Below are 121,896 nucleotides of genomic sequence, written 5' to 3'. Positions count from 1 at the left end.
GCTTTTTTGTGTGTGTATGTGAAGCTATGGTAATTAGCAAACCACGTAAAATCATCTCCTCTGAGTACATTTAACAGTTTTTATGCGCGTGGGGTCAGAGCAAGCGGTGGGGGTTGATTGCTGAACATATGGACACAGATGGGGACAGCATTTTAATGGGCGCGCTGAGTGGGGTTTTGTGTTTTTAACCCTTGAAAGTGGAGGCATGAACATCCTCAACATCCTTAAGCGAGCATCAATTAAAGATTTGCTTTTAAACTGGCGACAGGCGGCTGGCGGCTAGCATCCGGCACTTTGACGGGGGCTTAGAGAGATGGTCAGAGTCTTACCTTTTTTGTTTTTGTGACTCGCACATGTGCACACAGTCGTGTTTCCATCACTTCAGAGGACATTAAATTAGCTTACATTCAATTCCTGGAGACTTAACCTAACCCTAACCCTAACTACGAGGTGTACTTGCCTTACCCTGATCTTAAACAAAGTCTTCATACTAAAGTTTGTTGATTTACTTCATGGGTATTTGCATTTTGTCCCCATAAGGAAGGCGAGTCCCCACAATGTGACTATGTAAACAGTCCTCCATAACATGACTAATACACGCACACACACACACACACACGCACACACACACACACACTTCATCACTCACCCACCTCTCCTCTCCTCCCATGTCCCTTGTTGTGCTTAATTAGGTTATCAGGTTGCTAACGGGCCGTGATTCGGCGCCACGTCTCCCAGCTGGCCCTCTGATTGGAGGGGCAAGAAGGTGGACTTAGCATAATTAACACGTTGTTATGGAGATGATTGAATTGTTCGGCGACACACGGGCAGCGCCACCGTGATGGCTCACATTGTGCAGCTAAGTGGAGGACAGAAGGAAAAATGAAAGGCTTTTCGACCCAAAAATAAAACACAGGTGGAAAGAAATTGGATCCATCACCTGTTTATAATGTCTTTAAAAAACTGATTGAACTCACTTCAGTTTCACAGTTTGTGCATATCTACTCATTTATGAAGCCTATGTTTTTGGTTTTATCAATATGATGTAGGCCGAAACAAGTGTGGATTCATTCACTGTCCTCTCCAGCAACGATATTTCTGCAGAGTTTGCTGTACATTTTGCAAAAACAAGGACACAGCAGTGTATATTTGTATGTTTATGTGAATATGTTGGAACTGTAAAGCCATTGTGTGAATGTATGTGTGGAAGAAAGAAGTGACCAGGACCAGCACAAGTTTTACCGAACACATTGCTGTCTTTATTAGAGCCTTGTCTGGCAGTAATACTGAAAAAAAAAGTGAACTTAGAACAGATGGTGGTGGCAGCCCACGGCTTTTTTTTTTCCTGTTTTTCTTTATTTCTTTGATATTTTTCTTAGTTTTTTTTGTGAGAGTACGGCGACTCCTGCTTTTCTGTGGCATGAATAACATCAATAAAAGAGACAGTAGGGAGAGAAAAAAGAAATATACAACTTATATTACACTGTGTTATGAACAAAATATAAATCTATAACTCTATGTTATATTTACATAATTATCTTTCTTGATTTTTCAAGTTGAGATGGTAAGATATTTTTTTTTTTTACTTGTAATAATTCTTACTTTGTTTTGAGCTCCACTCATGACTTTGATTGTCTTAAATAATATTATCAATATCATTTTCATTGTCTTGATATGGGGATAGACCTTGCCAGCAGGGATGATTGACGTCTTAATTCCCCACCCACCCACGTGATACCCTAAAAATGGATTGATCCACTTAGCCCCCTCTCTCCAGCATTGGTTTGAACCATGGTGTGATAACAGGGGTGACTATACAGCAAAATTAAGACCAAGAGGCTCATTATGTGGCATGTAGCGACCATCTACAGCGAGAATGATTGTGGGGATCACTATGTGACAGCACACCTGAAGAGTAGTCATGGCTCCTATAGCATCGCGTGGAGCTAAAACAAAGCAAAGGGCTCCTGATGAGAAGTGACTTTAAAGATACTGTAGATATGCCTGGTCATCTCACACAAACACAGTGGAACACCATTGGTGGATCACGGTAAACACTGCTTTCCTATGATTAAAAAAACAACAACAAAAAAAAAAAACAACAAAAAATATATGTACAGGATTTTAAATCTAGAATTCTAGATTTCAAGAAATAAAAGGACAGCATAGGATTTGTTTGGTTGTCTTGATAATCTCTTCATTTAAAATATGTGCGTGTTAGTGATCGTGTTTGTGCATGTACGTGTGTGTGAGGATCCAAGCCAAAGATGTTCCACCGTGTCTCTGTGAGGCGGCCAAACTAGTAAACGGGGACGGGACTCTTTGTTCAAAGAAAACAGTTTCCAAAAGTGATAAAACTGATCCCCCCCCCCCCGAAAAAATAACACAAACAAACAAACAAACAAAAAACAGCAAAATAAAAGAGAGGAAACTTCACATTATACATTATAATTACCATTACGAATAAAATTATAATAACAATAAAAAAAATCATGTTCTTCTTTTTCTCTGACTGCACAGAGTCTGAGTGCTTTTTAGAAATAGGTGTGGACATGAAAAGGTTATGTCTTCAGCTCGGAGGAGGGCTGGCGTCGAGTCCGTCAGTCCAGCTCACTGTCCTAACTCCGCCCGCCCACCCGTCCGGAGGATTAATACAAAACGAACGTGTCAAAAAAGAAGGGAACATAAGAATGCAAAACAAAGCAAGGTAAAATGACAACTTTTGTTTAGATCTAAATACCTACCAGCTAAATAGAATAATGTTTCATTGACTGTCATAGTTTCATATGGTCATAAAAACCCGATAAAGAGGAGAAAAATAAATTATACTGTACATAACTTACTAAACTTAGGAAACGCTGACCATCCTTATAATTATTGTTAATAATATTATTAGACTAGAGGCAGTTTGAAGAGAAATAATAAAATACAGTATTCAAATACAAACAGAAACACTGACTGGCTGACTTCACCTCGGCTCCGCCCACTGGGGGACAGCAGGACGATGTTTATTGGAGAAAGCAGGAAAACGCTGAGGGACAGAACAACAGGTGGGTGTGTGAGAGTGTGTGTGGTAGAGTGTGGTACAGTAAATTACAGCAGCAGTGTTAAGTTGCCTGTCTTTCTGTAATCTAGCCGTTTTAAGCCTTTTTCTCGCACTGAAAAAGAAGAGCTAGATTTTACACACATGTGCAAAAGCCCAATAAAGGAGTACACACACAGCACACGCTGACACACACTTGCACTGTCGGATGTTTCACGCTAAGTCGTACTGATGTTTTGTCCAGGATGAGATCAAGATAGAGGGACGGAGCGGGAAGAAAACTGGTGGATTGTCTCACAACACAGTGCTTTCGTTTCTGCTCCGTGACGCCAGAGAGACTCCCCTTCTCCCCCCCTGAAAAAAAAATCCTGCTTAAGTGGGACGGTCCACGCTGCACTGGTCAGTCCTGGATGGACCGTCCCATCAAATTTCAAATGGGGAGAGTGGGCAGTCACAAAAACAGGGGAGAAAAAAGGGGCGAACCGCTGACAGCACACTGCGAGGTCGAAGAAAAGATATGTTCTCGTTAAAAATAAACATGTCTGATGTCTTTCAGGTGCTTTACAACAAAAAGGGGAAAAAAAGAAATGTCTCTTTTTTTCTATTATTATTCAAACTTGTAGCACAAAAACAACAAATCACATTCACAAGCCACTTATTGGCACCGTGTACCTGAGTGAGAATATTATAGAACCAAAGAACAAAAAAAGCTGTTTTTTTTTTTTTTAAAAGTGTCTCTTGATAATAAACAGGTCCGCCATCTTAAAGTGTCATCTGGTAGCCTTTGACAGGTCCACTGGTCCGTCTGTCATTGTAAAATGTCTCCTCCTCTACAAACGGGCCTAAAAGTTTGCTTTCTGAGTGTGATTTTTATTTCTCCTCACTCGTGGCATTACACTCTTGCAGTAGTACTCGAATATTCCTCAGCAAACATCAGAGCTGGTTAGGTCGCCTCTTCCTCCCAGACTCCAGTTTGTGTAACAGTCAGTGTGAGTGACAGGTCCTGTGCTTCAGTTGATTGATCAGATGCTGGTATCAGGACTCCAGTGGGAGGGGGTTGGCTCTGTTAAAAGAGTCCATGTTAGTCAGGAGGGGGAGATATGGTGGGGTTTGTGAGATTGGGACTGAAGGTGATTGGCAAAAGAGAAAGTTTTCTTCCTGATTGGTGGGTTTGGGATTGTGTGGGATTAACCAGCTGTGATTGGCTTAAAAAAAGGCGACTCTCACGCCGTCCTACTGGGTGATATGGTTGTCATTATCGCTGGCATAATCGGCCTCTTCGTCCTCATAGTCGAAGTCGTCGTACACGTCGCCATTGCTGTCGTCCAGCCGTAGCGCCTCCTCCTTGATTCGTGGCTCGTCCCCCTTCAGGCCGGGCATGTGTGGGTTCTGGTGATGGTGGTTGGCGTTGGGCTCGGGGCTGCTGGACATGCTTGAATGCTCTGAGGGCATCTGGGGTGAGGGCATTCCTGCCATGGACAGGGCACCTGGGTAAACCACGCCCGCAGAGGAAGGGGCAACTGGCCCTGCTGCCTATAACGCACACAGAACAAGTATTTTAGTACATGAAATGCAGAATTCAGGAAACAGGAGTTTCAAACTAAACTTTTGATAATATATTTTGACCGTAAATGCCTCATTCAGCAGTGATTCACGACCATTTTGTCCAGTGTCCCCTTAAAGGAATAATTCAACATTTAGGGAAATATGCTTATTTATTTTCTTGTCAAGGGTTAGACGAGAAGATCAATACCACTCTCACTTCTGCACGCTCAATATTAAGCTATAGCCAGCAGATGGTAAGCTTTGCTTATTCAACAGCACCTCTACAGCTCCCTATTTAACATGTTATATCTCTTTATATCTAAGTGTAAAATAACACATGCTGGTTTCATAGGCAGTTCTGAGTAAGACTACTTGCCGGTTCCTGACCCTAGGCTGGAAACCACATCTTTGAGCTTCTATAATTTAGCCTGTCTTATTAAGAACCAAAAAATAAAAATCCTACATTCATGCTCAAAGAGTACTGTACCAATTTCTATTTTTTTTTTTACTTAAAACTGATATCCATCATGAGACATGATACATGTTCTAACAAAAAATCTAATTCATTTCAATGAGGTAAAACAACAAATGCAGTGCAAATAAAAATATAAAGAGTAAATACTAAATTCTACTGGTGTCTTTAAGCTATTTGCTATTTTAAGACTAAGAACACGCACAAAAAAACAACAGTTCCCTTACCCCACGCTGAAGTATTGTCTCATTTCCTGTCTACGGGACCTCATGATGGCCTTGTACTCGCCGATGCGCAGCTTCTTGCCGTCCACCAGGCAGGTGCGTTTGGGTCGCGGCTTGTACTTATAGTCTGGGTATTTTTCCAGGTGCTGCTTGCTGAGGCGAGCCTGCTCCTCGTAGTAGGGCTGCTTCTCCAGGTTGGTCATGGCTTTCCAGCGGGAGCCTGAACAGGGACACATTACAGTAATGATCAGTATTGGTTATGTTCTGTATCTCTTTGTATAAAGGGGGGGGGGGGGGGGATTATGATCATTACAGTATACAGAGGCGTAATGATAAAAATCAGTTTAAAGAAGCTTTAAGATCAATTACACTGTTTGTGAGGAACAACTGACCCCGCATCACAACCGCATACCGACACACATTGCATTTAAGGAACACTCACACAAACACACACAGATAATGGTGGTAGTTCGACCCGGAAAGAGAAAGAGAGAAAACGAGGTTAATGAGGAGAATGGCGAGGACGACAGGTACTCACCTAAGCTAATGAGCACTTCACTTAACCTGCCATCATCTCTCTCAGTTCAGTTTATGCTCATAGATTTATAGTAATGGTCGTCTGCATGTGTGTGTGTGTGTGTGTGTGTGTAATCTTGAGCATGTCTTCCCCTGTGTGTTTCATATCTGGTCTGAATTTGCACTTGACTACTGTATGTTTAATGGGTAAAAGCTGTCAGCACTTGGCTGTTCTCTCTCTCTGTCTTTCTCTCTCTCTGTGTTCTGCGATCTGTTAGCAATCGAGAAAGAGAGAGGGGGGTGGGGTGGGGGGCTTATTAAAACCAGATTTTCCTGTGTTATAAAACGCTTAGGAGCTCTTTAAAATGTCAGGGCCGATCCCGGCGGTCCGGGGGAAATGTCAGGCGGCCTCGCGCTGCTTGTTTAATGCATAATGAATTATATCATCATTTGTCGGAGCCGTGCTCTCCCCAGCCGTTCATTAACAGCCGCTTACACGATGCCACCGCTTGTAATGAAATCACTGTGTGTGTGTGTTTTGTGTGTGTTTAAGAAAAGGGGAAAAAAGAACCCGCAGTACATGCATCTTCCTTTCGTTTGGGTTGCATAGTAGTGGGTTAGGTGACGGGGGGTGGGGCAAAGGGTACTGCCACTCAAAGCAGACCACGTGAGTGTGCATCTTACCGAGGATCTTGCTGATGTTGGAGTTGTGCATGTCGGGGAAGGCCTGGAGAATCTTTCTCCTCTCGTCCTTGGCCCAAACCATGAAGGCGTTCATCGGCCGCTTGATGTGCGGCTCAGCGCTGCCACGACCCCGAGCCTCCCGAAATATTCTGGAGTCTGACACGCTGGGGGAGCCTGAGGGGGTGAGGGGGCGAGGAGACGGTAGGGACAACGTGAGGAGAGGCAGACAAAAGGAAACAAACACAGACATAAAGTAGGTGGTACAGTACACCCAGTGAAAACAATTATATTCACATTTGCAAACCTGTTTAGATAAACTAAAAGATTAAAAATGAGTTTGCTTATTAAGCTAAATAACGCATATAAAACTTGTTGAATTATATAAAACAAATGCATTGTCACAAAGCTGAAAAGGTGCCTAAATTTCTTTGCTCATGAAAGGTTTCACAGGACAGCAACAAAAAGTTTATTACTACATATCAACTGTACACCCAGGCAACACTGTTCCTGCTGTGATGAAATGTATCCAAATGAAAATCCGAAACAAAGTAAAAAGAATCACACAATTTCACCCATATATTTTTTAAAAAGCACTCTTTTTGTCACCTAAATGACTGCAGTGTGTGTGTGTGTGTGTGTGTGTGTGTGTGTGTGTGTGTGTGTGTGTGTGTGTGTGTGTGTGCGTTCCTACCGTCAGAGTCTCCGCTCATGGTGAAGTCCAGCATGGCGTGGCTGAACTTGTCCTCCGCCTGCTGCTTCAGCTGTTGACTCAGACTCTCCAAGGCAGCCTTGTCCTAAACAACACAAACAGTTCACAGTTGCAGTCGGTCAGCGAGTGAGTCAAGACAATGAATGTGAATATATGAATGACTGAAAACTTCTGACCCCTAGAAGACTTTTAAATCCAAACATATCAGTCTTACAGTCTGTTTTTAAATTGGTTTTCTGGCTCAATTCATGGTTTTTATCTCTGATATTATTTATCTCATAGTTATAGCTAAAATCAGCAATAGATTAATTTAATCACAGAAATCAAATTTTTTTTTTACAAGACTGTCAGTTTTGAAGATGTATAAACTCCTTCACAGAAATAACAAATAAGGGATCTCATTCACATTCCCCTTTGATCTGAATTAAATCAGTTATTAGTTATTTATTTTTTATAAATGGATCCAAACCAGACAAATAACAGCAGCGATTTCAGTAGATAGACAGTTTGTGTTTTGGTTCGTTTAGATGTAAATTTGAGGGAATGTTAATGTCAACATCAAATTGTTAGAGTGCTGTACGCCTGCATGCTTGAACACACATCTGTGTGCGTGTTTGCATGTGCAAGAATGTTGATTACATTTAGTCCTATTTGGATGTTTACTGTTTTGTGTGTATACTGTATATTGTGTGTGTGTGTGTGTGCGCATAGCCACTCCTGGCAGCCACCTGCGAGAGTGGAGTGCAGCGGCTTGCCTCTCTCTTGCAGAGGCCCCCGAGGGTCGACGCATTAGAGAGAGAGAGAGCGAGGGAGTGCAGCGCGGACGAGAGCGAGGCCACGCCGCACAGCCCCCTGGGTATTTATTACAACCAATAAAAGGCTGATTTACTGAGCATTTACATGCTTAATGCAAGCAGCCGGCACACTCTGCGCTGGGAACCTGCCTGTCGACGAACACACACACACGCACATATGCACACACCGCAGTGCACCAGCGCCAGCCTTTTACAGTTTAATTATACGATTAGGAGCGGTACCCAAAACACTGTCGTCTTCTAAAACAACCTTCCAAAAAGTGTCCCCCTCCATTTACATGTGACCCCGGCGAGCTGGCTGGCTGGATGGAGGGAGGGCAGAATGATAATGAAATGCATTTTCTCTGTTTTTTGTACGACAGAGTTTAATTGTTAGAGATAATACCCCCCTCACCTCAGATTGGAATAAATACCGCTAAAAACGCAGGCTGGGGAGGGAGAAAACAAGGCGAGGCACGCTGTGGGAATGTTCTTTTTTTGTCTTTTTGCAAGTCATTTAAAATCTATTTTATTTTGAATATATTATGTTTTAATAAATGAACAACAATCTGCCAGTGGGTTTGGAATGATTTAGTCATTTTGTATGCAAATCTGAAATATCAGCCTCATTCAAACCTTGTTCAGGGGAAAAAGATTTTAGATTTTAAGCTTCAAGTTGCTGTAACAAAAGGCTTTTTGCTGTGCGAGTGAGTGTGTGTGTGAGAAACAGAGATGAACAGGGAGACAGAGTGGATGACAGGCTAGTCTGACATTAAGCCCCAGTACAGTACATGAGAAAAGTGGATTGAATGGCTGACACTGGAGCCAAGACACAAAGTAGCGACAAAACTAATCCTCTGAGTGTGTCAGAGATGACACCGTTGTATCTGAATGCCGAGAGCTCGTCGGCTTCACACTCGCGCAGCACAAAGCCAAAGGGTCGAGGAAACAGGAGTCAGTGTGAGCGCGTGGCTCCGGAAGCTGAGAAGGAGTCCAAAAAAAAGTAATTTAAAATTCCAGGATTTCAGATTGAAAAAGACCTTAGTATTAGTATTTAAATACTAAATATCTATTCTAATTCTTAGTTTTACATAAAAAAATACAGTTCTGGTAAAAATATAATCCTGGATTTTTTAATTATTGATCATTTCCACCATTATAACTGATTTAGTCACAATAAAAAAAACTTACTTTTTATACCGAATTTCACTAAATTCCTATATGATGACAAGCACCAATTTAACAAGAAAATAATATAATAAAATTACGTCTAGTATTTTATTATCTCCCACAGTGGAATAAAACAGCTAAATACATCCATGAAATGCAATAAATGTGTGGAGCGAGCTGTAAAATATGCTCCTGAAAAACGTGCTTCCAGTAGAACTGATCAATTTCCCTGACTTCCCCTGGTTTGAATCTAACTGGCTATTCGACCGAAGCCTGTATACTGTATCTACAGTAGGTACACTCTGTCACACTGAGTGTGGGTTTGACTGTTTGAAACATATCAGATGAGAGAGTGAAAAAAAGGAAGAAAGACACAGATAGAGCTGTTGAATGTCAGCAGTGCAGATGCTTCAAGCACACTGTTGCTCTATGTGAGTGTGTGTGCGCGTGCACCAGCTGACTCCCAATGTGTTTAACAAATAACCACAATTTATCCACGCTTCTGAGGAGCCGGCGCCGTCACTTCACATTACCGTCTCCCCAACGCCCCCCCACCCCCCCACCCCCCAACACACACAAACACACACAAACACACACACACGCGTACGTACGTAGCCCTGCAGTGCGCCTTACAGACACACTCATAACCTCTGAGATGCCTCTGGTTTTACCTTATCTGGTCCTGTTTAGTTTCAACACATTTCAGCGAGTACACTGTACACTGATTTACCTCCTACATAGTGCAGTGCGGATGGCATATGGCAAGACAAATTATTACACACTGACAATGAGACTGTACAGCTTGTGGTGACATTTTCTCCCCTGCATCTTTGGGAGAATTTGTGAATTTGGGCTCAGTTGTATTTTTTGTTGTTGTCTTGAGATAACATACAACATACATTTCCTTTTAGTTGTTGATGCTGTTGATGGGTGGGAATCATTTGTCATAAAAAGCACAATATCATAATTTGCATGCATTAATAGTGTGTGCGCTGTATTTCTAAATGTATTTTCTGAACCAATATAAATGAAGACTGAAAGTGAAAACAAGTGGTTTTTCATAAAATGTGTAATATATCAATCCAATCCAATAATATTGTATGATATCACATCATTTACAGTGGCAGTTGACCTTTTGAACTTCGGTTGTTATGACTTTGGGTTCATGAAGTTGTAACAAAATTTGTGACCATAAAATCTTATTAAAACAAATTACTATGGTTGCTTGTAGCAAATGTTCCAGGTTTTAACGTGGAGAAATTCACGAAACAGAGTAATATCAGAAAAACTTCTTGATTTTTGTTGTGCCTGTAATGCTTTGGGGCAGATGTCACATTTTTGTCGCTTGTTGCTAAGGTTACAGCACAATCCAATACCATGTGCGATTGTACTGATGTGATTTTAAGTGGTTTACCTTGTCCGAGCGTCCATTGTTGAGGCCGAGGTTGCTGACAGCGGCGACCTTGGCGTCCAGGACCTGCTGCTCTCTCTTCAGCTGCTCCTTCATCTGCCGGGCCTCGGCGAAGGCCTTGGTCACCGCCTCGTGGTCGTTCAGGTAGGCGGTCGAGGACAGCGACGTCAACAAGTCTGCTGAGACACAGACAGGGACACACAGACACAGGGACACAGAGAGAGGACGAGCAATTAATTGGGTTTGCATAGTCATTAGTAGCGAGTGAAAATGTTGATGTGATTCAAGTTGAGCGTCTTTATCTACTGTATGTGTACTTTAAGTGGATTTAAAAATAATAAGAGAAATGAATGAGAGAGAAATTTAGAAATGCATTTTTAGTTGAGCTTACAAGAGTAAGTGAATGTGTGTGCGTGTGTGTGTGTGTATGTGTGTGTGTGTGTTTGGGAAGCGGGCAGGAGGTTTTCATCCAGAATAAATCTTCCCCTGAACCGTGAGGTAAAGACATTAACATACACTTGATGAGGGGAGTTCGCCGGGACATCTGTGTGTGTCTCTTTCTTTCTTCCTGTATCTCCCCCTCTCTCTCTCTCAGACTCACACCCACACACACTGACCACTGTCGTGCTGGGCATGTGAGTCAGTGTGCCCCCTAGCTAGTCTTGCTACAGGCTGCCCACCGCCTCCCCACCTGCCCTCAGCCGTAAACACACACACAAGAAAACAGACCAGAAAAACCCTCACAAATTTAACCTCTGGACATTGCCTTTAAATTCCATTAAAACATCCACCTTACGCACGCACGCCTCTTTTCATCTGAACCCTCACAGTTCTACTTTGAAGAGAGGTGACCAGATGACTCTTATTATGGCTAAAAAGTCCTGCCAATTTCCCCAGTTGAGAACATCTGTCCTGCCACCTGACACAGATCAGATCTCCCTGCTCCTCCTCGCCGCCTATTATTTGTATTATTTCCACAGCTTAGTCGCCGACGAGGCATCTGCTCTGACAGTGTGTGCGTATGTGTGAGCTTGTGTGCACTCCTATCGCCTCTCTCTATCAGTCGGGTTAGCTCTTAACAAAGAGCTGCGGCTGGCTTATGGGGCCTTTATCAGCGCTAATCCGCACCACTAATGCCATCTCAGGCAAGATTACCAGCTTCAGATTGGTAATGACAGAGCCGTGAACTCTTTCAGAAGTCATAACCGGAAAATCTGGACGAGAGCAGGGCCAAAAAGGGGGGGCGGTGGTGGGTGGCAGGGTGGGTGTCGGGAGAGGACAGAAGAGGGAGAGGAGAGAGGGCGATGGAATCGGGTGGCAGTCAATTTTAATCTAGAGTCAAGGGGGGGGGGGGGGGTAGATATTCCTGTGCTCATGAATGTGTGTGAGAGTCTCTGTTTAAACTGACAGCGATGCCAACCATCCAGACAAGTGAATATGACCCAGATAGAAGGGGGAGGAAGGTCTCTCTCTCCCTTTTTCTCTCACTCCACACACACAAGTTTTGTCTTTTTCTGAGCACCAAATCTCTACAGACAGGCGCAATACATTTTTGACCACAAAAACACTCCGGCAGATGAGGTCAGGGGGAACTGCAGTCTTTCATGACAGGGACAAAGACAAATGTGTGATCGTGGTAGAAGTTACAGGCGCTGACGGCCCTTCAGTTTGGTTCTCAGATGGGTAGATGGATGGATGGACGGATGAAGTAGGAGAAAGAGAAACGTGCCTTTGGGTTGGTAGGTGTCAAAAAATGAAGAGAGGCGCACTGCAGAGAAAGTAGCAGAGACAGACAAACTGAAATTTGTGCGGACGCATACAGGGACAAAGTGGAAGGTGAAGCTACTGAAATTGAACTCATCTTTTTACCTGCAGATATGACCCAGATATTCTAAAAGTCTTTGTGAGCATAAACACTGCAATGGCATAAGTACAGATCTTATGCTGGTTTGCACTTATTTCTAAGCTTTTTTTTAATTAAGGCCTATAAAATGCATTCACCACTTTCTCCAGGCATATGTCTTGATGACATACATTTACATACATTACAAGAGATACATAAGTGATACAAAAAGCTCTTCTGAAGTAAAAATGATCCTGTTAACTAGCTGCCCAAATTCATACTAATTTAGCATACACAAAAAATACATTTTATATAATCAGTGGTGGAAGAAGTATTGAGATCCTTTACTGAGCTAAAACTAGTAATACAACAAAGAAAAAATACTCCATTCAAAGCATTAAGTAAAGTTACATAGTTTTATGTGAATTTATAGAAGCAAAATGTACTTGTACTACACTAAATGTGACTTTTTAGGTCTTACATATTACATTTTATTTGATTAATATTATGGGTTCATATGTAAATTGGAGAGTTACCTTTTTTTTGTACGGCTTAATCTAAAATTAAAATGTGCAATATTTCCTTCTGAATTAAACAAGAAGAAATATTATACTTTAATACTCAAGTAAAGTACTTCGGTACAGCACTAGAGTAAATGTGTTTAGTTCCATTCCACCACTGCCAATCATATAAAACCAGTAATTTTAAGTCGTACTTTTTTCTCTGACACAAAACACGGTAACCTTTTTTCTTTTTAATCTATATTTCAACTCTTAAGCACTCCAGCTCCTCCCACAGCTACAGAATGTCCCATTCCTAAAAGAAAACATTGATATAATACGTGCTAGTCAAAAATTTTTTCCAAGTTCTGTGTACACTGCTCGGTACTGGATCGCTCACTGCTGTTTTGCCACTTTTTTCATTTCCACTACATCCGCTCTGCATGTGTCTGTTCGTCTGTTCTTGTTGCTGACTGATTTTGAATAACCTGATTCATACTCTGCACTACCCACCCACACATCCCCACAAGAACACACACCCACAGACACACTCACTCCCGAAAACGACCGCCTCTTTTCCAATTTGTCTGCCCCTTCTATCCCCTCTGAACTTGTAACGGGAACCCTAATACGACTACGAGCTGTAATAACGAATGTGCCAGTGACCGGCTAAACTCAGTGGCAACAGATGGGACAATGAGCTACAACATCACTGGGATCTGAAACACTAAACACGCTGGTCTCCACACACAAATAATTCAGCCGGGATCACACACAAACTTTAAACACTGTAATCCATTTTTCTGAACAAAAAACATCTGGGACCGCAAATCCACTAATCTGATATTAAATCCGCCGATTTGTTGAAAAACAGTGAGATTAGCCAAGAAGTCAGAAAAAAAAAATGACTAACTGCCTATTGCATAGGAGGAGGAGGTGGGATTGTGAGCTTTTGTGTGCGTTTGAGTGTGTGTTTGAGCATGTGTGCTGTCATTGTGTCATTAATGCTGGGTGTTTGCGCTGTCCTGGCTCATGTAAGAGGCTTGTCTAATCTCATTGGTGATACCTCCTGTCTGTCATGCGCTCCTCTCTTTATTCCCCCGCTTCATCGCTCGAAAAAAAAAAAAAGTGCTAATCCCCATCTCTCTCTCTCCTTCCCTCACTGCTATGTCTCTCTGTCTCTTTCAGTCACTAATAAACACATAACAATGAAGCAGCCCGGAGGCAAATGGCGACATGGAAGAAAAACACACACACTAATTATAGCCTGTTACATATGTGTAATATTTGAACTATCAGTGTTGCGTGAAAAATGGATTAAGAGTACAAAATGGTGATTCATTTATGTCATATTTTATGTATGTGCATATGGCTGGGTATGATTATGGTACTGGCACTCTTGTAATCGCCACTACCAGCAAGGCATTGACTATTTTCATTAAAGACGTACATTGTCATTATGGAAACAATTTGCAAATATGCTTTTCATAAAAGTGTACTGAAAGTGCAGGGGTACTGCATGAATGCATTCACATGTGTTTTTTCGTTTGGACATGTTGTTGTGTATGAGTGTGTGTGCCTTTAAAGGAGAATTAGGGTTTATTGCTACTTTGATCTTGTTTTCGCAGTTTTGGCCATCATTTGTATCTGAGCTCAGGGAGCACCGCAGCATCACCACAAGTCATATGGGACAAGACACACAAGCAACCTGTCAGGATTTAAACAAACCCCCAGGTTCGACAAACATCCCTGCCATTTTTGAATTTTTTTACAATAAAACGGTTCAAATAATCTGCTAAAAGTTTTGGCTTGTTTACAATCTGTCTGATCATTTGATTGCTTGTGTCTGCCCCCTTTTTGGACTTTATTATAGTGACGTAGCATTCATTTTCACTTCATTCATTCTGTCTGACATCGTTTGCATTTGTGCATATTTCTTGTTGGCAGGTGGGGTTACAAAACACTAGTGGGTGATGCACCTATCCAACCAACATTGAGCATTGTGGACATTTTTCTGTCAACACTACTTTCTTGGCTGTAGCTAAGTAGCTATCTAGCTTTGTAGGAAGATGACGTCTCCATTCTTAGCTCCATCTAAAAAGCTCTGACTGAGTGTCTCTCCAGCCAGGGGACATCTCCGATCTGACTGATCTAATGGTCAGAACTGATGGTCAAAATTACAAACAAAGACCTTGGATTATCCTTTAACGTTTTCTGTAGTGTGTGTGATGCATACTTAAGTCCACTTACCTATTGAGCTGACTCGGGCTGGTGGTCCTCCGATGCTGGAGGGGGCGACACTGTGCTTCATGGAGCCGGCATGGCCCAGCTTGGTGGCGGCAGCAGCAGCAGGGACCTGTGGGGAAGTTGGGGGGGAGTTGGGTGACTTGCTCTCGGATGCCTTAGGCTTGGCCGACAGGTTCAGTGGCTGTGCACCCTCACTGTCCTGCAAAAACCAAAACAGCACAGTTTCGCCTGCTGTGACCACCGTAGGAATTTGGAAACGGGAGGCAGGGGGGGACCCCTCCCCCTTCATCAATGAGACCACTCGCAAGTGAGGCTTTAACACGTACCAATTAAACGGGAACCCATGCACAGCAATCTAAGGCAAGCCTGATGGGAGAGATGACAAGGTGCATGCCACTGCCCGTATCCAAACAGCCTGTCATAAGCGAAAAAAATTGGCAGCACAGGCAAAAATAAATATTGATATATTTTGCAAACCACTGACATTCACATGCAAAATAACTGACTTCTTATCACAGCGAAGTCGAGACAATTCATGCACATGCCTGTGCACACGCCACATGCTGGCTCCAGTAAACATGCATTATAATGCTGCTCCTCAACATGCTTCAAACAAGGCCAGCAGTACGAGCAACAATCAAACACCTGAAGAGGAGAAACACCTTGAAACCATTCCCAAAACTACAGTGGGAGCCTATCCTCTCTGTCTTTCACAAAGAATAACACCTCCCTGAGACTTTACAGCTGTGAGAGTCTACAGACAAAGTGATGTCTCAATGTATCAAACAGCAAACAGAACAGAGGACTGTCTGCCACTTAAATGTGCACATGCTCCAATAGGAACAAGGCACCTTCATGGCTGTGACCATGGGGGTGTGTGGAGGGAAAAGCACTTTCTGCCTCAAAGACACACACACAGCCCCAGTAACCAATCAATAACTTTTGAAGTAGCTTTTTTTTAGGTCCATTTTGTTGACACCAACAGAATTTGTATATTAAAGTACTATGATGCCAAACAGGACTTAGTATTAATATGTCTATATCATTAAATTTGGTCATTCATCTTAATCAAAGGATGTCCGCGCACAGCGTAAGCCTCAATACATATAACACATAATGGCCCCTAAATGAATGGGCATGTGCACCACCGCACGATGCTGGGGGCTGTTATCACGTTAATTGTCATGGCAACACCACCCCTGCTGATGACCTAATCGAATCAGGGGGAGACTCAGAGGGTCACATGACAGGAAGGAAGGAATTAGATCGCAGAGGGGCCAGATGTACACGGACCACTCTGTGTAATTAAAACTCTGCAATTAAAAGGCAGACACAACATGGGCATGCCAGTAAAGAAGCACAGCGGAAGTGACTATGAGGTTTAAAAATACAGACTGTCTGTTGTTTTAGATTATTTTGTATTATTTTCTTTAATTACAGTAATATATTAATTGTTCCTAAGTGTATATTTGATAAGGCTGAATTAAAGGGAATCTTTAGCATTAAAGGTATGGTTAAACTATATCTAGATTGAGATGTTGTTTTTTCTTTATTTTCTGGTCATTAGTCTAATTGCTGCTTAGGCAAAGTAGAATCTAGCATACAGTGGGATCCAAAAAGAGAGCAAGTACTGTATGTGTGTGTGTGGTATATCCACTCATTAAGGCCGACTTTCCCTGATTCCCACTCCTTGAGTCGTACTAAGCCTTATGAGCCCCTCACAACTCAATTAAGCCCTTCCAATTAAGCCCCTACATGTGTACTTGCCTATGTGTGTGTGTGTGTGTGATCACCCCTTTATGCGCGCGTGTGTGTGTGCGTGTGCGATGAGGCCTAACCGGATTGTCCTTCATTAAGGGGGTCTTTCTAAATAGATGACGGACCCCCAAAGATGCCTTCATTGAGACAATGAGACAGAGAAGAAGAGGAGAGAAAGGAGAAGAGAAAAACTGAGCGGGATCTTCTCAATCCTGACCCATATTATGGTGGGCTTTGGCTGGGAACGCGTTTGAATATTTATTACAAATAGATAATGCCTCCGCCTCTTGTACAGTGGATGGGGGAGTCTCCCCTCCGCGCCAAATCAAATCCTATGGTGGGAAGGTGGCCAACCTGCATTATGCCAGTGTGGAGGAATTAGTTTAGACAGTGGAGCTGAGCGCCTTGGACCGACTTGTTTATGTGTGTGTGTGTGTGTGTGTGTGTGTGTGTCATTGCAAGACATTGTTCAACAAGCTCTAAATCTCATGACAGTGTGTGCGTACATGCGTGCGTGCGTGCGTGCGTGCGTGCGGACTCTAAAGCCTCTGAAAGGCTTGGAATCTTGAATTAATACAATTGCTTTTGTGTCTCTCTTGGCTGATGAAACAGTCTCCAGCTTTGAGACCGAAAACATGGAGTGACAACGAGAGCCAGAGGGACAGAGAGAGAGAGAGACAGAGAGGAAGCAGGAGGGGAGAGATAATGTGTGCGAGTGTGTGTGTCTGCGTGTGTGGGCTGTATTTCACTTCTGTTGATGCAGACATGTGAAAGCGACATCAGGGTTCTGCATCTTATCACTGGAGCTGACGGTTCAATTAACAGGACAAGTGTGTGTGCCACTACCGTTTATCCTGGGCAGGTTCCTGTGTGTGTGTGTGCTACAATGTCCAAGATCTTTACTTGTGCATCCCCCTTTCAACTCTGTCTTTCCCCCCAACTTCCTTTCCTCCCAGCTATAAGTGACTGTTTGGATATTAATTATATTGTCATATCTAATTCTCTCAGACAGCAGACGAAACAGTAAAGAAGATATGACACTGTTTTTTACAGTGTATGGCACCGATTCAAACACTGACTCCTCAAGTATGTAGATGCACTTCAAAATTTTGACTAATGTGTGTTTGGAGAAAAAAGTTGCGTAGATGTGACTTTACCTTGACACTTTTGTTTGCCTACCTAGGGCAGGCTTGTTGGCTGAACACTATCTTTGTTAACACCCTATTAGATTGAAATAATTATTTACGTCCAATAGAGAACCCAAGTCCCTCCCCTTCCGGTGGACCACCATGGGACCTTATTTGGGAAAAATATTGTATGGTAGTCAATGGCGAGGGACAACAAATATTTTGATCCCGTTTGAATTGTGCCCTGAATTACACATATGATGTTTGTCAGTTTAAAAGATACATTTTAAATTAAAGAAGGCCGCAGTTTGATGTAAAACTGTTCAGGTATAAGACTTAGAAAATACGTAATTACAAAGACCACAAACCCGTGTATGTGACGTCGTTAACTGTCTCTCTCAATGACTGAAGCTAACGTTTCTGAAGCTAACGTCAAAAAACTTACATGAGAGGATGATGTGATAAAAGGACTGAGAGTCACTGGATTAAACACATCAGGTGAGATATATTTCTGCGTGGAACACAGCTAAGTAATCCAGCTAGTAGCAACCAAGCAACGAACGTTAGTTAGCATTACCGCGCTAACATGTTGGTGACGTATATTGTGCGAGACAAGTGATGTAGTTCGTTGAACAGTTACCACACAAAACGACATGTAATTTTACTGTTTTAGGACTGCGACTTTCTTGACTTGCAAAATTATTTTTTAAATTGACCAACATCATATATGTAATTCAAGGCACAATGCTAACGGGATAAAAACATAAGTTGTCTCTCGCCATTGACTACCGTACATATTTTTTCCGAAATAAGGTCCCATGAGCTGGAAGCGTAAGTGAGTGACTTAGGCTCTCTATACGTTCTGAATTGCGAGCTTTTTAAATGTGATGTCAATTCTTAATGTAATTGATAAGTTTGCAATAGCAAACTTTTATATGGTTCTACTTTTACGTCATATTACCAAAGGTGCTTAACTTGGATTTGCCAAGAAAATGACACACTGTACGATCTGATCAGACTGTTCATGTATACAAAGTTTATATGGCAAAACAAGTTCAGGATTGTTGTCAAAATCCCCTTCTAATTCTTCCAACAAAAAACTCTAAAAATATAGCAGTCAATAACAGACATTTTGACAGCATTGTTATCTAGACATTATATGCCAGATGTTATTATTGTTTGGTTGGAAAAGTTAAACTGAGGTTATTCTCTCCATTTCAGCTGTTTCTAAAATTAGCGTGGCTGTAAATGTGTGCAGTCATGGAAGAATATTTAGATCCTTTACTTAAGTATGTCATAATACTACCATGTAAATATACTCTGCAACAACTAAAAGCCATGCTTTTTAGTTTTGCTCAGGTAAAAGTACAGACGTATAATCAGCATACTTAAAGTTGCAAAAGTACAAGTGTTCATCATGGAGAATGGCTTCTTTGGGAGTGTTGTATTAAATTTATTCTATTATTGGTTCGTTATTATTCGTAATGCGTTAACATGCAAGCAGTCTTTTAATATCGTAGCTGGCCATGAACTATGTTAACTACTTTACATATTGTTATATAGTTTTATCTATGACCATACATCACATTGCTGTAAGCTGATTTGTATGCAAAATCTTGATCTGCAAAGTATACGTTACTGTAAAAATAAATGGTGCAGTAGAAACTACATTATTTCTTACTAATTTCTCTCTATGACTTGGTTGGCCACAAGGTGTGCGTGCATATGGTGCATCATTTGAACTGCACTATTGTATGGGTCTGTATGCATGCCTGCCTACATCTAAAGATCCACTCTTGCGTATAAGAAAGCTGCATGTATGCTGCAGTGATTTTTGCATGGTTATGTGTGTGTGTGTGTGTGTGTGTGTGTGTGTGTGAAGGGGTGTTCATGTCTCACTCGAGGGTAAAGCACTTAAGCGGTGTGCGCCTGAGTCCAAACAGCTGTGAGCAGAGGCAGACAGTGCGTCTCTAAATGACTAGAGACCTGAGATAGAGCCCACAGGGGGAGCGCACCTCTGAAATATACATGTCACTAACCCAGAGAGAGAGAGAGGGAAAGAGAGAGAGAGAGAGAAAGGGAGAGTGTTAGAAAGAATGAGTGAGGGTGCTGCAGTGGTCAGCCTGAATGAAAGAAAACTAAACAGAAAAGGACAGAAAGAAGCAGAGAGAAAAGAAAAAGAAAGAAGCAAGAAAATAAAGAGAGAAAAGCAAGAAAGAAGGATGGAAGAAACAAAGAAAGACAAATATATATCTATAAAACACCACAGAGCACTTATCTAAAGTTTCTCCCTCAATGCTCACAAACAGGGCACAGTAGAGAAACACCAAAACAGCTGTGCGGCCAATTGGCCAGTTTGGCTCCATGGGGCCACTCCCCAGTTTGTTACTCCTCCTGGACTAGCAAGGGCATTAGGGTTCCCTGCTTTTCCTCCACCCCAAGCCGCAGCACTTGCCTGTCAGCCTAACTCCATATATATGCTAATAAGACGAGTTTGTCGGTGGGGTGTGTGTGTGTGTGTGTGTGTGTGTGTGTGTGCTGGAGGTGTAGGGAGGTGTAGGGAGGGGTTGATGGACAAGGAAGCAGAGGTGCAAGCTCTGGGGTAACCCATAAGATTTAAACCTGTGCCATGAGCTAACCCTGAAGGGTGAGTGTGTGCAATTGTGTTTGTGGTCATAGGAGTTGGCAAAGGCCTCAACAACAAAAGGGTATATAAAAAGAAAAGGGTGATAAAAAAGGAACAAGACGATGTGAAGTAAAAGTGGAAATAAGGAAAAGAAAAGAAGAGGGAAGGAGATGAGAGAAGAAAAGAAGTGAGGAAATGAGAGAGGCCAGAAAATATAAGTAAAGGAAAGAAGAGGCAAGGAGTAGCGAGGAGAGAGAGGAAAGGAAAAGAAGTTGGAGAACTTTGATTTATGTGATAAAATGTGGGATTAGCACAATTCAGAATGTCAAACTGTGGGATTTTGATGTCTGATCCTGTGTGTGTGTGTGTGTGTTGATTTGTGACTGACCGCTACACTTGTGTGTGTATGTGTAGGGGGGTTCCTAGGGTGGACAGAAGATGGCAGGGTGCATGGGGGTTCTGTATGTGTACCGGTGGGCGGAGGTGGTCAGGGCCCCAGCGGCTGACCAGATATTCATAGAATTCCACTTGGATGGACACAAGGCGTCCCCACTCCCCTATTGTGCAAACAACCGAGAAAACTGTACAAACACCAATACGTCCTCAAATCCACTGCAACCACATACCAGCTGGAGTTTTGTGATAAAGTTGGGGTGTCTGAATTGCAGAAGTTGTACCAAGGCGTGCATTAGTATGAGGGGCTGGCCATTTGCTCAGGACACTTGTTTGATTGAAACGACAACGGACAAGGACAGGATTCGGGATGCAACGCAACCTTCCAACAAGCTTGAACACACATTTTCAGCTCATGCACTGCAATGAAACACCATCTCGTCTAGGCAGACGCCCACTCTTTCGGTCTCTGTTGTAACACTAAAAAGGCCAAAGTCTATACCTTTAGACTGGAAAGGTCATTTTGGGCTATAATTGAATCCAAAATTGAAATAAAACTAACCTTTTTTTCAAAGTGAAAGAATTTGCCAGCCCAATAAGAATAGTTCAATGCGTTTTCAATAGAATCCACTTGTTTCAAGAATTTTTAAGAAATGAGTGCCCATATTTTGAAAAAAGAAAGAATAAGACAGGCTGATGTACCAGAATAAATAAAAATAAAACTTAATTTCACAAAATTCTCTCAACAAGTTCCTTTAGAACAGGTGACTATACTGAACTGGTAGTTTTTCACTTACATTAAGAAAGCAAGACTTTAAGAACGCAATTACTAACAAAAATGATTTTGACAGTTTCATGGCTAATCAGAATTTTCCAAATCAAACTTTTCAGCCTTAATGTCTTTTTCATGTTATTTTCCATTTGGATATTTTAATAATCTGGAAAAAGTGATAGTAATACTAATAGTGGCCACCCAACCTTGTGAGCCAACTCTCAAATCCCCAAATCCACTGGCATTTCTAGCATTAAACACACATACATGCGCGCACAGACACACTGACACTCAGACACTCACAGGCCTATTTCCCCCCTTACCTTGGTCTTGTTTGATGGCGGGGAGCTGCGGCCCTTGTCGCTCTGTGAGTGTGTGTTGGTGGGTGGGGAGTGTGTGCCCATGTTGGCTTGGGACTGCAGGCTGCCTCCGTGTTGCTTGGCCCCCGGGGAAACCTGCATGGCCGCCAGCTGAGCTGCATACAACTGCTGCAAGGTCAGAGAGACAGGTAGACAGACAGAGAGGGAAGAGAAGACAGAGAGACAGAAAAGAGTTGAGTCAGGAGGGGTGTGGGTGGGGGGTATTAGACGGTAAGAAAAGAAGAAGAAGAGGGGAAAAAGAGAGGGGGAGGGGGAAAAAAGGAGAAGAAAGGGGCAACATGAATAAATGAATACTCGAGAGCGCACAAACAAAACAGAAGACGCTGGCTAAAAAGCTCTGGAAGAAGGGGCCATTAGTGGCCCGGCCTCTGTTTGTGTGACAGAGAGCGATAGAGAGGGACATCTTCACTGTCAACCTCCTCCCTCACCCCATGGGACAAGCGCTAACAGCCTCTCTGACAGGCCCAGTGATGGCCATGTCCCCTCCAGGTGCATCGTGGGAGAAAGGGAAAACATTCCGGCTATCGAGGTCACGCCGGAGAGCCCGGCTCTCGCTCAAGGTGAAAAAAAGTGATGACGGAGAAAGAAAGAGAGAGAGAGAGAGAGAAATTTGTGAAGCTACACACCAGATGGGACATAACAGAAATGTCTTGTGTCCCTGCGATGTTTTTAGTGTACTGACAATAATATGCAAAAACACACACAAACGCTATAAAATAGTCTAAAATAAAGATAAATTGATTCAATAACTGCTGCCGGAAAACAAAAAAGCAGGGTTTCCCTATTCTTATTTATGTATTTAATTAATTTCCAATTAAATAAAAGCATTATGGCGTGAGCTGCTATGGTGTGAAGATACTCGGGAATATTTATGCAATACCATTGTATCACACAAAACAGTCTCTGGCCAGTATTTCCACAGCAACAGACACAGCATAATATTCACAACTTGGAAGGAGCTTCAATATTCATAAACACTTCTTTCTGTCTCTCCATTTCCTCCTCAAAATTGTCCTGCAAAGCTCAATTACTTTCATGTCGGCTAATACAAATCTCCAAGACGCTGTTTTGTTTTCTCAGAATTGTTATTCCCTCTGAAGAGCAAGCGAACGGTTGTTTAGCAAAAAGTAACTGATGTGTTGTTTTTTGAATAGTTATAATTGTTATTATTTATTTCTGGTGGAAGATTTTTCTGGAAGACGACCATCCTTTTTTTTTTTTTTGAGTTTAACTTCCGTCCTTCTGTTGGCGCTTGGCCGTCGGCCACCGGCGTCAAACAAAGGCTGGTTTATGCAAATGGACAAGGAAGAGATGCTGTCACTGCTATCACTCTCTCTCTCCATGTCTCTCTGTACCTCTCTCTATCTCTTGACAGCCACTTTAGCTCCTACTCTGGTCTGCTACCTTAAATAAAGACATTTATTGCTTTTTATATAAACAAGAAAAAAAATTAGACGTTCAAACTGGCAGCACACACACTCGCACAAAGAAGTACTCTGTGGAAGGAACTCGCATTTGAATTTGAAATAATCTCCGGCTGACTGTCACTCACATGTGGCAACAACATTATTCACTGTCTAACACTGCAACAGTGATGTAAAAGCAGCATTTTTTCTATTACAATAGCCTTCTATTGCTTTTATTGAATTTCCAAACTTTTCATTTCACTCTTAAACCTTTAATTGTACTTTCTGGCTAAAACAATGAAAATGTTATGCTAGATAACTTCAGCCAAACGCTTTTAGAGACTGGATGCTGAGAAAAGGGCTCTTCACACATTTTACTGACTAACCAGTGTTATTTTCTCGATATCTGATTACTTTCAGTCTTGTTGCATCTTAGCAAACATTTCTTTTTCCTTCCTCTGGTATGTCTTTATTTTTTTTGAAAGAAACCTATGTCCAGAGTGCCAGCTTCGGGGGGGGGGGGCTGGTAATTGAGGTGCATACAGTAGACAGGGTGTGCTGCCGCTGCTGATGTGGAAATCAGCGGGATATCAGTCATGCTCTGGCGAGCTACGCGGATACAGAGCGGAGGACCAGGTCTCTGAGATCAGATCAGCCTCCGCTCACTCATTTCTCTTCAATTAGCTGCACTGTGGCTCCTAAAAGAGAGAGTGGGGTGTTTGGGGTGTGGTGGGGGGGTTCAGCCAAGCATGAATGCTCCTCATCCCCCTCCCCTACCTACCAGCCAAACCCCCCTAGCGAGTGGACCACAGGCAGTGTGTGTATGTGTGCATGTGTGTGTGTCCTGCCATATTCGGACCAGTGGTTCAAAGGCCTCTTTATTTGCGGAGTGAATTGAGTTCCATTACAAGGCCAGCTCCCGTCACTCAAAGCCTGCTCAATGGGCCGGCGTGCAATGAGACACACACACATCCTCACACACATGCACGCGCAGACACACACACAAACACGGTATAGAGGGCAAAGGCACTGTGGAGCGCGCCCAGAGCGTCGCCACAACGACATGCATGTCAACAAACAGGAAGTGACAGCGCAAAGCCCCCTGGGGTGACCGGAGGAGTGAAAACACACACACACACACAACAACACAATGAGTGAGGGGAGGGGGGTGCAATCGTAGTCGCAGGATGAGAATAAGGAATTTGAAATGTCACTCACTAGCTGGGCTTGCTGCTGAGCTGTGTGTGTGTTCGTTTGAACTGTTAAGACCTGCTCCTCACTCTTCCTGTCCCTAATCCCCTAATGTGAGACCAGTCTTAACACATCTGCATGTTTGTGTGCGTGCATGTGAGCATGTCTAGTTTGGTCAGTGTGTGCTCATCACATGATTCTCCCTCCCCCACCTGTGTGTTCGTCTGTAAGCATGTCCACATCCAATGCCTGAGCTCTATTGACAAGAGGTGAGAAGGTGACGTGTGATTATTGGTCTTCCTTTTGAATGAAGACATGGAGGCAATTGCTTGGTATTAGTGCTATTGACACTGTGTTTGTGTGTAGACAGTGTACATTCTCTTAGCCGTGCTGTTTCTCCTGTCATGTTGGTATGGGGGATCTATGTGTGAGTCGTGGTCAATAATCTGCAGCTTTAGTCAGATTACCAGCTTGCCTGGTCTTTGTTGTCAGAGTTAGCGGCGCTTTAGAGAAGTCTGAGCTCTATTGTTTACATGGACACTGAGGACTATTGTATGGATCTTAATAGATTCTTGTCTGTCTATCTGACTTCCTGTCTGCCTGATCATGTTTTTTTTCCAGTTGCCACGTTTTTTGGTATTGAAAGGGAAAAAAACCCAAAAAACTGAAGCAGAGAGTCTTTACGTCTTATCAGCCTCTCTGTTGTTTTGTCTCTTTTGCTTTTGAGCTTTTGTTCTCATTTAAGTAGCTGTAAAATATTTGTGATTGATCTAAACAAAAAAACCCACATAGACAGATGAATACAGTGGTCAAGTTTAAATAAAAATATAGTACAATGGCTTTCTGATACCTTTATGGCACAGCCTCAAGGACACACACAATATAAAATCTGGGGAATTTACTTTGACAACAAACATCTCAAATATTTGGCTTATTTTCCTCTTGGCACTTGCTTTAAACAGTTGAAAAGAAATGTAAAAAAATAATAAAGTTAAAAGAAGTTAGTTTTCACTTTACTTATAGCAAAGTGCTATTACTTCATCAGTACAACCTACATGTTTTGTTGTGGAATGTAATCACAAGTTGGAGACAAAGTAAAGTAAAGTAAGTAGGCTTTTACACCAATATCATAGAAGATTGTATAGATTCATACAATTAAAATTCCCTTTCTTTAACTCAATATGTGTTCAGAAGTGGTGATGCAGGCTTTGCCTAACTATAGTTACCTATCTCTGCTGCCTATTGATTTCACATAGATCCCACGCTGCTATCACAAAATGACATTTCCTTGCAACACCAATAAGCCTTTAAGGCCAAGAAGAAGATATCCACACTGACTCAATTCTCACATCTGAAGAAATGTGCTGCTGCACCATTTCTCTCTTCCAGATAAGGTTTTGTGGAGAAACTAGTTGCTCGATTGATTTCTCATTTACCTTCTATCATACGACCCTGTTTCTTTTTTCCCTTTTTTTCCCCTCACCCAACTACCCCCTCCCTCCGTCTAACTGCCTGTCCGTTGTTCATACGTCCATCTCTCCGGTGTACAGTGTGGTAATCCAGGACAATATGTTCCAACATCTGCCTCTCCATATGATGCCTGACCCATGCCACTGACCCTCTTTATACCACATCGCACACACACAGATTTAATCTCTCACACACATCCAACCCACTCCCCCACATCTCTCTTTCTTTCTGTTTACCCTTTTAACTGATCATCCCTCTAAATACCTCTCTGGTACCCCTGCCTCTTCACCTTTATCACCAATCTCTCTCTCTTTCCTGGATAAATGCTTTTTTCTTTCCATTTCTCAGCTCTCTGTCTGTCCTTCTTAGTCCATTTGTGTGATGTGGATAATATCAATGATATCAAGGGTCAATAGGGAGCCAGATTAACATGCTCTAATGCACAATGTCACACTCATCCCACAGATTAAGATGCTAAATGCCAACCTTGTACACTCTAAAGCCTCCATTGACTTGAAAATCGTCTGTGAAGGATTCTGCGTTAAGCTACCCATTGACTGTAAGTGCTACTCTGTTGATTTCTATGGAAGATATTTTAAATATAGAACGAGATTTAAATCATTGAGAGATTAATACATTTTTACAAGAACTGCACTTAACTCGAAGCCATGCTGTTGAGAGTAAAATTGAGAGAATAGTGTATTCATGGCAAAGCCATTGCTCATCACTTATTTCTTCCTTAATGTCAACACTGTTAACAAAGAAGAAGACATTTTCAAATTCAAGACACCAAGAAGGACTGAGATGCAAAATGGTTTTGGCGTAATACCACAATAAGTTACACATTCAGTAAGCAAATGCACATTCAGTTTAAACTACAAATATGTTCATGTAGTTGCAGGTGATGTCACCAGGGTTATTTTGGCTTGGGTGTGGAGACTACAGGTTTTATCATAAAGCCTGCAAACCAGGGGCAAGGAGTTTAAAAGACGTGAGCATGTATCAATCAGGTAGTCTCAAACAGAAGACACTATTGAGTTTCGTACAGGAAATGTAGAATTCAGTGTTTCTGTGCTGTAACCTATAAACTGAGACTACCTTTGTAAGTCTCTTAGAAAATGTGCAATACTAAATTGCTCCTTTAATCCTGTTTGTCCAGTATGCAAATTATTGATTTTTTAATCCTACAAGGAAGTTAATGAACAAATCAAAATGGTTGCGTTCCAGAGAAAGACCATTATAAGGATTCTGGTTTTAACAGTATAAATTCCCCAAGCAAGTCTATTGAAAGTTTCTGAAAGTACTGAGGCACCAAAAGTCATGACTTAGACCAGATTAAATTCTGTCCTTGCGTTGCCTGAGATTAGAAACCCACTATCACATGCGTCTTGCATTTCACTAAAATTCCAATATTAACAGTTGTTTGTACCTCAATTAAGGATTGCATTGTTCCTTTGTGAAAAAACTGACTTGAAGTCACTTGAACACTTTTTTCAAAAACCCATTGGATACGAAAATTAATTTTTTAAAAGTTTTAATTCAAACTATAGATATGGTTGTTTTATGTAGTTCTTGACAAGTCAACATTTTAGTGCAGCTTTAGAGGTGTATGGGAGGAAATGCATAACAAAACATATAAGAGGCAAACATTTGTGCCAAACATTAAGTGTGTGCAAGAGAATTCACTAAACACTGTAATGACTTTGCGTGTTCATGTGTGTAATTCAAGTGTCCACAACTGTTCGCATGTTTCCAGACACTCGTCATTGGAACTGGGAACTTTATTGTCCATTAGAAGATCCTAGAAGATTTTCAATCTCTATTTGTGTGTCTCGGCTAAGTGGGTTTACTTGTGTCCTCCCCGCCAAACCACTGTGTTGCCTTGGCGACCTGAGGCCCGAGCTAACTGTCATGTCTCGTCTGGGCAGAAACACCTCCTTATCAAATGAGGACGCAGAGACGATCCCAAAGGAAATCCGTCCACACTGAGACATCTGTACTTGTGTTAGCCTGGGCAAATCCGTTCCTTTCTGACAAGCCTTAATCTCAATGTGCGACTGCGTTTGTGTGTGTATGTGCGCGCGTGCGTGTGTGTGTGTGTTTTCCGGGAGGATTGTAAGAAAGAAATCTGCTAGTGAGATGTTTTTTTGCACTTGTTGTGTCCTCTCACCCTTCCCTGCTGGTAAAAAAAAACAAAAAAACAAAAATCCAATTGCAAGGTGGACAAAGCCGTTCAACTGGAGATTGAGTGAGTCGGAACGCAGTTGAACATATGGATGGCTAGATTGAAGCAGTAATAACAGCGCAGAGGACTTTATTGTCAGGCTACACACACACACACACACACACACACACCAGTAATAATGAAAGCAGTGACAACAGCGGGGTCCGTTCTCCATGACAGAATTAAACAGCTTTTCGATTCTCCCTGTAGTGTCAAGCATATGGGGCAGCACGTTTGGCTGACAGGTGCAAATGTATTACACACACTCCGCCTAACCTTTAACCCATATTTTCTCATCATTCCCTGAGTATGTGTGAACAGTAACTGAAAAAGATGTGCAGGGAGTGTGTGTTGCATTTTATGGTAATGCGTGTCAAGGAGACATGTGGGCCAAGTGCCTGTACTGAGAACAAGCACAACACTGGAGGTTAATGTATTTCAGACAGGCAGCTGGGGGGGGGCTGCCAGCGCAGGCTCTTAACCCCTGGGAGAGGGGGCTCCAAAGCCCACGTGGATCTGAGTGGAAGTATGTGAGGTTTATTCGCGTGTGCTTGTCTGCGTGGGTCAGACGGAGATAGTGAGTGTATGAGCGGTGGTCAGGGGGGGTCAGGATTTCCAAGCGATAGGCTACTTATTCTAAATACGTAGACAGGAAAAGTCAGATTCATCCTCTTTTTAAGTGGAATAACAGATGTTCATCTTTTACTGTTTTACCACTCTGTGGTTTTGTCTCTTTCTGACTCTTCATCTGCTTTCTTACTCAAAACTGTTGGATAGCTTCCAGCAGCCAATCAAATTATACATCTCGGTTAAAATCTGCAAATTTTTATGATGCAGAACATAACACACGAACACACAAAGTTTAGGCTATAAAGTTTCATATGACCTGTCGCATCTCAAAAATGAAAAAAATCACTGTGTTTGGATGCTCTTTAAACTTACCCTAATTGCAGACATCTGTGGTTGAAAAACAGCAAACTACAAGTCAAAAAGTGAACAGTCAATAACTTTAATTTAAAATAAAAGGAAAACACACTTGGTTTGGAGCTTTACTTTCCAAAGCTCAGCCTCTTTGACTTGCTTTGCTGCTTTCTATTTCTAGCTATGTCTTGCGTTGCTGTGATGTGGCTAGCTAATCGCTGACCTTAACGGAACAAAACCTTGTTTTTTTGCGTTTCAGCAATGTTAGAATTTTTTGTGATTTCTGATATTCTTTATGAATAAACCTGACTACATGAACACATGGTGGCCACTTTTCCAAGCACACAGTAGGGTTATTTCCCCACTTTCAGAGGCATGAAGCTTGGCTGAGATGTGTGTGTCTGTTCAGGTGCATGGGGATAGATAGAACAAAATGTAATCATCATTTTGATCATGATGATAAGAGTGAAATCACAAATAAAGACAACTCTGTGGCATTAAAAGACATGGGAATTTCTTCAGCATCACCCACAGATTAGCTTTGACAGTCAATCTGAATATTTCTGTCCTGTACTTCGTATTGCAGGACAAAGCCATGGGCTAGGTTTACACTTGTCAGTTCTGTGTGTTTTTTGAGCTCTGATCATGAAGATCATGATTTCATTTGGCTCAGTGGGCACTCTCATATCACTCTCATGTTTTCACTGAATGTTTAAGTGTTTGATATTCAAAGACTCGTGCTTAAATGTATGGTTTTGGTCCCTTAAATCATTGTAGTCTTACCTGGAGTTGTAGGGGTCCCAGGCCTGGTGTGGCAGCAGCAGCAGCAGCCATTGTTGTGGGGATGAGCTGAAGAGGGTATGGGTCACCTGAAGAAAACCAGACAAGACACATAGTTTAGCATTTTCCACACATGCTAATTTTAAATCAAAAACGTGATTGTTTTTGGTGCATTTTTACACACTAGCATCCCCTTGCGACCTTTTCTCCACTCATTCCTCGCCCTATCCTTCGTAGTCATTCTATCCTCTCTTCCTTTCCCTTATCCTTCATCTCTCTCTGCACCCCCCTCCCACTACCCTCATCCTCTTGTTTTTCTCCTCCTTCTCATCCCACCTTCGTCCCTCACTTCCCCTCGCCTTCCCATCGCCTTACCCCCCCTCCCACCACCACCTGAGTCCCTCTCTGCAGCTGTTAAAGCTGTCCTTTGTGTGCTCCGCCGGTAGGGCCTTAATGAAAAGCCTGATTGTGTGTCCTCCTCCTTAATACCCCCTGACAAAGAGCAGTGAGGTGAGGGGATTCTGATAAAGCTGGCCCCAGAGCCGTAATTAAGAGCCACCACTGCCGATTGCTGCTCCCTCCTCTCTTTTTTCCCCCCTCAACTGCTCTCCTGCTTTGTTGAGAGACGGCTGCTTTCAGTCTCTCTCTCGCCAGTCTCCCACTTTCTCTCTCCTTGTGTCTTCCTTGTTGTCATCTCTCTCTCTTCACAAGTTACTCTCCACCTCTGTGCCTTGCTTCTCTCCCTCTCCCCCTCTGTCAGGAATGATAAATCAAGAGATAGATGGGTGGAGGAGATGACAGAAGCGCAGAGAGAAAAGGACGAGTGCGGATTATTAGTGACCAGGTGCAGATAGGCTGTGCTGTAATTACTCTGAGAGAGAGAGAGAGAAAAGGAGGGAGAGAAAGGTCAGAGATGAGGGGAAGAGATGGAGGGTGAGGAAGGCCAGAAAGGGAGAGGAGAGGAGGAATACTGTACTTAATTATTGCCATATTGACTAAAACGTGCCCGTTGACAGCCCTGATTTGCATTTGGAGATGCCCACTAACCAAATCTATAGTACACAGAGGTCATACAAAAACTTGGGAATGTTCTCAGGACTTGAACTTGCATTTCTGACATAAACTTCACAACAGCGGTCAGCCTTTGGGCTGTATCAGGACCTTCTGTTGCGCATGTGTGTACCCATGTAAATGTGTGCGCTTGGCATGAGCCAAGACCTTCCTTCCGACATACTTTCCCATACAACTCGTTTCTTTAAAAAAAAAATTAAAAAAGAAGCAAAAAGCAAAGCTGAGACATTCTTTTCTCCAGCAGGAAGGGAGGGCAGGAGGGATTAAAGAATTATTTCAGGACTGTGTATTCTAGGAGATGGTTCTTTTCTCTCGCGTTCCCTGGACAAACATGTGCTGGGTGGATATTTATGCTCCTCCTGGGGGTCGCTGTAACAAAAGGGAGAAGGACGGAGAAAAGCAAACATGTTGTTTTTGGCTTGGGGATAGCAACCTCGGCGGACAAGGATGAAATTTCTTACAGACAAACGATGAAAGAGGGAGATAGACCGAGGGAAGTGAGATGTAAAGACGTCATCAATGTTGTTTTATTTATTTTTTATTCTAAAAAGGGGCACTCCACAGATTTTCCGAGGTTCAGTGTGCTCGTCATGAGCAGTACTGCAATACCTGTAAAAGTAGTTGGCTCTGAAGTGAGCTTTCTAAAGTTTGAGAAAATGACCCCGGCTTGAGTCTTGAGTTTTTAAATCTTGTGTTATGAACTCCGGACGTGGAGTTTTAAAGATATGGACATTTTTCAGGCAGTGACTGCCTACTAGAAGATTCTATTGAGTTGCATCATGGGAAATGTGTGGCTGACCCACACTAGAGACTAAAAGTGAGGATATCTTTGCCTCTGCTGCATCACTTTTGATTATTCTTTTTTCAATCTGTCTCTTGTGAGTCTCCCAGCCGCATGAAAGTGCAATACTAAAACACTAAAATGCCCATTAAATGTATTTCAGTTTCAAGTATTAGAATATTACATGAAACACAAGAATTTGACTGAAATTCTTTGAGATCAATAGCACTTTAAAAAATGCTTCTTCACTACCTGAGGGCTGAGATGCACATGTGTTTTCAGAAAGTTTTAGAATTAAATGGAAAAAGTGAAAATCAGCTTCAAATTCATCTTTTTAAGAGCCATACCTAAAAAAATGCAGTGATGTTTATAATTTACTTTTCAATCTTTCAAATAGATTATAAAAGATCCTCACAAAAGTTTACCAGCAATCCGTTATCTGACATGTTGTTACAGTGGCTTGGACAATAGAAACATTTTATTTACCAAGTGCTCAAGACAACCCATAGTCCATACTTTGCAGATCTATTCATATTTTCAAAGCTATGAAACGCCGTGAGAATATGTCAGAGCACAATGCTAAACATGTCCTATTTAGAGCTGCAGCACAAAACTACATAAATTCACAACAACTTTGAAAGTTGCCAGAGAGTTTTCTCAGGGGCGGCTCAGCCTGGCGCAGCGTGCCAGTCCGGTTGGAGTTGGCGGAGGCAGTGAAAAGACAAGCCCACCACTTGACAGGGTATTTACGTGGGCAGTGGGCGTGGGTGAATATGGCACTAATTAAAATGGAATGGACTTGTTTGGGAAGCTGTGAAACTCTAAGGGAGTGGGGGACGGGCAGGACTGAGTGTGCATGAGCTTGCGTTTGTGTGCATGCTCACATATCTGTGTCTGAGGGTTTTTTGTGTGTGTTTTTTTGTGTTTGCGATATCACAAAGCAATCTCTGGCTGCCTGGACATTTGTGTGTATGTGTGTGCTAGTGTGTGTGGGCTGTGTTGGAAACATGTTCTGGCTGCGTCCTGTGTTAATGTGAGGAGAACCTGGGGCAGGTCACATTACCACCCCCACCCCCCTCTGCTAACCCCCCCCCACCGTGCATTTATTCCCAGCATCCCCTGGCAAGCACCCACCCCTCTTTCTCTCTCTCTCTAGCTCTCTCTCTCCCTCTCTCTCTCTCTCTCCCTCTATCATGGTAAACAACACATTGCCACACAGCCGGAGTGTGATAGCCAAAAAGAAAAAAAAAACATGTCCTGCAGGATGCCTGTATTTTGTTGCTTTTATACATCAAAAAATAGACAAGACAAAAGGAAGGAGCCAAAAGGACTGAGCGAGAGAGGGAGAGAGAGACAGATAAAGAGAGAGAGATTGAGAGTGTAAACAGGAAGGGTGTATTTGGACTGGTTTTTCTATTAAGAGAGAGATGTTGTTGTAGGGGCGAGCTCGTCTTTTGGGAAACAATCCAACTCCTTGTGTGGGAAAATGGTCAGACTCTACCTTGCTTGGTGAAAAACATTTGAAACATCACACATAAAAAAAGTTCTTTTACACTGAAAGTTCCACCTATTCATGAAAATACGTGTGTGTGTGTGCGTGGATGTTACTCACTGCAGCCAGGCTTGTAGTTGAAGCCAGGGGGCATGAGGAAGCCCTGCTGGGCTGCAGCCGCCGCCAGAGTCCTCTGGTCCGGAGGAAAGACGGGAATCATCAGCGGAGGGAGTTGGCCCTGGACCTGCTGATGGAGGAGGGAGTAGAGGGGGGGGGGTGGAGAAAGGGTGAAGGAGGCATAAAAAGGTAGCAAAAAAGGAAGGGTTGATGAACAAAAAGGAGGAGGACGAGGGGGGAAATAGAGAAGAAAACATGAGCGACTTTGGCATCTCTTTCAGTGACCATCCATAGACATGATGGACATACAATGAAAACAATGTTCACAATAATTCTGCTGTGTGTAACAGATCCCAGAACAGTGTTAAGTACCATTCTGAAGATAGTTACAGTTACATCTGAATTACATCATCGTAATTTCTAAGAATCATATGTATTCAGGCTGATTTATATTTATTCATGTAATTGATATGGAACACACATATGACATCACTCTGAAAAGACACTAAGTCACACACACACACACACACACACACACACACACACACACACACCCTCAGACTCTAAACACTCCATGTTCTCTATCCAAAGACAAAAAGCAAGTCATGAGGACAGTTCACCAAACTCTCACAACAGCTGGTCTTTTCCTTTTATTTGGAAGACGATGTTGTCTCCCTTCTCCCCACATCAATCTCCCCCATCAACCCAAACACACCAACGCACACACAAACGCACAGACACAACTCTCTCTGCGCGCCCGTCGGCATAGAGCCATACGACTTCACAAGGTTTCCAGGATTTTAAAAGGAGAAGCAGAAAAAAAAAGCTCCTCCGATGGGTGGCTTTGGCAGGGACGACAGGAAAGGGAGAGAGAAAGGGAGAGGGAGAGAGAGAAGGAACGATAGGGAGACAGAAAGAGAGAGAAGTAGGAGACAGATGGTTGCACTAAACAGCGTTCTGCCAAAAACAACACACAAAGACTTGCGTGTGATGGACTGACTGACAGTTTGAGAGGAAAGATGGGAGAAGATGAGGAGAGGGAGTGAGGAGGAGAGAGAGAGTGGGAAAAGGTGAGACAAGTGGGAAAATAAGGAATATTATTGAGCTGTTAAGTTGAGGTGTAATGCCGGGATGATATAGAAACCAAAAATATGAAGAGAGGGAGGAAGTTCAAGCCAAATTCTGTGCAAATTTTAATCAATTTTCCAAAAGGTCAGAACAATAAATCTATGTGTTTCTATAAACTACTGGGCAACATTTTGCATGTGACAAGATTGCATACTCAGAGTCCAGTAACTCTTAAGCTAGGGTACATTATTTTCACTAATCAACTTGCTTTTGTTGAAACATTCAGTGTGGCGTTTTCATTTGCCACCAGTTTTGCTTATAAATCAATGGGCATGGCAGCAATACAACAATGCTGCGCCTACACGGTACTAAAATAAGATAAGAAGAAGAAGAAGAGGAAGAAAAGGCAGGTCCTGAAATGGAATCACTTATCTAACAAATCTGTGTTCTACAAAATAGGTAAAACTCCTTGAGTTATTCTTTCTTTTCACTCAGGTGCATTAGTGGAGACAGATTTTGGTCAAATATTTGCTAAATCAACACTTTTTAAACTGACCTCCAATAAAATTGAAGGATGGCTTTGGAAGGCAATTGGTGTCCAAAGGTGTACTACAAGATTTTTTTATACATGAAACTGAGATAACCCTGATGACATCATTGGGGTTATTTTCCCAGTCCTCCTCCTCCAGAGCCACAGAAGACATTATACAACTGTTTTAGGATGACTAATACTCCTCATGACAATTAAACTAAATGTCATGTATAAAACTGGTGGAGCGCCCCTTAAAATCAAATCCCCAATAGGGTCTTCAGGCCTTTGACCTGTTCTCCTGGTTGCAAAGCACTTTGTTCTCTCTTTACAACGCACCTTTTAACACCCTCTCTCCTCCTTCTCCCTTTTCCCTTATTTTCCCAGGATGGCAGCTAGGTAATGGCTGAATAAGATAATGGGTAGGTAAAAGCTGTTTGATGTAGAAAATTGATGTGGAATGGCTGGAAATGGCTGCACAATCATAAGGATGTGGTGTCACGGTACAATCAGGCAATGTCTAGGCGCCGGACACTTGAAGTGGTTAATGCTTGCGACAGGTAAACAGAGAAAGAGAGAGAGTGGCTGTCTCTCAGTGCTAACAGTGCTCCCAGCTTTCCCTGCCTGTGTGTGTATACTCAAGTTTCCCTGGGCGTATGCATGCCTGTGTACTGTAAATACCTATGAGCGTGTGTTTCTGTGTGTGAGTGTGTCTCTTCCTCCTACTCCTCCTCCTGTGTGTCGGCATGCGGCAGCCAGCAGCACTGTAATCAAACTATCATGGCGCAGGGGAATAGCGCTCTCTTCAAGCGGCTCCTGTTTCCCCCTTACACCAAAAACAATAATTACTCCACCATTTTGGTAAACCATAAACCACCGTGCCTCCGCGATCAGAAGGGAGAGGCGTTCCAGCGCAACGCTCGGACAGGACCCCCGCGGGGACGAATCACAGACAGAACAGTTCCGCTTTGCCTTTCAGGCCTAATTGGACATATGCTGGAGTGGAGCTGGCTAGCAATACTGTAATGTACCGTAGGGAGGAGGAGAGAGGAGATAAGTCCGTGGCAGCTGTAATACATATATACTGTACATAAACACATTGGCACATTTACTGGATGACGTCTGTGTGTGTGTGCATGGCTTTGCTTTCTTTCATTCAGATTTTAAATATCATAGAATTTCCGATTCTTCTCCTCTTATATATATCTGCCTCTTTATCATAATAAAAAGCCTGCATACAATAGGCAAACATTAAGCAGCCTAGGGACTGTTGCACAATACATGTAAGTCTCCACAATGGGATAAGAAGATCAAGGAACAAAAAAAAGAACAAAATGGCAAAAGAAAGACCCTGAAACATACAGAGAGAAAATAAAAGAGAGAATGGTTAATGGAGCGCCATTCCCTCCCATATGTTGCTGGTGTAATCGTTGAGTTGGATATGTGTGTAACAGCTGTTGAGCTGATGAGCAGCAGCATTAGCCTAGCATGGTCACTGGCACACACATACGATGACCTCCAAAGGGTAACAAACACACAAACACACACACATATGAGGCAGAAAACATGGGTCAGAGGAAACTGAGTGTAACAGGGAGAAACACAGGCTATGTGTGTGGAGGGGTGAGGGGGACAGGGGGATTGTCCACAAGCTGATCATATGATATTGGAGTGGATCAGTCTCCCTCATCAGGGTCCCCCTGTGCATTCCTTCCCATTTAAGTTCCTTCACCATCTGCAAAATGACTTAATCTGATATTCTTCTTCTAATATTGGATATACAATAATGCAATACCTTAAAGTGGATTATGAGCTATGTGTGTTAGCCTCGTGATCATAGTGTAAACTTTGAAACCAAGAAGAAGAAATGAGAAGGGGGGCGGGGGGTGGGAGCTCTCCCAAATCAGAGAATAAGAATCAGAGACAAAGAGATGCATTGACAGAGGGAAAGAAAAGCCTGCGAGAGAAAGTGAGGGTGAGAGAAACAGAGAGGGAAAGTGAGAGCGAGGCCAGATCTATCAGACAATCTCCAGATCCCACATAAAGGAAAAGGCACATCTGAAACAGCAGGCGCTTTGGGGAATAACGCACTCCCCAGCTTCTCTTTCACATCAGGCCCAAAGCGAACATGAAAACCTACAACACACACAGACAAAACATCACACTGCTGCTACTGTAGGCTGCCGACATGGAGAATATGGGGCTCCGCTTTTTATCTGCAAACCCCTCCTTGTCAAAAAAAAAAGAAAAAGAAACCTGAAACAAACAAAACTGGAACTCATCTGAAAAAAAATCCTCTAATCAGTGATAACGGAATGCAAAACAAAGAAAAATACTCGGAACTCGGAAAAAGACTCACGTATATAAAGAAAACGTGTGAAACTTTTTCTTGAGAACTTTCACAGGGGCAAAGAGGGCAGAAAGGAAGAGAGAAGTCGACAATTCCTCCTGGCGAGAGAACGTCTCGGGAAGTAAATGAACAAGAGAGGGAGAAAGACTGAGAGAAGGAGAGACGGAGAGGGGAGCAAGAGCTGGATAATTGGCAGCGAGTAGAGGCTGCGTTCACCGCGCGCCAGGCGGCACAGCTTGAACTTAAAGCGCCGCTGCGGCATAATGAAGATGTGGCCGCTAATTAACATATGGGGTGCGAAACAGGTTGGTTGGCACGCGGCGCGCTAAAAACTCCAAGGTAAAGTTATTATTGGGGAGTAATTAGCTCTATGAAGTTAATGCGCTGAACAATAGCTGCCAGCGCCGCACAATATGGCTCGCATCTGAGCGCGCGAAAAAAATAGCCCCCGCTAAAGTGCGAGTCCCACAGCTAAAATCTGTTGGCGACCATATGCTCCTGCAATTAATGCACGACCTCGATGACCTATTGCTAAAGAAGGGACGTGTGAGCGATGGAACCAATAATTAATTTGGAGGGAGAGAGAGAGAGAGAGAGAGAGAGGTAGCTGGCTTTTAATATTAGTCCATTAACTTTCTATGGACAGCGGCTATTAGAAGCCAGTCGACTGTCAATGTAGGGGCATGGTTCATGTCGCAATGGCACTGCAATGGCTGACACACACACACACACACACACACACACACACACACACACACACAGGTATGTCTGTGTGGGAGTACATTAGAGAGAACACATGGGAGAGAGGGTGGGTCTGGTGGGAGGTGGAAAAGGCTGGTTGGTTGTGGTCCAGTCCAGTGTGTGTGTGTGTGTGTGTGTGTGTGTGTGTGTGTGTGAGCACACATTGACACATACAGTGCAGTAAGGAAAACACAAATTACACTGGTTGCAGTGTAATGGGAGTGATTAAACAATTACACAGGCAATTGGGTTAGCCGCTCCTATGCACAGAGTACAGAGGTGCTGGTGTGTTGTGTGTGTGCATGTATGCGCCCTACTGTATGTGTGTGAAAATGAATGAAAAGCATCTTTTGTAGTCTTTTTGCTTTTGTTTTTCTCTTTTTCTCCACAGAATAAAAAAAAACACAGACAGAGGCTGTGCTTGTGATAGCATCAAGTATTACACTTGGAGGAGTGTGTATGTGTGTGTCTGTGTGATTGAGTTACCAATGTAGGTTAACTTTAATAGAGAGCTTGTTAGCTGCTGTCGCCGCTGCGTCTAGCATCTATTAAACTAGTCACAGCATCAGGTGGCTTTAGTCATTTTCTGATTCTTTCTCACTTCTTTCTTCTTCAGTTTTCTTTGCTGCCTTGCATCTATAGCATTGGCGGTGCTTAATGAGATGAAAGACAACCAGCAGAGGTAGAGAGGTTGACACACACTTGTGTGTTGTGTGTTTTTTGGTTGAGTGAGTTTTGATTCATTAGGCAGGACACACTCGTGTCCCCTCATCCCTCTATTTCAATATACATTGTGAGTGTGTGTGTGTGTGTGTCCGTGTTCTCAAGGTAAGCCCAGAGCCGCTCGGCAGGTGAGCTCCTTTCATCCCCGGTGCGCATCCCTGCACGGCAGCAAGAGTCGTCCCCGGCAACACCGGGGGGAGCCTCTGAGACAAGTTGTTTAATTAGAATAAGAGAAGACGAGAGGGAAAGCAAAGGCAAGAGTGAGGAAAAGTGCTCAACCCTTTGAGCCTAACAAGAAGGCCCCTAGCAGGGGGTAGGAGTACATGTGTGTGTGTGTCTGCATGTCTTTTTGTGCACACATGTTCTTCTTTTTTAATTCTGTAGAGAGCAAGTTGTGTTATACCCTCAGATTGAGCACAAAGTAAGGATCATTTTTCGTGGTGCTTTATTTACTCTGAGAGATGACTTTCAGGTGAGGATGTTTAGGTTCAGATTAAATGATTATAATATGGATTTAGTTAGTTGGGTTAAGGTTAAGGATAATTTCAGGTCAGGACATTAGGATTAGAGGTTGTCAGGTCAAATTAAGTTAAGTTCAGGACTTGGACTAAAGAACAGATCGATGTAGCAGTGCTCCCTCAAAAAGTAAAACAATGTGAGTGTGTGTTGGGGGTCTGGATCATAAATGAATCATAATTGGATGGATAATTCCAGGTAGAATCAATTACAGTGAGAAAGCAGCCAATCACTGACTTCTGAACACTAATGAATTGTGTGTGCATATGTGTCCTGCTCATACTGTATGTCATTAGCCGGGTGCTGTCTGCCTCTGTAAATAAACTCACTTGTTTGTCAGCTCGTGCCACATTCGGTGAGTGCCGTTGGCCTAAATAGTGGATGCTAACATGCATATTGCTAGCTTGATTTGGGGTTCAGGGTAAGAAAAAAAAAAAATAGGAAACCGGACGCGAGGACAATAAATAATTTGTCCTCCTTTCATGAAAGATGTGTGTCACTCTCCTCTCTTTTTCATGAGCTTGATTATTCGTTTCATTTCATCACCTCTTCCAAGTGGACGGTTGAAAGCATTCTTCACGGGCCTTTGGGGGTTTGGGCCTAACAAAGCCAAGGACGCACACACACACACACACACACAAACGAATGGACAGCTGAACTCAGCCTCGTTAGGGGGAAATGCAATCACAAGGGGCTTATCATACAGACACAAAACACACACACAAACCCCAACACACTGAACCTGGTGCCCTCTCTCTGGCAGACTATTGTATTGTGGGATTGCGCAGACAATCTCTTCATGAATGATTAAGCAGCGTATTTCTCAACCAAGTCTTTGATGATGAGTGTGTGTTTGATCATCAGGCGAGTGCGCGAGTAAAGGCGTATATTTTTGTATGTTTGTCCATGTTTGTGCGTACTTTGATGTGTGTGATATATGTGGATGTGTGAGTGTTTTTGCGCTCCCATGATGAGCCCCTGTTGATTGTGTCCCTCTCTTAACGAGGCTGCCTACAGCTGCCCCTGCTTGTGAGAAACTATTGTTGGGCCCGTTCAATGGAGAGATGCTTGTTTGGGAAAAGGTTGCAAAGTCATGGGAAAAGAGAGCTTTGTCTCGGCGGGGTCGTGAGGGAGTGAATCATGAGCGGACGTGTTTATAGCTTAACACACACAGCTGCGGCAAACACACACACACACACACACACATATGCAGAGATGAAGAAATGGAAGCTCGAGAATGCACAGAGAAAAATCCTCAGAAACAAACGTGCACTCTTTTTTTTGTCAAACGCGAACAATTCAGAATTTAACTCACACAAAGCAAATAAACACAGCTGCTTTGCACAAAACCGTGGACACACATAGACACACGTCCCACACACATGCTATCACAAGGTCTCTTATCACACAACTGTGTATGGCTAACCTCTCGGGGGAAAGGGAATGTGTGTGTGTGTGTGTTCCCTCTTGGACAGGGTGTCTCTTTATGATACAAAGCCCGGCTTTCTCAGCTCAATATTCAGTGTCATCTGCTTTTACAAAGGCCTGGGCTATTCCTTCCAAGCCACCTGGAACAACATAGAGGCTCCAGTGTAGCACCCAAAAGGACAATACTTCCATTTTTAAGTGTTACATATATACCCACCCATTTTCTCTAGAGCTAAAGACACAGACTCACATTCAAAGGGACTTTTAAGTTGTCTTACTTTGCAGATGTTTTTGTCCATATAAGATTATTCACTTACGTCTACATGATTAGATTTGTTTAACATCTTGCTCCAAATAAGAAGTCAACTGAGGTAGTTGCCTGGTCTGGATTTGTACAACATTGCTGTTGCTTGCATGAGCAAATCTATTGCTCTGTCTGTGAAAACACCTTCACAATCACTCAGAGACACACTGGAATACACATGAAAAGAATGTACTTCACTGACAGTTTGACGTGCAAACTTTGATTTATATAATCATAACTCAAAACGTACATACTGTACAAGCCAGCACCCTACTTCTGATTTTTCCAAGCAGACCGGCCACTTTTAAGTGATTACACAGGTTGTGTGTGTGTGTGTGTGTGTGTGTTTGTGTGTTAGAGGAGCAGGGGCTTTTATAAGTCAACGCTGATTCAGGCCTCAAATGCTGATGGACTGTGCAAAGAAATCCTGCAACAATCACAATCACAAAATTGCCTTTGTGGGCCATGCAGTCACACATCAAGACACATTCACGCAAACACCTACCCTTGGAAAGATACATAGACCTGACTACACACATGGTTGGACACACAAACACACACACAAACCGGCCTCACCTGGATTTGTTGCTGCAGGAGGTTGATTTTGTGTTGCTGCTGCAGAAGCTGCTGCTGTTGCCGGGCAATCTGAGGACAGAGCACACAACGTATTATTAGAATGTATATGCAGTGTGTGTGTGTGGGTGTGTTTTGGTTTGTGTGCAGGGCATGTGGGAGACGCGACACATCTGCAGGTCTCCGAAGCCCCAGTTGCACGACAGAGGGTCGATGCCCTGGTATGAAATATTAAAAAGCTCATCTCATCTGGACTCAATGGCCAGCAGAGTCACACCGACACACTTACTGATATAAACAGAAACTTAACTGAACGTACTGTATGCAGAGAATTCTCAGTTTACAGGGAAGGAGGCAGAGTGAAGTCTGAGTTCTTCTTTGAGTGACCGAGTAAATGCTCATCTGAGAGTGGAGGCAATTCTGTGACATTTGGGTTTATGAAATAATTTCAACACTGTTTGGATGAACACAAAAATACACGATAGGCAAGCTGAAGTCATTTTTTTCTAGCTTAAAAATCTGACATATGAAGGAATATACTGTAATAAATGGCAGGTTTTTGTTTTGTTGCACTTGATGTACATTAATCAAGTGTACCGACTAAATAATGCCAGTATTAATACGTAATTTTAATCAAATACATTAAATCATTTTTTCTACTTCCAAGGCCATTAACTATTTTCTATACTCAATTAGGAGACATTTTCTCACTTAAATATTTATTGTAAATGTAATGCCATTTTACTCAGTTTTGCATTCATTCTTGCTCGTTCTGCATGAACGCAACAACATTAAGCCTAAGATGTAATTAACTTTTGCACAGATCTCTGGTGGCTCATAGAGTGGAGTGGACACACAAGAATACAGTATTCACACAGTACAATTCGTGGGCAGGCGTGCTGGTGAGGGCTGCAGCCAAGGGCATTGTAAGGCATCGTGTTTGTCACAGGTGATTTGTCCTTACAGCTGTGTTTCTCCACGTGTGTGTGAATATATGTTGTTCTCTTTGTAAACTGGAGATTTCCAGAAGCTAAAAAATACAAGAAAGAGGGAAACCCTTGTCTATGCAAATACCTGGCAGAGTCTCGCCTGGAGCTTGGTGTGTGTGTGTGTGTTTCTACGTGTGAGGGTATGTCTCCGCTACATCCGCTCCAACACTACATACCCTCAGCTCATTCCTGTGCAATGTCCCTGTGTTCAAGCTGCCAAAGGCGCATGTCTCTGGCTGTGTGAACACTATATGATATGAGATGTGTGTGTGTGAGACAGAGAGAGAGAGAGAGAGAGAGAGAGAGTGAGAGTGTGTGTGTGAAGAGGCAAGAAAAGTCCTGTGTGATTTGTTGCTTTTCAACTACACCTTTAAACCCACCTTCTGTTAAAATGTTCTCAGCTCAAGTGTATATGTGTATTGTGTGTCTGCACATACCAGTGTGGTGTGTGTGTGTGTGCGCGCATATGACTTGTGACTCCAAATCAGTATATAATCATGTGCCTTTTTTACTGTTTACTGACTAGGCACAATATATTTGCAGGATTGTTTGAGGCATTATTGTGGGGGAAGATACATCATAAAGATAACTCAACCTATGTTTTAAAATATAGTGGATTACCCAAAGAATCAACCCATTTGCAAAAGGGGCAAAATTCCTGAAAAGTACTGAACTGATTGGACATAAGTGGCATAACAAATACTCTAATTTTTTTATTGTATTTTCTGAAGTAGAGCCAGACTAAATGGCTTGTTAGGAAGGATTGTTTTACAGCAGAGGCATTCACTACACTTCATTTCCAAATGCAGGCCTTCACATGCAGCATGCTCCTGTACCTGGTCCTGCTGCTGCTTGGCCAGCTCCATCTGCTGCCTCTGTTTCTCCATCTGCGAGGCGGCCAGCTTCTTCTGCTCTTCGTGGGCCGCCAGGAGCTGCTCCCTCAGGCTGCTCAACTGGCCAATCATGCCCATGAGCTGGCGCTCTTTCTCCGCCAGGCTGTCTGGGGTACCTACAAGGCAAGAAAGGATGGGGGAAGAGGAGGGGTCAAAGGTCAGATGGTAGCACTTTGAGGAAAAGTCCAAGACGCTATGAAGATTCTTTCATCATAATAAATTAACAAATACATTAATACAATTGCTCCACCTTCAATTAAAAAATTCATAAATCTTTATTGTGAACAAACGAACCGAATAACCCGTTCCACTGCACACAGAAATTGTGCTATCCCGAAAAGATCCTCTGCCTTTGCACAGACAGCTTTTTCATTTAAAACCATTAACAATGGAATCAACTCCCTGATAGTCTAAAGTTGTGTGTAGATCTGAATAATTTCTCTCGAAACTTAAAGAAATACATCCTCAATAACCAGCTGTGTCAGCATCAGCACACTTAAAGCCTACAAATGTAATATTGAAGTAAGTGTTTTTGAATATGCTGTATATATTTTAGGCTGTGATGGTCTTTTGATTAGCTTCTTTATTTAAACATCTGATTGGTTCTAAATGATTGTTGTTGGATTACTATTATATGTATTTGCTAGTGCTATTGACAGTAATTTGTAATGTAATGTTTCAATATTGTTTGCACCTGCCCAGTGACTGCAGATGGAAATTAGCGTTTGCTAACTCTGGTACAAAATATCTTAATTAATTAATTAATTAAGATTAATGTATTTTGTACATTGTCCCTGACATAATAAATAAAAAATAAATAACTGCTTACAACTACATTATATTGTGTTATGAACCATTTATTACATGCCTATATACTGCTTATAAGTGCTTAAAGGGTTGCCTAAACTACAACAATGGCTTCATTAGAAAAGATACGAATTCAACAAGAGCCAAAAAAGACAGGATTGGAAATTATGCAAAATCTGATGTTGTGTTTTCCGTCTTTGTGAGATTTTCATGGCTATCCGGAGGCCAGAAAGGATTGTGAGGGTAAGGTTAGAGGTCAGAGCCATGAAGGAGAGGAATGGAGGAGGAAGGAACAACAAAGTAGTGTAAAGCTATCCATGGCTTGTTGGTCAACCTAATATATGACCGGTTAGGGGCTTTGGACGGTAGGAGGGGGCATGTCAGCGGAAGGTGCGTTTGGTAAAGTGCGTATGTGTGCTGCAGAGTTGTAAAACCAGATGTTGACTTATTTTCCTGGGCACACAGAAGGCCAGCAGTGATTACTCAAACCACATCCATCACTGCCTTTATTGCCTTATTGAAATAAAGAAAATAAATCTGGCTGAGGAAACATTTGTACACAGGCAAAATGTGGCGGCAAAACAAATGTAAGATCTGAGCCAGATTCATATGTTTAACAAACACAATAAATCTGCAGCCAGGGTTGAAAATTTACATTTCTTACAAAAACCTGAAGCAAAATCTAAATTGATTTGATTGGCGCTGAATTATGGGTACATTTGGAGATTGGTCTGTAGCTATTCAAGCTGTATTTTGTGAATATGCGTGTGTGTGTGTGTGTGTGTGTGTGTGTGTGTGTGTGAGAAAGAGAGAGGAAAAAAGAAAGAAAGAAAGAGAGTGTGTCTGGCCTGTGTTTACCCTGCAGTCAGCCAAGCTCCTGCTCACATTTAGCATGGCCTGACCTTTGACCTCTCAGATCCTGACATACCAGCTCCATTACACACGCACACACACAGACACACAAGACCTAAATCATTCAACAGGATGTAGTTAGAGAGAGGCACACAGAGGAACAATCAGTGTGCGCCCATGTCTGGTCATATGTACCAATGTTTCCCGGCATGCCTTTGTGTGTGTGTGTGTGTGTGTGTGTGTGTGTGTGTGTAGGTGTGTGTAGAATAGCACAATCCCCCATTGTTCTTCAGCTGCTACCTTTAACAGGGCCACATTCCTGCGCCAGTCAAACCAGATGAGGTAGAGAGAAAGAGGGTGAAAGAGAGGGAAAAGAAAGAGAAACACAATGGGGGATGAAAGGGGGAATCAGAGGAAAGGACGGAGGGAGTAAAGGCGAGGAGCCACGGCTGATGACCTGCCCTTTGACTGCTTGGGAAGGTCAGAGCCATCCATTTGTCCTCCCAGTTGGTAGCCGCTGCCTCACGCCAACCCCCTCCCACCCGCCTCCAATGCCCACCGACACCCCCCTTCCCCCGCCTTCCTCACTTCCCCCCGCACTCCATCCAATCGCCAACAATGAACAATAAAGGCAACTGTCGGGAGCACTGGCCACTGGAAAAATAAACACGCCGCTGTCCTAACTCACAGACCCACCTTTGTAGAGACAGAAGTGTGTGTGTATGTGTGTATAGCCAAAGCTGACCAAGACAAGAAAGAGCCTTGTGTTAAAAACGTTAGCCTGTTCATATGAGGGGGTGAAGGGGTGGGGGAGAAGGGGGCAAGGGGGAGAAAAAAAGGATAAGGGGGGTTGCAAAGGTGAAACGATGGATCAAAGGAGTCTTTCTTGGGGGTTCTTGTTAGGGTTAACCCCCCTTTACACACACATTCATGCACATGCACAAACGCAAACACAGTAAAATTGGGCACTTCTGTGCAAAACAGTGTGCACGTTGAGGTGGAAAGACATTCCTTTAACCAGCAGCCTGGATATTTAGGTGTGTGAAAACGAAGACAACCGGCCTATTCTTTTTCTACAAGCTGTTCTCAATCCCCCTCTCAGCTGTGGCTCTTTCATCAGTAAACAGCAGAGTATTTGCAGAAGAAGCAGAATCCAAGATAACAACACGCTTCTTAACTGAGACGAGATTTAGAAACTCTCCTAAGAGGACACAGGCTGCCCTGTCTCTCCCTTCTCTTTCCCTCCAATTCAGACTTTCAGAATTTCTGGGGTCACCCCATAAATCAGTTCGCGTTGGCTTGTTTCCTCAGCTGCTGCGAGGCGGGCAGGTGGATCGATAACTGGTTTCCTCCATCGGTTCACACACATTCCTCCTTAGGCAGATTGCTGCGGCCTCTGCTTACCTACAAACCCGCCGAACCAACACCACCTCTTCCTTTTTGCTCACACACACTAGTGCATGCCGTAATTAAGCAATTTGTAACAATGTAATACTTGTCACCGTGTTCACATTGCTAATTAATGACCCTGGCCGCATTGATAACTCCCCCTGGTAAGGTTCGAGGAGCGGGGGATGAGACAGCTGTGGAGGAAGGGAGGGAGGGACGGAGGGAGAGGAATAGGAGCAGGAAGGAGGAAAGAGATAAGACATAGACGTGATGGTGGAGGAGAGAAGAGAGTAAAGGAATGAAGAGTTAAGAGAGAAGAAGAGGAAGGAGGTAGACAGAAAATTCTGGAAGTATATTAAGAAGTATATTCACATGAACATGACAAGACAATTAGTGTAAATAATCAAATTTAGTTAATATTAAGGTAATACAATTAAGGTTTGATTAAAGCACTCACTATGCTGTTTGCAGTAACCTGATTTTCCCACTAACTCAAGTGTACTTGATTTGTTTGACTGGATTGGCCACATGATTTGCAGCCTACAGACAATATTTTACTGAAGCTCTTTATTGCTTCTCACATTGATTCTCCACAACCTTCTTAGGGTTAGTTATAACTTTAAAAGGAGTTTTGTTGTTGCCCCAAAATGTATTTTTGTCTCACAACTGTAAATATATATACCAAATGTCTCAGTTAATCAGAGGGATTTAGTCAGAAATTGAGGTAATTTGAAGTTGTTTGCAGGTATGATGAAGTTCTGTAGTGGTATAATCTATTTATTTAAAAATAAGTCATAAGTTTTAATGTAAACCGTAATTGGGAGGAGGTGAGAATAAAAGGTGACTAGAGGGGATTCAGGCTATGCACTCAAGCATCACCTTGTTTAAATCACTTTCACTTACAGTAGAATGTGTTGCATACGTTTACAGTGCCAGTGCCAATTATTAGTTTCATACACAAATACATTCATTCTCTCCTTGACACCTACTGCTACTGTGCCATTGAGCAAGGCAATTTACCGTCCAAATCTACCCGAAGAGCTGCTCGGATAGTCAGAGGTCGCACTCCTCTGGAGCAACTAGAGATTAAGTGTCTTGCTCAGAGACACATTGGTGGATGGGGAATTGAACACCCGGGTCTCTCACACCAGAGGCACACGTCTTATCCACTACGCCGTCACCACCCCTATTTACCCTCTTAGTTACAGCAGACTGTGGTGTGAGTTTGATTGCTACCTTTACCCTCTTAAATCCAGACAGATACACTGATGGGGTACATGCTTAGAAGCTCATGTTGCGCAGCCAAGCGCACGTTTCCAATGATACTGGATAGTCAAAATTTATATAAAATGATGCAAAAGACATTCAGAATATTTTAATTTGATGTAATGGTGCAGCTGTTAAGAATGCTGGGTTTACATATTTCCCTCAGTGTAACATCATAGAGCTTTACTGAAGTGCTGAAACCCGCTGATCGTCAAGAGTTTAAGAGTTCTTTCCTGTCACTCTCTACTATCTATCCGCAGAACTGATGTTATACTGTAGAGATATGTATTCTTGTACTTTGAGTTCCATGCTTGTGTGTGTGTTTTGCTATGTGAACCACATGGGGCCTTTTACCAATGTTGCTTCTCAATAAGGCCAATGGAGTGGGAGGTGGTGGCTCAAAATCACTTTGTTCCCCACAAAAGGCTCTTCAGTGGAATTCGATGTGAAGAAAAAAAAGTCAAAGGATGCACTGATAAATGAAAATAGCGTGCGTGTACACACACACACACGTACACACACACACACACGTACAAACTGTCAACGCATATGAACACTTGATTTTCCATATATTTCTGTATGGTGCCACAATCATAGGCACAAGTACAACTTCACACTCACAGACACACATTGTTATGTAAGCACTGTCTGAGACAGACACACACACACACACCCTCCTGATATTTCTCCCCCAGCTGTTGGTGTGTGGTGCGCCAAGCGGGACGCCCCTACACAGAAATGTCAGCGCAGCAGGGAGCTGGGAAAAGGGGTTTTGATCAATGGAGCCCCCCTCTCAACGGCCACGCTGCTCCGCAAGGCTCTTTGATTACATATTGCTTTGCTTCCTAATGAAGCTCAATTACTGGACTAGAACGACGGCTTTGCCCTGGAGTTATAGGGAATAATAGCCAGACTCTTCCACCTCCCCACCGCCCCCACTTTCTCTCTGATTCTTGCTCCTGCATATTCACACTTTTGTCCCCTTTTTGTTTCACTTCCTGCCCTCTGTCTTGCTCCGTCTGTCTCGCTCTTAGATGTTACTAAGAAGGGTTGGTGTGGATAAAACGGGTGATTAACAGTGAGATTAACACAGAGCTGATGGACTAGCAGAGAAGTCATTGACTTCTTGACGTGTTGGTCAAACACGAGACAAAGTGTGAACCAGCTTGGTTCAGTTCAGGGCAGCTCAGTGCATTTGAGTTCACTTCAACTGAATTGTGTCAGTTCACTTTAATTCATTTCAATTTAGCCTAGGCTGTTTAGGCCTGCAGGCCGTTTAGTTAGAGGCTTATGGCCTGGTTACTATATATTTTACTAAGGCATGCCATTTATTGTTATTTTCAGGACACATTGGGCTGCTCGGAAATGCCATCAACTGACATGTGAGTGGTTGAATACATGATTCTTGGACAGAATGCATGAAATAAAAGCTGTTTAAAAAATTGTTTATTATATATTATTAGATACAGCAAAGAATTAGTGTTCTAGGGATATAAGAACAATGTTGATGGGACACCATGAGCCATAGTATTGTCAAATAATGTACATAGTATAAAACAAAGCTAATTTTTATGATTTTTAGCCACATTTAAATTATTATGTTTTGAGTTTTTACTACTGGTTTTCCCATTATGCTTCATGTCAACAGTCGCCATGGAGTCAGTCTGTGGGCTACACCTGACCCCTGCTATTATTTATTTTTTAGTCTACTTTTTTTACACTTTGGGGACTCTGCACCATAAAAAGTCATGTTACTTTAGTTGCTAGTAGTTTGTCTGCACAGTGACCAGACAACAACCACATGGGCAAATCTTAACTTAGAGATCATGCAGTAAGATGTGAAGTTAAAGTTAGCCTTTTTAAGGTTTAAAAAGTAGATTTATGGATGTTTTTTTCCTCAATGGACATCGGAGGTACATCAATCAAGTTCAAAGGGTTAATTAAATTTAAAACAGCTAGTTTAAGTTTAGTTTTGTCATTATTTAGTCGTACCATACCTTTAATTTCTCCGATGTGCCCTGAGCCCATGGCCAAAAGTTTATCCTTCCAGTCCTTTGACAACAGCCTCTCAATGCTGGGAGCCTCTGTTTAGGGGGAGGGGGGAGGGGGGGGCAGAGGAAAGAGAGAGAGAGGGATTCAGTTGGCTGGCCAACATGACAATAAAGCTCATTTAAAGTCCATTTGCTGTAATAAAGGCAGTGGCAGCTCAGCCTAATGGTCGCATCAGCAGGAGAGAGAGGGAGAGAGAGGGAGAGAAAGGTGGAAAGAGAGAAGCTGATAATCGAAAGAGAGGAAATCTGAAGAACAAAAACAAGTGAGCAAACGGGAAAGAGCGAGAGAGGCAGCGCAAGATAAAGAGAGAGACAAGTGGAGGAGAGAGGGAGAGAAAGAGAGAGGCTTTTTCCCTCTCACCTGCTGCTAGAGAATCATTAGCCCTGTGGGCCCCGAGACAAAGAGGGCCTTAATGCACCCGCCACAATGGACACATTATCAGCTAGCGCTTTGTTTTCAACACACACTCTACAGACCCTTACGCACACAAACCCCTGCACGAACACACACATCTGCGCACACCCCCGCAGAATCACTAATTACAATCCTAACTATGGTCACACTCTCACACGGATGTACACACACACACACACAGTGAGGGAAATAGAAATGTCACACAGAGATTCAATACGAAGTGTGTGCACATATATGCGCTAATATCAATGCATGTACACACTGCCATGAATTCAGTCACCCTGTTGACTGTTGTTGACATGAACAAAGAGAAATATGGGGGAAATGATCAGACAAAGGGAGCCTGAAAGTGTGAAGCAAGAGGGTGAGAGAGAGAGAGAGTCCTCTATTTACTGGGAGCCATCTGCACTTAGGATGCGGGGCCTTGCTAAGGAAAGAGGTTTTACACTTTGAGTGGGGAGATTAACCCTATCAGCCAATGCAAACACACATACTTGAATGCCCGCAAAACATATATATGTGTATATATGTAGCTGCACACACAGACGTACACACACCGGCAACTGCTGATGGCAGGCGAAAAGTTTGTTGGTGCCCGGATTATTTTTTTTCCCTCTGTAATGACAAGACTGATTTAAGAAAAAAAGTCTTAATCTTACTGGTATGAGACAGCTTGCCTGTACAAACACACACACACACACACACACACACATACACACATGCTGTGACACACTAATGCTCTCCACAGAGAGAGAGAGAGAGAGAGAGAGAGAGAGAGAGAGAGAGAGATGTCCGGTGTGTTGAGCTGAACAGCTTAGCGTCTTTTCTCCAAGTGAGACATGAACACACACACACACACACACAGCCTCAACACTCAACAACAAATCAAAGTACGTTTACCCATCATCCAAAACACAAAAAAACAGTGCTTTGCCTAAAGTTCTTTCTTTCCTCTTCATTCCTTCTACTTTTCCTGTCCGTGATGGAGAGGAGAGATGAGACCAGGATGAGAAACCACCTGGAGATTCTCATGAGTGAGAGATTTGAGACATACAAGCTCTGCTTAGACACACAAAGCACTGCAGCGTGTCCTACATACTGTACCTCGGTGTGTGTGTGTGTGTGTGTGTGTGTGTGTGTGTGTGTGCGCGCGCGTCTACAGCCTCCCCAGAGGCCTGAATCAGGTCCTTTCCTCTGGCTTCAAGACTAGAGCATTCACGCTCCGTTGATTATGGGCATGCATTTGCAAACACACACATACACACATACAGCAAAAGATCAATGGTGAACTTCAAGACAGTCCACCTCTCGGTCTTTCTATTTCTCATCCCTCTCTCTTGCCTTTTCAAATCCCACCGTCCTTGGACTCTGTCCTTGTGTTTCCGACGCTGCCACTCAGCCAGTTAGTCAGCAACCCAGTGTACTGCGGACCATGATGTGCCCTAGTGCTTTCTGTCAGAAGCCACCGCAGCCTTGAGGGAATAGGTTAGCAGTGGGATGAAGGTAGGAGGAGGTGCGGTACAAAGAAAAATGGGAGGAGGGAAAGAAACACAGAGAGGAAGAAGGAGTAGAAGAAAGAGTGTGCTCCTGTGTTTTTCCCCCCCGTGACAGCTGTCTCACCATCACCCCAACAGGTGCTATTAGCCCCTGGCGCTCCCCCTCTCTCCCTCTTTCTCTCCGTCTCTCACTCTCATCTCTCGCTCCAGCCCCCTCTCCTTCAACAATGACAGAGGCTTTTAAGCCAAAGAGCTTTGACAAGTGAGAGGGAACAACAAATGGCAGTGTCGCCTGTTCTCTTTCCATTGCACTCCCTCTCTGTCTCCATCTCCTAGTTATTATTTTTATTTATTAACAGGGCTGCAGTTATTGTCCCCAGTGACAGGCTGGGGCCACTTTAACTATTAATAAAAGCCAAGAGGCTCTTTCATTGTGCGGGGATGGCAAAATGGGCAGGAGTGGAGAGGAGAGGAAAGAAGGAAAGAAGGGAGGAGAGGAGAGGAGAGGAGAGGAGAGGAGAGATGAGACGAGGAGAGAAAAGAGGAGAAGAGAAAAGAAGAGAAGAAGAGTTGCTGTAGCTTTTAGTGAGATGTTGATTGATGTGGAGAACACTATGAGAAATGAGCCCACACTGTCCCCCTTGATAAAATACAAAGACACACACTTTACTCCACACCAACACAAGCACACACAAACTTGTGGATCAGTTAAGAGAAAACTGAAACTGTGACCCCACAGAAATGTCCTACTCTCTCTCATGCATTAGCTTCTTATCATGGTTGTTTGGGCATTAGTTGGTGCATTACATTACTTCCAATTGCCAAGTGTATTCCCTTGTTTTCATCTTCATATAAGAATGTGAAATATGGCCGCCATTACCGGACACTGCACAACAATAACAACTTGCCTGATGCAAATCCATTTTTGAAGGACTCTTTCAGCTCCTTCCTCACATTTGAGGATTTATTTGCTTTAGCCCGGCAGATGGAAACACCTGATTTTAAGTTATGCAATATTTTAATTTAAAAAAAATTTTTTTTTATATAATTTGCTTGACAGTTGGACGGAAACATAGCAAGCATCTCGTACTGCTAATTATGGCCAACAATCATATAATAAAGGAGGACAGCGCAACACTTTCCATGAAAATCAGAAAAGTTACTCCCTGTTCGTCTGACGTATAGGACACGTGTATATGTGCATGTGTGTTTGTGTGTGTTCTGTGAGGTAAGCGGGTGGAGTTTGGTGCCCACGCAGGGGTGTGGGCCGCATATTTGCAGGGTGGGGTGTTGGGAGCTTAGGGCGAGGGAGAACACCGGCCTCCCCCTTGACAAAAATGAAGTGGTGAGGAACAGAAGAAGGGGTGAGAGGAAATTTAAGTGTAAGTCGCACAGGGTAGTGGGGTGTGTGTGTGTGTGTGTGTGTGTGTGTGTACATGGTAACCACTTGAAATGCAGTTTTGGCCTTTCTTTTCCCCGTACGTAGCTTTAACACTGGAAAAATCATGTTATTCCACACTGTCTGACAACATCACATATATATATATTCTGTATTAGGTTGTTCCAGTTGCTTATTAAAGTTATATGATGTCCACACTGAATGAAAAATGAATGTTCTAAATGACAACTTTGGGATCAGGCCCTTAGGCAGCTCAGGGAGGTTTAAGGGGTTTTAAAAAAACTTTAAAATCTCTCCTTGATGTGACTGTCTGGTTTTGACCGTGCAGGTACGTTCGACTGTAAATCTCGCTGTAGTATTTTCTTGCAAAAGCGCATTAATTCATCTGAGGGTGACGCTCCCATTCCAATCCCGCACGGCTGAGAGGGATTCTGGGAAAAGCAGAGGGGGGAAAACGCTGACAATAACTCTGGAATCGTTGGCTATTATCTTGGCTCATTGGCTCAAACGGAGTCAAGCTGCTGCCCTGCAGCCGAGCCAAAACAACCCTGTCCACCTGCCGAGAGAGGGAGAGAGAAACAGTGCGCGTGTGTGTTTGTGTGCGTTTGTGTGCGTTTGTGTGTTAGAGCAAGCCCCCATTCGGCTTTTGGACTCCACAGTGAGCTTTTGGTTCAGAAGCTGCTGGAGAGAGAAGGAGAGGGAGAGAAAGAGAGAGAGATGGGAGGAGACTGGACTCGAGTCCAGCTCGCTCCAACCAACCTCACAAACAATACCATCTCTCTCTCTCTCTCTCACTTTCTATTTTTCACTCAGACGTTTTGCCCTGAGTCACCACAAGCAGCCAGCTCTATTTTTCCTATTATCTCATATTTGTGAAGCCTGGAGACCTTTAGAGGAAAATGGAGGGAGGGCTGGTGAAGAGGAGGAGGAGGAGGAGGAAGAAGGGGGGCGTTTGTGGAAAGAGAGCGAGAGAGAGAGAGAAAGAGAAGGGAGGAAAATAGAGAGAGAGAGCCTGGGCCCTCGGGTGCACAACAAAGGGACCTCTGTGCCAGCGCCAGGCCCAGCCGGGCTCAGAGGAGGGTGGAGGATGAAGGAGGAGAACGAAGACGAGGAGGAGGAGGAGTAGGGCCCACAGGAAAGGGCCCTGGCTTGGGACCCGTGGCCGGCCCTTATATCCCGAAAAACAGGCTCCACATTGACTTGGGCCTTGGCAGCCATGGGGAGGCTCCAGCTACTCCCCCCTTCCTCCTTCGTTCTCCTCTTCCCCCTCCCTCCTCCCTCCTAAACTGAGCAGGGGTCAGCATTGAATAAGCAATTATACAAGCACTGGTGGAGTTTGTCTAAGGCTGCCACCCTGAACACTGAAGTACTGAGATGGAAGGAAGGAGTAAGAGAGAGAGAGAGAGAGAGAGAGCGAATAGAGATGTGTGTGACTTCTGTGGTGAAAACACATTTGCTGGCGGCCATGACAGAGACAGAAAGACTGTGTTCATGTGATGTAAAGATTAGATTATTAAGGTAAATCATGGTCAAACCTCAATCATAACAGGCCTGGATTACTAATCTTTTTTTGAATTTAAACCTATTCCTCTTAATCTGGGTTATACACAGTAAGAGAAAAGAAAATTGGTTAGAGACTGCAAACACACCTGCACATAGACTCACACTCATTATAGCCCCAAGCTGCACTAAACTATGCTATACAAAATTAAAAACTTAATACAGCAGCATTCACTGTTGTAATGAATTCTTGCTGTAGTTTAAATCTAGTTTTTCATTGAGAAAAAAGGGCAAAAAGTAATGTGACTATTTAAATAATATGAGGTAACTTCAGTCTGTTAGTAGTTAAATGTTCCAACTTTTAACAGACTTGATCTTCTACATTATAGAGATGTTCAAACAAACTTCATAAAAGCAGAATTTGGAATACAACTCCTCGCTTATTTACACCCTCTTGATACTGCAGCTTTTGCTTTTCAGTCTGGCGATTCCCCCTCGCACTGATGGCACCAACATACTCCATTACGAAATGATGATGTTGATATTTTGATGATCAATTCATGTCTGGTTGAGCTGGGCCATGTGTCTGGACACATTTTCATCGATTCCTTCTAAAGACGGTCCAATCGTTCCAAAGCGAAGGGGGCCGTGCCAAGATTATGGGCAGTCCAACAAAAAAAACAAAAACAGGAGCACTACATGGCGGCCTGAGAGAGGAGAAAGAGATAGAGGAGATGTATCAAAAAGCTTTTTGTCCAAGCCCACCTCGCACCACCACCTCCGCAAGGTTAGCTGCTAACAGTACCAATTACTGACTTGTTGTTGGGGAGAACAGCGCTTGGCAACAGTTGCCTCGGTGGCCGGGCCTCTATGTAAACACTAAAATCCCTCTCCTCCTCCTCCCCATCTCCCTCCTCCTCCTTACTTTCTAGCCCCCTCCAAGTGCTCCCTGTCTCCCACTGACGCAGAGCACCATGGCGAGAATATATATATATATATATATATATATATATATATATATAAAAATATATAATGTGTGTGTCCCATCGGTCTCAATGTCCGTAGTGACTTTTAAGTCAGAAGCTGCTCCAACTTTAGTTTTTAATAAACACCCAGACCAGTAGGCAGACTAGACACACACACACACATACACACACACACAAGCTGAAAGTAGTTGGCACGCACTCACACGCAGAGCTACATGACATCGAGAGTGAAGAGACAGTTATTCACCTTGCAAAGTGAGTTAAGTTTTTGGGTGTAGCGACAAGGGACATATGGTCCTCCCCTAAAGTACTGTGACAATCACAGACGCGTCTCTAAACACATTTCGGGGCGACACACCTGTTAACGGAAAATGGCAAAAAACACACACACACACAGCACATCACTTGCCAAATCACCTAAAGACTAACCGGGGCGGGGGCTTTATTTTTGTCTATTTAATGCGAGATGTAGTTTTATAAATGAGCTTTTTTTCCCCTCTCATGTAAATGTGAGGCCACTGTGCTGTGAAAAAAATCTAAAAAGAAGTAATTAAACTCACAAAACAACAGATGTAGTGGGATCTTTTTTTTCTCCATTCTAATATTAGGGATGTATGGATGTATAGCAACACGTTTCCATTAAGTGTGACGTTCTAAGAATAGGCCACAGCACATAAAGAGAACATTTACAAAGGTGTCAGTCAACAATTTAATAAATTGAAAATCCATTTATCTGAATACAGAGTTCTGCCCTTCACTCCACTGCCTTTCCCTAACAGATGGTGTTGTGGGTGCTTATGTCCAATTTGATTTGAACCAAACCCTCAGCCAATTTTTACACTGGCATGAAATCTCAGCGAGCCAGATCCACACACTGGCAGTCAGAAATAGCAGCGGAGAGGGCGCGACATTGTGAAAGAACGATGAAGGGCAAAATCTGGAGCGACATTCGAGAAAGTCGCAGAAAAACTTTCCTTGTTGTCTCATTCTGCTTGTGTGTGTGTTTTTTTCTCCTTCTTCTCCTCTCCCCTCCTCTGCATGTTGTGTTTGTGCCGAGCCGGAGAAATTAGCGATGCTATCTTAATGCTGTGTTTTTGCGGGACACAGAGAAACGTTCCTTTCACACAGACACACACACACCATTTTCCCAATTGCCTCTGTGACCTCCATTATCATTAAATGGTGTTTGATAGCATCTAGACATTTGAATCCGCTGCGGACTAATTCAGCTCGGCCCCTGATAGCCGCTGCCACTGCACCTTATTAGAGACAAGCTATGGGACCGAACATAGATCCCATTTTCATTTTACTGCCTCATACTTTACAGGCTGAAGAGACCAAGTGTCAACTGTGGTACTGATAACCACCAAATACTGCCAGCTAATTGCCTGGTTAACAAACAGAGCCTCATGAGGGACCTTTGTATAGATAATAGAGGTTCACATGCAACAATGGTTCGTGCTGTATTCAAAACTCAGTGTATTCACTGAGGAGCCTTTGAAAAGCTGCTCTGACAAGTATATTGTATCCTGGTACTGCTGTCAGGTGTAAACCTTTGTTTTTCCTGAAAGTAACATTTTAAAACAGTAAGAAAAGCATCTTTTTACTTTACAGTTTTTAGCTGTGCAAAAGGCCAAATAACTCTCTCAACCAACATAGGATCATGACGTAATCAACTAAACCATAAAAATCACTTAAATTATTTACTTGCAGATCCAAATGTAAATTATAGACTCTTGACATCTTAGGTTTCAGGGAAAAATCTGACATATATTATATCATATAATATATTTACATATATTCAATGACCTGTGAATCAACCAATCACAAGCCAAAAAAAAGAAAGTCTGCAAATTCTGCCTGCTCAACCTGATGTCAGAGTGACGAGAGGGTTAAATAGTCAGGGCCCGGCACTCTTTTAATGCATGCACATCTCTCCCTGTCAAAAGCATCCTGTTGAAGTAGGCCAAGGCATGTGTATCGGTGTGTAACTGTGTGTGTGTCGTACACAGTGGCTTAGGCTGCTGTAATGGAAAATGACACTTGCAATCTGTCTCGTGGCAATAACCCCTCTTCAGTGCTCTTGTCTCCACTCAACACACACACATGCACACATGCACACTCAATGTCTCTGTCACGGCAGCAGCCCCCGGGCCGTCCTTGTCACTGCACAGCTTTATTGCATCACTTTAACGTGACAACAAAAGAAGACATTGTGCATTGGGCCTGCTGTGTATAGGAGAGGAACGGACCCACGCATTAACTAGGCGACAGACAGGCGGAGATCATGTACACACACGCACACACACACACACACACACTCAGAGTGCAGCGTTTTCTCTTGTGAGTCGTGACATTTTTCGTCTGCCTGTCAAAGCAATGACAGACAGACAGACAGAACAGCAAGACACTCCTGACACACTAATGTTGCTTTGCATGCTGGAAGCCTATTCAAACAGGACTGAGCTGTGACTTTAACCTCCCCTGCGCTTGTGTGTGTGTGTGTGTGTGTGTGTGTGCATGGAAGACTGATGGGTAAAGACTGTTATTTTTGATGCTATCATCGTTTTGGCCTTGTGTTGGCTGTTTGATTGACAGTTGGCTTAGCTTTAGAGTGGCTTTGCTTTGCCGGACGGCGGAGGCGGGACCCGCCTATTCCAGTTAACGTGGATGCTGTTGACAAGCACAAACAGACGCACACACTTCTCCCTCTGTTTATGCGTCTGTTTGAGTCTTGATATCCGTCACTGTCTCTTTTTGTCTTTCTTCTCTATGTGTGAATGTCTGTTCCATCTGTGAGTCGATCGGTCTGATACAGAGCGCGTTGTAAAGTCTTAAGAATAGCCCACATTGTCCTGTGTGCTGCTCAAAGATAGGGCGACAGACATGTGAGAACCATTAGACCAATGGTAACAACAGTCCAAACAGCACAGGAATGCTCTGCTGACTAGCGTGTGTGTGTGTGTGTGTGTGTGTGTGTGTGCGTGCGTGCGTGCCTGACCTGTTGGAGCCTTACGAGTCACTGTGCTCCAATTATTTGCTCACCTCGCCGTCTCTCCCTCTAAATCTTTTCCTACTCCCTTATTTTTCCTGGAAAGATCACATCGTTTTTAGGTGCAGAAAAAAAAAAACTTTGATTGGTTGATGAGATTTGCCTCGTCAATAATGGCTGATGCTGCTGGTTAGGTCACATTTAGATCACTTAGCCATCTGTGGCCAACAAATAGGAAGGGTAGAACTAAATGACAACACCAGAGAGGTTGAAAGCAAATACTTGAATTGATAACTTAGCTCCTAAATTTTACTTTTTTTATATGAAAAATTTACTTTTTTTCATGAATAAAAATACACATGACTGAATAAAAGTTGAACCTCTATCTGATAAAAATAGGCTTAAAAGGGGAACACCACCCATTTGACACAAAAAGCTTAGTTTACTTGTGAAAAGGAGTACTACACAGCAAATGAAAACAGTTGGAGGGAGTTTGAAAAAATAACACTGATGATGTCATGGTGATGTCATCAGGGTTATCTCGGCCCGGCTTGAGACTCAAACCTCTTAACACAAAGCCAGCATTAGAAAGTGGAAGTGTGGGGTTTGAGTCGACAGGGAGGGCCTAATAAAATATGCAACTGAGATGTATGATGGGAAATGTAGGAACAAGTGTGTTTGGTTCTGGGGGCAGATTGGTCAGAAGTCAGAATATCTCGGTCGCCTACAGATTCAAGATTAATATGGCTTTAACTCACTGGAGCAGCTCCAAAGTTCAGCCAGCACATTTAAATTTGATATGTTCGAAGTCTAAATTTGATTGGCATATCTACCAAAACACTAATTAAAAGATAAATGCTCACAACATTGGAAATATTTATATATTTATTTAATAAGTAATAAATTATTAGGATCCTTATCAAATCAAGCTTGGCTTTTCTATTAACCATCCATCCATCCATCCATCCCATCCATCGTCAACCGCTTATCCTGCATACAGGGTCGCAGGGGGCTTAAGCCCTTTTCTATTAACATATTATTTTATTATATCAATCCTGTGTTAATCTGATCATTCATCTCTTTATTAGAACAAACAGTTCAGTTACACTTACATTGACTCTATTGAGAAATATCATATGAGTTTAGATTTCAACTCCTCTCAGACACAGTTCCTTGCATCAGCACTCCTTTTCTTCCTGAACATTCCTGTGGGTCTTTGACCGTCTCTTCCTCCTCCCCCCACAATTCCTCCGACAAGACATCCATGACTCTTTGAGTGGGCTAATTGTCTTAACAACGCGACTGGAGACTACAGTGGGACATGATAACCTTGGCTATAACCACGTTAGCGTAATTAAACAAACCAACAAAATGGACGAGGATGGCATGATTTACAGTAAACCAGGGCGAAATCCACTGGTTAAGTGGGCTTAAAATCCTGCGTACGACTGTGTTTTCACATAGTAAACTGATATGGGAGTTGGTGGGGGGAGGTTGAGCTAGACAGAGGGCTCAATGTTACAGAGTGTGTTGGGTGTGTGTGTTTTTGGGAGTGAGAGTGTGTCAGAGAAACCGACATGACCTAACAAACAAGTGTCCAGTGTCTTCGCGTGGACGGCTCCTTGAACCAGCATCACAAGACTGTCTAGTGTGAAGCTTGCAAACAAACATGAGTTCAGTTTGAGAGAGAGAGAGAGAGAGAGAGAGAGAGAGAGAGAGAGAGGGAGAAAAAAAAAGAGAAAGCCAAAGACAGACACCAAGAGAGAGAAAGAGATAAAGATAGATAAAAAATTTGCCAGAAGGAAAAGATGGACAGTGGAATGTTTCCCCTGATACTTTGTGTCTATGAATGTGTTTGGACCCAGATACCAGCAGCACCACTCCGAAGCCCACTATCCACCATCTGACACAAACACACAAACACGCACTCACGCACGGGAAGAAAGCTTGCAAACTCCACCCACATCTAAAGGAGCCTTAAATAGCGCTGTTACACACCACTTCACACCGCTGATCATTGATATTCATAGTTAATCATCATTTTACTCACAAATTTCAAAAATAAGGATTCACATTCTAAATTTAAGCAACCGTCGGGCGGAAAAGGGCTGTGAGCGTAGGAAGGGCATCTTTGCCATAAAAATGCTGACGCATGCAGACACACACACACGCACACACACACAGATGTATAAGGTGAACGTTTTATGGTAACACTTTAGCAGGGAATCAGGGAGAGACGAGGACAGTACAAAACTCCTGTCAGGTGTACATTTGTGCGCACATTGCCTACAGACAGGGCAGGATGTATGTTTTGGAAAAAAGAAAGGAACAAGTGAGTGTGAGCAGGGTAAGGAGGAACAAGGGGAGGGGGGGTGGAGGTGAAGAGGTAGAAAGCATGTTGCCTTGGGGATGGAGAGTTCTTCCAACAGTAAACACAGTTACAGACCAAGCTAATATAAACAAGCCTTACTGGAGGTTTACTCACAGAATACAGAGGCAAACCCATCCTATTACGGAAAACGTGTTGTAATACGTGAACAAAAACCTTGATGAAATGAAATGTTAGTTTTGTCTGTTCAACGCCCTCATTTTTCAAACTTTGTGCTCCCATTTTATAATGCAGGTTTTCTGTCAAATATTTGTCTTCAGGTTTATTTTCCTTGACTTTAAAAAGCTTCTCCAGAGCCACAGAAGACATTACACAACTAGGTTCACAGGCTGACTAGTTGTCTCCATGACCTTTATATGTAAAATCGATGGAGTGTCTCTTGATTTAAAATGTTTAACTTATTGAAATTATTTCAAAAACGTCTCCACAATCTCTGCCATCTTTATAAAAAAAAAATATATACTAGGTCTGTCTAGGTGAATCTATTGCAACTCTGAATACAGTATGTGTTAATGATTGCTGTAGTATCATGTCATAATGTTCTTTTATACCCACTGACTCTGATGTTTTGGAGAGGCTACAGAAACACACACCTGGGTTATAGACAAGACTGGTGTACAGCAGCTGATTTGCTTTGTCGGTTTTACAATGAGCCAAGAGGCCCTGTGTTTGTGTGTGTGTGTGTGTGTGTACATGTCTACATCACCCTGTGTGTGCACGCTTGCATCTGAGTGTGCGTATGTTTGGATGTTCGAATCGAATATGTGTGTGCATGTGTGTGTGTGTGTGTGTGTGTGTGTAGGTGACAGCTCCAGCCCCAAACTGACTGGCATCTGGCGGTGGCAGTTGTTTTAACAGCTGAGCTGACAGCATTAATCCGAACGCACCCAAATCAAAAGGAGACAACACCTGTTCACTGCTCCTGAGCCCAGCCGAGTAAGAGACGAGAGGGAGGGAGGGAGGAGGGAGAGAAAGACGGAAAGCAAAGTATGAATGGAGGCAGTGAAAGAGATGGAGAGGGAGTGATTAGAAGCAGGTGGAGAGAGTGACAGGGACCAAAGGGAGGAAGGAGGAGAAGGATGGAGGGAAGGTGGCAGGGGAGAGAAATAGAAGCGAGGATAAGGCAAGGGTGGAAAGCTAGAGATGAGAGGCAGAAAAGAGCGAGAAGAGGGAAGGATGAGGTGGGGGAAAGGAGGAGAAGGGGGAGGGGGTGATGAGAGCGGGCATGCTGCCAGGCAACACACACACAGCACTCTTTCCCCTGAGCGAAGCGGAAAGGGGCAGTGGGCCAAACGAGGAGGGAGGGGTGAAAATAGAGGGAAGGGAGGGGAAAGGTGAATGCATGGATAGAAGGATCCCACAGGGAGAGAGAGACAGAGAGAGAGAGAAGAGATGTGGGGAGGGCAGGCAGGGAGACAGAGAAATAGAGCAGCGATCTATCCAGAGGAGCATCAGAGCACTGACATGAGTGGCTGGTGATGGCCGGTCTGCTAGCCAAGGAGCAGCGAAAGAAAAGAATGCAGCAGGAGTGAAGGGGTGGGGGGGGAGAGGGGTTGCTGGAGATGCTTGTCTCCCAACATCTGGCTCAAATAAGGCCGCGCCGTGCTGTGGGCTCAGGGTCGCGACCCCTGAGGCTGACAACACAGACAACACCACTTCATCAGCAGGACCCGCCCTCTGACCAGCAAGCCAGGGGTTAATTAATATAGACCCTGTGGCTTCAAAGACTGACACAGGGACTGGGTGACGGACTGACTGAGTGACTGGCTCTCAGGCTGACTGAATGGGGGTCAAGGTAGCTACAAGACAGAGTAGACGAGTGGCTGACTTCTTGGCAAGCTGGCTGACACACTGTAGCACAGGCTTCCTTGACTGCTGACATATTCAAACACTGGGCGACTGAGCATGTAGCTGACTGGCTTGTTGCTCTATGAATGACTGAAGTGCTAAAGCTGCACAACAGTATGCACGCCACCTTAATATCTGTCATGTAAGAGGAAGCGGAAACAACAAAGGGTGGCCCGTGGGTGGTGATTACGTGGATTGCTGGCATGTGTCCATTCGCTATCCCTGATGCATCATGGGTAGCTGTGGCTCGCCCGTCAGGTCACACAGGTTGGTGTGTGTTCGTCATCATGAGTGGGGAGATGTGCATATGCGTGTTTTTACCGTGTGTGCAGACAACTAACAAAAGCTAAGCAGTGATGCACGCCAATCCCACGTCTCCACTCTTTAACTCCATGGTAGGCTCTAAAATCCTGTGCCGGACTCTGCTGACATGAGTGACTACAGCTCTGATGCTTTCACATGGAGCTGAGATGTCGAATCGTGCTAAGCAGATTGTGCTACTTTGCACACAAGCCTACATGGATTATACAGGGGAAACTAGGGTATAGTTTCCGCCACAGATATTAACATGCAGTATATGCATTTAAGGCACACACCAACCTGCCTATATGTATACTATATAAAAATAGTATATACTGTAAGTACGCACATCTCCAGCAAAAATAGTAACAGCCAATAATGATAATGCATACTGTAGATGCACATTTGCATGACAAGAGGTAAAGTCAATCTCACTTTTATCTGGAGGAGCCAAGAAATTTGCTTGAATATGATGATATTGTCTTGTCTTTATCCTGGTTGATTTACTTTGATTTTGTTTTACTAAATAAAAAATCTTATCTTTAGGGCTAATTCCTGTACTGGTTTCTGGTTCCTGTTGATATTGATTCATGGAACACACATTAACATATAAGAAACTAACCAACCTAGAGAGTCTTTAAGTAGGTGCATGGAAGTTCAGCTGAACATGCATACAATTCAACATATATAAGGAATAATATTCCAAATAATCAATAATGAATAAATAATGAATGAAGATTAACTTTAAATGGAGGAGTTTCTTCCACTGGAAATTAACAAATTCTTCAAAACTCAAAACAGCTTTATAAATAAGCACTATTTAAAATTACATATTTTTTCCCAGAAAACTTCCAAGGAAAGTATTAGGAAATTATGGAAAATCTGTAAAATAAAGCGTTACCAATTGTTCTACTTGATGCCGCAAAACACGACAAAAAAAAAAACAAACTATAAAAAGATGTGTTATTACTTAACACTTACTTACTTAAATTCTAAATCCCGCCTATTTCGCCCTTTATTTAAAGTTAACTTAGAAATGCCTCCTTGCACAAACACTCTAACATTTGCATGCTAATAGAAATGCGTGCAAAGCTCGCAGCAAGTGATAGTTTTTTAAATCTTGCTGTGGCACAATGTCAAGATGAAAAGTCAAGCATTTCATTCCAAAATGCGACATCCACCTACTCACAAAGTGACTGCTGGAATGCCAGTAAAACTACTTAATGGAAAATTGTTGAAGTTGTCTGCTAACTTTACAATTCTTCTAACAAAGTCCAAATGTTTGAGCAGGGAGTCATCTGGCCTTTTGAAAACTGGTTGAACTCCAAGCAATAATTCCTTTCTACAATGTTTCTCAGAGTTTTTTTTGTTGCTTAAGTAACCCAATGAAAAATTTTAAGATTTTTCAGCTGTATTTCATATCCTTTTGATAACGTAATTGAGGGACAAATGAAAGTCGGTGCACTTTACTCAAAACTCATTCATCTTGCAGCCATTTTGCAGCATAAAAACATTCCTCCGTCTCTCCATGGGAATAGGAGAAAAGACCAAGAAAGGAAAATCACCGAAAAGGAAAGAAAACAACAACAGGGCGTGCAAATGAAGAGAGTTTATGAGAAAGCTGAATAGATAAATCATGGATTCCACTGATTTGGTCATGGGACATGGCGCTGAATGGAAGTGAATGGGTGGATGCCAAAACACTGGGGCCTGTCTAATATTTGGGTGTCGGTGACAGGAAGCCTTTTATGTGGGAAAGTCTGACTCACACAAATGCACACTTGCACACCCACACATCTTCATATGTTATGTATGACACACAGGAAGTGCACAAATACCTTCCTAATGTGAATAAATACACACAAACCCCCCTACCTGCCCCATTACCAGGTATCATTACACACACAAAAACTCACACATGTACACAATGTACTGTAGGACAGTCAAATTGTGGGTAGTTCACAATAGCTGAGCTGTGGAAGCCCTGACTGATTCATGAACCTCAGGCCTTTGTCCTTAACTTAATGCCACGCCGGGAGGCCAATAACACACAGACACACATACACACCATCGGAAAACCGCAGGACCCTCTCTCCTCTCTCTAAGCCCCTTTATGTTCATGTATCAGACAAAAGCTGGGGCACTGCTTTTCTTGCAAAACACACACACACACACACACACACACACGCACACTATTCATCTCCTTAATATCGCTCATCTGGACTAGGAAGAATGGTAGAAAGGAGTTTCATCCCCACTGATTGTCCCGTGCAAGGCTGGGGAGAGAATGCCACGTTGAAAAGCAGACGCAAAACAATTCAATAAGAAAAGTGACTTGAATGCGCCTTTCATCGAGCCAACAATGGCCGGCCCTACAATAGGCCTCAGGTTCGCCCCATGACGTTGCCTGTTTCTCATGCCGCAAAAGAAAAAAAAACAAAAACAGAATTGACTCGATTTGAATTGTGAGCCATGTCCATGATGATTTCTCCCCCGTCTACCACAAACGCTCTGAAGTTAACTGACACAATGACACTCGGATAACTGGAAAGAATGATAAATAAGAAGGAACTGGTTTCCTTAGATAAGAAACATGAACCGTAACTCTTTGCCTGCTTCAAAGTGAGTTTTATTTGTGCAGAAGGATGCCATTTCTTTTTCAATATTGTGATCTTTCTAAGCAGAAAGTGTTTGAATTTCACCACTGAAGGTTTTCTTTTTCTCTGCCGTGTCTCGGGATAGGAGGAGTAGCATAAAAACACAAGACATGGAGTTCAAATCTCCTTAGTAAGAGGTTCAAGGCAGAGTTAGCCTCATAAGCATGATGACAACTTCTCTTTAGCGAATGCTGACCGCGTATTTACAAGCCCTTAATTGGCGAACAGGAGGGCAAAATCCTGCTTTTTCTCACTCGCCTGAACTTTCTCTTGCGCTCGTAGTGAATAATAATTTAAAAAAAAACTATTCTCTCTTTCAGCCACCCCCTCTGTTTCGTTTCATTTGCCTTCCTTTTCACGGTGCGAGAAGAATGATTGCGACAAACAATGGTGGTGAGAGTCCTGCTGCACTTCATGTTAATTTATACAACTAACTAATTACCAGCAGAGGGTGGAAATCACATAAAGACATTCGCTCGCTCCCACGCTAGGACTGTGAACCTGCTGCTGTATGTGTGATTATGCGTATGTATGCGCATTGTAGTCAACTTCAACAAATTCCCACTAGGGATTTGTGCCTAAAAGTAGCAGGTCCATGTGGTGACTTGCAAGGTTTGTATATGCCATTGTTTATGTTTATAGTATGTGTGTGTGTGTGTGTGTGTGTGTGTGTGTGTGTGTGTGTGTGTTTGACATAACCCCCCAGATAGCAGAGCAGTAGAAGGATTAAGTAAACTGAATGAGGTGGTGGACTGATGGACGGATGAACGAGAGACTGCCTCGATCCCTCCACTTCTCCAGCTCTTTTTTTCCCCTCCCTTTCTTTCTCTCTCCCCTTCTTCTTTGGAGAATGTATCCGCCCTTCCCATTGTCACCCATTGGAGTGTACGGAGGCGTGAGGGAGCTCCGGCCACTGTGTGCTTGTGTGGCACAATGGCCGTGCCTAAGTGCTGTCCTATAAAATGCCTCAGTGCTCTCTAAAAGCAAGGCCCGGATTCCCTCCCTGCCTTGAAAGTAGATGAAGTGCTGTGTGTGCATGTGTAAGCATGTGTTTGTGTGTATTGTGTGACATCTGTCATTGACTTGACATTTTCAGTATGGAAACCAGTGCCTTGGAGCAGCGAGTACGCTCTGCCATAAAACCACCATTCTGGTTGACCTCAAGGTTGCCAGCAGGGCTGTAAACCTGCACGCGGTGGGTGAGCGTGAGGCTGTGCATAGATGAGTGTGTCTCTTGTTTGCCTGCAAGTGTGGCCAGATCAAGTCTGTAAGGTACTGAGGCCAGGTCTGACCCTAGGGCTGTACCCTGGCTCAGTAAAACAACAAGAATATTGTAATTTGTTGGCCCCAATGATGTCACTGACACAAAAGGCAGGTGACCACCAAAGCCACACAATCAAGCTGATGCAAAATTGTTTACAGAATTAAGTTATCTGTCATACCTATAGCTACCATTCTGTCAAACTAGGTGTTGGTTTACAAGAAAGTGGGCAGAGTGTTGTGTGTGTTCTTCTTTTATGGTAGGACATCACAATTATTAAAATCAGACATTAACCGTCTTAACAATCACATTGTTGACACTGGGACGCCATGTGAATGTGAGGAGTACTGATGGATTTGGCTGCTGTCCTGAAGTAAAAAGCAAAACTTAATTTAAAAAATGTTTAATTTAAAGATGTGTTGCATTGTGAACTGCACCTCCTCAAGCCATTTAGCGATGTCTAAGTTAAGGTGAAATCTGCTAAAAACATGTACAGTAGGTTCACTCAGTCAAGACACAATTCTAGTTGGTGTTTATTCCTGTTTACTGCAGAGGTTACACCAAGAAAAAAAAAACAGAAAACATAATAAGTCCCCAGAGGCCATGAAGCCCCAGTGACGGGTAGCTGTAGCTGGGTAGCAGAGGGTCAACAGACGGGTCCGGAGATGGAGCTCAGCTGGCACTTCGTGTGTGCCACTTACAGTCAAAGCTGCCATAGAGAGAGCGAAGGAGCAAAAGGAGAGGAGAGGAGGAATGAGGCTGAGTGTCTGGTGAAAGTCCAGGGCAGGCACCACTCCAGGGGCCGTGAGGAACATCTGTGCCCCATTTAGTGATGTTTCTCCTCCTTTTAATTTCCCTCTTTTTTCTTCTCTTTCATTTTTCCAGTTCATAATCTATCTATCTATCTATCTATCTTCTAATGTGTATGTTTCTTTTACCACTGCTGGGCTAATAGATTATCATTGGGCCTTGCTCTGCGGCACAGAGGTTTCAGAGGGCTAAATGGCGAGTCCAAGGGAACTGTCCACGGGTGTGTGTGTGTGTTCAGCTGTACAGGTGTGTGTGTGCGCGCTTGTTCGCGCAGCCATCTCTCTCTCGGGTTTTAGCACCGGCTCTCCTCTCGACCCTGCGCCTCCTGTGACGCTCTGCACTCTGCTCGCATTATTCCACGTAATGACAAACGCACACACTCCAGCACGAGCCGCTCGCCCGGCGGCCTCTCACCTCGACCCCAGGCACACACACATGAACACACACACACGCAAAGCAGTGTCATGGCATTTTTATCACCGCTCTTCCTGCCGGTCGCTCCTGAAGAATTCATTAAAGACAGCGGCTAGCGGTTTGTGTGTGCATCTGCACATATATGTACTGGAGCGTGCGTGCGTGTGTGAGAGCGAGTGTGTATCTCCAGGGTAGCAGGTGGCCGGTGGGGTAAGACAGGAGATGAATGGAGAGAGCAGGAGAGCGGTGGAGCATGGTTGGGCCAGGCCATGGGGGACAATATGGCTAGTCATTTATTAGAGGCCAACACACACACTCAAACACCTTGCATGCATGCAGCCAAATACAATACTTCCCATAAAACACACTTGTGCACACACATTCTGTCACAAATACATATGCAAATGCACCTACACAAGTTTATATGCTCCCAAAGGCTTAAACAGCACACACATGCACGCACACACACACACACACACACACACACACACACACACACACACACACACACTGACCTAGTATCTACCACTTTCCATTCATCTAGCCTAAGTAGAGCAACACTAGCCACTGACACAAAACTATATCTTTCGAACTTAAGCCATACTTGTGTGTGACTGTCTGTGTGTGTGTGTGTGTGTGTGTCGTCTAGCTCAGGGCTTGCCTTCGTTAAGTCAAGCTTCTCATTCTGTTTCGAGATGTTTATCGTTTCTGACCCATTTCGTGTCTTTGGCCCGTCGTTCACATCCCTCCTGGTGTTAATGTTCCTACGCTCTAAATGTGTGTGTGTGTGTGTGTGTGTGTGTGTGTGTGTGTGTGTCATTGATCCAGCTGGAAGCAGTGTACGAGCGTGTGTGCGAGAGAGAGAGAGAGAGAGACAGAGAGAGCAGTAATATTCCAGGCCTTTCATAATGATTAAAGCCTTCATTAAATTTTCATCCCAACCTGCTGTTTGCTGCTAATGGCCTTTGTGAGCCACACAGCCAAACAATAGCAAGCCGGGCACAGAAAAGGGATTTCTATCTCGCGTTCAATAACGCCCCTCGTCGTTTCTTTCTCCCCCCTCCCTCTCCATTTGCCTCTGCCTCTCTTCATCTTTTCTCAGCATCCCTTTTCTTCCTTTACCCTCTTTTCTTTCTTCTTTTCTCTCTTGCTTGGCCTGGGTTCTTGTGTGTGTGTGTGTGTGTGTGCACGCTGGGTCTGGAGGCGCTGAGGCCTTTTGTTAGCGCGTTTCATTTAAACGTAGGGCAGATAATGCTCCGGGTTGGTTTGGATGCCGCACCACTGTGGCACTCTGCTAATGGGGTCTGTGAAGACACTGCTCTTTCTCTCCTTCACTCTTCTCTCCTTCTGTCTTTCCTTTCCCCTCTCTCTAACCACCCCCCCACGCTGGCTGACTCATAAAGATCCATTATTGTTGTTTTTTTCCTGTGCAGCCAGTTCATGAGGTCTAGTGAAGCAGCGAACAACCCAAAACACACCTCAATTACAGCTCAGCTCGACAAACAGCCCAGTTTTTTCTTTCTTTCTCTCTCTTTTTTAATATAAAATGTGCCACAACAGGCCTCTCTATTGACTGGAATAAAAACAACCAGACGGTGAGAGCTGACCAGCAGCCTCGGACGCTTTGAAAACCTTACAGAAAAGCCTGGAAAATAAGGTTAGTACATCGCAGCTTGAATTAAAAGCCTGTTGATGTACTGTCGGAACACAAACACATGAACATCTACACTTAAAAGACAAATACACGCTGAGCTGCTGCACTGTTCTTTCACCTTTTGGGCACGGTGTTGTTTGAGGCTGCATACAGTTAAGATATGTTTGAATAGAAATCGACAGTAGAGGATTTATAAGCTAAAGGTAAATTTGGAGAGGTATAAAAACATCTAGTGGTTTTTGTAGCATGCATCTGCTTTAGAGGTCGTCACTGATCCACTTGGTTCTAAGGAATCAAACCTACCTGGGACCCAAGTTGGAACCGGTCCCTGTTAAGTCTATGTGTATCTGTGTGTCATTATGTCCAATACCTGAGTGAATCCAAATGAATTTTTGTGTACTTAGTATCAGCTCTGATCACCTGGGTTGTCTTTGAAGCATATAAACAAATTATTTTTGGATTTAGTGAAATTTGTTCCAATGGACATTGTTTCCTTTGAATTGCTTATGTCTTAAAAAAAATGTAGGCACATTGGTTTTAGGTAGGTTTACCACGGGTACATTTTGGATCCATGCAGACCTCTAATGTGCTTTGCTTAAGTGCCCTTGAGCAAGTCGGTGAATCCCTACCAGCTTCAGGTACTTGTTTTGAAACTGACAGATCTTTCTGTGTAGCACACGAAAGATACCTCCACCAATATGGCACAATGTTATTTATATTACCCCATCAGATGGACACCTGTTGGTAATCTGCTTATCACATTATGACTATCACATGCATATCATAGTGACTTAAGGCCCCATTTATCTGCCCAAATGGAAATTGGAGTTGGCCATGGGCTAATTTTATCTCCTGACTCCAACGGTTAGCCCACAGCAAAACTTGAGAATGAAATGTGGGGGCTAATCGAGCTAAGATATGTAGCCCTGGGCAAAAATCTGGTTGAGTCTCTTCAACAGTGTGTAAAATCTTTATCTGAGCGCTGGGACAGCATTATCCAAAAGATTACAAAGGTAGAAGGACAGGCGGTATGATGAATTTAACCCTCACTGATTATTTAGCAGAAGCCAATCCGAATGTCAGTGTCCCGTCCCTTGAAATAAAAGCCTTGAAACATTTGGAGAGTTGTTAAGATATCAAGCTTTTCACACACTACACATGCATACACACACACACACACACACACACACACAAGAACCCATGCATGCACAGACACACGTACAGAGCTTATTTGTCAGGTTGTGATAAATATGCAAAGCATGGTGGACAATAGGCCCAAACAGCTGATGCTGTCTGTCTGTGTGCTGGAAAAACAAAGGGTCGCCTCTCATCTGAATGTGTATGGGTTCATAACAGAGAGAGAGAGAGAGAGAGTGATAGAGCCGCAGAAAAAACAAGACAGAAAGAAAGAAGAAGAAAGTGATAAAATAGCGGCGAGGAGCCAGAGAGATGTCGGGGAGTTGCAGATCACACATCTGGCCGCACCAGCGTCCCCTTTTCATCACTGACCTTCTGGCTCGTTCTTGATCAGCTCCTCCATCTTGCGCTGTTTCAGTGTGTCCACCACGTCTGCCAGGCTGCCCTTGCGTCTCTCGGGGGTCCCCAGGGTCCCCGTGGCCGAGCCCCCGTCGCTGCAGGGCCGACCCCCGCCTCCACCCTCCTCTTTGCCCGGTGAGGTAGCAATGTGCTGGGGGTAAGGACTCAGAGAGCTCCCCTTAGTGCCATCCTGCTCCTGGAGGGAAGGAGGAGAGGAGAGGAAGAGAAAAATTATTAGATTAAAAAATGACTAAACTTTAAGACATAAATAAACTGTGGAAGGGAAAAAAAAGGAGGAGGAGGTGGGGGAGGAGCTGGCATACACCCACTCATTATCTCCATCCTTCTCTCCTTCTCTTGCATCCCTTATTCTCTTCTCATAGCTCAATGCAACCAACTGTTATCCCTGGCCAGTTGTCTCAAGTTAGGGCATACTTCCTCTTCCCTCTCTCTCTCTCACACACATCCTCTGGAATCTGCATTTGACTGACTTGGAGGTACTTGACAGAACGAGCACATGAAACAACAGCAAAGGACTCCGCACACTCTCAGAGTCACGCTAACTCTTCATTACAAAGCCTTCAACGGCTCGGCTTTGAGGGACGTCCAACACTACTGTACCAAAGCCCAAGTTTCAGTGCTGCGCTACTTTTGTCCTCAGATTACTGACAATTAATGCTGAGGATGCAACTCCATCAAATACAAAAATCTCAACAAAAAAAATAAAAAAATAGATCCCGTTTCAAAAAACAAAGCTTTGGAGTGGTGTCAAATCATTTCCATAAATTCATGAAAGCACTGACAAAACAACAATTAGCATGACAGCTACAAAATATAATATATACAGCTCACAGTAAAGCTCTGTGCCTTTTGCCAAGCTGTCATGATGAATAATTATCCCACTGTCTTGCGTCTAAAGTTTACACAGTCTTTAACACGTTAAGTTTAATGACCTCTCTGGAAATCATAATCTTCTCATAAGTAAAAAACCCTACTTTTGGTTGAATAAAGTCCCCCTCCGCTCAAAAATTTGTTTTTCTTATTGTTCTCCAGGATGTCTGACCTTTACTGTGCCAAATGATGCATGTGCAGATTTTGACACTAGACGGCTGTTTTCACATTCATCTGCTGAAGGGGGAAAGCGTCTCTGTGCCGTGCAGTCAGTTCAAGGCGTGTTTGTGCGAGCGTGATTTAGTGACATTACAGGTGTGTCATGGAAACTTGAAACCTTCACATACACCAACATTTATTTTCAAATTTCTTTAAAACCAGTGTCCAGTGGGGATCTTCAAGTTACTTTTATCTTTTAAATGATAATAACTAATAAATAATAAGTAATAAACTAATAAGAAAAAAGTTGGATGACTTAACATTTAAGAGAAACCCTAACGACAGCTGCTGAATGGTAAGTAACTTCTAGCATCTTAATCTTTGACCCAATAAGGCCTGTGTTTGTTCGACTAGCCCGCATGATAGACTTAATGCCGGCTAAGCCCAATTAATAGTGACACTGAAAAGTAAGGCCGGCATTAGCTTCAAATGAGAACCCTCACTATCTCCTTGTCACATGTATAGCTGAGGGCACGTCATGCACACTCGCTCCGAATGCATAGGCAGACACGCAGGCACATACGGTATCCTCCCACACGCACGTACAGGTGTGTGTTGTGCTCTTTAATTACAGAAGCAAGTGAGTCAGTCAGCCAGCCAGTCTGTCAGCTCAGCCCTTTGTAGACAGGAGGGTCAATAGTCCACAAGGTTAATCTTTGGCTAATCTCACTACAATATGGAGCACGCCACCTGGGACAGCCGCACACATATACAGTACTTCTGTTTGTCTGTGTATGGGTGTTCATATGTGGGAGACACACAGAGATAGAGAGACTGAGGGACAGCGGTACATTCCAGCTGTATTAATGACCTTATAGTGGATTAAGGTGGAGATAGTTTTCTAATCATTAACTCGCAGGCTGATGGTGGAAGTAGAACTTAATGCTGAGATCACAGTCCACAATGATGTCCACAATGTCATCTAGACCCCAGACGACCCCAGATTCTATTCATTTCCATCCTATAGGCAAAGTAATGTTTTATTTTTATAAAAGCAACCATTTGAGCAGAAGAGCTCCTCAAGACAAAAAGTCAAACTCAAATCATTCCTCCATGTTCTACTGAGAGAATAAAGTCACGCAGAAGCTTTCAATATTGACAATGCTTCCATTGTCAGTGGCCAAACACTGTATGAGAGGTACAACAGACCATTATCACCTGGCATTTCCTACACTTCACTGACTCTCTCTCTAGTGTGTTTCCACACTCTGAATAAGTCAGCACGCTCAATAATTCACTAATTCTCCCCTCTACGTTCTTGCACATGCATTGTAACGGGGAGACAGAGTGTGACAGTGATGATATGGCTGTTACAGTTGCATATATACGACGGGGTGATGAGGTTTCAATCAGTTGCTGTTGAGGCTTCTAATACACAGGCTGCGGGCACTGCTGCGCTGGGAAAGTGTCTTGTGATCTTAAAGCGCTGAAAGACTTTACTCTTCTCCTCTAACCACCTGACCAAGTGAGGGCTCGACCTGCTCCTGTCTTTCTTTGTTGTTTCATTTCTTCCTTTGCACCATCTTCTGTTCTTCAGATTAGTGAAATTCAAGCTTCAAATGAGCGGCTTTGTGATTACGAGTTGCATCAGCGGCGGCATGACATGCAAATGTAACGAGACAGAGGGAGAGAAGGAGTGCAAGTGGGTAGAAGTCAAAGAAAGACAGAAAGAGCGAAAGGCAAAAGAGAGAAAGAGAGAGAGGGGATGTTATTAGAGGAACTGAGAGAGCAAGAGTTGACAGAGAGATGCGCGGAGAAAGAAAGAAAGAGAGAGAGAGAGGGGAAGGCAGGCATCTTGAAGGCAGCGGTCACACCTGTCACATCCCATTTATCTAATCCAGCGCCTACTTAAAACAGCCGCACTCTTTCTTTCGAGAAAGATGTCGCGCAAACAAAACAAACAGAACGAGAATACGGGAGGGAGATGGAGGGAGAGAGAGGGCGATGGAGTTGGGGGGAGAAGGGGTTGTCGGATCTCTTTGCTCTGTCAAAAATCTGCCAGGGAGATGTCATCTCACTGTGTCCAACAATGAAGGTCATTTCCCAATCAAAGGGAATTAGCGGGGAGCCACGGCTTCTTCAAAGATCTGGTAAATTAGGGCCCGTGACATTATTTATGTGTGGAGTCAGACAGGCAGCCTTATCCCGAAGGCAACTTAAATGGCTTATGATCCCCCCTCCCCAATCAACCTCCCAGCATATAATCCGTGTGCCCTGCTGACATTTTTACCCTGGCGTTTTGCAAAGTCCGAGACAGCGGATAAGAAAGACAAGACACAAGACAGATTCTCTATTGTAAACAGGTGTCACTCGGCCGATGTGTGTGTGCGCGCGGTGACATGCTCCTGCGCTAACACGGGTCGCAAAACTTTTCCTCATCAACATGCATTTATTCATAAGTACAAACAGAAATTCTGGATACTGTAAATGTTCATGGCCTCCTCTCAGTGCATGTCAGTGAGCAGGTTTTGCCATTTCTGTGCGTTTATGTGTGACACTGAGTGCACATAGCCTGTAGGTGTGTGTGTGTGTGTGTTAATTTGTGAGTGCCTGCATATATGTATTTATATGCACTGGATGTGGCAGGCTGGCAGTGTGGGCGGTTCTGCCTTTAGTTTGCAGATGTCAATTCTCTTCCAAAATGACTGGAACAAAGTAAAAATTGCGCCTCACTCTCTTTATCCTTTTACTGCCTCTGCAATGGAACCGAATTAAACAACTTTTGTCTTCTTAAGCTCATCTGTGAGGGGAGGTTGGTTTAAAAACACGTAACTCTTGCCAGAAAAAGGGGGGGAGAAAAAAATCCAAGGCTTTTTTATTTTCCTACAGCCAGCACAGATGCCGCTGTTCTTTTTTTGATTTCTTCGTCTTCTTCCCTTCCTCCTTCTCTGTTGCCCGACAGAAGAAACTCTCCCTCTTTCTTTCTCTCTTGCTCCCTCTACCATAACCTGACATGTCTTGGGTTGTGCAAGGTGTATGTGTGAAAAACAATATTTGACGCTTGGCGCGTCGTTGTGGATCAAGGCACGGACAATGTGGCAGTAGGAAGAGCTGGAAACAGCTGCTAGACTAAAATACACACACACACACACACACACGCACACACACACACCAAGAGAATGTCAGTGATCACTCCTGCAGGGGGGTAAGACTTAGCTCTCCACCAGAGCTGCCAATCTCCACGACATACACTTACCTCCGATACACTGCCAAACACACGCACACACACACGCACACACACACACACACACACACACACACACACACACACACACACACACACAGCAAATCCCTTTACATGCCACGGCTAAACACAGACACTGTCAGTTTTGACTTTGAGGTCCCTCAGGCTGGGACAAGCAAGCAAACACATACACATTACTTTTATCGTCTTGTTCCAACAATATGGTGAAGCTTTTCCATGGAAACCCCCAAATAAAAATAATGTACCCCTCAGATAATTATTTTAGAATATTATTAAAAATTATTGTTGCTTGTTATTAAAATTGCCCTAGAATTACTTGACAAATTTGAATGTCTTCATTCTAATTGTATATTTAAACTTGTTGTCCAAGGATTACATACTTGCCCTTTCTTATCTAAAAAACATGCAGCTGTATTTTCTGTATTTTAAATAGCAGTTTGGCTAAAATGTATGCCAGTATATTTTACCACGACCCCTTGCTGTTGACAGGCAAGCGTGTGTTGATTCATTAGTGCATCACTGGCATGAGAAATTAAGTGTGACCACTGTGTCTCAAGACTGCTCAATGACTGTGTTAAATCTGTCAAATTCACATGACACACACACACACACACACACACGCACACAAAGACACACATACATATTACACAAAAATAGGGAAAGAGAGGGCTCGTGGAGGAAAAAGAATAAGAAATAATGCCTGGTGAAATATCTTTATAGTTGTCTGTCGTGTTAGCGTGCATCTCGCCTGTTAATGAAATAATTAGTGTTTGTCCATTAACACATTTATGAGAGAAGATGCTTGCCTCTGCCTGATGTGCAAACATTTTTTTTTCTACAAGGATTTGTAAAACACAAACATCAAAGACCTAAAAGAAAGCAAGCAAGAATGAAAAGGTATTAAAAATTCTGAACTTGCATTGCAGAGTTTAATGCACCCCGTTATGATAATTCATAATTTTGGTTGTTTACTAGGGAATAAAAGCCCATTTTTTAATAACTGCGGTTGCATCATAAGTGAATTCTGTGTTGATTGGCTGACCTCACTGACTACTGCTAAAATCCTTCCCATCAGGCATTTGAACTGAGCTGCACTCAGCCAATCAGGGTCCACCAGAATGGTGAGAACTTCACATTCAATAAAACACCCTTTTAGCTAAACTACATTCATTTGCAAAGCATTATGAACAGCACTATTCTTATCTAAAGCCAGGGTTTGTATAAAAACACTTTTTCTTTTTTTCTAAAAAGTGAATAATCTGGCCCCTTTCAGCTTTTTAAAATATGTGCAAGTGCTGTTTTTTTTATTTTGTGTGTGTGTATATGTGTGTGTGTGTGTACCATTACAGCTGCAGCAGGCAGGTAAAGTGGCCAGGCCAAAGCCGAGCAGGCAGGCGAGGCAGGCGGGATGAAGAGGTCAGTGTGTAGCCGAGTGCTTCTCCGCTGCCGTGTTAATTTACTATGACAAGATAAAGCTGTAATCTCGTCTCTCCCCTTCTCTCTCCCCCCACTGCCTCACTTCCAACTCAACCGGTCGCCAATGAGCCATTTGCTTCCCCCTATCACTTTACGACAATTGCCCAGAGCCAGACCCTCACCCCACTCCCTTAGAGTCCCACAGACACCCCCACCATGTTGTAAATCTCCTTCTCCCTCTCCGTTTCTCTTCATCCACTCTTCACTGACAGTCAGAGGCGAAGGGATTGTTGCTGTAACCCCCCCCCCCCAGACCCCCCCAAAAAGAAAAACTTAATACACATCTTACAACATGCCAAGCAGCCAATCAGATAAGCCCCCATCCCACTTGCTAGACACACACACCCAACCCAGGCCTGCCACTTAATAAGCCACATCAGCTTTTATGCTGTGTATGAGGACACCCCCACCCCTTGCAACACATGTTCTTCCAACACACACATCAACACTGTCTCACTTCTGCTGTCATTTATTACACCAGAAACAAATTTTGTGTCACTTTGACGACATTTTCAGGAGGGGTCCTTTCATAATGATCTAAGGAGTGATGTGAGAAAGTATTAACATTAATGATGAACGTTTGTATATTTGTTTAAAGACAAACTTTGTATTTTGTTTAGTATAAGTATATAAGATAAATCTAAATGAATGGGAAATAATCTAACCATTGTCCTCAACAGCTAAAGATAAGATGTGTGTGTGTGTTTGTGTGTTTGCACACCCATGTATCCCTCACGGTCCCAGGACTTTGGTTTACAGTCGGCACCCGAAACACGAGTCCAGTGTGGGAGGGGCCTGCAGGCTAATCAGTGGACTAATTACAGAATTAGCTTTCCATTACAGCTCCTAAGCACTGTTTCATTGTTTTACAGCATGCAGAGCATTTATCGTCAGTATGGGGGAAAGGTCGACAGTCATTATCAGAGCACTGCTGTGACAAGGTGTGTATCAATGCGAGGGCCCATAAGAAGGATGGACTGTGTGTGTGAGTTATTGGTGTTTTACGAAGACAAAATCCTTTAGCAGATGCCCCAAAATTTGAATAACATGTCTCTCATGTTGGACAATGAACATTTTGTTCATTAACATTAAAAACTAAATACTGTATACCAGCAACACATAATACCCTATACAGTCACATAATCACACTTATCTACATGCATTGTAAATCACACCACATGTATAGAATGTGGAATGAGTCACATGCAGGAAAACAGAGTCATCTTAAAAATGCACACATAGCTGTGTACTTACACACACATGCGCGTCAACTAACAGAAGTTCACAATGAGCCGATATACTGGGAGGCCTACACTAATATTTAAGATAAATCACACAGAACTGTACAACACACACATACAAATGCACTTTAACATACAGAGCCATACATACAGCATCACCATACAATGTCACACTTCATCCTGAGGAAAATGACTCACAGCAATGGCTCACATTTTTTAGTCATGCAACTATGCATCAAATGTGCTCAAAGCGACGGCTGGTGGCCCGCAAATAAAATAAAAAAAAACACGTGTGCACCCAAACAGTAGCCTTGAAGCTTCACTTTTTCCCCCCCAAACCTGCAGCTCCCAGCACCAAACTGCTTTTCACTCGAAGAGAGAGTCAATTTTTCCTCTTGAGAAATCTCACTCTTTTCCTATCTACTGTGAATCACCGGGCAAACATCCATGTATTTCATTTCCTCATTGTTGAGATTTGTCCAGTTTTTTTGTGTTGGGTTTTAAAAGGTGAATCTTAGTGTACATCCACAGATTTTCAACACAAGGCAAATATCTGCACATTAATGGATAGAGGAGAGTCTCAGTGTTCTAGAAATATCAGAACCATGTTGATGGGACATTCGGAGGCCTTTGTAATGTCAAAATATATACTGAGTGCCACATGAAAAATATATTGGATTGGTCACTCCTATTATTATTATTTGTCTTACTTCTATATGGGCATCATGCTCTAAGCTTTGGTACAATAATTCCCGTGATGCTTTGAGATAAGCAAGAAGCATAATGTTGCCATGGATTCAGAGTTACAATATGTAGTTTTTGCTTCTATTTGTTTACATTTTAGCATATTGGCACCATTAAAAGTACGTCCAATTGGCTATCAGCAGTTCCTGTTTGCTGTGTACCCATTACCCAGTGGATTACTCAAGCAGGTTCTGCAGTTTTGAGAAGAGTTCTAAGCAGATTTATGGACATCTACTCTTGATGGACATCGGCAACATAATCATATCCCCAGAAAGTGTAAGTCACACTAAATCTGATCTGGGGATAATGCCTTTGTTTATGAAAACAATATCGAAACTTTTTCAAAAGGGATTAAGTTTCCAAAATGGAACAAAAGTAATGCGACTAGAAAAAGAAAATAACCCTGAAGCAGTAAAACATGCTGTGGGACATACTGGTTGGAAACACCATTAAAACGCTAAAGTGACCCTGAGTCAGCGCTTAAGGCCGCAGCCACCCATGGGTGGGTTCTTTCACCCTGAGAAACAATAAGCGAGATCGGATGTGAAAATCAGCGGCTGTCCTTACCATGTTTGGGGGGCTGTCCAAGTTGCGGTTGGGGGGCGAGCGAGGGGACACCTTGCCGCAGTAGGAGGCCAGGGGGAGGTGGATGACACCGCCCAGTCCCTCGCTCTCCTCATCCTCAATTCGCTGTCTGCTGGTTGCCATGGTTACCTCTCCATCTGTCCCCCCATATGGAGAGGCTGGTCGCTTGGAAGACATCCTGGAAAAAAAAAGAAGGGAGAGAGAAAGACGGAGAGAGAAGGAAAAATTAGAGGAAGAGTGAGCAATATTCAAAAGGATGATATAATATGTTGATGACTGGAGTTATATGATGGTGGCAACAGAAAGTGTGAAGGGTTCCTGTAGATCCAACTAGCTCCTGTAAACTCCTGGATAGTCTGCTCCAACTTTGTTGTGTGTTTAATGTTAATAAAAAAAAAAGTTAGCATGTTCTTCCAGCTGGTATTCACCAAATCACATTCAACTCATCAACCTACACTTCTTCCCTCTTCTCTAGATCACCTTTTTCTTTCTGTTGTTGTCGCACATTCAGCACGTTCAGGTGAGAGAGCTCTCGCAGTGCACCCCCAACACACAATATGCACTTCAGTCGGTTTGTGAGCATCCAGCTCCTTGGCAGACCTTCAAATACACTCCCAGGACTTACAGTATGTTTACCACTGGGGCCAGTCAACGTTCGCATTACCAAAAAGCCGGGGCCATTACTGCAAATGGAAGCCGCTTGCACTGGCATTGTAGAGGAAATGACCATGTCTTGACAATGGGCTTTCAGAGAGAGACACAGAAAGAAAAGAGAGACAGGGAGTGGGAGCAGTATCCACAGTGGCAATAATATGTGTTTATGAAAACCTGTGGACAATAGAGGAACTGGAGGGAAATAGCTAGCAACACGAGGGCCCCGCTGTTTGCATTTGTTACTGTGGCTTTGTTCCCTTGAAAAGAAGGAAAGGATATAAAGCCACATCTATTAGGTGAACTCTGTCTCTCACAAGGTAAATTTGCCTCCCTGTATTTCAGCTGAATAGGGATGCAGTGACTATGCAGCAATAATAGAATTTAATGTGGTTCTCAGCATCGCCTGAGTGCTTTCAGATGCACTTGTCAGCCTTGAAGCCACAGCGACTATGACCCCGGGTAATAGGCTGCTAACGCTCAGTCGCACAGAGGCAACGCATGACAAGGATGGAGGGATGGAGTCGTGGATGGAGGGACTGTGAAAACAGGCGAGGGGTGTGTGAGATGGTAAGCAACAGGCGTCTCACTCTCTAAGTCTGCGGATTCTTTCTTTCCGCTTTCCCTCAACAAGCTTTTCCTTCTCTTTTTTTACCAAGGCCAAGAGCTACATCATCATGTCTTCCTCCTCTATCCATATCTCGTCTGTTTCTGATTGGCTCTGTCTTCCTCTCCAGCCTTTCTTTCTTAAATTCTTCCCCTCTCTCGCTGCTTGTCTCCGGTAAACTGATTACACTCTTGACTCTATTGGATTTCCTCTGGACTGTACATCTGGCATTGTTCCTGGGAGCAGCCCTGCCACTAATTCATTGCTTGTTTACCTTATGACAGTGGAAAGGAAAACAATATTGAGTGCTGCTCACTGGAGGGGATGAGGGAAGCGCCATGCTAAGAAGCACAACATACGGCGTTATCACATCGTGGGGAAGGTTACGGTCAAAATCAAATAAACTCCACTCCAGTAACAACATAAAAAATGAACTCTCCACCATAGTGACATAATCTTATTACCTTTAATTGTTTTTGGAAGATATTGCCTGCAAGATTCATACACTTCACAGATAATCTAATAATTGAAAACAATTTACAAATTGGTGTTATAATTTGCATATTGCTGAGAACCTTTTTACCTCCAAAATGCCAAGTTTTCAGGAACGCAGAAAAGCAACTTTGTTTTCTTTGCATGTGTTTTTGTGTTTCAACGGGCTCCGCGGGGCTTTTAACGGTTGTACAATTTCACCCACTTATCAGGGACCCATGTGATACTTCATTTGAAGTTAAATCACAAAATTGCTTAATCACCACTTCAGAAACATACAGCTTTGGCTATTATATCAATTTAAAACTTCAGTCTCACAATTATAATGGCTTTTGTTGCACACTCATTAAGGTTCGATCCACTTACTCACATTCTTTCTGTTACAATAAGGCTGAACGAGTTAGAGTCAGTGTGTTTAATGTAGGATAATGTGTACAGAAGACAAATGTACACACACAAATACAGAGACAGTTCTAAAAGTCAACAGTAATTTGTATCTGCAGCTGATTTCTTTATCCGTTTCTCCTGGACACTATCTTTGTGGGCTTGCTCAGCAAAAATGGAGGCCATAAATAACCTGTAAAGACTTTCTATTTGTTTCAATGACAAAGGACTGATGAGATAAAACTTCACACTGTTATCATTAAATACAATGGATATTGAAATTGAAATTTACTTATGATAACGTCTATCATACTTATGTAGAAAGACTGGGGAGTAAGCTGTGTGTGTGTGTGTCCAAGTCTGTGTGAGTGTTGTTCCACACACCGTCCAATGCGAACGGGAGACCCAGCTGTACAAACTACAGGGCTTTGAGCCACGCAGCACGCGCACACACACACACACAGCACACATGTGTGCATACATAGAACAGAGGCCCTAACACTGCAAGCCTGTCTTCATCACTGCCTGTTTACTTTACCTTCTTTCACTCTCTCACACTGAGGCCTTTTGTTTCAGACACATACACACCTCCCCTTGTGTTCTGTGCACACCTCTGCCTAGCCATAACCCTATACGCTGACCTGGGGTCAGCTTTGGAACCTCTCACCTCACTGACATAGCACTTTGGCTCAGCTACAGAAATATCTTTCAAAAGCATGTGAGGGTATATTTGTTGTTTGCCACATACACATGGACAGGTGATCCATGGACAAGAACAGTTACACATTAACACAGGAAACAACACAGATATCCAAAAACTCTGTGGGACAAAGAGAGCCGTTCACTCTTCTAAAGAACCTCAGTGGCAAACATTTCATCATACTTTTTGCTGTTTTCGCTCCTCTTCTTCTTCTCCCTCCACTCCTCTTAACACCCGTGCACCCCCTCCCCAACTCTGCTAGGCCTACTACTTCCTCAGAGGTGGGTGTCTATGAATGGGGAAGCTGTTCGCAGCTCCTCTCGGGCTATAAAATCCCTCTCTCCCTCCCGTTCGCCTTTGAAGTCGAATTACTACACAATTGGGCACGGCGGGTGTGCAGGTTACGGCGGCTACTTCATTTAAAGTTTGGCAGGGCTGTCACGCCAGCGGAGACCTGGACGAGACCTGGAGGAAGCCGCTTGAAAGCACAAGAGCGATGAGAGGATTAAAAAAAGATGAGGTTTTATTAAGTCGACAAATTGGCAGCGTCGTCCAGGTCATAATTAGAGAATATTAGCATAATTCTGCCACGTCCAACAAAGGCAAAAATCTAACACCTCACGTCAAACCCAGCCTTTAACACACTTAATACATACACAGACGCTGCTAGCCTTTTCCACAAAGCAACACAGTGAAAATGATATTTCAAATGACATAACACCAGTGCAACAATATTGCAGTGTATTTTTTGATTTACAAATCAAATTAATAAGAAAACTCCAATGTGCTGTTTGTCTCTCTTCTCTCATTTCTCTTGTAGGAACCAAACGCACAACCGTGCACACGGTGAGAGCGTTAAGCTGAGATTAGAGCGCCACTTCCCCTTAGCTTTTTGATGATTAGCGGCTCCTCAGTTAAGTCCCTCTCATATCACATATGTCCACTGCTGCTAAGTCACTAATCGGACAGCAATGGACGTCCATTAACGGGCCGAATAATCGCCATCTACGGTGGTTAACCGTCTCATGGCCTTCACTTACTATAATCAACACGTCCATTTCATGTTGGCACATCAGCAGCGGTAAGTTTATGCACACGCAAGCACATTTAAATACAGGCGGCAGGCTTATGAGCATGCAAGCAAGGCTGCTCACATGCAAGAATCACACACACACACACACATATTATATATATATATATAAAAATCAATCAAATGAATTAAGCAAAATGGGGGCAAAGATTAATTTTAACTACACTGAAGAGTTAGGGAAAGACAAAGCAGCCATCGCAGAAATGTCACAGGCTATCACACACACAAGCGCGCCCGGCTCTCTCGCTCCTTGTGTCTGGCTGCTAACATTATCATGGTGCTAACTGCTCTTGTTAACTCCTCTACTCAGAACAAGCTTTCAGAGAGCGTGGGAGCCTCCTCTGGAGAATTCCACAGTAAAGTGTGTGTGCTTCTGCATGTGTGAGCATCTCCTCTCTTTAAATTACAACCCATTATTTCAACCACTACACAAACACACGGTGCACAGTCAGATGAATCTTTCGTCTACAGTAAAAATAAGCAAGCCGGCTAATTCCAAAGTGCTGTCAAGAGTCAAAGTGACATTTGTGGGTGGGTAGGAGGGGGGGGGTTCCCGCCACCTTGTGCCTGCTAAGAACTGGCTGCCTGTCACTCAGGTGCGGCTCTATTTGCGTGGAAATGCGAGCTATCTTTGAAATTGTTCTCTGAGGGAATGGAAGGGCATATCAAAATTGTTGAACGGAATGTGCCTTTTAGATAAGGTGCCCAGGGCGGTTTGCCTCCGAGGAGCCGACCGCAACATTTACATCCGTATGACACCTCAGGCGGGAATTTAAACAAATGTTTCCCCCTGCGTCGCGCTATCACTTGCTTTATTGCCATCGCCTTTTCTTCCCTCTCTTTTTCTCTCCCGCTGCATTTCCTATTCCCTGTCTCAGCTTTCAAAACGATTTCTCTTTCTGTCTCTCTCTATCTCTTTTTCTCCGTCACACACTCTTGAACTTATTTTAACATCGTCTGTCCTCCTGCTCTTTCCCTTTCTCTGTCTTCCTGCCTCTCTCTCCCCGGTGTTGTCTTACTTACTGTTCCCTCTTTACACAATCAGCTGTTTGTAAGAATGTCGCTCCATCCCTCCCCCCTCCCTCCCCCTTCTCTCCCTTCTTCTCTGTGCAGACTCTTAAGGATATTGCCTAATATCTATTTATAGGCTGTCCTTTTGAACAGTGGGAAGAGTGGCAGCAACAGAGGAAAGGCTGAGATGGAGGGATAAGGATTAACGGAGGGAGGACCTGGAGGAGGGAGTCAATGATTCCTTTTTCCCTTGGTGTGTTTCTGTTAGGTTCGATATGTTTGCCAAACATTATGTTTAGTTTATTTAGACTTTAAAAGCAGTTGTAAAGAACTTCTAAGCATAAAAGTTTACATTCCTTTCCAACAGAAGAGAATGAGAAAAAAATCCATAACCAATATACATAGAAAAAAATGCTGATTTTAAAACTTTCAAGATATCCTGAAATTAAGGTCATTTTAGTATAGCATCTAAGTATATATATCTAAGTATATATATATATATATATATATATCTAAGTATATATATATATATATATATATATATATATATATATATATGTCTCCTAGGTTTTTTTACTGAAGTAAACAGTGTAACGGGGAGAAAATGTGAACACAGCTCCTGCCTGTATATGCTCACACATTCATATACACACAGACACACCCTAACACACAGGCGCAGGCACACACACACACACTCAGCCTCACACACACAAAGCATCCTCTGTGAGGTGCCCTAAATCGGTGGCCGACAGCCCAAACCGTGTTTCCTGTCCAGTTTAACCACAAAAGGCAATAACACACAACCTAATGTCACCACTGTTAATCACACACATACACACACATACGCTGTAGAGACAGTCATGGGTTGTGTGTGTATGTGTGTTTGTAGAGTGAGCAAAGGGGGTGGGCGCAAAAGACGTGGGCTAACTCATGTGGCCTCTCTACCCCTCTCTCTCTCTCTCTCTTTCTGTCTGCCTCTCTTGTCCAGTCATATACCCAAAGCTTTAGTCAACAGCGAGGCATCGCTCCACATACTTTCCATGTCATGTTTTTTAGCCATTTCCCCCGTTTAAAACCTCATTTATGTCTTTACACTGAGTCACCAGGCGATGTGATCGTCACTGACATCTTGGCACAGAAGAAAGGACTGAGAAAAGATAAAGGGCATAGGAGGAACGAAGGGAAAGGGAAGAAACTTTGTTAAGCTTGTCAGACTGTCTGTCTATCTATCTATCTATGGTGGGTTTGTCATCATCAGCTTAAGGACAAGTGAAGACAGCTCGTGGGAAAATCTTTAGTGTTGCTATAGAAAAAGGAAGAAGAGAGACAGAAAGAGTGTGTTGGGGGAGAAGGGGGGAAGGAGGGGTGAAAATAGACAGACGGAGAGAGGAAAAGTGCATCCGGTGGACAGCGGCCCCGCTCCCCTGGTGTTTTGCAAGGGGGAGATGCTGCATAATGTTTATTGAGCGAGGGACAGTGTTTTTCCATTGTTGTGCCAGGCCACTATTTGTGCTGCATTTGTTAAGCAATCCATAAAGGAGTCACAACATTTGTCTCACTGTCAGCAACTTGGCCTGCCCCTGTAAACCAGACACACACAACACACACACAAATGTGAGCTCATTCTCGCACATAAATGACAACACACAAATACTCGCACACGCACACTCCCAGCTGGCCCCTTTCTTTCGTCCCACACTTTGAAACTCTCCCACCTCGGCCCAAATGGTCTCCTCCTTTTTCCTCTGACCTCCCCCCTATCCCCTCCCTCTCTTTCTCTTGCTCTCCCTCCCTCACTACCTGGAAGGACAGAGGTTTCATTGTGGCACTCTGGGAGGGAGCTCCAAGCCTCTAACACTGTCTCCTATTGTCGATTGGAAGGATAGTAATCAGTGTGTGTGTGCGTGTGTGTGTGTGTCAGAGAGAAAGAGAGCGAGCAACATAGTGGGACTTGTGTAAGACAAGCTGCCTGGATTGATAGATGGCTGAAGAAATGGACGAAGAAGAAGAGATGGAGAGAGAAAGAGGGGCGTGAAGTGTGAAGACTGAAATCCTGGATAAATACACACAGTTTTCCTGCTCTGTTGACAATGCAATACCTCCACCCGACCTTTGACCCCTACCCAGTGACCTCATGTCGTATGACTAGACTCTAGTTAGCCGGGAGGGACACCTTTGTCTGTCTCTGTCTGTGTTTTACATACTCTCCCCCTTGCTCTCTTTCCCAGTCACTTCTAAACACTCCATCACTCTCTCCGCTTTATCCCAGAACCCACCCTCCTCCCCCATTCATAAATAACAACAAGAACAAACGCAGCCTAATATTCTCCCTCCCTTTCTTCTATTGGCTATCAGAGAGGGTCAGCTGATCGCACCGGGGTGGGAGGTCGTGGTGGGAGAGAGTTGGCAGGCGGAGGGGGGCTGGGGTGGGAGAGTGCTGAGAGAGGGGAGGAAGTGGAGGGGGGGGGGTTAGCATTCTCCTCTGGTATTTCTCTGTCTGTCGTTCTTTCTTTCTTTTTTGCCCCCCTCTCGCTCCGTGGATGGAGACACGGTTATCAAGGCTCTCTGGGGACAGACAATATGGCCCAGACAATGGCCTCCAGTCCGAGGTGGTGGTGGGAGAGAGATGGGGAGAGAGAGAGAGAGAGAGAGAGAGGGAAAAGAGGGAGGCCGGGACAGGGCCACAGGGGAAGAGAGGGGCAGAATGGCGCATTAGTTTGCAGAGCACGGACACTCTACTCAATTACTCTACTTGCTCTCTCTCTCTCTCTCTCTCTCTCTCCCCTCCACAGACACACACATTATCTCTTCACTCAAACACACACACCACTTTAATCTCGCCCTTTAAATGAAGTGCAGAGACACTTGCACTGGAAGCAGCACTGCTCACTTAAATTGGAAACAAGTTTTTTTTTTTTTTATCATCAGCCATGAGAATTTCTCTCTTAACTGTCCATACCTCCATAATCACAAAATAAAAGTTGACAATCATTCAAATAAATACAAATACACGGTGGTGGCAGACCTATTCAGATTTAGTATTACAAGTTAAACTCCCACATTCAAAATAAAAAAAAATACATACCATCGGCACAATATGCTAAATTTAAAAGTACTCATTATGCAGAATCATCTTTTTCAGAATGTTATAATTATTATTATATATATTATAATACTTACTGTTGTAGGTGATCAATGTGGAGCCAATTTCGACTACTTTATATACTTAATAGTAGTTCGATCTTTAATGATGCATTTTATATGCTGACCATTATTTTGTATGTAAAATCTTCAAAAGCAACTGCTGTAGAAATAACAGCTGTCAAATAGATAAGCAAGCACAATATTTTGCTCTCAAATCTAGTTGAGTAGATGGAAATGCTCAAGTAAAGTACCTCAAAATTACACTAAAGTACCGCACATGACTAAATGTACTTATTTACTTTTCGCCGCTGTAAATACGAATAAGAAAAAAAAAAAACTGTTTGTCTCAATGGAGTTAAGTAAAATCCTTCAGGCTGCTGATACCGTCCTTGTTGCTGAGTGCGACGCAAGTGATGTCAGCTTGTGTCTGAGTGTGTCCTGCTTAACCGTTCAAAGTGTTGACACATCTACTGTTGACTGCCCCCCCTCACCCAACCCACCCTCTTCAAATGCACAGACACACACACAAACACCCCAATAAGCGGAGGGGACAAATGGAAGGGTGTGAAAATCCACCGCTGCCTTCCTCCCCCTTCACCACCTCAATCACCCAACATCGTCTCCCCCCACACCTCCCCCGTTAATCTCTGGCACTCTCACTTTCCTGTGACCCTGCTTCTTCTTCTACTACTCCTTCTTCTGTCCATCGGCGAGGAATATGTCAGTTTGACCACATCACCATCATTTCCCCGTCATCTCTATATCCACTGTGCCACAGCAGCTCCTTCAAATGTCTCTTGTCTCTGTCTTTTTCCTCTGTGTTCTGGCTGCTTTGGCTTTCTCCGTTTCTCCCTGTGTGTATATATTTCTGTTCTGTTTGTGCGAACAGATGAGGCCGTGTTAGCGAAGGCAGTCTGTTTCCACTATTTTCAGCCTCGGCTGGAAATTTTGATACACAGCCGAGCGCTCAGAGAACAAAAAAAAATATTTCAAATCCTATAAAGCGTAATTAGAAGATAAAATTAGAATATAAAATAATTTAAGTCACCAAATATCCAAGCTTTGTCAAAGCATGAAGTGCATTTTTTAGCAGCTAAACAAGAGATAGACCATATCACAAGACTTACGTTATCTTAAATAAAATGAGGATAAAATGTACGTTTTAAACTTCAAGCAGTAACAACAACAAAAAAACCCTCATCTCTAAAAAAGTAATATTTAATTTCAGACAAACCTTCTTCTAGAAACTCTGAAAAACTGTTCCACGACAGTTATTTTCAATGAAAAGTGACTTCAAGTGAATTTGAACAACAATATGATTTAAGAGGAAGAGAAGAAGAAAGGGGAGAAGGGGAAGAAGCGTTGAGAGCTAAAAGAAGAGGAAGTGTGATGAGAGGAAGAAGAAGGAGCATGGGGTGACGGAGGCGAGCGGGCACTTACAGAGACGCAGGAACGGAGAGCATCGCGACCACCGAGGCTGGAGCGCACACACACTGGCAACTCACACACACTCCGCTCCGCCGAGAGACTAGTGCTCAACACACACACACACACACACACACTCGAAACACACACACACACACACACACACACACACACGGAAATGGAAGATATCGTTCTCTTGCTCACACACATACGAACCTACACACACACAGACAGACATATACATGCACACGGCCAGAGCCACAGTGATGGAGTGCATTACTGGAAAGCAAGCGCTCTCCTCCTAAGTCATTGTAATCCCTGCATTTATCTCCATACATTCTGCTTTTCGGTGTAATCCTTTAAATTTTTAATTCCTACTAGCTGTTGTTATCTTTTCTCTCTCTCCTCAACCACTTTGCCGGATTGAACGGTTTATTAAAAACACATTTTTGCCACATCTAAATGTATTCTTAATTCAAGTGGCCCCTGAAACCCCCCACGCCAACCCCCCCAATTCCACCGACCCCAGTTTATCTTGGAACAAAAGATTAGTTTCATCGGGCAAAACAGAGCGCTACTTTAATGCAATAAAAGTCAAGCAGGCGAGGGGAGAGAGATGTGTGTGTGTGTGTATGTGTGTTTGCGTATGAGTGTGTTAGTATTAAAACGCCGGGTATTATAACATAATCTGTCTCTCGCGGCATTAGCATCAAACAACCATTATTCCACAGGCAAAAGCCAGTTGTGTTGACAGTGACGGGGGGAAAAAAAAGGGCAAGGTTAGAGGGTTCACACCTCTAAATGAAGCAGGCCCGCACAAACATCAGAGCAGCACAGTGAGATAACATTAGCATAAGGCAAGGAAAAAAAAACAAAACAACAACACCACCGTGCAGAGTCACAATAGGATTACTGAGGGTTTGCATGTATTGAATTTGGATTACGTGAAAAATAAATCGCAAATAAGTACATATTTTTAAAGGCGAGGCTGAGCAGGAGGGCAGGGAGTAAACGTTTCAAATTTGAAGAAAAAAATGTTTAAAAACTTTTTTAATGTTTCAAAATAAAGAGATTCTCTGAGTTTTTCTGACTTGTTGATCACACATTAATATGTTAGGCTGTTACAAAAAGAGACATGTAAATAGCTGATAGGGTAAAGCAGAAGTTAATAAAGTTGTGGTGAGCAGCAGAGATGATGAGAGGAGAGGATCACACATTCTGACTTTGACACACACACACACACACCTCTCTAAGTGTCTCTTTTTCTGTCTTTCACACACACACACACACACACACACACCCAAACACTGTTTTAAGCAGTTTGTCTACAGAGGTATTGAATTGAATGACTTCAGTCAGGAGGGTTAGATAGGGGAGGAAAAAAGAGTCAGTTCTGTAGCTGCTGGGACAAACACACACACACACACACACACGCATACACACTTTATAATGCCTGGTTTTCCCCAGCTTTGCATTTCGTATCTCTCCCAAAAGCATAAGAGTCAATCATCAACACTGACTCTGTCACACACACTCTCTGCAGCCTCAAACTCAGCCGACTTGCTGAGACAGTCCACATGCTTTACACACACACACACACACACACACACGCGCAGACGGAGTCTTCTCTTCACACACATGCCTTTCTACTTTCTACTTCTATCCTCCCGGCACCTTCTCCTCCCGATCTCTGCCCTGCTCTGTCCTGTTCTCTGTCTCTGTCATCTGTACGTGAATGTGTGTGTGTGTGTGTGTGCGTGTGTGTGTGAGTGAGAAAGCGTCACGTACCTGTTACACTCCTGAGGTAGCTCAGGCTCAGTGAGCATGCTGGAGTAAGGGTCCGTCTCTCTCGACAACAACAACATAAAACAGATCCCACAATGCTCAGAAGAACAACGTTAGTCTCCCCAAAACAAGACGGGATAGAAGTGATCCTTCAACCTCTCACACACACTTCTGATTCTCTCTCTCTCTCTGTTCCTCTCTCTCTCTCTACTCACACACTTTGAGCCTAACACCCTCCCTCACTCTCTCTCTCTCTCTGCCTCTGTCCCTCCTCTTCTCCCTCCCTCGCTGTAAGCTGTGAGATCTAGGCTCAGCTCTTAAAGGGCCAGCAGCAGAGCCTCTTTCTCTTTCGCTCTGCGTGTGTGCGTGCGTGCAAAGGGGAGGGGCCATTTGACCAGAGGGCTCATCACTCCCTGAGTGCAAATGCACAGCAGTGCTGCCCCCCTCCTCAAGTCCATCTCTCTCTATTGCTCTCTCCCTCACACATGCACACACTTTGGTTTTCTCTCTCAGACAACAGTCACAAATGTGTAGACACACTTCAGAGTGATAGGACTGCAAGCCCTCATGCACTTTATGATGCAACATGAAGGGAAATAATCAATCTGAGGTGAACTATCTGAAACACACACAAGCACATGTTCTTTTCTGTCTTCTCTGTTTTAATACTTCCATACCACATGGCTTATCTAAATGGATGTTAATTGTAATGCAGCTTTTTGAAAGTAATGTTTTCTCCTACCACAAACAATAATCCTTCCGCATAAACGAAAAAAAAATCCTTTTTTTAATGTTCATCAGTCATGTTAATCAGATTACTTTTTTTTTTAAGATTACTGCAGATAGACTGGATGGTGTTGTGAAATTAATTATATTGCTGGACCAAAAGTTCAAAACCCAAAGACATTCAACTTACAATCACAAAAAAGTGACCGGAGCAGCAATTTAAATTTGATAATAAAAATTTTTGACAATCAATAAAATAAAATAAAAATGATTTTGTTTTGACTGCTGTTGTTCTGCAACAAACTTATTTGCAAATGTATTTAAACAAAAAATAAAAACACAGAAACATTATTCCATAATATTGTGTCTGAACTCCAGGATGTAATCAGAAAGACGGCTGTGTGTACTTCAGGTACTTATAATTGCTAATTGCTATTTTCGTTGCCAATAAAGCCCCTTTGAATTGAAAACATAAAGTTGTCAAATGTGATTTTTTAAAGTGTTATAATTGCAACAGGTGATTCCAGCAGTAATTAATGGATCACTGATATAACACTGTAGAGTGTTGTGGGTCTGTGTAGTAACACAATTCCAGCTGCAGCCTGGACGCTTCTGTATAAAGTGATAATCTAATTATAGCTTTCACTGTCCCAACAAAGAAAAGACAAGCTAAAAGTAATAGTTTTTACTACATATTTGGAATGCCTTGGACTCACCCATGCTTCTAGCCTCTTTTACTCTCCCTTTGGGTGCACCTGGTCAGGATGTTTTTGTGCTCCACTTTGACACACATCAAGCAGACCTAAAACAAACCTTGACACAAGATATAAGGTAGCCTAAGTTCCAAGTCATTATATTCTCTCTGCGACAGCGGATTGCCCTGTTAAAACGCATCTATCAACGCATCAACGCATACTATTTGCTGATTGTCAGTAACAATAATGTGTATGTAAGGGAAATGTCACAGGGAAACAGCCACTTTAATAAAATCTAATTAACTTAAATTCATTTTTCCAAGAAGAAAAAATAAGCTGAAACTTTTTTGGCACTCTCCTTGTGATTCTTGAAATAGATGTTACTTCATAACTCCAGCAAGTCAGAAGCAGTAATGTCAGCTAACACTGATTCATCCATCCCTTTCCACCTGTGCCATCTTTACCCCTTTCTTCCTCTCTGTCCCAATCCTATGTTTAAATATCGTTAGTCAAAGATTTGCAGCAATTCGTTTAAACAGAATGAGCATTACTATGATTTGTCTTTGCATTTGAGGTTTGAACGGTGACAATGGCGAGTGTTGCAGGTATCTGAGAACAATGCACATCCTCCAGCCAATCAGAATCAATAAAAGTTTTTAGTTTTGACTTCCGTCTCCTTTCATTTTTCCTTTGTTTTGATTCAGTGAGAAGCAGACATTTGATTCTGCGACATGGAACAGTTTTGTTACAAGTAGACAGCTGAACACTTTCTACAGAACATATGCTGAAGCTCACTTGCATGAATGAACACACACACAGCCAGACTCACAAAATACACACATACAAACTGACTGAAACCTTCACCAATTACCCACAGACATTGTGTTCTCAGGTGTATGTACAGGGTGTGTGTGTGTGTGTGTGTGTGTGTGTGTGTGTGTGAGTGTGAGTGTTGTGCATGCTGCTTTCAGCCCTTAGTGCTGTCAGTCACTATTAGGGGTGTGTGGTCTACATGTCACACATACGGCCAATCCAGCTATTGTTCTGCAGAACACAGAGAAAAAGCAGAGCTGACAGACTGCCACTTCTGTGATACTTTAACGCACACACACACACACACACTCACACAGAGGAAGGAGAGAAAGCGAGCCCTGTCACTGTACCTAATGTAGACAAGCACACATCTACTGTACAGTCACACACACACAAAAGCAGCATGAATACACTGTACAGTGTTTATAAAGTGGGAACACGTTAACACACATATTTATAAAATCAGAAACTTTGCAGATGTTGACAAAACAATCCCACCACAAAGTCCATTTAGCAACTGTTCTGGATCTTCCTTAGCAAATGTATATTCTCATTTTTTCACTTTTCATAAATGTTAGCTTAAAAGTTGAGACTGAAAGTTCATTCTTGACCGTGTAAACAGAATACGTTCCAACTTTTCCAACTATACCAATTAATCACACTGAATTTTAGGGACTTGTGTATAAAAACATGCATAAGTTGATGCAGAATATATATGATACCGTTAATAGGTTGATTTTATGGGGTTAAAAGGAAGAATGTAATCTCACCTCAGCACAAAGACACCAAATAATCCTTAATTCACCAACAAAAACTCCCTCGAACCATCAATCAATCATTTGTTGTAATATTTGAGCCAGTGTCCAGTTCTGTATTTTATATAAAAAAAACTTTTATAGCATCTGGTAACATTACAAACCTGCATAATGTAATCCGGTACAATTACCAATTACTTATTAAAAAATTTAATCAGTAACATAATCCAAGTACCACAAAATAAAACTAATGTAATCTGATTACTTTTAGTTAGTTTTGGATTACTTCAATGGCAAATGGGCAAATGAAGACAAGAGAAGTACCAACGATGTTTTGTCTGCTCGTTGTATATTTAGAGAAACAGAATGAGAAAATCTCCTATTCCCATGAAATCAAAATCCATGTTTAAATGTTTTTATATGATATCCTTTGCACTATGTCACCACTATGGTAGTATCTGGCCCATCTGTGCCTGTATCTGTGGCTGGTTAGCTCAGTCGGTTAGCCGTGCTGCTAGCAGCTATTAGCTTACTCAGCACCGAGGTGCCAAGAGCCATACTCGGCAAGGAAATCACCCCAGGACTGTATTCCCAGGGGTCAAACTGGCCTCTGTTGGTCTCGGACGCTGTATTCGGTCCTGGTCCGGCTGTCACTCTCACTGAGAGCTGCACCAGTCTGCACAGAGTCTGCATAACGGGATGGGGGCGTAAACATTCGGCGCTACTGGAGACTGTAAACGTCAATCAATGTCTGTGACACGTCCCTTCCTAGCTTTGTGTTTTTACAGAATCACGAGCATACCATAGACTGTACATATACCATAGCAATGGATTTTCTGTTCATGGAAACTTTCTGCTTATAGTAATCCTTATGAGTAATCCCATATATTCCACAATGTACCTGTAATCTGATTACGTCTTTATTTTCTGTACTGTAACGGAATCCAGTTGCTTTTTTTATATCCTGATTACGTAACGCCGTTACATGTAATCCGTTACTCCCCAACCCTGCAAAACTGTCCTCAACTGTCCTCTCCTGCCAAACCTAACAAAGAGGAAGTGGGGATGTACTGTCCTTTTTTAACCCTAACCATAACTTTTGGTCCGCAGAGCTTGCAGTAAGTTTTATTTTTAAATGAGATCGTTTTTTCAAAAGCAGCAATTGGTCAAATGGAGGCTGGGAGTATCATGGCGACAAAACTGAACTGAGGAAGTCTCTTGGATGAGAGACACAACATCTTTGAGTATCTTTAACCGAGTCCAGGTGCCCTTGATTTTAACCTTCCGTGGATGACTGAGGCATCCAGGTCATAGTTATCCACCTTCACTGACATGGCGACTCAAGTTGCACTGATGTGACCCTATCCCAGTTTTAACTGTAGGAAAACATCTTGCTCTCTCTCACTCACACACACAGAAATACATTCACAATGCCCACCTTTGCATTGCAAAAATGTACAATGTAAACGTCAGTACACACACAGACAAAGCATACATCCAAGCCAGCTCCCCCTTCTGCTCTCTATAAGACAGCAATATGAACATGTCAATGTCAACAACAATCAGCGGCATTAGTTTTCTATTTACCTAATCTAATTCATGGTCAAATGGAGAGAATACACTGAGCGGGCTAAATCTAATCGCATTCTCTGACTAAATTGAGCCCCGATTGGAAACGGCATCTCTCCTTGACCCCGTAAACAGCTGCAAAACCAATGATAACCTCATTTGTGCATTACAGAAACTTAATTTCTCCATTATGCGGCTGACTTGGAGGCAATCGGTCAACATAACAGAGCAGCGCCGGTCTGGGCACACCCCTTGCCCTAGACAGCTAAGAGAATGAGCATGAGCCTTCTGGTAGTCATATTTTGAATAGATTAATTCACACAATGGGTATGGCTGTCAGAATTTACTTTGCCATGAACTTAGCTATGATTAATTCTGACTTGCCAATGGTAGACGATGGTAAATTTAGCAGATACAGGCGATACAGAGGATAATGCAAATGCACAACAATGAATGTACTTATTCATGCTTTCTTACATGGAGACATTTCTTATGAGGTTGCATCAATCAGCCTGAGGTCAAGGTTTCTCAGGAGGCCATACTGCAAAGAAAGAGGCATAAAGAGACAAGACAGTGGAACACGTAAACAAGCTTGGCATAGAGTTCTGCTGGAGAAACCAGCCTCTCAGGTGTAAGCCATCATCTGCAGTTAAAAGATGTTGCTGAGGACTATGAATGAACAAGGCCACTGGAGTGTATTGTGTTCGGTGAGAGAACAATGGCAGGAAAATAAAAAGGGAGCGTTTCACCTGGGCTGAATCACAAAGGGCTTGTTAAATGATTCACTCGTTCATAATCTGAGCTGCATTTTTGGAAAGAGAGGAGAAGGAGGGAGAAAGTATCACAGAGTTGCTCGTATAAGGACAGGATATGCAACACAAACACACACACAAACCAAAACATACCCAGAAGGAACAGCAAAAAATTCACAATGCTGTAAAACACACACACACACACACACACACACATTGTTTTCAGAAAAACACACTCTCATTCACAAACACAGGAAAAACACATGGTGCAGCAAGCATGTGCACGCAACACACACAAGAGTCCATTACAATGAAACCGTTGATGGGAGGCCCCTGTGTCGGGACCCTAACAGCTGTAGTGCATTAGGGGCCGACCATGAGCAGGGGCATGGAGAGACCGGCAGTAAACAACCCTAAAGCCTGTAGACACACACACAAATAAAGTCACACACATCACCCTCACATTTTCACAAACATTCACACACCATATTATGCAAATGTGGAGACACGCACATCACACACAATGTGGCAAATCAGTAGTTATGGACCTGAGAGGGTTTTTTCCGCCGAAGAGCAAGATCACATAGTTTGCATTTAAATCGGAGAGAAATGAGCGCACTAGGGCTTGTTGAATATTGCTGTGCTGTGATGCTGAGAAATCAAAATTCTAGGATGGAGCATCCCAAAATTTGGCAATTTTATTTAGAACTTCAATCATAGCCATCCAGTACAAGATGATAACGGTCAGCAATAGTGTTATGAATTATGAATCATAGGGCAGTTGCCATATACAGATACTGTAGTCGAGGCAGACAGTTCATTCTTGACCTTGGAAATAGTAGATTGTAAATCAATCTCAAGTCAAGGTCCGCTTACTGATTTATTTTAGGGATTTTGACTGTATCACATGGTCTTAATCCGCAAATTTAGCTTCTGCAGTTGTAACTAAAATGTAGATTTTCACACTTTCCATTGTTCAAAAGTTGGGGTTGACCGCCAACAAGTCCTCTTAATGAAACAATACAATATATTGTTGCCACAGCGCTGTTGAATTTTGTATCTCTTCACCTTTACAGTCTCTCTTGCATAGAGGATTGTTGAGCTGTTTTAAATGCCTATTATTTTTACTGCATAGGTTAGCCTGTGAGGTAGACCAGGCAATCAACAAAAGTTGCACTGCCACTCTCACACATGAGACATCCTCCTCACATCATATTTCAATTGCTTTGCAAAACTATGTCCTATTAAAGCACTTTCTTACTCTCTTGCTCTGTCAGTCTTGCTCCTTTGCAAATAATGCTGGTGCTTATACACTCACTGGCCACTTTATTAGGTAGACCTTACTAGTACTGGGTTGGACCCCTTCAGAACTGCCTTAATTCTTTGTGGCATACATTCAACAAGGTGTTGGAAATATTCCTCAGAGACTTTGGTCCATATTGACATGATAGCATCACGCAGTTGCGGCAGATATGTCGGCTGCACATCTATGATACAAATCTCCTGTTTCACCACATCCCAAAGGTGCTGAAAGGTTGGATTGAGATCTGGTGACTGTGGAGGCCATTGGAGTTCAGTGAACTCATTGTCACGTTCAAGAAACCAGTTTTTTGATGATTTGCGCTTTGTGACATGGTGCATTATCTTGCTGGAAGTAGCCAATAAGAATATGGGTACACTATGGTCATAAAGGGATGGACATGGTCAGTAACAATACACAGGTAGGCTGTAATGTTTAAACATTGCTCAATGGGTACTAAGGGGCCTAATTACACTACCACCACCAGCAGCCTGAACGGTTGATACAAGGCAGGATGGATCCATACTTTCATGTTGTTAACACCAAATGCTGACCCTACCACATGAATGTTGCAGCTGAATTCGAGACTCATTAGACCAGGCAACATTTTTCCAATCTTCTGTTGTCTAATTTTGGTGAGCCTGTGCGAATTGTAGCCTCAGTTTCCTGTTCTTAGCTGAAAGGACTGGCCCCCGGTGAAGTCTACTGCTGCTGTAGCCCATCAAGGTTCGAGGAGTTGTGTGTTCAGAGATGGTATTCTGCATACCTTAGTTGTAACGAGGTTAAATTACTGTTACCTTTCTGTCATCTTGAACCAGTCTGCCCATTCTCCTCTGACCTCTGACATCTACAAGGCATTTTTGTCCACACAACTGCCACTCGCTGGATATTTTCTCTTTTTTAGACCATTCTCTGTAAAACCTAGAGATGGTTGTGTGTGAAAATCGCACTAGTAAGTAAGTAAGTAAGTAAGTAAGTAAAGTTTATTTATAAAGCGATTTTCTCAGATAAAATCACAAAGTGCTGTACAAAAGAGTAAATAACAGTATAAAATGTATATAAACATATAAAATTAAAATGACACTAGTGAAAACCCATCAACCAAAAGCCTTCTTAAATAGACATGTTTTCAGATCCTTTTTAAAAGAGACAACAGTGTCTGCCAGACACATGGACAGGGGCAGAGCACAGTCTGGGAGCAACAGACTGAAATGACATGTCTCCTCAGGTCTTAGGGACTGCAAGTAGGTTCTGGCCAGAGGACCGAAGAGTGCGGTCAGGGGAATACGGCTTCAAAAGGTCCAGGATGTAATGTGGGGCCTGACCATTTAAGGCTCTGAAAGTCAGCACTAAAATCTTAAAATCAATCCTGAATTTTACAGGGAGCCAGTGGAGGTCCAATAAGACTGGAGTAATATGACAACTTCGAGGGGCACCTGTTAAAAGTCTAGCAGCAGAATTTTGAACAATTTGCAATTTGTTCAAAGCAGACTTATTAAGACAGGTAAAAACAGCGTTGCAGTAGTCGAGTCTTGTCGATATGAAAGCGTGAATCATCATTTCCAGATCCTTCTTTGACAACATTTTGCAGATTTTAGAGATGTTCCTAAGGTGATAAAAGCAATTTCGAACGAGCTGATCAGCAGTTTCTGGTATGCACAGACCAGCCCATGCCACATTCAAAGTCACTTAAATCCCATTTCTTTACCATTCTGATGCTCAGTTTGAACTTCAGCAAGTTGTCTTGACCACCCTCTACATGCCTAAATGCATTCAGTTGATGCCATGTGATTGGCTGATTAGCTTTTGCGTTAACAAGCATTTCAACAGGTATACCTAATAAAGTGGCCGTTAAGTATGCACGCTTGCATGTAAAAAATCCAATCAAGCAGTTCCGGACTGATCTGTGATGGTGTACTTACGTTCTCCCTGAGGATAAGCTACCAGTGGAATAACAGTGAAGCTTACATCATTCAGCTGACAGTTATTACTCTGGCGACCACAGCAGCCAGCATTAATACATGAATGACACCGAGACACAACAATGGAAAGAAGGCCAGATGGAAAACTTGACTAGTGTCTGAAGAGATGCCTTACTTCAGTCGACAGGTCAAATGCACACAACCAAAATGCAGCTAAAACAGGAGCAAAATAGATCCATAAATAGTTGTGATGTCTTACCTTACAAACATATGTTTCTGACATTGTTGTATCAGATATCATATTCTAGGTTACATCCTAGGACAGTCTTTCAAAAATATTAGATAAGATCAACAATTTTGAATTGAGCATGAAGGCCTGTGGTGTGAACGCTCCTTTTTCTCTCCATCTGTCTCACTCACAGCTCATCTCAATCTCAGGTTGAGCTCATATATCAATACCTCTGGCATCTTTTCTTCTCTCCCCTCTCTTCTCTTTCCTGGGAGAGGAGGCGAGAGGAGAGGCCAGCGTGGAGAGGCGCAAGCCCCTGTGAAGTGGCTTTATCGTGGGGAGACACGTGCAGGCAGAGGACCCCGTCTGAAGGCTGAGTGGCAGGCGGCAGAAGCCATTAAGATAGAGCTGCTATCTCTTGCTGCCAGGGCCCTGTTAATACAGGTGGGGGCTCAGAGCGTCATTCACACAAACTCACTCACACACACACACACACACACACACATACCCCTTCTATCATGTGGTACTTGAACTGACATGCGGTGACATGGATGTAGACATGTGCGTGTTCATTTACACTCTTTCTCTCCATCTCTGTGTGTCTATCTGGAGTCTGTTCCCCCTCCAAAACCCATCAATCCCTGCATAGGCAGGAAAATTGCACAGATAGACAGGCAGAGACTAAAAGAGTAAAACAAATTGCTCTCGCTGCCACTTTTACCACCAAAGTATAATGTCAGTAATATCAGGTAAATGCATATCAGATTCACTCTTATGGGATATCCAGGTATTAATATAACTTGTCAAATCAGTGATTTCAGATAGTACTTCAGTTTCAGTTTCTTTGGTTTCTTGGATATGCACAATTTCTCTCTTACATCCACCACACAAAAATTGAGATCTTAGTAGAATCTGCGCTAGAGGATTTTAAAAAAGTTTTCTGTGCAACTTCAGGTTTTGGGGAAATACACTTACTTGCTTTTTGCTGAAAGTTAGATAAAAATATCAATACCCCTCTCGTGTCTTTTCAGTAAGTATGGAGCTGGAGCCAGGGGATGATTAGCTTAGCTTTATATAAAGTCTAGAAGCAGGGGAAAACAGTTAGCCTGTGACACCCTGGAGTCTTGTCATCACCATGAGGTTATCAGGCAACCAACTGAGACGCCAGCCGCTGGTCACCAGGGACATAGTTACAGCTGGCAACTTCCCCTTATTAATAACTTTGAAGAGAGCTAGGGTAGATGTTTACCCCCGTTTCCAGTCTTTGTGCTAAGCTAAGCTAATCACCTCCTGGCTCCAACTTCAAAATACTCCATACAGCCAAATATTGGTATCCATCTACTACCCCTAGACAATAAAGGACTTCTGTTTGTGATATTTAAAACAACTCTGTATGTCTTTGCTAGAAAGCAATTCCAATGAAAAATGAGGTCTGTTAAATATCAAGAGTAAAGTATATCTGAAAAGACACTTTTCAGCGTTGTGAAGCCCACACTCCATTGAGATATTTCCAAACCTGGATGAATCAAACCTATTTGCGTGGCTAGCTATCATCAATTGTAACAGAGAAAGTATGTTTTGTGATTTGGTTGAAGTGACTCTTTAATTACATACGTTGACTACTGTACAAGTGCACCAGTGAATTTAGCAAATGTGTGTCTTGTGAAAATGCATTTTGTGAAAAACAGAGATTGTGGGAGTAGCATGGCTTTATTTCAAGATCACAGTGCAAGAGAGAATTAGTCAGGGGTCATATTTGTTTTCTCATTTCTTTCTTGGTCAGTAGTTTTTTTTCTGTCTCGCCTGAATGACAGTGTTTTAGTCCATCCCTTCATTTTTCTGACTCAGAGAAGGTCTTGTTCAGAGTTTCTCTCTGCCGCTGCTCAAGGTTACTGGACATGGACTACAGTGTGCAATGTGTCAGAGACCTTTCTCTGCCATGCTTCCATAGCAAGCCTGCTGCTCTAACCGCTGTGGCAAACGCCGCACTGTAAACAAAGCTGTTTTCTTCCCCCAACAATGGCAAATTAATTAACGACCTGTGCTCTTTGTGCGAATCTTAACTCATTCCTAATTAGCTGTATTTTTTCTGCTCTCCTTGAAAACATCAAGTCAGTTCATTGGGGCTGAGGGAAAATAGGCCGTTTCTGGTGTCACTTATGTATTAGTAATCTCTGGTGCTGTGAGAGAGCGAGCTGCTGGAGCAGACAATGCAAGAAGTGAATGAAAGGGAGTCTGTGTCACAGCAGGGTTAATGAAACACTAGCCTGGGAAGATAAATAAAAAAGTGAATGATTTACAAAAAAATGACCTGTCCAGACATCTTGGAAACACACATGCATACACAGACAAACACACAAAAAAGTGTCTATACACGAACTGTTCACACACACGCTGCTATTGTCCTGTTAACTGAGACAATGGAAACTTTTCCTTGAACTCTTCCTCTTTTCAATTAACAGCAAACTAAAGGCTTTGATGGACTAAAATCAATCTGCAGAGATAAAAGTATGAGAAGGAATGAAATATCTTTCATGGGGGAGTGTGGGGGTGTCCTGTCAGATCCAAGCAGTGACTGAGCATCAAGGTTGTTAGAGCTTGGATGAATGGCAGAAAGAGATGGACATGGACTTCATTAAACAAGCACCTACCTGTGAGACAGTTAGACACATGATGGTGAAAAGATGGTCTGTGTGTTCAGATGCAGTCTATTAATTCTATTAGTGCCAGATTAAAGCAGTACTCTCATTACAAATTTCCCTACTAAGTACCCAGCACAGTCTGATTTGTTTCGCTGTTTTCTGGTCATGTGCTTCAAAGGTCAAATGTCCTGCTACTTGGTGCGCAGTAGCACGCAAATGTGTACAGGTGGTAAAGCCCCTTGAGGTAGCTTGTGATTTGTGATATTGGTTGTGATGGGCTATATAAATAAAAGACTTTGTCCTTGTGAATCCATCTAATCGGTCTAATCCAGAGTGCTATAAAGCAGCCAATTGGAGATTCCCCTGTAGAGCCAAAGACAAGGTCTTGACACTGGTAGTGGTAGGGTGGTGGAGGGATGGAACTGCAAAGCAGCATAGAATATAATGACAGCAGAGAAAAGAAACAGGGAAATCCTTGGATAACAGCTGGGAGGTGAAGTCCCAAAATGATGACAAACTATTCTAGAACAAGAAATAGAAAAAATTCCCTCCATCTTTGATATTATATTCCTATTTCTGTTAAGCCTCTAGGCTATTTGGGCAATTTGGGTCTTATTTTTGGAGTTTTTCCCATCATTCCTAACAGTGAACATTAATTGCATGGTAACATTGGTAAAAAGAAGTCTGATGGGGCAAGAATCATAAGCAGTCAGAAGACCATACGGATTTTAAACAAACTCCCATGTTAGCTAAATTTATTTGGAAGAGGAAACAAAAGCAAAATTATTACAAAAACCTGTCCTATATAAACATCCATCAAAGTTTACAGACTAACTTCCTGGATTGAAATCTCCAGAACAGCTATTCATAACGGCAAACCATGTAAAAGCTTTAATTGAACTATTAAATTAATCTATTCATAGCAATCAAGTTATTTTATGCATGTACACATACTGAGTGCGGTTGAGGTCTCAGCCCACCAGGACAAAAGATGAATCATTTCCGGTGCACCACAGATCTTTCCCTCACAGAAGTAACTGGACAACTAAAAGTTGATTCCCAGTCTCACTAGATCACATAGGGAAGAGCAAAACATTTTTAAATATGAAAATATACAGGATTATCACTTTGAGACTCCCAGAGCTTTGTTTTTATCCCCAGGAGCTGATGTTCTCCCTCTCTCTCCTCCTCCATCACAAGCTCTCCCGCAGTTGCTATCTCTCTCCCTCCTTTTCAATCTTTCCCTTCCTTCCATCTCCAACCCCCCCCCCCCCCCCCCCCGCAAACCCCCGTCCCACTCCACCTCAAAGCTGTCAGGATGTTGCCTCCTTCGGTCTGAGGCTGAATGGGGGGATTTGGCACCGTTCCCCTCTCCTCGCTTGCTGCAGCTGTTTTTTTTTCCTTTAAGAGCACACATGTTTATGCACCAAATCTCTGCACTTTGTGTTTCTCCGCGTCAAGGCACAAGCTCAACCCTGGATTGATGCACACTGGCAGCCCCCTGTGTACTTGCTCTGAGGGAGAAGGGGGACGACAGAGACAACAGAAGGAGAGAGAGAGAGAGAGTGAAGAGGAAATGATTTTCTGATTTTCTACACAGGCTTTGTGGTCCTGGAAGGCTGTTTATATGTGTTTTTTAAGTCCATTGGTAAGAACAAGAGGAGAGGAGATTGTGCTATCCACTGCCTGAGGGCTATGCTGAGCCTATGTATTTAAGCTCCCTCTGTTCCTTGCTTAACAATAACGCCTACTAGTTTTAATTTAATTCTGTCATTTTTTTAAACTAAATAATCCACTTCCATTTTCTATGTCACAGCTGGAGAAATAAATCTAATCTTATCGCATAGCAGACGGGGTGTGAGGACACTTAAGAGTTTTTCTTTCCTGTTTTTTTCTTCCTCAAAGCCATGTGTGATAAAGAACAATAGAGGCAGAAGTGTGAGAGTGTGTGTGTAGTTTACAGAAGAGCAGGTAGGGCACAGGCAATGCTTGAAAGCGTTGACAATATGCCTGTTTTATGTGTTTCATAGTATTTTTGGACCTGCTCGACCGTGCGGGTTTGTTGATGGTGGGAGGGGACTGAAGATAAGGCATAAAAAGCCAAACAAGATGCCAAAGTAAGACAGTGACAGTGAGTGAAGAGTAAGAAAGATGAGTAAAACCAGTTAAAGATTCAGAAGGAAAAGAAAGCAAAAGAAAAGTAAACGGAAGAAAAAGAACAGTATTGCTTGAGGTTTAAGGCTACCAGCCAGCTGGCCCGTGGCCACTCCAGATGTGGCTAGCTTCCTAAACATCTTACAACCCAGCAGCATGCAGCCTACACACACACACACACACACAGTCATTACCAGACCACAACTCACCACCTTTTTATAGAAGCCACTTACATCAGATTTCAATTTTGGTTCAACGTGTAGCCGGCGCAGATGCCTGTGTTTGTGTGCTCCCAGTTTAACCTAAAACCATGAAACATCACCACAGGCATGTGGCACATTAAGTAACTGCTTTAAAAAATGTCCTTTTAATGTATGCCATTTAGTTGTTGCAGTAAATTGATTTACTAATTAGTTATATTTTGGAACTTGAGGCTATGAAGAACAAAGAAGTCTTTTCACACCTTTCACTTTTTTTTTTTGTTTGGTTCATTTGGTTTGGACCAAGGATCATAATTTTATACATCTCTGCATTTTAGTTCTGGTCTGGTTTGTGTCACATTAGCTAAATTTATATCCAAATGTAGGAAAATATTTACAGAAATTCCAGCAAACTGTCAACAGAAAATGTCAGTTTACATGTTTCCATTCACTGCTGTAATGTGAATCTTAGGAGTTGGTTCATTGAAACAGCTGGTTTCCACTGCACTTGGTCGCAATTGGCTTTTAAACACCAACATTTTTGCAAAGTTTTTCAGATTGAAAATGTGCATAAAACCAGGTGGGGGGAAACGCACTTGATGGCACTTTACAAACAAACTCATAGCTGTAAACATCATGTCTTGTGGACTGATGGTGAAATCCTGCGTCACCATCATCACTACACTTACGTGATGAAATCATATTCTGGTGACTGACAGAAAGTCATGTTGCACTTTATTGCACCTAAGATGCATTCACATTATCTGGTGTCACAAGGAACTGAACAAGAAATATCTGATTATGAGTATTATTAGTGAAAACTGCAACTCAACCTAATATTATGGATAATGACACCAGGCAGAAACAGGATGGGAAAATTACTTGTTTTACAGGGAGATGATATTTACTGAGTGGTTCCCCTATGTTTCAACAAGGAACAGCCAAAATAGTGAGACAAGAGCACAACACATACCTGTTTAACTTTCAAATAGATCAGGAAAAATCCCTAAACTCTCAAGCACACCGAGACCCTCCTTTTTAGATGGTCTCGATCAGGTTGTTTGGTCTGTACCAGAGTTCGACTGACAGTTTTCACAACAGCCAAAGCAAACTGAATTGAAAGGGAAACATGCATCAGAGGTCAATTGAACCAAACCAAAAAGGTTAAGGCCAACTCATACTTCTGCGTCAAGTCTACGCCTCTGGACTGCAGCTTCAAGCCTAAATTATAAAAACACCATATACTGTGCACAATATTGTGCCACATTTGTTTGAATAAAGGAGAATGATCTCACAAGCTGTACATTAGACGTCATTGCCTGTCGTCTACACGCAGGGCCACCTTATGTCGTTAGGCACTCGCACCTCAATTCTTCACTTTTATCTCAACATACATGTACAGTGCTGGTTTTTTTTGTGTGTCTGTTGTGGCAACCCCTGTTACCCCCCCCCCCCCCTCCAAAGAAAGTCCCCCTTTTCTCACTGTGGGAACACACTGGCACACAGATGGTTAAGCCCACCCTTGTGATGAGTGGGAAGGGTGGGAGGTGGGTGGGGGGTTGCTGCAGATGGCACAGAGGGCATCGCCAATCAGCCTACATGAACGCACACTCACACATACACACACATCTACACAGAGAAATAATGGGGAAGAGAGAATGAGGTAAACACATAGGGGAAAGAGATAGCAGGAGGTGCATGTTTGTATGTACGGTATAAGTGGGTGTGTGAGTCCTGTACCCACGGGCGCGTCGTGTGCTGTGTACATGCGATGGCTGGCATTGATCTAGCGTGTCACACAAAGCCCTGGCATCTCTCTGGCACCTCTGCCCACGCCATGCCACACTGAGAGGCATGGCGAGGCCTGCCAGAGGGGTCTGGCAACACAGTGTGTATGTCTCTGACTTTGTCTACATCTTAGAACATGTCTCTGAAGTGTGTGTGTGTGCGCACGTGTATGTGTATATGTGTTCCTATGAATTACGCTGTATGTGTGCCTTTGTATGGGTCAGTACTGTCCTCCAAATATGTGTGGCAATATGTTTAAAGCAGGCTGTTTTTGAAGGTGTGTGTCTAAATATATATACTGTGACCCAACCAAATAACACACACTCCCATACACACACACACACACACACACACCGGTACCCCCTCTCATTAGGAAGACCCTACCCTGTGTCTCTAATGGCTAAGCCTTTGATATGCAATGACGACTAATTCCCTCTTGTGTTCCACTCTCTGCAGACAGCGCAGTCATTAGACAACGGACACGGACACACACACACACAGTTGTGTTTGAGAAGGAATCTAATAATTTAACCCGTCCAGAGGTTCTGATTCTCATCTGTGTTCACCTTACGTTATGAATTGTCTACCGGGGGACTCGCTCCCCTCACTTGTAATGTAAATAGAACAATATTTACATAAAAACATTTGAATTTATCATTAAAAATTGTGCTTCTTGATGTGGAATACTCTTTAAGGCAATAAGGTGAAGCCTAATTTGGTCGTTGCACTGTTTGTCTTGTATGCATAAGTTATTCTGCCATCAATCCCACACTGTAATGAGGCAGAAAGATCCAAACATTCAAATGCACCTACTTTTCGTGAGGACAAACAGTACACATTCACCACTGCTATGTAAGCTACCTACCTTTGTTGGTGCAAATATCTAGTTCTCTGTAACATTATCGCTGAAACTAAATGGTCTGGACATTCCAAATTGGGAATGTAGAAATAGGATATAGCATTTCAGTGTGTCTCTGCACAACATCAAGAAAACCATATTGTTAAGTGCTTTGATTTGAACATCAATGAAACAATGACAGACACAAATGAGAGATATAGTGGTATGGTATCATGTGTGGGTATCAGTTCCTTATATCTTTATATTATATTATCCATCTTCATCAAGAACGTGTGGATGTGGGACATGTGGGTCACTGCTGTTTGAGAGAGGTCCATGTTTTCTTATGTAAAGGTGCCAATATGTAAAGCATTTCATCAATAATGTTGCACAACTCTTCCTCAGAACGCCATGCTCTGGTTACCTCACCTTATCCTCAGGTACTTTGCCCTCATGGCAAGAGCGCAAGGTGGATTTGAAGCTCACACTGGTCGGCACCTTTGCTTTCTCAAAATTAGAATTGTTGAATTTAAGGCATTACCAAAAACATTTAAATCAATTTATACAAAATACAAAATGAATCCTTGTCAGTTGTGTCCTCTGTCCCAGACTGACAGAAGTGATCCTATGATAAGAATAAATTATCTATAGTGGAGCTTAAACAATTAGTCAATTAATTGATTAGGCAATTGGCAAAAAGAAAATATTCGGCAACTATTTTGATAACTGATTAATAGGTTATTTTATGCAAAAAATATTTTTCAGTTTCTTAAATGAGAGGATGTGCTGTTTTCTCTGCTGTGTATGACAGAAAGTTGAATATCTTTGGGTTTTGGACTGCTGGTTAGACAAAACAAGCAAATTGAAGACATCGCCGTGGTCTCTGAGGAATTGTGAAGTCATATTCATAGACTAAACAATTAACCAAGGAAAATAATGGCAGATTAATTAATGAGTATTACTGTTCGTTGCTGCCCATCTATATCTATCTATATCTATCTATATCTCTCTATATCTATATATCTCTATCTCTCTCTATATCTATATCTATATCTATATCTATATATAGATATATACACACACACACACACATACATACATACATACATATCTATATATCCATACATACATAAGTATCTCAATCCAAAGAAAGAGTATGAGATTTATTATTTATTATTATAAAATTGAGGGAGCAGAGGTGGTTATATTATAAACTTTCCCCCTCCATAACCCCACAGTGTTATCCAATCTCATTTAACTCTCTCAAACTATTAAACACCCACATCTTACAAACTTCACGCCTCCAGTTTGTAACGCAGGCTTACTGTTACAAGTTGCTTGTCTACAAGCCCAAACTGATATTCCTTATATTTACATTTATTAATTCAGCTGACGCTTTTATCCAAAGTGACTTAAAATTGCTATATATATATATATGTCATAGGGCCCTGCGATGGACTGGCGACCTGTCAAGGGTGTACCCCGCCTTGCGCCCGATGTCAGCTGGGATTGGCTCCAGCGCCCCCGCGACCCTGTATGCAGGATAAGCGGTTGACGATGGATGGATGGATGGATGGATGGATGGATGGATGGATATGTCATAGGTAGCATGCATCTGGAGCAACTAAGACAGGGGTATTCAATTAGAATTCAAAGAGGTCCAGTTAGAGAAAACACTCAACACATCTTAACAAATGAACAGCTGTAATGCCTCCTCTTCTCTTTCATTCCCTCTTATATACTTCCCTACTTTCTCTTATTCAGTGAGAAACGTGAGCCCTAGCTTGTCCTGCCAGCTAGGATTGGAGATCTATGAGATATTCTGGTTCTGAACTGCCCGTGAGAGGAATGTACACGTAAGAATCTGTACATTCTTGATTAAAAGCCACGTGAAATCTCTTTTCTCTTTCGCCTCTCTCCCTGTGTGATTCCAAAAAGTCCCAGATTTGATTGGCTGAGCAGCCTCATGAGACGATAAGAGCACATGCGATTGGTCTGTGAGTTTCCTGGGCCGTTAAACCAGTACAGTAAATGCTAGAAAAGCTGCGTGCGTTAAAAAAACAGAAACGCTCCGTCACAAGGTAGTAAGTCTCAATAATAAACCGGCTGTAGGTTGGCGGTCCGGAGAGGACGGCAGCTGGGTCCGAAACCTTTTAGTGACCTCTGAACTAGGAGTTCAGTGTCTTGCTCAGGGACACATTGGCAGATGTGTCACAGTGGGAACTGAACCCGGGTTTCTCACACCAAAGGCATGTGTCTTATCCACTGCTCCATCACCACCCCACCCCAGATTCCTCAAGTGACTTCAGTTAAGTAATTCTCTCAGATTTGACAAAGCTCTTTCCAGAGCAACATAAGGCATGATTACAGGTGAAACTGTGTCATGTTCAGTGCAAGTCTGTAAGAAAACTCCTTCCTCTGATTATTCCCTCTCCTATATTTCCTTATCATTCCCTCCTTATCAGTCCCCCCCCCCCTTTACCTCTATTACTGTGCCCTCGCCTCTGTCATTACCTATTGATTTATTTCCTTTTCTCTCTTTACCATCTCTTTCTAATCCAAATCCACTTCATTCCTTCTATCTCTACATCCACAGTCCCCACTTTACCTTAAACTGATACATTACCCTGATCTCGCCTCCTCCTTCTTTTCCTCTTTGTTTCATCCTTCCCTAATCCCACCCTCTACTCAAACGGTCTTTTCCCTCCTCCCTCTTCTACCCCACCACCGTCGTGTTATCACTCCATTACTGTGTCCTCAGTTCAATCTGTAGCTATTAACCTGGCGAACAGTCTCACCCCTGCTGACCCCAGCCAGCTAATACAGCTTACACACACATACACACACTCAAACTCGGCTGGCTGCATTGGCACACCTCCCTGCTCACTTCTGCTTCTACTAACTCTCGTTTTAAAAAACCTTCCTAATCTTCCTCTGACTGTGGAAGCCTGTGACAGTGGGGAAGAAGTAGTGGAAGTACTAGTAGACTTCTGTGTCACTAATGTCAAGATAACAACTGGGCATCAAGATAAAGAGTTCACAAAGTAGTAAGCAGATCATAGGTACATAAACAAAATGAACATTTATGCTTCTGAATTAAACAATAGTTTACTTATTAGAGAACTTCTACATTAAAGGCAGGATAAACCAGATCAGCAGATCATAAAACAAGTGTAAGGTTGGTGTATCTGTTCAATAGTGACACTGTGTCAGAGAAGGGGCTGCTATTAGCGGAGGAAGTGGAAAGGCTTTGTTTGATAGTGACAAGAGGCCTGGAAATGTGGCCATTAAAGTCTGACACTAGCAACAGTTGCCACAGTTACCACTAATCACCACTGTGTCGGTCGGTGAGGGCGAGAAAGCCAGGGCTGCGGTCAACTGTAGAACACCGCTCTGTGATGGACTAGGCAGGATGAGAGCGGGCAAACTGATTCTTGATGGTGGAAAGGTGGCAACAGGACTTAGCATATGCAGAGGCGGAGCCAAAGGAGAGACTGGGTTGCAGTCATGTAGTGAAATCTGATTGGCCACCCTCAGTGCCACTCCAGATTTCCTTGACAGTCACTGATTGCTCCGCTTGTATCCAGCAGCTGACGTCACCGCAAAAGGACAAGTGTTGCCTGGTTGCCCTTTTTGACAGAAAATCCAGCTAAAGGTTATCTCCAGTTTAGACATCCCGGCGATGAGCCACCCAGGAGCAACTAGCAACTGTACATGAATCTGTTAAACAGTTGCATTTTAAGACATTTAACAGCCATGGTCATCACATAAAAAACATGCAAATCAGGAATCTGGGAAGATTATTTATCCCCCAGATGAGACCCTGTACATTCGCTCTCTTTGCTAAAGTAAGGCCCTTTACTTTAGCAAACAGTCAACATCTAGACTAAACTGGATTCCCCACTTAACACGTTTGATCTCGCTTGAGCTTGTCAGACTGTCAAATAGCTGTGTCCGTCTACTTTTGTAACTTTCTGAAACAGACGATCCTTCTTTCACACCCACTTCTCACCGTGATTGGCCAACTGTGCAGAGGTGAGAAAAGAGCTAGGGTTTCAACTTTTCTCTCTAGCTGTCTTTAGTCATTCGTCACAAAGCAATTTCTGTCACTTTTCATGTGAACAACCGGGTGCGACATTATGTATGCCTTCCAGGACAGACTGTTTGAAGATGTGCGTCAGTCATTGTCAGTCTCTGGTGTATCCTGTTTTTATATGTCAGTACATATAAAGATTTGAGTCAGTAACTCTTGATTACAATATAATAGCTAAATCTCCTGGTTACTAACGGTCAAATAGTGATTAAATAGCAAAAAGTAAATGCATATCAATTACATTAAAACTTTACCCTACAACTTAAAGTACATTCAAAATGTCCTTCCCTACTCCAATAAATATTACAAAAGTTTAAATGAACTGTTTTCTCAGTTCACAGAATGATAAGGAAAACAGAGTGTCTGTTTTTCATGTTTCATGCTACAACATGGGCAAAAGTTAGGACATTGAGTTAGAGTTCTTTACAGGGAAATTGTTAATAAATATGTGATGTGCAATTGGTTTTAGTGACTAGCGCGTATCATATCATGACATGCATATAAAAAAGGTCTAAATACCATTTATTTTACTCATCAGATCTGACTTCTGAAGCAGAGGCAGCAGTCAGATCCAATGCTGCTACAACATACAATCCAGACAGACAGGCTGGAGAGTAAACACCTCTCAGTTATCACTGACACAATGGCTGTGTAATACAATTGTCAATGACACTGGGGTGAATAGCACTCAAGCAGCATGTCTATGTGTCCATGTGTATCTGTGTAGGCTGTTTGCCTTTACTTTGTGTGTGCACATGTAGTGTAGCTGCATGTGTATGTGCATGTGTGTATTCACAACACAGGGCTGCAGTTAAGTGACTGAATGCATTAAAAGGGTTGTTGGGGAGCCCAGCTCTCTCACTACCCGCGATAATGAGGATGTTTTCTGTCTTCAGTTCAATCAGCACTCCCGGCTCTCTGAGATGGGAGAGCCTAGCAGATGCATGGCACGTAGCAGATGTGTGCTATTGGAGTGACATCTGAAAGTAAAACTCTAGAGCCTTTTTACGACATTGTGTGCTGCTGTTTAGATGCCCGCGATTTCCTGGCGCCAAGCGATGGTGACAACTGCAACTCGGGGAACAAGAAAAGGCCGAAAAAAAGGGGAGAGAAAAGGAAAAAGGCGAGGAGAAAAAAAGGGAGGAAATCTTTGGCAAGGGCCTCATCTTTGAAGTGATTTGGAGAGAGATGACATGCAAAATTAGAGAGTAGCGTTTCGCCCTCTCCACTTTGACTACACATTAAACGCAACAGGGAGAAAATTTTCCCCACAAAGATAAATGGCGCATGGGGCACGCCGTGGTCCCTAAACAACACAGATTACCTTGTCTGCGCCTTTTCAGAATCTGTAAGGATTTCAAGCTGTTTGATTAAAGTTTTGTTGCTTGTTTTCAAATGTAGGTACATGTAACTTTCAACTATTCAGTTCCAACTTTTCAAAAGTACAACTAAAAAAAAGAAAAATGTCTCTTCAATCATCTCTCAGCCAATCAAAACAGGTCCGTGGCCAAAAAACACTTAGCACACAAAATACATCCAAAGCATTTGCTGTGTACAAGAGACAAGATACGTGAAAGAATGGCTAGGAATTATACAGCGATGTATTTCATTGTATGTATCTAATAGGGAAAATGTTCCATTGTACCACTTGTGTTTCTTTGCCTCATAATTACAGATTGCGTGGCTGCTATGTAGAACCATGTTCAGATCCTATATGTCTATTTATTCATCTTCCACAAAATGGCACCATATCAGAGCCATATCATTTTCTTGTTCTTTACTAAAAAAACAACTGTTATTTACTATTTATTACTGTATGGATTTAACAGGGGTCAAATCACAGACAACTTCAGCAGTAATTACTTCCAAACAAGATGCTTAAGTAGGCTGTTTCTTACAATACCACGCAACACCTTCCTCTGTTTGGACTTGTGGGCTATTACAAACAGCGCAGATTGCGTGAAAACAGATCATGTGAATAATGAGAACAAAATTTTAAAAGTGAGAGCACATGGAAGTATTGAATCAGGATATGGCGTCAGTATGTGTCTTTCACATAGAAGAATCCTATTCTCCTTTGAGGAATCATGAGGCACCACAACTTATTTGTCAATGCAGCAAAGATGTAAACATTCAGGAGTTTGCAGGCTTTACTAAAAACTCTATTAAGCATCATTCATCCCTGAACCTAAAAAAAAACAAAGAGCCAAAAAATGTTTCACTATGAAGATAAAGATCCAAGACGAGAATACTTTCTAATTTAGATTATGTGTAGGTGACTGTTTAACTGATCAGTGGGCAGACTTTGTGAACATAAGACCATTCTTCATGCACACAAGCATTTACACACACATATTTATTTGTGCGTTTAGACCGACGCATTGTGCGAGTATATATGGTGTGAGGCTGATCTAGAGGGAGTTTTATTGTTGTGCCCACGGGAGCAGATGTCGCTGGCACTTACTCAATACTTTCTCTCATTCTCTCTCCGTTTTCTCCCTCGCTGTGTTGCTCCCTGTCTGTCCTGTGTCTGTTTTTCTATCTGTCTCTCCCTTTTTTTTCCTCCTCTTTTTGCTTTTGACCAGATGGAGGGATGCTCCTCTCCAAACCTTGCTCAGTCAGTATCACAATGCTCTGAGTCATATGACTCCGGCTATCTCCTCTCTCTCTATGTCTCTTTCCCTTTGTCTCTTTCTATCCATAAGCGCTCGCTCTCCCTCTTTCCCAGTGTCCTTTTCCCCTTGACAAAGGCAGACAAAGGCCTTTCATTTCTTCTAGCTTCCTTGTGCTCTGTGTGTTTGTACTGTACCAAACTAGGCTCCCTCTCTCATTGTATTCCCTCCTTCTCATTGCAAAGAAGGTGTCTAGGGGCCCTGGGGCCCCTGCTCTGAGACAAGGGGCCTGCCTCAGCCCGGTGGTGGCGGTGTGGTGGTGGTTGGAGGGGAGTGGGGGTGGGGTTTGGGGGCTCGGTGTGGTGAGTGAGGGAACGAGGGGAAGAAGAAAGAGCAAAAGCGACAGAGTATATTATTTCATTAAGTGCTTTGGAGCTCGGAAGGGACTGAGGAGCAAAACCTTGCAGCTCTGTGTGTGACAAGGGCACGACCTCCCGCAACCTGGGAACCCTATCCACACATCGCACTGCTTTCATCTGATACTGGGGGTGTGAGAGAGCTCTCAGTCACTGGCGCTGGCTGGCTCACTAAGGGCGCTAAGCTTTTTAGTCAGGGCCTGCTGAACGGAGGAAAAGGTGGCGAGAAGGAGGGAGGGAAGGTAAAGTGACTGGGGGGGTAGGTAGGAGACGAGAGGGGGGTTTTGCCCGAGCCCTGGTAAGACAGAATTGGGCATTGTCGCCAAGCAGAGCAGAGCAGAGCTAGCCCATTCTGTTGATCTGTGCAAGATCCAGGAGAAAACAAAACTGCATTGTTCCCCGCAGATGGAAGCCAGTGTCTCCTGGGTAACAGCATTAATCTCCCCTTTTCTCCTGCTTCCTCTCTTGTCGGGGCCATAATCGGTGGGCTCCTTTCAGCAGCCGAGCCAGCCTCAAAGCCCAGGCTCCTAACTAGCCTCCTAATTAGCTGCAATTACAATGAAGACAACATGATGAGATAATAGAAATTTGCAAAATAATGACATACCACGGGAAAATATTCCTCCTCCCCAAGCACCATTTTTCCCTCCGGGAGAGGCACAATGGAGAGCCGGGGCCCTTTTCTGAGAACGGGGAGCTCAGAAAAAATGGTGGCGCATTATGTAGCATTGAACCCTATTGTCTGCCTTCTGGTTGCTTCAATCAACAGGCCATTGTCTGGCTGCTTAAATCAAAATGACTCAAATACGGGCTCTGTAATGATGCCCTCTCAGCACAGCATACTGAACAGAGAGACAGATTGAGGGAGAAAGAGGAGAAAACAAGAGGAAAGAGGATGGGAGAGGGGAGGGGAGAACAAGAGGAAAGAGGAGAGGAGAGGAGAAAACAAGAGGAAAGAGGGGATAAGCTAATCATGTCAAATGTAAAAGAGGTAAAATAATTACGAGAAAGTTAGGGAAGGGTACCATCACAAAACTATCCTCACAGAAGCCACCGAAACCAGAAGGAAATAACGCGGAGTGTTTTACACAGCTGCTTTCATATGGTTAGATCACATTAAATAGCTATCAGAGTACAAGAAAACAGACTTCATGAAATCAAACAAGACTGAGAGCAAGGCAGTCACAAAAGAGAGGAAGGCAGAAAGAAGGAGAGGATGGAGGGAGGAGATGGAGGTAGACAGCAGGTGGTAGTCATGCACAGAGCAACATTTTTAGCAACTCTGATTGCCAACAAGGGACTAAGAGCTACCTGCGCTAGGCAGGTCCTGTGCGCACGGAAAGGGGTGGTCTGTTCACTAAAACATTAGTGAACTTGGGATTTACAGGCTTTTAACCAGTAAGAAACAGAGTACCTTTATGCTTCTCGCTATGTCATAATGCCTGTATCTGTCTGATTGTGTGTGTTTGTCGCTCTAATGAATCACAAGCATACGTTTGGGATTTCTCTTCTACCCATTAATAATAAAAAGCTTAGAGAAACTTACACATACTCTCTCTCTCTCTCTCTCTCACACACACACACACACACACACATATATGAATATGTTAAGTCATGCATGAAATCAGCTGATTGGTCCACCTGGTAGCTCATCAGCTGGTCACATCAGATGAGTCTTTCAACTGTCAGTCACAATCAAAGAACGCCAATGAGGTAGGCTTTATAGTCTGAAGGTTCAGTGTTTCACTCTGCACGTGTTTTGGTTCTCCTACTTCTAGTAGCTCACCGGCTCTGAATCAATCAATCAATCATCCGTGTATCTATCTATCGATCCGTCCGTCCATCCATCCATCCAACCATTCATCCCACAGATTGGCAGACTGATCACGCTGTTGTAGCTTGTGTGTATTTATCCTGGTCCGGGTTGTGGTGGCAGCATAGACTGTACGACACATGGATGTAGTTTCTGTGGGCGCACATTCATAGTTTTCACGTGACGTCACATTCCAAGGAAAACACTCCCTTGGAGGGCAAAAAAAGACGTTGTTCTCTGCTGCCCGCCAACCAGGAAGCAAGTGATACACTCTTACTTTGAGTTTGTTACTTTTGCGTTGCGAAAATGCTGGATGGTTGTTGAGCTTTCGGATGCACTAATCAACGAGGAGACAAGCTTGAACTGTGTTAGGTGAGGGATTCCCTACAAGGTATGGGTAAACATTACCACAGTGGATTGCTGGCAGGGACCTGGCGGTTTTTAACAGCGGAAATACGGCAGCAGGTGCTGTATATGGATCGCAAGTGCCAAACACTTGCAGTATGTGTCCATATCTATCTTTTTGTTGAGTTGAGAGGTGATCCAAATAAAATTTTGCGATTTTTGCGGCGTCTCTACGAGGTAGTCTGCTGTGAGCGGCTATCTTGTTGTTATTTTGCCCTCCAGGTCACCGCGCATGTCACGTGACTGAAAACTATGAATAGGTTTCTGAAGAGCTCAATACATGTGGCTCCAGCCATCCCCATCTTGGCAGTGCTCGACTCTGGCTAATCCAAAAATGGGATTTCTTTAGGTTGTATACTTTCAAAATCTAGCTTTCTCTAGCTAGTTTCCCCCAGCTTTGCCTACCACATCTTTAAGCCATAATATAGTTGAAAAGGGTAAGTTATATAAAAATGCATCCCTGTACAGTTGTTATGTACAGGGAAATTAGCTGTAGAGAACCAAATAGGTTTTTGTACCAGAATGTAAACATTTTTTCTGATGTATTTTTGGGCATTTTAAAATGGGGGTCTAAGAGGATTTACCACTATTGGAGTCAGCCTCAGGTGTCCATTCTACTAACTGCAGTTTTTGGCAGCATTAGCTCTTTGAAAGGAGGCACCCTGATCAGATGCCCAAATATGCACCTCAACTGACTCCTTTCGATGTGAAAGAGGAACATTTTCACTGAAGTTTATGCTCTGCATAGATAACACATCCACCAACATTGTAGTTCCAAGTTGCTTGGGCCGTAGTCTATTTTTTTGTTGAGTTACATTATAGTTGCAAGGTAATGTGCTTGAAAGTGCGAACTGATTTGAAAGGTCTGCCCAGGTGGTGTGGAAAGGGACACTTTCATAGCATATGACGAGCTGGAGTTTTCATTAAGGTATCACATCTGATCTGTAATGTACCGTATTTATGTTCCTACAAATTTAGTCTGATATGTAAGGATGGTATGGCTCAAACATTTTAATTGAAACCTGATGCTAATTAGTGTAGCATTCCAACATGTGTTTTGCAACTATAATTCAGTGGTGAAAGGATTTAACAGCGCTCTTTTTATTTTATGTTGCATTATCAGTTGAATCCAAGCTATGAGCTCATTCTCAGCCAAAATGAAACTATTTGAAGTTAGTGATGCAGTAAAAAACTTACATGCAATCCCATTGAAAGACATAGGTATTAATCTGGAGGGTGAAGGGGGTCACAGGAAGAGGTGCCGCCACTTTCAAAACCAGCAACTCAAACACTACCTCCTCCTCCCAAACACAGAGGAGTCCCGCGGAGTAATTAGCGTGTGTCAGATAAGTTGACAATCTCGTTAACACGCCGCATCATCCGATACCATTGCCTTTGTTTGTGTAGGCTTCTGAGAGGAAGTTAGCAGTCTAATTAGCATAATTACGACTGCTGATTTATATGGCTGTAATTAGCAGCGCAGATTTCCGCATGTTGTGGTCTGATGGAGATACGCTGCTGCCAAGGAGGATGCTGGAGAGGAGATTCCATTACACTGAAGGTCTCACACGTCAGAGGCCTGTACATACACACTTTCTATCTTCACACATATCTTGACAACAAGATTAACTACAGAGAGAGGTAAAAATGACTGCATGAATGTGATAAACATATGCAGCCCAGAAAGCTACAGTACACACAAAGTAATTTCCTTCTGAATAGTGTCATAATAATTTACGGCAGAATAAGATTGGCTGGAGGGTGGGTTTAATATAGGAACCTGTCTGAATACAAGCTCTGTTATTGCACACGACTCCTTCACCTCTGTTAGGCCTTCAAAGGTGAATGGGTTCAGTTTGGACACTTGAAAGTAAAGTTGAGTAACTCTTAAAAAACAGTGCATTATTAAGAGCAGTGGTTTTAACAAACCATTGTGAATTTGTGTGTTTTTTAAAAGACAGAAACAGAAGGCTTTACTCTGAAGTACACCTGCTTTTAAGGCATACTGGAGTATTGCTTTATGTGTGCGTATGTGTGTTTGAGTCCAAAGGGAGAGCTGCAAATCCCAGTTGGTAACTAAATAAAAAATGAACACACACACATTCCCTCCCACCGTCTAAATAAACAAATGCTTACAGCTGATCAAGTGTGTTTGAGTGAACAAACAAGAGTGAAAAGGCGACACAAGGCATGACCCGTCTGACAAGTTGGCCTTAATTACAGCAGACGTTCACAGTAGGACAGTGAATTAGTGCAGTTACCTCTCATGACTACTGTATAACCCCGGGGTCAGTAGATTACCACACACATACATACTGTACAGACACATGCAACCACACACAACGCAGGGTGCCGTCAGGCGATCTTAGCAGCTTCCTGGGTGACATGAGGTGAAATTAGGGTCAAAGTTAAAGTCTGTGCCAAACCAGCTACCACAGTAGTGTACCCCACAGCATCATTTGGAGACTGGGGGTGTTCTGATGGCTCAGCAACTTAAAACGTAATTTGTGACAGAGGGTGAATAATTCTTTACACGCTTGCTCATTTATGTAATGTGCTTGTGACTGAAGCAGAGAGCCTCCTGGTCAGTCACCAACACTTCTCTCATTGACAGAGGTTATTTTTCTATTAGAAAAAATATTTTTCTCAAAAAGTATGGCACTGATGATGCATTTTGCAAGAAATTGACAACTCTTTAGTTTGTGACACTTTGTTTAAAGCTGTATGTACTTGCTACCCTTTATTATAGGTAGATAACGTCAATAAGTTGTAAACAGTGTTGCCAGATTGGACAGACAAAAGTTAGCCCAGTCAGAGCCTAGAACCACACGATCATCATAACATAACGTTACCACAGCTACAATCATGGAAAATGTGTAATAGAAGTCATAAAGTGTTTGTTTTTCACTCATAAGACTAGATGGAAGCTTATTTTATCACAGTTATCAACAATTATTGGAATAAGAAAAAGGTTTCAACTTGGTTGTAATAAACTGAAATGACATTTGGTTTTGACAGTCATCAGTTATCTGCCACTGTGTATTGCTGAGCTACTGAACTCAGTGCCCTTTCAATCTCAATCATACTACTGAAAAGTAACCCAAATTATCACAACAAAATACTTAAATCTATTATAGAAATGTCTGCTTTAATTGACGAATCGTTTCGGTGTAACGGAACAATATTTTTCTTTTTTTCCTGTCCCATCAATTGTCTCATGACCTCTGAGATTTATCTTGTGACACAATGGATTGGTCCCAAAACTCAGGTTGGTAATCTTTGTCATATAAGACCTACGACAAATGACAGTTAGATGTCCTCAACCACTTTTTTTATTTACCCACATATATTGACACAAAATGTGCCATGGCAGACTGCATTAACAAACAATTGACCCTTATTCTATATGTCTGTATGTTTGCTTGTCAAGGTCCATGCTAGAGCCCTGCACATCCACACAAAAAATCACACAAGTAGTCATGGTGTAAAGGCCTGGTTGATAATCCTCACACAAAAACACATATACTGTATACCCACCTGCTGTCTAACATGGGTCGATGGAGTGGGATGTGTGCACATGTGCTGCTGTGTATTTGCCATTGTGTGTGTGTGTGCTTGTGTGCATGTAAGTTCTGGATTGACTGCATTAATTAATGCAGTGCAGATGAGTCCCCTCGGAGCTGTCTAATTAGACATTAGCATGGAGATGTAATTACCTGAGAGGGCTCAACATGTTTCACTTAACTATTCTCCCTCCTGCATGACAGCCCTACACTGAGCAGGCAGGACTCACATTGTGTCTGTGTGTTCGATCACCTAGGTGCATATACTAAATGTGTGTATTTGACCGCTTTATTGTATGTGCAGGTGTTTTTATGTGCATATGCTCCTTACACAATCATACAATAGCAGTAGCGAATGAGGACATTATTGATTTGCTCTTAAAAAAAAAAAACATTTACTCTTTACTCCTACACTCCTATCTCTTTCTCTTCTCGTCTCAGTTGCCCTTGCTCCCCCCACCGCGATACACTGTAGCTGGTCATCCTTTTTTCCCCACCTTCGCTCTTTATTTCTTTCTAGTTTGGGTGGTAAGTGCATTAGGCCACTGTTTGGAGCGACATGGGTTCGATTCTTGATCGATATCCACCACTCTACTGGCGCACACACACAAAAAAACACACGCCTCTCTGCTCTTCAGTCTCCAAAAGCCTCCCGTCCTCTTAAAGCAGAGAGAGAGAGAGCCCAGATCAGAGAGATTGTTTGCCAGCGTCGTCATGGCAACCATCTCTGCCAACCTTGACACTGGAGTTGCATTGTCTGGCACTCTGACATTAGATAAATAAACGACACAACCTTTGTCGCAAACCCACACCAGCATACAAATGCATAAAAACAATAACTGTGTAATCTCAATCATCCTCACACGCACACATACATTGAGCTCATACACTACAATTTGCCACTCAGAACAGATTGCTAGGCAGAGCCCAGAGGAGACTGTCAATACAATCCGTAAGACAACAGATTGTGAGAACCCCGTGAACTCCAATACAGCCTGTAACACACCTCTCAGAGCACCAGGAAGAAATCTATGGGCCGCTGCAAGCATTGTCTTCTTATCTGTAGATAGTTCTGTCCTGTTTCCAATTGGGATCAATAGCATTAGCATGTCTGGAGAGACAGAGGGGAAGCGAGACAAAAACAGTAAGACAGATAAA

At 42.9% G+C, this 121,896-nt stretch overlaps 1 protein-coding gene across 1 annotated transcript; it reads right to left on the bottom strand.

Annotated features, from left to right (window-relative positions):
• Positions 1–1,236: 1,236 nt before the first annotated feature.
• On the bottom strand, positions 1,237–91,676 carry sox5 (SRY-box transcription factor 5). Its single transcript, XM_038738552.1, is given in 16 exon segments — positions 1,237–4,554; positions 4,557–4,576; positions 5,288–5,504; positions 6,485–6,658; positions 7,176–7,278; positions 10,572–10,747; positions 15,162–15,357; positions 22,158–22,322; positions 30,210–30,295; positions 33,671–33,797; positions 41,903–41,971; positions 43,725–43,897; positions 50,093–50,179; positions 71,777–71,999; positions 80,147–80,342; positions 91,457–91,676. Coding segments are annotated over 16 exon segments (2,367 nt in total). The 5' UTR covers positions 91,534–91,676; the 3' UTR covers positions 1,237–4,276.
• Between the last annotated feature and the right edge of the window lie 30,220 nt (positions 91,677–121,896).

Source organism: Micropterus salmoides, unplaced genomic scaffold (genome assembly GCF_014851395.1).
Source record: "Micropterus salmoides isolate LMB-PRFRI ecotype aquatic unplaced genomic scaffold, ASM1485139v1 Ms_hic_scaffold_23, whole genome shotgun sequence".
Classification (NCBI taxonomy): Eukaryota; Metazoa; Chordata; class Actinopteri; order Centrarchiformes; family Centrarchidae; genus Micropterus; species Micropterus salmoides.
This window is presented reverse-complemented; position numbering and strand designations above follow the sequence as displayed.